The 144179-nt window shown below is 48.3% G+C and overlaps 2 protein-coding genes and 1 pseudogene across 8 annotated transcripts; all 3 read right to left on the bottom strand.

Moving 5' to 3' along the window:
• Positions 1-44274: 44274 nt before the first annotated feature.
• On the bottom strand, positions 44275-47242 carry LOC140216462 (uncharacterized). The gene is made up of 2 exons (XM_072286793.1): positions 46720-47242; positions 44275-45369 (listed from the first exon to the last, which is right to left on the bottom strand). The coding sequence occupies exons 1-2, from the start codon at positions 47083-47085 to the stop codon at positions 44857-44859; spliced, it is 879 nt and encodes a 292-aa protein (XP_072142894.1). The 5' UTR covers positions 47086-47242; the 3' UTR covers positions 44275-44856.
• A 27371-nt stretch (positions 47243-74613) lies between these two features.
• Positions 74614-125956, bottom strand: DZIP1 (DAZ interacting zinc finger protein 1). Of its 7 annotated transcripts, none has more exons than XM_055067356.2 (20): positions 125443-125955; positions 124614-124740; positions 123312-123409; positions 121509-121580; positions 117684-117893; positions 116653-116877; positions 115471-115761; positions 112726-112932; positions 108433-108529; positions 107136-107196; positions 105950-106009; positions 102366-102522; positions 100833-100910; positions 97424-97544; positions 88252-88324; positions 84860-85069; positions 82966-83212; positions 76873-76919; positions 75519-75559; positions 74614-74748 (listed from the first exon to the last, which is right to left on the bottom strand). In XM_055067356.2, the coding sequence occupies exons 2-20, from the start codon at positions 124729-124731 to the stop codon at positions 74672-74674; spliced, it is 2490 nt and encodes an 829-aa protein (XP_054923331.2). In that variant the 5' UTR covers positions 124732-124740; positions 125443-125955; the 3' UTR covers positions 74614-74671. The 7 variants fall into 7 exon arrangements, with proteins under 7 accessions (XP_054923331.2, XP_054923330.2, XP_054923335.2 ...); XM_055067355.2 differs by having other exon boundaries at positions 76873-76922; positions 125443-125954; XM_055067360.2 differs by lacking the exon at positions 82966-83212 and having other exon boundaries at positions 125443-125956.
• On the bottom strand, positions 101214-101395 carry LOC126524785 (U2 spliceosomal RNA; annotated as a pseudogene).
• Positions 125957-144179: the final 18223 nt, after the last annotated feature.

The raw sequence follows: 144179 nt of genomic DNA, 5'->3' as shown, positions 1-144179 counted from the left end.
TCCGTTGGCGGGCCTCGATGCGGCTCCGGTCCGGCGTCGATATCTCTGCTGCATGTCCAGGGCCGTCTTTCACGTCCCGTCGGACAGCTCGGCTGGGTCAATGTCTTCGCCTTCTACGGCGTACTCCATGGCTGGGCTCGGGCGAGGCTCGGCGAGGCAGGCAAACGCCGCACAACGCGGCCGCGGCGGAGTCGAGACGCCGGTTGCCCCGAGGCAAACGCGGAGCCCCGGCTTGGTCAGAATAAAAGGGCTAACTGCCAAACAACTGTTACTTGCAGGGGTCTTCCGCTGGTAAAATCGGGTGCCGGATGAGTTAGGGAAGATCCATAGCAACTATCGTGGTCATAGGTAGCCGGGTTGCGGTGAAATTGTCGAAAATATGCGGACGGGCGAGATGTGTTCCGCAAGAGAAGCACTTCGTCTTCTTTTTTTTTCCAGAATTTTCGAAAACATTCTCAACAAAATTCAGACCCTAAATCTAAATACTGCTTACAACAGACACTATAATTTAACTTTCTCTATCAAATGTAACAAATTTCATTGAAATCGGTCCAGGGGTTATCTTAAAAAATCGTTTCTGCATTTTACATGTATTTGAATAGCATGTATTGGAGTTGGGCCCGAGCTAAAGCTTCCTCTTAAGTAAATTTTTTTATGTTTCGTATTGCTCTCTAATAGGTCTTACGTTTACTTACATGTGTTCTAGGATTGCACCCAATATAAAAACCGTAGCACGGAAGGTTGCCCACAAGGTTGCAGATGTTCCGGGCTTGACCGTACAAATGAATTCCCCAAAAAGGGTATCTGCGTGGTGGATGATGGAAGCTTCAGACTGCCAAACACAGGTTCTGGCGGATCCAGTCCATCAAGAAACGGTGGAAGAGGACAGCACTAGTTTTTGTTATTTAAAATATAAATAAGCAAATAAAGATTTCCCGCATCAATAATTCAAATTTCTAAATTGCTTGCACCTTACTGCTAATGCCGTAGTTCTGTTGACAGTGCGTCGGGGATCTGCAATTTGTCATGTAAATGTCACGAAAATTTACATAGGGGCTGAATAAAGTACTGTTTCGGCGATCTTAGAATTATGTGCTCTTTCGTGATTTCTAAAAAAACGAACTCATTATCTGCTTTCAGCTATACCCCTCCCCCCCACCCTCCGACTTTCAGAGCACTGTCAGAAACCACAAGTCACGCATATGCTTCTGTTTTGAAAATTTAAGGTTTCTTTCCCAGAGTAACGCTGAGAAAAGCGGCTCATGTGGAAAAGATATAAAAGGTGGTGTGGCTAATCGATTGGGCTTAATTACATAATGATAGGCGGTCATACTGCACGTTGGAACACGCGGTCAGCGAAGAACAAATTTGCAGATAGAAGACTACAGCCTTGACGTTACAGGCACACACCCTTTCCGGCTGATGAGATTTCTCGAAGGGCATGACGTCAATGGAAACATTTTAGTCAGCCCTCTTTCCTGCTCCTTTCTCTTTCTGGCAGTATTTATGGACAACGTAGAAACAGAGTAAGGGCCTTTAGTGCGTGAGTGATAGCAGTGACCGAGGCAGGCCACTGGCATGTCGTGATTTCTTGTGAGGCGACTTGAGTAGGGGCGGCCGAATTTTAAAACCGAGATCCTAACTCCTCACGAATGTTCAAAACGTAGGAACGGTGACCTGGAGCTAATTGAGATTGCAACTAAATGCTCGCTTCCAGCGGCCGCGCCGAGACGCATCACAACCAGGTTCAAGCTTGTAGCAAAAAAGGGCCTCCTATCACTGCATGCCCTGAATGCCTTGTAGTTCTCAAATCGTCGTGATTCTGCCACGCAAAAGCCCGAAAATGAAGAGAAAAAAACACGGATGTCGAAAGACCTGTGTGTCAGTATGCCCGTCATTGGGCATTAGACATTATGCGTATAATCGCGGAGGAAAGACAGCCATGTATGATTTCATCTTTTCGCGAAAGAAGCAGACGAAGGGCACAGGAGAGCGATTCGGATAATAAACGGCACAGGGAAAAGGTGACGACCTTTTTGTTTTGAATAAGCCGATACTATACCGGTTTATTCGAAACATTTCACTTGGCAGTTCTTTTTTTCTCGGCAAGCAGAACATTGCTTTCGATATCTTGCTGGCGTTTCAAATCGCGGACTGTGCCTTGTTCAGGCAGGCACTTTGATAAATTATAGGGATGTACTAGGACGAAAACAAACAGCGCTTCGACCTGACGACGTGAGGACGACAGATGTCCCGATGTACGTTTAGGTTTAATTTCGTTGGGTTCGCTTATAACCTTCTTCCCAAGCATTAGTGTTACTATGCCTCAAGCAGCAGGAATATTCATGCCAGTGAACGTTTGTCTGCAGCACCGTAGCAGGAATGATAACTGCCTCTGAAGGTTTGAACTTGATCATGACACATGTTAGGCCGCGAGGTGACATATCATTTTCATGACATGCTTTAGTTCAGCTGTGCAAGCAGAAGATGCTGTTTTCTCATTCAACGCGTTGAGTTGCACGGTTTTTAACCTCGGAAGAAATTTAGAAGCAACAGCAAACTGCGTTCGTTCCAGCTTTGGAGCGTTCCGCCTGCGCACAACGCCGCTAGTTTGCTTTCCGACACTCTTCTCACATCTAAATTCTATTACAAGTGGTTCTGTTCGTTTCCAAGTCATGTATTTACACTAATACAAGTGACCTTTCCCCAAAGTAAAACCATTGCTATATTTTGGAAATCTGTTGGAAGAAACTCATCTTGGTTCGATCGGTCGTTCTTCACTTCTTGTGTTTGACTAGGGTTTGATAATTTCTATGGATGGCGGGTGTCTGCTGTGTTCGCAAGCCCGAGCCCTGCTTCGAGCTCTACGCACTGCAAACATGAACAAGCACCCGCCATCGGACGCAGACGACCTTATTACACATATCAGCTAACTATAGAAAGAAAGATGTGGCTCCGAATCACAAATGGAACTTTCGTTTGTTATTTATCCCAAGGCAAACTGGCCAGACAACTTTACAGTTTTTAGCCTCGTTATATCAATGCAGAATATATGTATTTAGCTTCTGAAAGCACAACAGCTACGTTAATGCCTGTATATTGTGAGATGTTATATGTGATATAGTTCAACACTAGTCGCCTTGCGGAGTTGCCTAAAAGAGTCCAGTATCCTACATGTACCAGTGGAGCAACGCCACGAACAAGTGCTTGCACCTTTCTAAGACCCGCTAGCCACAAACACCTTCCTTCTTAAAACTCCGGCTCGCTTGAAAGCCTCTTTGTCTTAAAAAAATTGGCAGTGGCTTAGCTCGGCAATGCCAGGATATGCGTAGCGAAAGCTAAGTCATAGCATGCTCGGCAATGCCAGGATATACTTAGCTCGGCAATGCCAGGATATACGTAGCGAAAGCTAAGTCATAGCATGGTTAGCCTTGGTTAATCTTGATTGCAAGTCCAGGTTAGTTTGTTTGTCTAGCTATGTTACGGCGTAGAGCCAGTCGTTCGGCACGCTGTTCGTCTGTTTCCTGGGCGATTCGTTTCCTCTTCATCTCATTCCGATGTCGATTCCAGGCCTCCTTCTGCTTATCAGAATTCTCGCCGTCGATACTGCCGCCTCAACTGTGGTCGCGGCGCACGCGAGCTCTCCTTTTCTATCCTCCGACATGTTATCAGACATGCGACGCAGCTAGCGAAGCGAGCGTAGGCGAGCGCAACGACGAGGAACGCGGTGTGACAACGAACGCGCTTTGACGTCATGTGCCTCCTTGGAGCACGGCCACGGCAAAATCGCAAGTTCGCGGACAGTAAAGGGTTTAAAAAAAAGGATAGCGCAACGATTTCCGCGGGTTCGTCGCTGGAATTGTTGAGACCGATCATAAAGGAATTCGGCAGCAAGGACTCTGTCGCCTTCGACGAAATACCACCACTCGACGCCACGAACGAGGAACGCGTGAGCGCAGCACTACGCAAAAGAGCTGCCGTGAACACGGATGTCGTAGTCATCTTTGTTTAGTTGAACAATGTTGCCAGCACAACTAACTAGAGTTGCCAATAGCCCTGTGCGCTTTATGCGTCAGATACAGTTACGTTATCCTGTGCATAATAGCCTGAGAATATTGTTACGGCAGTAATATGTATTTAGAAATTATTAATACATTTAAGGTTAGAGCAGACACAAGGAGAGGCGAAGGTTGCAAGGCTCTAGCATGCCTCCGGCTACTTCGTCCCCGTCCTCTTCGTCCCACCGACAGTAGCAGCCCATTCACTGTCTACTGGCACACCCACCTCCCTCCCTCCCCTCTCCCCCCCCCCCCCCCACTTGGGCGAGAGCGCCGACCCTGTGCTTGTTAAGAGGGATGTCCCGACGTGCGGCTTAAGTTTCACAACGTGCACGATAGCAGAGGGCTCTGGTGTAGACGGCGCTGGCTTGGCTTCACGACTGGTTCGATTTCGTATGTGACGTCGGCGACTTCACGTAGCACCCTGTAAGGGCCGTCGTAGTGGGACAATAGATTTTCGGGGATATTGATAGGGTGGAACGGAGACCAGAGCAGCACGAGGATGCCTGGGGCGTAACGAACGTCTGTGTGGCGACTGTCATACAAGGCTTTTTCGAACACTGTGAGCCATTCACGAACCATTTGGCCAGATGTGTCGGCGCACGCTATGGCATCGCGAACGTCAGTAGTGGATCAGCTTAGAGCAGCGTGAAGTAAGCTATCGAGGGGCAGAGAAGGTTCGCGTCCATAGAGAAGATAAAACGGTGAGTAGCCAGTGGTGTCATGCCTGGGCGAGTTGTAGGTGCAAGTAACATATACAGCAAAGTAGCGTCCCAATCGCAGTGGTCGGCGGAGACGTACATTCAATCCAAGTTTAAAACACACATTAGGAATGATACAGTTGTGCATATACAGAAGGAGGTCCCAAAGTTTTATCGCCGTTGGCGGGACTTCCTGTGTGAGTGAAACGAGTAAAACGACAATGTAAAAACTCAAAGCAAACAAAGGAGAGCATATTTATTACAAAAGAAAAATACATATATATGTCTATCAATGACGTTAACTGGTAGATGGACTATTTATACTTCAAAAACAGAAATTGTTAAAGGTTTTTTCTAGACATTTGCAAGGAAGATACAGATTTCATATGTGTGCGTAAATTATTCCATGATTCACAGCATACCGGTGAGAGTTCAGTTCAGGTGCTCTGTGGGCCCATTCGTGTTCGCGTGAAAAGCAGGTGTAAGCTTGTGGAGGGTAGAGGATGAACGAACGATGTCCTCGATGACGCGGGACAAAAAGTACCAGCCTTGATCGGTTAGAAGCTGGGCCGTATAACGTAAAACTATTCCAATATGTTTTATTCCAATCTCCTGACGTCAAATTTACGTAACCGCCAACGCAAGCATCGGGCGGTCCCCCGAAGGGTTGTCTGCACAAACCAATCAAATGCTGCCCTCCTTCATAGGAGGTCAATTTTGTTTGTTTGAAAAACGAATAACATTACTGCACTGAGCGGCTTGTCTTATCTAATTGTCTCACAAGAGGCGATGAGCATGCTCAAGTGTAGAGGGATTCGTTGAGGCCGAGCCACTGCACTGAATATCGATAACTGGATGAAGAGGGGGGTGCCGGCGTCTGCGATTGGTCCGCTTTTTTTTACTTAGCTTGCGGCGGCATGCAACGGAAGCTTAAGAATGACGCTATAACGGATCCTCGACAAAGAAGAGCTGGCAGAACGACGTCGTAAACGTGCCGAACGTTCTCGAAAACTTGACGCGGTCACACAGAAAGTTCTATTACACGCAAATAAACCCATGCTCTCCGGCAAGGGCGAGTAGCTAGTGCCGCAGCGATCGGCGGCAGCCATCTTTTATTCCTTTCGGAAGGAATAAAAGATGCTATTCAGAATATGCTGCGGCTATTCAGAAGAAAATTCGGTTTTGTTCGGCATTTAATGCACCTTTAACGCGTACGCGTCCCTTTGACGCGGGAAGTGTTTGCGGTTTTGTGACATCGCGAGAGAGGCAGGTGAAGTGGGTGCAGCCCGAAACTTTTGACCAATAGCCGAGGGCTAATGGCAAAAAGGTGTCGAATCATAAATAACTATTTTGGTTTTGTTCGGTCAAATTATGCATAATTAAGGTGTACACGTCATATCAGATGGGGAGCTATCGAGGTTGTCGTGACGTCGCGTGACAGACAGGTGAAGTGGGGGTGGTCCGAACAAGTTTTTGACCAATCACGGTGGACTGATTGCAGAATTGGAATAGAAAGTTTGGAATAGTTTTACGCTACAGCGCCTCTGCTGATGAGCACCAAGATGTAAGATATTGCTACGGAACTGTGTTTACAATGGCGAAAAGGCGAGCAGTGAGAAGACGACGACGACGATTGCAGGATAGCGCGGGCTGTTGCCTCTTGGCCAAGTGCGGCGTATTCCCTTGTGAATACACTTGTATATAGCTTTTCGTCTGCGTCTTCCTACGTAACATATCTGGTGGAGGTGGACGTTCCCGGTACCTCGTCAAGGAGCTTCGCAGTGAACGGTACGTCGAGCTTTCCTTCATGGCTCCAGGCGACGACAACTCGACTCCGCCGGTTCCGACACCTGCTGCCACTTCGACGACCTACATCGCTCTCCCCGCTCCCCGTGATCCTGGCGTATTCTCTGACAAAGATGGGGAAGACGTCAATGACTGGATCAGCCTGTACGAACACGTCAGCCGCAATAACCGGTGGGACCCTACTATCATGCTCGCCAACATAGTCTTTTACCGCGGTGGCACACCTCGAGTTTGGTTTCGGACGCCCGAAGATGAGCTCACCAGTTGGGATTCGCTTAAGCAAAAGCTCCGAGACTTGTTCGGCAACCCACACGGTCACCAACTTGCCGCGCAGAAGGCGTTATCCGGCCGCGTGCAGACGTCAACAGAGCCCTACGTCACGTACATTCAGGACGTCTTGGCTCTGTGCCGCAAAGTTGACGCACACATGACTGAGTCCTACAAGGTCTCCCACATCCTAAAAGGCATTGCCGATGACGCTTTCAACTTGCTTGTTTTCAACAACCTGGCGACGGTGGATGCAGTTATGGAAGAGTGCCGCCGCCTGGAACTCGCTGAACACCGACGTATTGACCAGCAGTTCGCCCGTCTGCCCAACACCCCAGAGACATCCTCCTGTGCCGACGCTCCACGTCCCACCAACACTGTCGATATTACCCGGATCGTACGGCGTGAGATCGAGGCCGCCTATCCGGCTGCCTTCGACTCCACCCCCTCCAACGCACCTGCAGTCACGGTTTCCCTGATCCAGGCAGTCGTCCACCAGGAGTTCGCAAACATGGGTCTTCACACCATCTGTTCGGCCCATCGCCCTGATACCCACCCGGCTTCTTCGATTCCGCCCCGTCCCGCATCTTCCTACCCACCACGTTTCCGCAACCCGTCAGAATGGCGCACTGCTAACGACAATGCCATTTGTTTTCACTGCCATGGAATCGGGCACATTTCTCGGCGCTGTCGCAGTCGCTGGAGTTCCCCGAACCGGTCTACTTATACTGCTTACTCTCACCCGCCAGGTGGCCCTTCTCGTCCCTTGCCGCCCGCTCCAATAATGCCGCCACAGATTCTCCTGCACCGAACCGCCCCTATTCTCGTTCGCCTTCGCCCCAACGACGACAATCTCGCTCCCTCCAGCCCCGTCGCTCCTATTCGCCGACTCCCTTCGGACGCCGCTCCCAGCCGGAAAACTACACGATGCAGCGCCTCGAGGTGACGTTGCATTGCTCCCTACGCCACCAAATTCTCCACTGACGTTGCCCACTCATCTGAACCTCGTTGACGTGCAAGTCGACGGTGTTTCTGTATCGGCTCTTATAGACACTGGGGCCCATTTGTCGGTAATGAGCACTGACCTTCGTAACCGGCTGAGGAAAATAATCACGCCCGTCACGACGCCTGTTGTCCGTGTAGCCAATGGCGGAACGGCTCCCGTAATTGGTATATGTGCCGCCCGCGTCTCCTTCGCCGATCACTCCACTATCGTGCTATTGACAGCCATCGCCCACTGTCCACACGACATCATCCTCGGCTTAGACTTCCTCTCCGCACATTCTGCTCTCATCGATTGTTCCGCAAGTACTCTCCGCCTTGACCTGCCCGTTCTGGATCCCGCTGAACCACACCCCAGTCGCCTCAGTTCCGTCGACTTCGTTCGCTTGCCACCTTCGGCACTGACTTACGTTGACTTAGTGTCATCCCCACCAGTGCCCGACGGTCACTACATCGCAGCTCCTATGCAAGACGTCCTACTTACACACGGGATCACAGTACCTCATACAGTTTTATCTATTACAGCGAATTGCGTCTGCCTGCGAGTGGTCAATTTTGGCTTGACGACACAAGTTCTGCCACGCGGGATGTCTCTGGCCCAGCTTTGCTCATTCAAGGATCACTCAGTAGCATCTATTGCACTAGACGACAATTCAGCTGATCCTCCTCTACCATCGCAGTCGGCAAATTGTACCATCGCCAACTTACAGAAAATGATTGCGCCCGACATGCCGTCCGAGCAGGCTCCTGAGCTCTACCGCGTTCTGTTTTCCTACCAAGATATTTTTTACTTTAACGATTGTCCTTTGGCCCAAACTACAGCTGTTAAAAATCGCAGTAATACCGGTGATGCCCCTCCTATTCATCGCCGCCCGTATCGAGTGTCACCAGCTGAGCGTCAAGTTATTCACCCAGAAGTTCGCAAAATGCTTGCCAAGAACATTATTGAACCATCTTGTAGTCCATGGGCGCCACCTGTTGTACTGGTAAAAAAGAAGGATGGCTCATGGCGCTTTTGTGTGGATTATCGGCGCCTAAACAGAGTTACCAAAAAGGTCGTGTATCCCCTACCTCGGATTGATGACGCCCTTGACTGCCTCCACGGTGCTCGCTACTTCTCCTCTATTGACCTTCGCTCCGGCTACTCGCAGATTGCCGTGGACGATCTCGACCACGAGAAGACTGCTTTTGTAACACCAGACAGTCTTTATCAATTCAAAGTGATGCCTTTCGCTATATGTAACGCTCCTGCCACTTTTGAAGGCATGATGCACTCCCTTCTTCACGGTTTCAAATGGTCCATGTGTCTGTGCTACTTGGACGACGTTATAGTATTCTCCCCAACGTTCGCTACGCACCTCGAGCGCCTCTCAGCAGCCCTGCACGTTTTTCGTCGAGCCGGTCTGCAACTCAAGGCATCGAAGTGCCAATTCAGCCGTCTCCAGATTACCGTCCTTGGGCATCTCGTTGACGCGAACGGAGTGCAACTGGACCCAGACAAGATCCTTGCGGTTACGCACTTCCCTGTTCTGAAGTGTGTCAAGGATGTGCACAGCTTCATCGGCTTTTGTTCGTACTTCCGCCGCTTCGTGAAAAATTTCGCGGCCATAGCACGACCACTAACCGAGCTTTTGAAAAAAGACGCCCCTTTCTAGTGGGGCGATAACGAGGCCTCTGCATTCTGGCATCTAATCGACCTTCTTACAACGCATCCCGTACTGGCCCATTTCGATCCTCCTGCACCTACCGAAGTCCGTACTGATGTCAGCGGTCACGGAATTGGCGGAGTACTGGCCCAACGCCAGCGTGGCAACGACCGTGTTATCGCATACGCCACCAGGCTCCTCTCGCCCTCGGAGCGCAACTATTCCATCACTGAGCGTGAGTGTCTGGTCCTAGTTTGGGCGGTTGCGATGCTCCGCCCATACTTATATGGCCGACCCTTTTCCGTTGTCAAAGACCATGACGCGCTTTGCTGGTTATGCTCACTGAAAGATCCTGCAGGAAGACTTGGTCGCTGGGCCTTACGCCTCCAAGAATATTCATATTCTTGGAGGCGTAAATCTGGCCGACTACAAATCTGGCCGACTACAAATCTGGCCGACTACACAAGGACGCTGACTGCCTGTCTCGCTACCCGGTAGACGAGCCTGACGACGCGGATAGTAGTACCGCCAACGGCATTTTCTCTGTGTCTGCCTTCACTAACATCGCGGACGAGCAGTACCGAGACCTATCGCTGCGAGCACTCATCGAGCGTTTGCGCTCTACACCTACCTACGCATCCGTTCGCCGATATGTCCTTCAGGGCGGCATTCCGTACCGAAGGAACTTCCTCCCTGACGGATCTGATCTTCTTCTTGTCGTGCCAAAACATCTACGACAGACTGTGCTCTTTGAGATGCATGACGCACCCACTGCAGGGCATCTTGGGGTAGCTCGCACATACGACCGGGTCCGCCGCTGCTTCTATTGGCCTGGTCTCGCTCGCTCCGTCCGACGCTATGTTGCTGCCTGTGATCCCTGCCAGCGTCGGATAACACCTCAGGGGCTACCTGCCGGTCATCTCCAGTCGATCACCGTCCCTGTGGAACCGTTCGTTCGTGTTGAATTAGACCTCCTCGGTCCCTTTCCTACGTCATCCTTTGGGAACAAATGGCTAGCTGTCGCAACTGATTACGCCACCCGATATGCTATCACGCGAGCTCTCCCTACCACTTGCGCCACTGACGTCGCGGATTTTCTCTTGCGTGACATTATCTTACTTCATGGCGCCCCGCGACAGCTGCTTACTGACCGTGGTCGTAACTTCCTCTCGAAAGTTATCGCCGACATTGTGCGTTCCTGCTCCACTCAACACAAGCTGACTACCTCATACCATCCTCAAACCAATGGCCTGACAGAGCGGTTAAACCGTACTGTTACCGACATGCTCTCCAAGTACGTTTCCAAGGATCACCACAACTGGGAAATTGCCCTTCCTTACGTCACATTTGCGTACAATTCTTCCCGGAACGACACAGCTGGATTTTCTCCGTTTTACCTGCTGTACGGTCTCGAACCGACCTTGCCCCTTGACACGGCACTTCCTCCTGCTGCGATCTGAACAAGCAAGTATGCGCGCCACGCCATCGCCCTCGCCGACCATGCACGCCAGCTTGCCCGTGCTCGACTGACGTCCTCGCAAACCACTCAGCAGCGTCAGTACAACGCCCGCCACTGTGACGTACAGTTCTTGCCTGGTGCGCTCGTGCTCCTGTGGTCGCCCTCTCGTCACGTCGGACTTTCAGAAAAGCTCCTTTCGCGATACACAGGGCCCTACGCGTGCTGCGCCAGGTGACGCCTGTGACGTACGAAATTGCTCTTGTGTGTTCAACCTCGTACTCTACTCTGGCATCTAGTGATGTCGTGCGCGTCAGTAGGCTCAAGGCCTACTACACTGCTTCCAAGTCCGGCCTTTAGTCGCTCCGGGACGGCGCTTTTGCCGCCGGGGGTTGTGCTACGGAACAGTGTTTACAATGACGAAGAGGCGAGCAGTGAGAAGACGACGACGACGATTAGAGGCTAGCGCGGGCAGTTGCCTCTTGGCCCAGTGCGGCGTCTTCCCTTGTAAATACACTTGTATATAGCTTTTCTTCTGCGTCTTCCTACGTAACAATATTGTCACAAAGAAGAAAGTCGGCGACATCCGTAACGCAGCTGGTTGGGAGGGTGCGGGTAACGGCGTATCGCGTCGCGTGGTCGGTCGCGACGGCTACGCACTTGTAGCCTGACGCCAAGGTTCAAAAGGAGCCAAGAAGGTCGACCCCAATATGAACGAACAGTTCGGCGGGAATGTCGATAAGATGAAGCAGACTGGCAGATATCATAGTCGGCCGCTTGCGACGCTAGCATTGGTTATAACTAGCGACATATCGTTGCACGTAGCAGTAGAGACCATGCCAGAAGAAACGGCGCCTGACACGATAATAAGTGTGGGTGACGCCAAGGGGACCATTAGTGGGCTCATCGTGAAGCTGGCGGAGGACAGCTGAGCGCAAATGGGCAGGCACGACGAAGAAGCGTTCAGCCCTGTCAAGATGCATATTGTGGCGGTATAAGGTGCCGTTGTGAAGGCAGAACAAGTGTTGTGAAGTGTCGGGTGTGGCAGAGCTAAGACTGTCGATGTTAGAACGTAAAGCCGAGTCGCGGCGTTCTTCATCCCGTATATTAACGAGGTCCACGACAGACAAGATGCAGGCGTCGGTGTTTTGCTCGGCGACGTTAGGGGAACCGACGGGATGCCGTGACAGCCATCGGCATCTTGATGAAGCTGACCGGAATTCTGCACTTTAGAAAATGTTTATTCTTGGAGGTGCAGAGTCCAACGACCAAGGCGGCCTGCAAAGTCTTTAAGCTAAGAAAGCCAACAGAGACCATAATGATCCGTTGCAACGGTAAAGGTGCACCCGAACAGGTAGGGACGAAATTAGGTGACAACCCAGGCAAGAGCAAGGCACCCTAGTTCTGTGACAAAGTAATTCTGCACCGTTGTGGACAGGAGGCCGCTAGTGTACGCGATAAGGCAGTCGTGTCCGCCCTGACGCTGAGCGAGGGTGGTACCTATGCTATGGCCGCTGGCGTCTGTGTGAAGTTCCGTCGGTGCAGTCGGATCAAAATGTCCTAAAACAGGAGAAGTCGTGAGGGCATCGATAAGCGCCGAAAATGCAGCAGCTAGGGGCGAGCCCCATGTAAAAGCAACGTCTTTTTTGAGAAGCGCAGTAATGGGGCGCGCAATGTCGGCAAAATTACGAATGAAACGGCGGAAATAAGAGCTTAATCCAAGGAAGCTGCGTACATTTTTAGCCGAACAAGGTACAGGAAATATAAGAAATATCAGAAACAAATTGAGTTCCGATGCTTATAAGGCTCTGTGTGAGTACTATAAAGCTGTGTTTTCTAAGCTATCAAACGACACCAACAAGAAGCGCTGTGCTATTCTGAGACTAAAAGGCAAGCATGAGGATACTATTACTAGCGTACTTTTGATAGAGTTCAATACAGCGACACTTCTTTGGCTGACAAATTTAATTATTATTTCCTACATACTGGCTCAACATCCCGATTGCATGGCTGAATAGAAGAGCTGGAAAATAAATATCGTTTCAGGGCACCAATGATATTTTCCTGCTGCCGTGCAGTTAACTTGAAATGCTTTCCTTAAATCCCTGAAGAAGAAAGCTTTGGCAGAAACTGATGAGTTCAAAGCCTGACTAGTAATAAGCGCTTTCGGAGTAGTTGCCTTGCATAAGAAAGGATCTCTTACTGACTTGAATGATTACACAAGATCTGTCTTATCTCTGTTCTCTAAAGTATTAGAGCAGCTTTTAAAAACACGGCTAACAAGATTTTTGGATGAAAAACAAGCTCTTGTAGACCAACACTATGCTTCCAGCGAGGAAACGTTGACAGAAATGACACTATGTCAAATCAATGAAGGAATGATAAGTCATTTCGACCACAAGTTGTATACTCAAGAACATTTGCTTTTTAGATTTAGGCAAATGTCTTCGATTCAAATAAACGCGATATCTTATTTTATAACCTCCAATTTGACGTAATCTGTGGTATTGCCTTAAACTGGTTCCGTACTAATTTCTCCAGGAGATAACATTTACAATATACATGTCACAATATTTGCCGCTCAAGAACGAACCAAATAACATGTGGTGACCCTCAACAGTCCATCTTAGGTCGTTTGATTTTTGTTATAAACGTAAAAGATGTTACTACACCACTTACTCCTCATATCGTTGTATATGCTGACGACCCTGTTTCCTTTTCTGTTTATCGGCTAAGTGAATTAAAAACTACGGCTACTATTTTCCTAAATGAGCTGTTACATTGGCTGTCACTGAACCAGTTTCAGTTATACGTTAGTAGAACCAAATGTATTGTCTCTAAACCAAGAAATAAGCCTGATGACATTAATATTTATATTAGATTCAATAGTTCTACGACAGAACCTGCGTCAGTTGTTGAACACCTAAGTGTGCTTTTTGAAGAAAGCGTAAGCTGGTCACCCCATGTCAGTCAAATTCATTCTGCGATTTTTCATTCTATAGGCATGCTATTGGGACCTCTTTACCCGCCACATTAATTTTGATCTCCGACGGTGCCTTGCACCTTAAGTGTTTCGGATTGTATATAAACAATTCTGATTTCTGCGGCGAGCATGCTAGGCCTCTCTCGGCCGCGTAATCGACTATGATGTCGGTGGCGGCCTGGAGCAGGCTTTCGACGGCTGAATCACTTCCCCGGTTGACCCAGAGGGTGATATCATCCGCATATATACTAAATTTTAATCCCTCGAGCTTTGCCAATTGCTCGGGGAGTTCCCTCATAGCCACGTTGAAGAGTAGGGGAGACAGCACTGATCCCTGGGGCGTACCCTTACTCCCTAGCTCAATTGTGGGGGATTCCAGCGTTTGGAACTGCAGAATCTTGGGCCTGATTCTGCAGTCACACGGCCACAATGGCGAGACCGTCAAGAGGCTGCAGAATCACGCAATACAGACCCTGAGCCTAATTAGGCGGGTGGCCAGCAAAGGCCGAGGGCTAAATGAAAAAAATTTAATTAAACTAATACAGGCGTACATATTCAGCCGGGTGAGCTATGCAACGCCATATCTCGACTTGAAAGTGGTGGAAAGAGAAAAGATTGATTCTCTAATGAGAAAAAGCGTAAAACGAGCGCTGGGACTGCCCATGTGTACATCAACAGAGAGACTGATGGCTCTAGGAGTGCACAACACATAGGCAGAACTGGCGGAAGCGGTGCGAACCTCTCAAATTGAGAGACTTAGCACCACGAGGACAGGAAGAGCCATATTGGCCAAAGTTGGAATAAATCCGGACAGAGGCCCCACCCGAAAGGTGGAAGTAGAAAAAATCTGATTATCCCCCCCCCCCCTGCCAAAAAACATGCACCCGGAACATAGCAAAGACAGGAGGCATAAACGAGCCGAAGCATTAAAAATTAGATTCGGTAATATCTCGGAACATGAGGTGGCCTATGTAGACGCGGCGGGAGGTAGCGGCAGTTTTACGGTGGCAACGGCCGTCAGTGGCCGGGGTATTCCCGTGACCGCTGTCACTCTGCGCGGGCGCAACATAGAAGATGCCGAGGAAATTGCGATCGCATTAGCTTGCGCTGGAACGGACGCGAAATTTGTGATCAGTGACAGCAAAACTGCCATACAAAATTTTAGCAAGGGAAGGATCTCGCCCTTAGCGGCCAGAATCCTAGGCCAGAGAAAGCTAGATAGAAAAATTCAAATAATTTGGACTCCGGCGCACGAAGCCGTCCCCGGCAACGAGGCGGCCCACGAGCTGGCTCGAGATCTCTATCGCCGAGCCGCTACGGGGCCCCCCGATGACCGAGGGAGCGGAGAGCGCATGCTAAAATATGGGGAGATTACGCAGCATTACAGATTGGCTCGTAGACTGGTATCCCCGCCAGACCCAAAATTAAACAACAGACAAGCAGTCGCGTGGAGACGACTACAAACTTATACATATCCGCACCCGGTTATGGCGAACCACATGTTCCCCGAGGCCAGGAGCGATAAATGTAATCTTTGTGGGGCGAGAGGGACCCTCGACCACATAATATGGGAATGTCCGTACTCTCCCGGGAGAACGCACAAAATAGGTAGTAGAGACACCTGGGAGACCCTGCTGCGCAGCTCGGACTCTGAGCTCCAGCTCCGGCTCGTCCAACTGGCTGAAGAGGCTGCTGGGACCCAAGACCTCCCAGCCTGCATCTGAGGCGGCGGCACTCGCCCCCTGACTTGTGTGTCAGGGGGTGGGTAGATCACCTTTTCCGTTGGACATTAAAGTTTATTCTATCTATCTATAGGCATGCTATTTAAAATTATACACTTCGTTCCAGCGCAGTTGAAACGTCGCTTGTACTACACACTGATTCAGTCGCATTTACGCTACCTAATGTTTGCTAATTTGTAGCACCACAATTAAATCTAATGTAGACAGAAAAATTACTCTTCAGAAGCGAGCTATCCGTTGCAATGAAGACTTTGGCCACCGTGATAATACATCTGCGTTTTTCGTAAAATACGAAATACTAAATGCTAACCGACTTTCTCATCTGACGCTCACTATTTATATACGGGCTGTACTACTTAAAGATGAGTTTACCTCCTTGAAACATACCTCTCTATCAACCGACAATATGAACTTAGGCTCAACTATTGAAGGTTCCTCGATGGCGGACCGCCTACGGTATCCAATTCAATGTTTTTAAACGACCATCTAAGCGCGCTTAGTATTATAAAAAATGCAAAATGCCAAATTATTTCAAAAAGACCATGAAATTACATCTAATATCCCCTTCAGAATCCCAGTATGTCGACACATATTTCTTTGTCAATAGGCTTTTAACTTTTAGGTACACCACATTGTAGTTATTCTTGCTTTTCGTTATTTTTCGTTATCTCCTCGTCTCTAAAGATTCTATACCGATTTGTATAAAGATTGTATAACGTGTAACATGCCAGCGCGTGTCGTTTACGAAATGGAATTGTATTTGTTTAGAGTAAGAGTTTTCATCATGTGCTCTCTGTAGTGCGAATTGCAAAAGTTAATCAAGTTTCGTGTGGTTGGAAAAATATGGACGACGGCACGAAGAGTAAAAACACGTCAAAAAATGCTCCGATGGACGCCAAATTTCTCAGGGAGGTTCCTGTAAACAATGTAAATTAGTGGCTTTGAAAAGAAACTTCACATTGGCGTGGAAAGCGAACCCGGATCTCTGGAGTGCGAGACGAGCATGCTTCCCCGACGCCACGGTGGCTTCTTTTTTCTTAAACCGGGTATTTATTACAATGATTTAAACGATGTATGTACAAGAACTTTTTACAATATTTTGAGCACCAGGTGCTCATAAGCGATCACAGGTATACGAGCAGTACATACAAAGAAAAGGTCCCACAAAGTAAGCAGCATCTTCAATCACAACAAAAACTTGAAAGAAGTTAAACACCTTATCAAAAGTTGATGCCGATCCGACTGACATTCTTCTTGATCGTAAATGTCCTTTAAGTGCGTAATCATTTGAGTGAAATGTAGTCTTGAAGAAATTGTTCTTTCTGCATTTCGCTCTTGCATACGAGTTTTCCATATGCCATGTAAGCCTATCAGTGAAAACATATCGTACGGTAAATCAGCGCACGGAACAGCAATATATCGAATACGGGGAGAATTTAGATCAAAGTATCTTTGCGAATTTCATGAAGGAGATTCTAGAGTGAAATAGCATCTGTACAATAAAAAAAAAGTGTTCACTAGTTTCAGGCACGCCAGGAAGACGAGTTAATGAAACCAAAATGTTCTTTTTCCGAAGCCACGTTCTAATTGGCAAGGTTCCGGTGTTTGAATTGCAAAAAGAAAGTTTTTGTAAAAGGTGGAATTGGCATTTTGTGCACTCTTGGAAGTACATCATGTCCTGGTTGTGTGATGTATACTATAGATAAAACGGCGGCGTGAACAACATCGATATTAAATTTTGTAAGGATTTTTTCGTGACACAGCGAATAAACAATCTCTTGAGAAACGGAGTCTGAAAATAAATAGAAAAATAAACCTCTCGCAGGAACCCCCATAAACAAGGTCTAAGAAAAGTTTGACGACACCACCAATTCTGACAGGACATGAACCAGTGACAAGAACTTTATTGGAGTGTCGTGAGGAACTTGATAGGGGGGAACCGAAGGCTCCACAATCACGTTCGTGGCTCCCCCCGCGACGGGACATGGAGGTGGTGACTCTCCGCGACCTCGCGGGCCCTCTGGACGGCCTGTAGTTGGTGTGTGAAATCCGAGCTATTCAGCAAGGCATCCTGTTTCGACTTGTATTGAAAGTCGGAGCCTGCGTTGTACGGGCACAGCCAGAGCATGTTAACCTGCAAGAAGGCTCTTGGTACCGGATCAGAGCTATACCGAAAAACGAGAAGGTGCGAGACTAACTGTCTGACGTACAATGCATCAGCCCTAATCCTCCCGCACTCAATGGTCGAAAAATGCTGTCTCATCTCATGGAAACTGGAGGACCACATAAATGTTGGAAAAATTCTGTGAATACTTTGAATGTAAAGCCTTGCGCAGGGAAGAACGTGAAAGACATAGAAAACTTTGGTTGCCGAAAACGTGTTGCAGGATCCTGCTCTTTCAAATATTGAAAGACAATGCGGGACAAAGGTAGGGCTAGAATGCGCTCTCTCCAGCAGTGTGTGCTTAAGTTGTAGGCATGTCGTGGAAAACCTAGATATTTAGGTGGCACACAAGACCATTAAATTCCAGCATAATGCTATGGTGTAATGGCCCAAGATCCAAACCATAGATAGCCATGTGCTATTATAGTTATTCATTTGTGCACCAGAGACAGTAATAAAATCTTCTATGGTATAAAGAACTTTATCGATAATGGGCTTCTCTTTTCACAAGAATGCGATATCATTATCATATACTAGCACCTTTATCTCATTACCAAGAATAAATATTAGAACTGCGAACATTGCTGCAGTTCAAAATGCTCAGAGTTGTTCTAAGTAAAGGGCAAGAGAAAGCGGGGAGATAGGACATCCTTGTTTCACGGATGAACGAATGTGGACGGGATTTGGTAGGCTAACGTTGAAAACGAGGCGAATTGTACAATGACTCTAACAAAGTAAAACACAAATAAGCACTGTGAATTGGCATGTTCTAAGCGAGAAAATAAAAATGAATGCCGGAACCGATCAAATGTTTTTCGACGTCAAACTAAAGCATAGCAAGTTGCTCATGAGAAGTGGTACAGCTCTCAAGAACTGAACGAGCGACGTGGATGTTAGTTTGTATCGAACGGCCTTTGTACCTCATGTTTCATAAGGACCAATAGGAATCGAAATCGCTACCTGCAAACGATTTGTAAAAATTCTGCAAAAATTTTATAGTCAACGTTTGACATTGTAATCGGTCTGCAATGTGCCCCCTTTGAGGTGTATATTTCCCACACAACAATAATCGTTATCTGTCTTGCTAGCGTTTCCTTTCTCAGAAACGCTGTGCTCGCTAGTTTCCTGTAGAGAATACTCTGTCATGTTGATAACGCGCATGCCGTTCGTGACATGGAAGTACCGGGCTCGTAGTGTTAAAGAAAGGAAATGCGGATAAGACCGATGACGACTATCGTTGTGTGGCAACATGCGATCCAAAGGGTGTGAATTTGTTTAAGAGTGTATAACCGTCAACAGAACGTAATTTTTCTCTCTCAGTACTTTTACGTATTAACACTGTGTGGCTTTTTGTGAAAGACCCTGGTACATCCTCTAATTCAAAAGTCATTAAAATACCTTGATTATAGCAGGCGTAAGAATCGACTTCAAGGTTTTGTAAAGTTTTTATACAGTGCGTTAGAGAGGCGCACGTGTTCGTGCGCCTTCGTCGGTGACGTGCGGCAGCGTGGCGTAAAGAACCGTGCTCCGGTTCCTACCATAAACCATCTTTAATGGCGTTGTCTGCGTCGTTTCTTGCACTGCAGTGTTATAAGCGAATGTTATGTACGACTCGACGGCATCCCAAATAATCGCGCCTTTATTTTTACGAGAAGCCTACCGGTCAAGATTTGATTAACACCACCACGGCGGCTCAGCGGTACTGGCTGACTAAAGGTGTGCCAAATGCGTGCGTCATTGCAAACGTCACGTCGCAGCCATCTGGCTGCGGCATAAAGTGACATATGGCGGAGTAAATTGAGTGAAAGTGAGGTAAAGTGATTCAAGGTAAATTAAAGTGGGACAAGGTAGATGAAGGTGGATTAACGTGGTACAAATTAGAGCAAGCGTTGATTAAGGTGGATTAAGGTTGGTACAACGGAGATCAAGGTAGGTTAAGGTCGGTTACGGTCAATTAAAGTGGATTAAGGTAGATTAAGGTGACACAAATTAGAGCAAGGTAGAGTAAAAAGGTTAAGGCGGATTAAGGCAGAGTTGTGAACATGTGGCAACGTATGATGTCACGTATCATGGGTTAAGTATCACTGGGTCACGTTGTACAGGGTCGTTCACTCTTAGGGGAAACATGCGAGCATGCGGCCATGCTCCGCGCAGCGCCAGGAGAACAAGTTGCGAAGGCGCGTTCAGAGACAGTGTAGGTGCCTAAGGCGTATCGTCTGCTATTAGGCCGGCGTGCACAAGCCTCGCATGATACTGGGAGCGTTGGTTTCCTTCCATCGCGGTGCACGAACGTCCGTATTTCGTGTGAACCTTCGTAAAGCGCTGAATGTTCAATGTCACGTGGCTGATTGAGGCGGTTAACATGCAGTCCGAGAATAACAGTTTTTATAGAGGTGGTATGTGTTGCAAGATTTTACAGCACACCACATTGTTGCGTAGTGGTGACGGTGAATAACGCAGCAGCAAAACTGTGAATTACAACTTTTTACAGGGCGAACCTGTGCCCACAAAATCAAGTTACACTCAAAGCACGATGATCGTGAATAATACAGCCAGCGATCGTCGCAATCTGATCTGCCAGTCAAGCGCGTCGGCTTAATGGCATGACTCATAGAAAGTTACACAGCAATCGCTGGTGCCAGCGTGTCTTCCATACAGAGTTACACAATTGGCGTCGCGCATGCAATAAGATTACGCAAGCTTCGAAGTCAAGAAAAAATGGACAGAACCATCGATAACATTCCAGCAAGTTCCGGTAATGCTGGCGCGTATTGTGCTGAGCGATAACATTAAGTTGTTGGTGGGTGATATGCAGTCCCCCACCACTCGACGCTACGAACAGATTCGCAAGTTAAAACACAGCCACGCATAATAAAGAAAGAACAATAAATCAACAAAGAAACGAAGTACTTAAGTCTGTCAGCGGGAGCAGAACGGCTTAAGCACCACGTGGACGACTTCAGGTCGCGCGCCGCGTCGCAACTGCTGTAAAATGCCGTCTGGCACGACCTCACAGTTCAGTGAGCCAATACGTCGGATGATCTTGTAGGATCCGAAATAGCGTCGTAACAGTTTCTCGCTGAGCCCTCGTCGGCGTATCGGAGTCCAGACCCAAACACCCTCACAGAGCTGGTATTCCGCGTAGCGTCGTCGAAGATTGTACTGCCGGCTGTCGATCCTCTGCTGGTTCTTGATGCGCAGGCAAGCGAGCTGTCAGGCTTCTTCGGTGTGCTGGAGGTAGGCGGTGACGTCGAGATTTTCTTCGTCGGTGACGTGCGGCAGCGTGGCGTAAAGAACCGTGCTCCGGTTCCTGCCATAAACCAACTTTAAAGGCGTTGTCTGCGTCGTTTCTTGCACTGCAGTGTTATAAGCGAATGTTACGTACGGCTCGACGGCATCCCACGTCTTGTGCTCGACGTACATTGCTAGCATGCCTGCGAGAGTCTTGTTCAGCCGCTCCGTGAAACCATTCATCTGCCGGTGATAAGCAGCTGTACTCCTGTGGCTTATCTGGCTGTATTGCAAAATAAATTTGGCGAGTTCTGCTGTAAAGGCCGCTACTCTGTCGGTGTTGAGTATTTCTGGGGCACCATGTTACAGCAGCATATTTTCGACGAAGAAGTTCGCCACTTCCGCTGCACTGCCTTACGGCAGATTTTTCGTTTCACCGAAGCAGGTGATGTAGTACATCGCCACGATACACTTATTTCCGCAGATGTTGACGTCGAAAAGGGTCTAAACAAATTCATTTTGCGGATACGGTGGGCAAGGACGTTCGATCAGCTGCAGTAATCCCGCTGGCCTTGTCGATGGTGTCTTGCGTCGCAGACAGTCGCGGCATGTCTTTACGTGACCGGCGGCGTCGGCAGTCAGGCGCGGTCAATGGTACTTCTCTTGTATTCTTGCTAGCGTAGGGGAAAACCCGAGGTGCCCGGCTGTCTGATCGCCGTGCATGGCGTGCAGAACTTCTGGCTGGAGTGCTACGGGTACAACGACAAGCTAGCTTGCGCGAACTCGGGAGAGTTCTTTTTTGCATGGACATTGTTTTGCAAAGAAAACGAAGAGTCCACGCAAAAACACCCTAGGGACAACGTTGGTCATTCCTTATAAATAATCCACAAGTCTTCGTAACTCCGGGTCTGCTCGCTATTGCATGGCGAAGTCATCCACAGTTATTGTTCCTAGGAAGGCGCCTTAGTCCAGTTCGCCATGCCATGGCGGGTGACTAGGTACACACGATAGGCAGTAGTCTTCACATTGCTTCTTGCCGGACTTATTGTTACATCGTAGGTCGGACACTGCGCTTGACGCAGGCGAGGCAGACACACGCTTACAAGCTGGAAGAATGGGCGTTTATTTGCAGTGCACGTCGGAATATAAAGACAGGTTAGGGAATGAGGGGAAGGGAAACGAAGTAAGAAAACATAAGATAGGCAACCAGATTGGCACGTGTAGCTGTAGACTTCAGCTGAGAAATGATAAGAACACTGCAGTTATAACACTTATAAACCACGGTGATGTCGAATTCTTCAAGGCTGAGACTCATCGTGCTAGGCGACGTGAAGGACTCTTTAAGTTTGCCAGCCAGCACAAGGCGTGGCGATCGCTTACCATGTCGAAGTGTCTGCCGTGTATGTAAGGCCGGAATTTGGCCGCACCCCGAATGATCGCAAGGTACTCTTTCTCCGTCCTAGAATAATTTTGCTTCCGCTTTTGACAGTGAACAGTGACCGGCTAGCTAACTTCCGACGAACCAGGAAACCCCAGCGCACCCTTAGGCCTCCATTCGAAACCCCCGACATCGCAGCCCGCTCCAGTCACTACACATTTATAGACGTCGGGTACGCTTCGCAGAGAATCCCTCAAGAGAAAAGTGTATAACAGCTGTGTCTTACCAGTACTCACCTACCGGGCAGAAACCTGGAGGCTTACGAAAAGGGTTCTACTTAAATTGAGAACGACGCCACGAGCTATGGAAAGCACAATAATGGGTGTAACGCTACGGGATAAGAAAAGAGCAGATTGGGTGAGGGAACAAACGCGAGTTAATGACATCTTAGTTGAAATCAAGAAAAAGAAATGGGCATGGGCAGGACATGTAATGAGGCGGGAAGATAACCGATGGTCATTAAGGGTTACGGACTGGATACCAAGGGAAGGGAAGCGTAGCAGGGGGCGGCAGAAAGTGAGGTGGGCGGATGAGATTAAGAATTTTGCAGGGACAGCATGGCCACAATTGGTACATGACCGGGGTAGCCGGAGAAATATGGGAGAGGTCTTTGCCCTGCAGTGGGCTTAAACAGGCTGATAATGATGATGATGATGATGATGACGACGACGACAACGCTTCGCAGATATTTACAAGCCCTGAAGGCTTCCCACTCCGCGGGGGCGGGCGGAAGTGAGGGGGGTTGATGTGGCGACGCGCTCTCTGCGACATTTATGCGCTGCCTCCGCCTCATCATCATCCACACCGGCGATGCACGCCTTCGTGCTGCAGTGCGTGGCCGATAAGAAACATCGCCACAGCAGCGCCACCGTGTCACTGCCTACCACCGATGACAGGGAAGATACAAAAAGCCGACTTGGTGGCTTCAAAAAATTTACCGTGATTGAACGCGCTTAAACAACCAATGTCGAGCGATCGCTCCTTGAAGCAGCAACTACCGCATCTACAATTGCACCGCAAGACTGACGCTGCTTGGAGCCGTCGACGCTCTCGGCACGAACGCGCATTGAACTTGCATGCAGCCAGTGCCTCCGGCAGTCGTAGCACGAAAGACTGACCTTGAGCCGCTGTTCGTTTTTACTCCATAATGAATTAGGCAGGCTAAGTCCCAGTTTGACCTTGGCTGAGCTTGAAGATCAGATTTACGGAGTCGGGTATTTTCTCGGTATGTACCTGGAGTAATAGAGCAAACGCTCTAAAAGAGGCATGATAACCAAACCCGCTAAACGCCGGTACGATCACCTGCTACTGCTGCTAAGGCAATAAAATTTGTCGTGGTTGGACGCGGTTAAATCAAATTTGTCTAGCGATAACTGTTTGTAGCGGCAACTACCGCATCTACAATTGCAGCACAAGACAACACAGAGACACTGCTCGGCGCTCTCAACGCAGTTAATTCGGATGCAGCCAGCACCTCTGGCGCTGGGGGCACGAAATACTGACCCTGAGTCGCTGTTTGTTTTCACTCTACAACGCGTTAGGCAAGCGAAGTCCCGGTTTGACCTTGGGTGAGCTTGAAGGTCAGATTTACAGAACCAGGTGTTTTCTGGGTTTGTACTTGGAGTAGTAGAGCTATGGCTCTCAAACCGACATCCTTTTTCTCTGTTGGGGTTCGTTACTCAGCCGACGCAACATACCTCAGGTCCACTCATGACGGAGCAGTCGGCTCCTGTGCCCACTAAGGCGGTGACTGCGTGACCGTCGAGAAGCACGTCGAGGTCAGTGCTTCTTTGTCTTGCATTGCCGTTTGGTATTGGCGTCGGATCACGGCTGTGTCATGTTGACCTGTGGCGTTAACGTCGCGTCGTCAGCTCTTATTTTATCGGCGTATTCTTTGCTCCTGCGCTTCGTCTGTATGGCGGTGTGTCGTTGATATGTCGTCGAAACAGGCTTTTTGGCATATTCGTCGGCGGCGAAGTGTCTATGTCTGTTCGACGAACAGCAACCACACTGCATCGGTTGCTGCTTTTAGGTTTCTGGATACGGGCTAGCAGACCGGCTCCGGGCTGGGCCACTGTATGGTCGGCGTTGCGGGGACACGTAGCAGCCACGTGACGGCGAACGCGACGCTCGCCCAGTGCTCCACTGAGTGGTGGCGAGGTAGCCGGTGATATCACGAGCCCGTTAACCTTGCTGCGGGCACGGCGCGTTGACGGCGAACCCTCGCAGTCCCAAATCACGGTATGGGCATCGGTGGTAGACGTGGCCCGCTTCTCCGCAGTGATTTCACAGCGGGCGGTGGTCGATGGCGCGCCATACATCTATCTTCCTGGCGCTCGGCGACAGACGGGCGAGGTAGCAGCGGCGGCAGCCGACGACGGAATTGCGGCGTTGCGGTGCCCTGGCGCGGGCGTGCAGGGGGACCTTGATGGCGGGCGACGGCTGCGTAGGTATCGCTTCCGGTAGGGGGAGGCGGTGATTCGGGCTGCGAAACGCCCAGTGACCGTCAATGTTCGTCATTGACCATGTCAGTGACCCAGGACACTGAGGTTGCGGCGACGGTAACAGCTTGCGCATGCAGTTCTTCGCGCACAATGGTCCTGATGGTAGCTTGGAGGTTGCCGGAGCCGAGTACTAGGATTACGCACTGCGCCATGAGCACTTGGAGGTTATATTGCCAAGCGCACATTTCCAGAGTTCTGTCGGTCGTCGTTGCCTCTGTCAAAAACTCAGCCGCGGTCTTCGGCAGGTTGCGTTTCAGTCCGGCGAAAAGTTCATCAGCAAGCGAACGTTTTACACCTCAGACATTTCCAAAATCGGCGTGCCGGAAAAGACAGGTCATCTCTTCCGTGGAGATGGCGATGGTGTCATTGGATAGTTGCCCTCGTAGTTCCAGCAGAACTCCGGCCCTTTCTTTTCGGGTAACGCTCGTGAAGGTCCTCAGAAAGTTACCACGGAACATGTCCCACGTTGAAAGGGTGGACTCCCGGTCCTCAAACCAAGTCCTCGAAATATCTTCTAAGAAGAAGTACACATGGTGTAGCTTATCCTGAGGGTTCTAGTTGTCCAATTTTGAGATCCTTTGAAAGGTTTCGAGCCAGGTTTCTGTATCCTCCGACGAAGCTACACGGAAGGTAGGTTGCTCCCGGTATTCTTGAAGCACGATGGGGGACGCAGGGGCTGCCACTGTGGTTATTGAGTTGGCCAACGGTTTCCTGGGGTGGCTTGCACGAATATTTAATAACGAAAATAATAACAAAGTTAAGCACGCGTTCTAGTTCGAGCTAGGCGTTGTTTAGGGAAAATGTAGGAACGCGTTCTTGACTTCGCTATTATTTTCGTAATTAAATGTACGTGCAAGCCGCCCCTTGCAGGCAGTCCTTACAGGCTGCGGCTAGCTCGCTGGTCCATGGCGACGTTGGTGTTGTCTTCGAGGTTCGGGCTTGGATGGCGGCGTTGCAGGCGCGTTCGGTAGTGAACGCACTAGCACCTCCACCAGATGTCACGTAGTATGGACGGCGAAAAACAGAGCATCAAAACTGCGCATAACTTTTATTGGGTGAACCTGCGCGCACAAAAGCAAGTCAAAGCACACTCAAAGCCCAAAGATAGCGGTGAATACAATCGGCGATCGTCGAACTGCGATCTGCTGAGCAAGCGCATCGGCTTAAATACATGAGTCGTCGAAGCTTCCAGAGCAATCGCTGGTGCTCGCCTGTCTTCCAGAAAGTACTGCACAATTCGCGTCGCACACGCAACCAGATTACTCAAGCTTCGGTGACAAGAAATAGTAGATAGAATCATCGATAGCATTCCGATAAGTTCCTATTATGCGGCCGCGTCATCCGCTGAGCGACAACATTAAGTTGTTGGTGGGCACAATACAGCCTCCGAAAAAGGGCAAATAAGTACACGCGTCGATATGCACGGTAGATGTGCACAGCACAGTCCAATTTTTATTATTAGTACCGCTGTATGTTGATTGGGAAAGAGCGATGCAGTCAACGAAGATTTTTCTGAGGCCAGTTAGTTCCACATGTAATACGTGTTAACATCTACTTGTATATTCACGTTAGGTCGTTCCGCCCCTGAACAGTACTTAGAAATTCGTTCATTGGGACATCGCGGTTATGTTTCTATAGCAGCCAACTAATGTGCGTTAGTGCTTTACATTTTACAATAAGTGGATCGGCTGAGCAGGTAGAGTATACTAAGCCAAGGAAGATAGTGAGGGAGACTGAACATGCAAGGAAAAGGACAAACTAAAACATTGTATGAGAGACAGAGAAAGTATATTTATTTTATTTAAAATGCGTTTGGTCGCTAGGTGGGGGTGGCCAGGAAGCCTAGGATTCTGGCGACCTCGAATGCTCAAGCGACCACGATGTGGTGGTTTCTGGGTTTTGAGCTGGTTAACATGGTCTCTCACCTCGTTTTACTTGGCGTGTTTACTGATCTAAAGGGGTGTTCAGGCAGGCCCACATGATATGGTAAGTATCAGCCACAGGGCTATTGCACCATCGACAACTGCTCTGGTGGCGGTCCAGCAATTATCTCTGCATAAGTAATGAGGACGTAAAAGTTTTTATTTGAAGACGCCGCCAGTGGTATTCTTCGTGTTTTGTGAGTGTGTGTTCTCCAGGGGTTATGTATATCGGGAAAGTATACAGGCCGTTTTACCGAGGACTCCGCCATTTTGCTTTCGCCGTGCCGTCTTTCGTCCGGCGCCATGCTGGTATGTGGGATCGGGCTGAGGGTGCACAACCAACATGCTGTTTAACACGAGTGGTAAGTTTCCGCGTTTTCCTGAGACGTCTCAACAAGCTTTAGCTATTGGGAAACTTCTCCGCTTGTCGATGCTAAGCTTTGAGCTCCGATATAGCCGCAATATCGAAAGGCGATGGGCCTGAAGGTGCTGTTCTTCCTTGAACTACAAGAACTTTCAATATACATCAAATAACTGCTAACATACTTCGTTGTTGGCATCAGCTGTTGCATTGGTTTTATTGCCAGCCACTTTTTCAGGTTATTCTTTTTTTTTCAATTTGTCTTGCATGAGATGCAAAGCATGACTAGTACACTATAATGTAACTCGTGTCTGGTAAAGCAGGAAGACCCTGCAGCAAGGGTAATAAAGGACACTTTTCCAGTGAACAGGATACTCTAATAATGATGAATAATGGATGAGGCAGGTTCATTTTTATAAAATTTGAGAATTATCAGAATAACTTGAAAGATTGTAATAACACGTGTACGTGTTCATCGTTATCGGGTGACCGCGTTTTACCGTCCAACAAATGTTATCGCTCTGCGCAGGACGCGCCCGCACGTACCGGAAGTTTCTCAAATGTTACCAATCGTTCTATGAACTGCCTTTTGTCACCGAACCTTCTGTAATCTGATGCACGATGCAAATTGTGTAGTACTTTCAGGAAGACACGCAGGCACCAGCGACTACTGTGAAACGTTCGATGACTCATGTATAAAAGCCAACGACCTTGGCGCACTGATCAGATTTTGACAATCGCCGACTGTGTTCGATCGCCACTGTCGTTGTTCTTTGAGGGTAGCCTGTTTTTAAGGGCACAGGTTCACCCATTAAAACGCAAGTATCTTCATTCACAGTTTTGCTATTTTCTTCACCGTCACTACTACGTGCAGTACGTATGACAAGTCAATGTGGTGCCGTGCAATGAAATTGCAGAATCGAGAATTTTTTTACCGGCAGAAATTGCAGTAAATATGTCGACCTGTTTTCGCGGTGCGTTGGAATGAAATTACATATTTCTGTATTTTTTACAGGAAGATACAGTAAATATGAAGGTGTGTTATTGCAGTGCTGTGGAATGAAATTACTGACGTCTGTACATTTTACGAAAAAAAGATCTGAGGACGCCTAAGCACTTCTCAAGAGTTGTGAATGCGAGATCATTAATGTCCACTTGAACGCCGCTGTGTGGTCCTTGGAGCTATGAACTCCTCGTGAGCAAGCGAGCGCGTTGAGACGCTTCGACAACGCCTCGTAGATAGCACAAGGCCTGTGCACTTCGATCTGTGACGTCATGCTACCTTGTCCGACTGCCATAGAATCTAAGGGGGACGCTACCAAGTAAGATGCAGACGTTTTGACGTTACCGCTTTTGTCACGCTGGGCTTGGCAGTGGAAATTCCGGTCCAAGTAGCACGATGTCAGAAAGCAGAGTGCACAGGCCTACTATCTCGGATGCGCTAGTTTAGCCCAGTGGGTAAGACACTCGGCTTCTAAGAGTGAAGTCGTAGGTTCTAAACTCACTATCGGCAGCGTTTCACAGCGAAGCTGTATATGGCTAGGGCATTTCCTTGGTACGCAAACCACTCGCGAACTAGCTCGTTGGCGCCCCACGAACACTCTCGTCTTGTCTTGTCTCTCAAACACTGGCGAATATCCAGTAGGGGGTATTGGACAAGAAGCAGGCTGCTTCCAGTATGTGTACAATTAAAACAAGATTTGAACAGCATAGATTGGAACTAAAGAAATGTGATTTAGAAGCTTAATAAAAATATTTAGAATTTTGAGATAAAATAAGCCAACGTAATGAAATGAAATAAAAACATTCATAATCTTAGACATTCAGCAAGGTGCTCTTTTCGTCTCTCTAATAAAATTGTAAACTCCGAGACAAGCATCCCTGTGGCTGGATCCCAGTGAAGTCGCCCAAAAAAAAAAGAATGGTTGGCGAGGTTAGCGATAGTCCAAGTTTGCTAAATGAGTTTTCTAAGAGTTTTCTTTGTCTAGAAAATTGGCGGCGCGAGAGAGAGTAATGTTCAGTATATTCAGGTGCATTACAAGAAGAACATAGAGGGGACATAGCGAGACAGGACCTGTGTAAGTAAAAATTTAGAGGCGGTATACGACATCTCAATTTTGGGAAGGAAACTTCCGATTGCCTTGAAGGACACCAATTATTATTCCATGGGAAGCCAAGACTGTGAATTCAGTAGACTGTGTTAGCATAGATATTGCAGAATTTTGCGATATAGAGAAATTTCTGTTCTTATCCGCGGTGACATAAGCTGATGTCGGCAAAACAGACATCATAGGGCCATTGAGGGATGCTCGTGCGAGTAAATCGGCCATTTCGTCCAAGTTCAACCCACGCTGTGCCGGTACCCAAAGCAAACATACTCTCCGTAAGTACGGAGGTACCATCTAACAATATGTTTGTTGAATTCTTGAATTTAAAGGTGCAGTAAGTGCTGTGCGTACAGATAGCGAGTCGGTAACAATAACAGCTAATGGGTCATTTTGGGGAAGCTTTCGTAATGCTAATATAATCACTAATAATTCTGCCTCAAATATGGCTGTGAAGTTGGGAAAGCGAAGCGAGTAAGACCATTGAAGATATTCAGAAGATCCCCTCTCCTGCCTTCCCATCGCATACAGAAGTGTCAGTAGCTATTTCATCGTCAGTGGCTGGCGAGTGTAGGTGGTCGTGTAAGATATTAATTAAATGTCTACTCGGTATTAGTTTCGCATGATATGGAAATATGTCCTCGAACTCAATTTGAGGTCTGCTAAGGCATCATTTGAACAGCCAACTTGACGTATAGACACATCCAATTGTTGTAACTGTGCTTGCACAAATATTATCTGAGGGCTTTATAATCTCGACCACGGTATTAAAAAAAACTCAGTCGGTTCAGCGATAAATACGTATTGCCTAAGTATCTTTAAGTCATACATTTTTAAAAATGTCTGACCAGTAAGAATGCGGAATCTCCAATCTAGGATGGGTATATGAGCTTTCTGATATAAAATAGTGTTTTGGGAACGAATCTAGGTAGCCTGCGGCATAATCGTAGAGCTTCCCTTTCTAAAGTATGAGGGGTTTAAGCTTATAGGTGGGACCGCCGGAAGATACTAGGCAGCCGAATTCTAATATGGGCCGAACATACATCTTATATATCATCAGTAAGATAACCCTGCGTAGTCCAGGGCGATGGTGACTGAACCGGCGGAGCATAGCTACAGCACGTTCTGCCTTTGTTCTAATATGTTCAATGTGGCTTCACCAGGTGAGCTTTCCATCCTAAATAACACTAAGCTACTTGACTGCGCCAAGTTCAATGATTTCCTGGCGGTATTATAAAGATATATGCCCCTGTGCAGTTAACGGAACGACTAGTACCGCACTTTTGCTAATATTTAACGACATGCATAACCCCTCTAGCCGTGTCTACAGCCTTCCTAAGTAGTTCTGCAACGACTGGTGCAGTGAATGTATATTATTTGCGGCTATCAAAATGCGATATCTTCCGCATAAACATAAACATAAACATGTACTTCGGGAGACGAAGGAATTGTACTTAGCAAAATTTGGACAAGAGAGGCACACTGTGGTACACCTCTTGTCTGCTTGTGTTTAGACGTCGAAATACCGTGTTCATAACAATAAAACTCTTTATCCCTGATAAATTAATAATCCAAGTGGTTCTATACTTCGAGAATTACGTGGACTGAAGCTTATCGAATAGAATACTATATTCTGTAGAGTCATACGTGTTGCCACATCTAACGTCACCAAAGCTGCGTACTCTCGTTTGCGGCTAGCAAGTTCAATGTGGCTCTTTAAATCTGCATTGGTGCACCATATGGAGTGGCCGGCACAAAATACCATCTGAAAAGAACTGAGAAGTATATCACCCTGCATAAAATTTCTTATACAGCTGTGAACAACCCTTTCTATTAATATGAAGACATTGGAAGTAAGAAAAATTGGTCTTATGTTGTCTAAGTCAAGTCCAGCTACTTTCTTCAACATTGAAATAATTTTAGTTACTCTTCACTCTCTTGGAACCCATGCATTTTTGGAGAGAAATATACTATATTTAGTAGGTCCCGAGGCGCATAATCAAACAAAACATTTAGCGTTCCTGTTGTAATGCCATCTGGACCTGAGGCTGACGCCGGTAATGATGTAACAATGCCCTCAAGCTCTGTCGCTGTTGCTTCTACAAAGTCGTCTGCCGAGGGAGGCATCTTTAGTCCAATCGGTAATTTATGTTGGAAGCGTCGCATAAGTCCTTGAGTAATTTTCTGAAGTGACTTTGATAACTTTTTTTTATAGAACGACAGAGTCGATATCCGCGGGCTGCGCTATAACTTTACTGGATCGAAGAAATTTAAGCAGGGTTGTTTTTATTGCTAGACTTCCAAAGATATGTGTAGAACTTGGAATCATAATCCTCACTAGCTTTTGAGACCGTTCTCATAAATGTAGTAGATATATATGTGTAATCAACCCAATTAACAGGGCATTGTTTACATAAAAGTTTTTTCCACGAATCTTTCTGACGTCTAAAATCTCGCTCGCAGTCAGAATTCCACTAGGGACAATATGGTCTACCCTTACTAGATTGTACAAAAAACTGAGCTTTTTTGATGATTGTTTTAGAATTGAATACAGGCTCATTGCTTTAATGTCCTTCTCCATGCCCTCTTGAGCGTTTAAAGCTGATTTTAACGCACGTTTAAATTTTGCTTAATGAACAGAAGTGCGCGCACGACTATATAAACTAGTTAACGGGGTAAGCAGTTCAAAAATTATAGCGAGGCACTCACTCAGTTCCGGAATCAACAGTCTTCCAGTAGGTGACATAAATGCTCAAGGTAGCAAACGTGAGATCTAGGGCAGATCTCGACTGACTCCGAACAAAAGTTCTCGAATTTAAGCAAGATAAATGATTTGATTAAACCCAATCGCACAAGCGTTTGCCACAAGTGTCCGTTCGGAAATACCACGATACATGATAAGAATTAAAATCGCCCACTAGTATGATGTTCTTCTGACTGCAAACAACAGAGGTATCGATCGAGATAACCGTTATCCTACATTTCAGCGGTGCGCAGGTGTTAATTATAGAAAAAGGTGTGCAACCAGGAAGTATTATATCCAATGCTAATATTTCGCAGTCTGGTGACATTCTCTTGTATGCTATAGTAGCTTTATGGCGGATGTTTGATGATATAAAAAAAACTAAACCACTGCCTCGGGAAAGGCGATACAATCGAAAAGATCGGAAATTTTTGAGATGAGAAGTCTGACCACCAACAAGCCAATTTCCCTGTAAAATAATATTATCTGGAACATGTTTAGAAGTAAGGTATAATAAATCTCTTGCAGCGGAAAGCATGGAACGACAGTTCCACTGAATTACTGTTAAACTTCCTATGGCGAATAAATCCGAGCAGCAGAGACTACTTGGTCTTAAACACTCTCTATTATGAACTCCTCCTTATTCGGAATCTCTCTCACGTACTTTGTTTGCCTTGGAGTTGGTCGGAGAGCTAGACATTTTGTCCATCGGTGACCTTGTTCGTTTACGGCATCTTCATTTTCCCTTTCATCTATATTGCAGAGGTAGATGTGGTCCACTTTCTCAGAAGTTGATGGCTTTAATGAATCGTTATTAGTCAATGACTGCGCTGTCGATACTTTACAAGGTGGATTCCGCGGTAGACTCGGCCCGTGAGTGTCAATTTTCGCGTTATTAGTAAGTTGAAGCCACGTAGCTATATTTAAGGACATCACCTGTTCAAGGCAGTCGAAGATATTTGTCATAATGCGCTTCATTGCTTTTTCCAGCGTCTTTTCTACAGAAGCTGCCACAGCCTGAGAGATTGAGTTTTTCCTACATAGTGTTTGACGGGTCGTTATACCAGCATACCCTTGAGTCCTGCTCTGAATGTTTTCAATGGCCTCGCGAGGAGAGCATAGACGTCTATCAATTACTTCGAGGATTTGCACTTCTTTTGACATTGCATGGTGGTTAGGCTCATCTGCAGGGTGAGTACCACTGCAAAGGCAGCGAAACTCATTTCGGGAAGAATGGTCATTTGAATTGTGGCCTTCTTCACAAATGCGGCATCGTGTGTTGGACCTGCAACCCCTTACACCGTACCGAAACCGCCAGCATTTCAGACACTGATCGACGCGAGGTCATTGAGGCTCAACTTGGTATATCAGTGGCCAAACCTTGATTCCGATGGGCGGTTCATTCCAGCAAAGGTAGCAATGACTGTTTCTGTGGGCATACGCTTATTATCAACGACATAGCTGCAACGATACACAGAAATCACGCCTGCCACTGAAAACATTTTCAAAATTTCTGCGGGGCATAGACTCATGTCGACGCCGTGGACTAGGCCTTTGTTCCATGCAAGGGGATGAGTAATTAAACTGCTCTCCGGATGTGTCGCAAGAACATCGCACTTCAGTAAATCGTCAACACAAGCCTGGTCTGACGAACTACATAGAATGCCCCCTCGGCCAAGCTTTCAAACCTCAGTGATTTGTTCAAAATAGGCCAAGGCCATCCGGAGTTTAGTTTGATATGTCTTGTGATTCTTCGTGCGAATAACTCCGCCATCACTCGGGACCAAAGGCACAGGTATTCTGCTCGTCTCACTGCGTAATAAGATCTCCACCGGCCAACCAGGGGAAGGAACAGAAGGCAACCAGGAGGAAGTCTCCTGGCCTGGCGATGAGAGAGACATTGCAGATAAGTAAGAAATTACTCTGAAAAGTTAACAGATATTCGAACAAAAGGTCAAAAACTTGGAGGACGCTTAAGCTTCGCTTTCAAGAGTGGAACGCGATAGCGTTATTGCACCCCGTTCGCACCGCCCACTCATTCACTCGGCATGCTCTTGATTCACACAAAGACGAAACGTGCGCCTGAGCAAGCGGAATGAACCAAAGAACTTGGTATCTCGGAGGGAGAAACGAGCTACGCGAGCTAAACGTCGTGATCGGCACGGACAGCCGGGCCGCGACGCGCCATGAAGGCGGACGCGATCATAGGGCTGACGCCTCGATGGGATCGTCCTCTATCTCGTTGGGAACACCACGCAGACGCATGACTCCTCGCAAGCAGCACGGCACACATCGCAGCGGACGCTTTCCCACCAGACGCGCTATGGCGCCGCGATCACGTTAGAGGCGTCCCGCATCGGACGTTGCATCTAAGAATCGTGCTGTGAGCGGAAAGAGCAGCCGCGTCGCCTAAACACGAGGGTGCGAGTGACGCACGCTGGAAGTTGGAAGGGGAGAGAGCGAGAAAACTTATTAAACGCAAGGGTATCGGGGTCTCTTTTAATCCCATCTCCCACACCCTGCTGGCGCTGAGCCGTGCTCCCGCATGGGTTGCAGAAGATAGTGCTAGCCTTTCCTCTTTCCCCACAAGAACCACTTCTCTCTCCTCGCACCGGTCCCCGCACGGCCCCAATGCGCTCAAACGACACGAAGGGGAGAAGCGGGCGAGTGGCGCGCCACCGGTCGGGGCAGCGCCGTACATTGAGAGGAGGGGGTCTTCTGTGTTTGCGCAAGATGGCTCTGCGTGTGCGCCAAGCGCAGAAGAAATGTAGCGAAAACGTACTTCGCTACGCGTTTAACTGCGACATAATTAACAATATACACCGCAGTATAACATTCTACGGCACGTTTCTAAGGCAACACCGCATTCAGTAGAGGCGTTTTTGTTCCGCTTTGAAGCATCGAACTCATGAATAAAAGAAAAGCCCCCTGATCACAAGGAAGAAGAGGAAGAGGCGTTGGACATAAGTCAGGCAAGGAAACGGCCGGCACGATGCAACGACGAAGCAACAGAAAGTGCACTACAGGCGCCCGAGAAAGTGTCTCCTAGTGCTCAGCGAACTCCCTCTCCTGGTGATAATGTCCCGCGCCGGTTTTATCAGCGTAGTCAGGAGAGTGCCACAAAGAAGTCCAAAGGGAGCAAGACCATAGATTTACCTGCGGCCAAGGGCGATGAAACACAAAATCTTTAGCTGAGCAGAATGTCTACCGCCTTCACCCTTCCCTTATGTGTGGCGACACTCAACGTACGTGGGCAGAGGAATATAAGGCGTCAGCAGCAGTTACTGCACGTGCTTAGGCAGCATGAAGTTGATGTTGGTGCAGTACAAGAGACAAAGATATTGTCTGCTGGTGTTGTCAACCTTGCGCTGCAAGCTTTTCAACCTCATTACAAGGTGTGTATTAGGTAAGCATGGGGTGCTTCCGCTGGATGTTTTTTGTTAGTCAGAAAGCAGTTAAATCATTCTTCATTGTCGCTACGTGTTGGTGAGGAAGGCCGCCTTATGTGCTGTGACCTCTCTTTTCATTCCCGTAATTGGCGGTTTATTTGCGTTTATGTTCCCTCAAAAGTAAGTGACAGGAAGGCTTTCTTCCTCTCACTTGCTCCGCTCCTAGATACGGGCAGAGATTTGGTAGTGTTGGGAGACTTCAACTGTGTCATTCCAGAGACCACTCATACATAACTAATCGTTATGAAGCAAGTGCTGCTTTCCTGCATCAGTTAACGGAAGATCACAATCTAATAGACGTGGGAGCCTACACACCTTCTTGGGTGCGGTTCATGCGCTTTCAAAGCGTCTCCCATGCTCGACTTGATCGTGCGTATGTTTCGACGAATCTCTGGTCTCACACTCACAACTACGCCGGGAAGCCTGTATTTTTCACAGACCACTGTTTAGTAGCTGTTTCATGAGGTCCCCGAAAATTTCGCAAGTTTGCTCCAAACTGGGAACGGTGGAAACTTAATACACAACTTTTACGAGAGGAAAGTTTTGTAAACAAAGTGATAGAATTATCGCTAGAAATAACACAATGTCAACAGCTTCCATTGTTTGCTCAATGGTAAATGTTCAAAAATAGAGTACAAAATGAGGCGATTGCCATTTCATGTGAGCTGTCTAAAAGAAAAAAAGCTGAAAAGCATTACCTTCACGATCTACTTCACAAATTGCACGCTTTCGAAAGCCAGGAACCAGGGTTGTATAGTGATGAAATAAATACAGCTCGCGCACAAATACACAAATATGAGACGGAAGTGTACAAAGGAGCAATGGTATGTTCACTCACAACTCGCGTCACAGAGGAGCAGCCCACAAAAAGGGCTCTCGGTGATGAAAAGCGATACGCGCTTTCCAAGCAAATATTGGAAATTGCGCCTGGTGGGTCTATATACACAGAAACGCCCCAAATAATAAGGCTATTTGAAGCTCATTATAAAGATCTTTTCACTGCAGTTAAGCCTTCAGAATGGATACGAAGAAAAAGCTGATCAATTTATTTCGCTTATGCCACACTTAGAAGATGATCGACTTAGCGTTGATGGGCCAATAGCTAGAGAAGAAATTAATTTTGCCGTCGAAACGCTGCAGAAGAACAAGACGCCTTGCCCTGATAGCCTTAGTGCTGAATTTTATATAAAATTTCAAGAATTACTGTGTCCTTTTCTTGAGCAGCTTTTCGAGGAAGCCTATCAATATGGTGAGCTTCCTCTATCCTTCTATCAGGGCCACACAACCTTAATACCAAAGAGCACTGATGATGAAGTAATAACGAGGGTAAACGAATATAGGCCGAAATCGTTATGTAACGCCTATTACAAAATATTTGCAAAAGTACTGACAAATAGATTGCAGACATTCATTACTAAATTAGTAGGTGATCATCAAACATGCGGAATTCGAGGCCGCTCTATACAGACAAATGTTCATATCACACGTTCAGTTCTTGAGTGCATAGAGGGTAGTACGGATCAAGTAGCTCTTCTCCAGATTGACCTCGCCAAAGCCTTTGATAAGGTTCAACACGAATTTTTGTTCCAACTTCTGCGGCATCTTAAGTTAGGGGATGTATTATACAATGGTATAACACTTTGTCATAAACATCGCACTACAAAGTTAATTGTGAACCGTACCATCTCAGATATAATATAGGCACAGTCATCCGTTCGTCAGGGTTGTCCGCTATCGCCTTTACTCTTCGCCATGTACTTAGAACCGCTTTGCTTAAGCGTGCTTTGTGACTCGAGCATTAAAGGATACAGGTATGCCGATGAGGCAATTAAAGTGCTTGCTTATGCAGATGACATTGCCTTCTTTTGCGTCGATAAGCCAAGCATTACCAAGGCAATAAACGCTACCCTGTGTTTCTGTGAGACTGCAGGAGCTACTGTAAATTTTGACAAAAGTAGAGGCTTTTGGCTAGGCATATGGGCGCTCACTCCCTCTGTATTCGCGAATATTCATAGGGATCAGTCTCCGTTGCGATATCTTGGAGTACCTCTCGATAACTTCCGTAATAGTGGACCTCATTGGACGTCCACGATAACCACTATCCGTCGAAAGGTGACAACCTGGCAGGGACGCCATCTCTCCATTTTTGCTAGAGCTAAAGCATGCAATACATTTCTCGCTTCTAAGCTTCTTTATGTTCTGCAGGTCTTGCACTGCTCACGTGTCTATGTCCAGGCCTTTCATGGAATATTTGCATGTTTTATTTGGCAGTCATCACGGGAAGCCATGAGAAGGGCCAACCTTTTTCTCCCGCTTGAATAGGGGGGCCTGGGTCTTGTGTATTTGTTTGTGCGACAATTGGTCAGGCGCTTATTTTATCTTAAAAATGTCCGTCATCAATTCCTTCTCGCAGTTAATCGAGCACGTCTTGCGTCACACCTTCCTTTTCTTTTTGTCACGACAAACTTTGCTCAAGAACTACCGTTATGGGGCTTCCTAAAGGAACTCGTCGACACTATTTCATTCTTAAAAGCCAGATTCACCCTTGAATATTCGTTTACCGTTATTCGCACGTCGCTCAATGTAGCACTTATAGATAACCTTTTCCCTGAACCTCTGTACCGAAAACCGCATCTGTCTCTATTTGGTGAAGACGTTCTTTGCCGTGTCCGTAGAATGTGCATTGTACCAGCAGCAAAAACGTTTTTCTTTAAAGGGATAGTGAATAAAAAAATTGTCGCCGAGATTTCTGTCTCGAGTGATAGCTGTCGCACCGAGAGCGACCAAAACGACACTCTTTCTGAGGAGAAGTGAGCGAAAAGTAATTATTTTAGTGAATATTTCTCAAATCACAGCACCTACCGGCCTCCTCCGAAAGCTCTGGCAAAACCGGATATCACGTCACGCTTACCCACCTCGAGGCCCATTGCGAGCGATCGTCCACACTGAGCGCGCGAAGGGGCGAGTTGACGTTTGCAGCAACGCGCTTTCTTTGTTCGACCGTCCTATTCGTACCGCTTCCTCGTGTGAGCTGTTCGAAAACCTTGTCTTTCATCTCGTGGATTTGTGGTTTGATGTGTGGAGCAGTCGTGTCAACGCCGCAAAATGCCGAGGGTCTGCTGTGCGCATGTGAACACGGCAGGCAGCGGTAGTCTTTTTCTCGCGTACTTGCTCACGCTGTAGTTTTGCACACAGGTGCCGTTTGACCGTAATTTGTCGTTTGTACGACGTTCGGAGCCAGATGTTTGGCCGATTCTGCCAGCATGAATCGAAATCCGCATCGTCTGAAGCGACGACTGACGAAAAAAAATTCGCCGACATTAGACTGGTGGCGCCATCTCGTGTGCACCAAGGCAAGGAGTGCTCGGCTGGGATGAAACAACGGGACGCTGGAACCGCTGCGCATGTACTCGTTCACTCCGTGAATAACAAGACGTTCCCTGCTTACAGAGGCGCATTTCAGTCACTGCACATGCCTGGCTTCAATCCTCACCCGTTGCTTCATCGCATCTATTCTCAAAACAGCTACTTGCGCGCATCAAGCATCTGCCGCGCGAGGGTCGGCAGCCGACTGTTATGCTCACGCCGCCGGCCACACCTGCTCCGATGGCGTAGGTACAGGGAGGTCTACACGCGTCAATATCTTCAACGATTTCTACGTTATTATTTTTTTTTGTACAATGTGTACTCACGGCACCTGTATTGTGCATTGGTGGCTTTCATGTTTTACGCGCTAGCAGCTAGCCATCCAAGCGGGCGGAGCAAGCCGCTTTGCGCAGAACGCAGAGTAAGTTCCTTACGTCGCCTGACATTGCATAGCCTGAGGCATAAACATCCTCGCTCTGTTGAAGCCAAACATGGCAAAGAGTTTGCGTGAGTGAATCACGCTGGGCGCACCGCCACGGATGCAACACTGTCAATGAGGCGTGTGCCTCTCGTCTCGCTAATTCATTCGTGACAGGTGCGAGCTTGCGATCCGAGCCGCAGGAACCGCGCTTATATCTGGTTTCCACCTATGATGCCGCCCCTGATCTCTCGAGGCGAACGCGTGTACATGGAATGCACAGTGTAAACACTACTTTGCTGGTCCAGACTCTCTCGGCACCGCGGAGGGGGACTGCTGCGGCGGGTCGTCGTCAATTTCGCTTGACGACGTGGACGGATCGTAGGCATACGCCTTTATCGTTCGTGGTCTTTCAGTAGGCCGCTCATCCAAGTCGGAGCCATAAGTTCCGCTCATGCTATCGCTCTCACTAGAACTTTGCATTTTGCACTGCGCAGCGCGAGGAAAACAAAACTGCGCAGCCGGCCAGCTCGATCCGCGGCTGCTGAGGGTAGGTGTGACGTCAGATCCGCCGGCTTGTTGTCGGGAGCGCTTTGCGACTGACGCGGTGGCCGCTCATGGAGAGTCAAAAATAAAGCCATCCGCTCAAAAGTAACCCGAATAATGACTATATACTATAGCAATCGTGTCTTAGGAATGCAATTGTGGGGCTTTCTCTATATTCTTCGATTTTTATTCTGTATCCCTTTAAGCTTCACACCTCCACACTGCCAATTAAAACGTGGCTTCAGGAAAAAGGACTGTATGTGCCCTAGAATACAAATTGTAGACTTTGCAATCAAACCGAGACAATAGAACTTTGCTTTATACTTTGTCGTGACGCATTTCATTTTTCGGACATTTTACAAAGAACTATAGAAAAGACTTTCCTCTCATATATTATGATATCTGGTTCCTTCCTTTCAAAAAAGACAGCCAGTAATACACCATACGATTTGTTTATGTTATTAGGACTTTATTCATTATGGAGAAGTCGAATGATTGACAGACATGCCGAGCCAAGGTCTATCTTCCGAGAAGAGACTGCTCAAGTCCGTAGTGTGGTGGCTACATATGATCTCGTACCTGAATGGATTTCGCGTCTGGACGCTTGTGTTTGTTTGCCAGAATTTTGAACTGTCATTGGACTGCATACTATGTCTGAATTTGTTTCTCATGTGTGTTCATATGTAATGTAACTTCATTGGTTTGACACTACCGATAATTCCGTGCAATAAAGAACTCATAGCTGAGTGGTAGCGTCTCCGTCTTACACTCCGGAGAGCCTGGTTCGATTCCCACCCAGCCCATCTCACGAGTTGTTTTTATTTATGAATTGCCTTCCGCCATTTTTCGCTCACGGCCAACGCCGCGACGCCGACAACACCGGCTTTGCTGCGACACGAGCTCCTTAACGCTGTCGCGTTAATGAAAAGTACTTGCATCTAGATGGGCTAGGTGGAAGTCGAACCCGGGTCTCAGGAGTGTGAGACGGAGACGCTGCCACTCAGCCGTGAGTTCGATCGTTCAAAGTACGATAAAACCGCCTCTAGTGAATGCGGTGTTGCCTTAGAAACGTGCCGTAGAAAGTTGTACTGCGGTGCATATCGGTAATTATGAGCATGTAAATTACAAAAGTCGCAGTTGCATATCGGTATTTATGAGCATGTAAATTACAGAAGTCGCAGTTAAAAGCGTAGCGAAGTATGTTTCCGCTACATTTCTTCTGCGCTTGGCGCGCACGCAGAGCCATCTTGCGGCAAACACAGAAGAACCCCTCCTCGCAATGTACGGGGCTGCCCCGACAGCTGGCGCACCACTCGCCCGCTTGTAGAGGACGATCCCATCGAGGCGTGAGCCCCATGATCGCGTCCCAGTCGCGGCCCGGCTGTCCGTGCCGATCACGACGTTTGGCTCGCGTAGATCGTTTCCCCCTTCGAGACACCGAGTTCTTTGGTTCGTTCCGCTTGCTCAGGCGCACGTTTCGTCTTTGTGTGACTCAAGAGCATGCCGAGTGAATGAGTGGGCAGTGCGAACGAGGTGCGATAACGCATCGCGTTCCACTCTTGAACGCGAAGCTTAAGCGTCGTCCAATTTTTTATGAATTGCTTTCCGCCATTTTTCGCTCACGGCCAACGCCGCCGACGCCGACGACACCGGCTTTTCTGTGACACGAAGTCCTTAACGCTGTCGTGTTAAAACAATAAAAGACAAAGTGCAAAGGAAAACCCCCAGCTACTTAACCAGAACCAGCATTCCAAGCCCTGGTTCTGGTCTCCTTCCACAGCTGGCTCCGTTGCCGCTCATTGCTTAAGGGGGTATGAGCCAGTCATTGGCAAGATGAAACTATCCTCATCATCATCAACAACTGTCATGGTGATTAATGGCTCGTGCATCGTCGTATTCTTACGCAGCTGGCTCGTTTGCGCCCGTCGGCGCAAACGTGCCTATGTTGGCGCGTTCGTCATCGTCCTCTCCTTCCACAGCTGGGTCCATTACCGCTCATGGCTTAAGGTTGTATGAACCATTCATTGTATTACATGACGGAAGCATTTAATAGCAGAGGTTGTACGTGAATGTGTGTGCATTACTGTCTTCACGATTACCACGGATCAGGACAATAAATATGTTTGTACCATTGTTCAAAATTCTATGTCGCCTCTGTGTCGTGTGCTAAACAGCTTCACTGGTCGCCGCCTTCGAAGAGTGGAATGGCTCATAATTTTTTTCCTTTCGTATTTATTCTGTTTACTATACATTAATTTCTTTATAGCGATCACCGACACGAAGTTAAAACGCAGGCGAAGTTGCGCGGACAAAGGAACGCGCGGGTAACACAGGCTTCCGAGAGCGAAAGCGAGGGTCACCTGGCTTCGCGGTGATGCCCTCTCCCCTCACACAGCACCACAAGGTGATCCTTTTCGCCCGCTCTGCTCCTGTCGAGGCGTGCACGTGGCGTCGTAGACAATTGGAATTTAAGTGCCGTTTCCTGGCTGCAGACGCCGGCCTTTTCGCTCCATGGGCGATTTGATGCTTTCGTATCAAAATAGTTGGCAGTCGATCCTGCCCCGAAAGTACATAAAAACAACGCTGTATTTTGTACAATGCGGTTAACGCCGCCCACAGGCCTGAGCTTATTGTAGTCAAACTACACGCTATGCTTGAGTGACGTGTGGGAAGCATGCACGCCTCCTTCAGGGAGCATTGCTATCAGTTGCTCAGTATCTGATTAGCTTCTTGTCCATGTTGTGTAGTTGTTATCGACCTGTGCACAATGCGCAGCAGATTAGCGTACACTTCATGGCCTAAATAAGTATGTTCTTGCTTTGTGGTTCATGCTGTCGAAATGTACGCTTCTTCCAAGGGCAACACATATTATATTCTAATGCTATATACTATCAACCTTATTTGTTACTACTTTCACTATTCCTGCGACATTCAGCGGCCGTCGCTTGTGTGGTAACCTAGTTCGGTTCGGAAAACAAATAACCCTGAAATTGCCCTAAATGCTCCAGACATGACCAGGAATCGAACCTGCATTCTCGTACGTGACAGCAGAGCACCATAGATTCTCAACCACTGCGGCGGCTACATACGCGTAGTGATTCATCTTAGGAACCGTGACGGCGCCATCAAACAAGCCGGATTTGTTGGTGGATACGTGCCACATCCTCCACTCATAGACTACACATGGCTTGGCATAATTCTAACATACTTCGCACACTATTGAGTCGAAAAGGTGAAACGTCGACCATGCAGTGCACATCCTCCATACCCTCTCATGGTCGAAAAGGTGCAGCTTACGATAGAGGCGCCAAATAAAACGACGGACGAAGGAAGACGACACGGCACAACCACGTAGGCGCTGTCCTGTGTCGTATTCGCTCGCCCGTCGTTTAATTTCGCGTCTTCGTCGTAAACATGTATAACCAACTCGCCCACCAGCACGTGCTCAAAAGGTGCAGAAAACATTTTCGCAAGTTCTTTCAGCTAATTATAACATACAGTCTTCAAAAGCACATTCTTTTCATAAATGTAAACCTATTTTGTAAACTGCTTTGCAGTGTTGCGCTTTCATGACATTCGTCTAGATCAGTTAACTAAGTTAGCGCTTCGAATGCCACGCCCTTTCGGTATACACTCTCAATGTTTAGAGCGCAGCTCTTAGGCGCCCGCTCCTGCAGCGAACGTCGGCGTCCTCGTAACCGAGTGAACAAGCGCACCGAAGGATGAAAGAGCAATCGTGGAGCGCGTATAAAAGATGGCGATAGCGAAGAGAGCGCGAGGAGGAAAGCGGAGAAGGAGGGTATGGCGAATGCTTCAGAAGAAAAGCGTAGTGCCGCGCAGCACTGGCGTGGCGGCGACGATGGCCACGATATGGCGCCAGAGTAGCGCGCATCGTCTGCTCACCGATGACGCCACCAATGCCACATTGGAAACAAAGCGCCGAATGAGCGTAGGGCTTTCTGCAGCGGCGGCTGTGAATCGTGCCACGCGTCACCCACGCGCTGCCTCTCACGATCTACCGATTAGCGATTCAGTTGCGCCACACTTCGCTCCGTTTCCAACGTGCCGCCCGAGACAGAAAGGTCAATAAATAGTACAGCATTTTATAGACTGGCAAGATAGATTGAGTCAAAAGAGCCACTGTAAAAAATAGTCGTTGACTATCGTACGGCTACAAAGAACCAAACATGTATTGAGCTTTGAAGTGGATAGTGTGTGCTTCTTTAAATGTTTCCATACTATTTAGAAGTGCAATGAAAACCACTTCAAACCTACTTCAATTTTCTGAGAAGGCAGCAAGGAAACCGTTGATGTATTTACGTAAAGTAAAACAGGCCTCCACGACAATTCTCGAAATTGGGCGAAACACCGCAATATAATTGGCTGGTGAAAATGTAAGATTCCATCATTGTTCTGCGTTTTCCAAGCTTCCCCTAATGATCGTGATCAGCCTATATTATGGCCAATGCAGGAAGAAGGCATCTCGCATGCATTTCCATTTGTCACTGTCCTGCGGGAGCGGTCACTACTTTATACCTCTCAATTTTTTATTGCCCACACGCCACCTTATTTTATGTCGTCCTCTACAGCACTTCCCCTTAGCACTCATTGTACAACTCTAAAACTCCACCGGCTATCCACCCTATACATTAGATGGCCGGCCCGGCTCCATTTCTTTCTCTTAATGTGAACTAGAATATCGACTGCACCCTTTGCTCTATCATTCACACATCTGTCTATGTGTCTCTTAACGCTACGCCTATCATATTTGTTTCATCGCTAGTTGCAGGGTCTTTGGCTTCTTGTCAGGCTTGTTTGTTAACTTCCAAGGTTCTGTAGCACCGATAGAATGAAGTAATTCACAAGTTGCCAGTAATTCTAAAGAGTGGAGCGCACAGCGTGTTATGGCGATGTACGTAAAATGTTTTGTTTTGTTTAATTTTTTGGTTTACTGGGAAGAAGTGAAGGTGTGGGAGAAAAGGCCATTCCCAAACATCGTCACCGTGTAATTTGTCGAGTTTTTGTCGAACGCTTCTCCAGCTCGCCTGCCTGCATCCGCCGGCATGCTTGTGGCAGAGAACGAGTCAGCGTCCTCCGTGCCGGCAAACACGCCACCGGTGGATGCGTGGTGGAAGATGGGCACGAGCGTCTTGGAAAAGCCTCCACCATTGAACACCGTCTCGATGCGGGCCGTGGTAATGGCTCCGCCGTGAAAGGGCCACATGCCCGACCTGAACAAGATGAAGAGCAGCACGACGCCGACGAACACGAGCACGACGAAGGCGAGGCACATCTCGAGGCAGGTGGCGGCGTTGTGGTCGCTGTGCCAAACCGATGCCGTGTTGCTGCCCTTGCTCGTCGACGAGCACGTCGACGCGCCGGTCTTACCGGCGGCCGCCACCGGGCCTCTTCCGCTTTCGTGCGCAATTGGGGTCGCCAGGTGGGGTACTGCCAACTCGGCCTGCAAATATTCTGCGCGTTAATGAGCACCGAGGGAAAGAAACAACCGCATAACACATATGTGCGACTTTGACGACTCATTTATCAATGACAAGCGAATGTGTCACGCTGTCCCGCCTGTACCAGTACTATGCCACCGTGGAGCACCATGCCTTCTGGATACAATTTCGTTGCCGCGAAGCGGCCCCCTGGCTGATAGCTCCTCGTTTGCCACCGGCGAAGGCAGGCCGCAATGATTAAAGCGCTTACGTCAACATTTCTTATTCTTCAAAGTAACTTATTCAATTCAATTTAGCTTTGTTCAACACCTCCCAAATGTTTGGAGCAGGGACAAAAAGCCTGAAAAGGCTTGACTAGGTCCTTGCACCATAGCTGGGCATATAGTGGCATCAATTCCATACATGTAGAGGAAAAAATCAACTTGCAGGAAATGCAACAACTTGAGAAAAATACAAACACAATGCAAGCAACAGGCAAATATGTGCATAAAGAAAATCCATAAATACACAAGAACATTGTAAAAAATTCACTGGATCATAAACGAGAAAAAAATTATTGTACTCCATCTGCTCGCAAAGCGATGCCATTTTACATAAGGCATAATGAAATCGTGCTGTGTTACCGCTCAGTTTCTGTTCTGTTGATACGCGATCGAATGTCCTGAATGACTTGTGCGAGGTCGATATAAAGTACTAGTGCGAAAACACGAAGAGACGAGGAAGAAAGCTGAATACGCAATACGTCAGATCTAAATTTTCATTTTCCTGTTTTATAGACATAGCTGTAATGGGAATATTCACGAATTTCAAGCCATTCCAGTAGGTGCCGGCGTAGTTTTATCTTATGCTTCGGCTGATTTACCAACACTCTTGTATCTTTCCTAATGAGTGTTGTGCAATGTTCACTAAAGATGCCTTCTTGTCTAGCGCAGTTTCCAAAGTGTTTTATATTCTCTTCGGTAACTCCGCTGCGCGTTTCAGTTAGTAATAGTTCGGTCCTTTGTTGTAATTGACAAAAATCCGTCTGCTTGCACACTGCACAATCGTGGAGTCGGGGATAAACGTGCTAGCTGTGCGTTCACTAGCCTGATTAACTGCCAAGAGTCAAAGCTTTGGCTGCACTCCCTGGCGCTGACGCCTGTTACGACGGTGGCAGGTTGAGGTCGATGCTATGTTCCGTTCCAATGGAGAGGTTTTATTGCGGAGAGTTGGGTTATTTGGAAATGTGATATTTGATGCGATTCCAGCGTTTAGAGGGAAACACGAAATACTCAGAAACTGCATAACAGTGTTTTCCGTTTCCCCCTATGCCCTAGAAATGCATTAAATGACATTCACATTGAGCAGCTTACCGGGTGCGAGGAGAAGTGCGGCTCGACTTTAGGCATGCCGGGAACAACGAGCAACTGTGGTAGCGGTTTGGCACGCGGGTCGGCGGCCGAAGAGACCTGATGTTGGTGTTTGGGGTGGTGGTGCTTGTGGTGGCGGTGGTGGTGCCGTCGAGGCGACGGTTCCGGCTCTCCCGGAGGACGCCGCTGCTGCGCGTCATTCGCGGCAACACGAGCGGTATTTTCGTGCTGTTGTTTCTCTGCAAGAACGTCTGGCGATGCTTGGAATTCCAGCGCGGTGTGGTAGGCAGCCGGAGTGCTGGCGCCCAAGGCATTGCTGCACCGCTCGCACTGAACAATATGCGGGGGCTCGTGATGATGGCTCTGCATCTTGGATTTCACCTCGGGGCCTTTTCTAGGCTGCTCGAGCCGGATGGTCAATGCTTAAAGGCTTTAAAAGGTACTAACCAGTGACAAGGCGAGCCGTTGTTGTCGTTGTCGCCTTCAACTTATGACACTTACCCACGAGGGGGGATTGGACGTGGTTCACGATTCTTCTCCTTCTTCATCATCTTCCTTCAAAATTCTGGCACGTACCCACGAGGGGCGACTGGCCATGGTCTCAGTGGAAACATAATATGAAGTTCTTGCTTCCTGTTACCTTATTCATCTGCACTATGCATATTTAATCATTAGTGAATATAATTTTTTTTGTCTTCGTTTCTTGAATAGTAGTCATGCCAGTTTTGACGAAGATGCTATATTACGAAAATAACGCGATTCAGTGCTAATAAAGAGGAAGTGTGCTTAACATGAGAGTCTCCCAGTCCCAATGACGTATTCGTATAATATGACACACTTTATTTCGGGCTCGGACAAGGGTACTTGCCCCAAAAAGTAATACGTCAATCACCGAGAGAGGAAAGCCTATGCGCAATAGTGGCTGCTCTAAGTAGGTCTTTCCTTCGGAAGTATATTCTCGGCAGAAGAGGAGGAAATGGTCCAATGATTCTATATCCCCACAAGACCCACGAAGGTTCCATGGTGCCAACCCCCTACTCATGTACAGATTTAGTTGCGGTATTGCACATCGTAACAGGATACTAGCAATTTGCACTGCCGAGAGGGACAAGAGCAGACATTCCAGGGCAACGCTGAACGTTCGCACTCCGGTGCAGCAAGGAGGGGCTCATTTTTTCTACCTAGGATTTGTTGTCGCCTTCTGAATCTTGTTACCGCTAGAAAAGTAAGGTTGTGTATATAGAAACTCACTGGCCCACCAAGCTCTGCATTTGCCATAGTGTCTGCACTCTCATTAAGTGCTAGTCCCCAATGTCCAGGTATCCACAAAAACCAAATTTCTTTAACATGATGTGGAATAAAAAGAAGTGTAGCGATCGGTGCAATAGCGAATTATTTGTCCTTCCCAGCGACATAAGAACCGACAGGCAGTCCGCAAACAATATTATGTGTGGCACGTTTTTCTTAATTGTGTACACGGCCAAGCATATGGCCATGGATTTGGCCACATAACTTGGAGCGCAATCGGTAAGAGGAATAGCAATAATCCATGACATTGTTTGAGAGCAAATGCCTATCGCTGATTTCTCATCTTTTTCTGAGGCATCCGTGGGCACTACACTGTATGAGGGAAAATCTTCCAGCTACTCATTCAAGAGTAGGACTGGTGTCTATTTGGCTATGAATTTAGCATTATTTGGAAAGACGTTATCACACTTACAAGTATTAAATATTTTTTATTGAAGTGACGCATTGAACTGATCGTAGGTTAACGTTTATATTTGCTAAAAGACTCTGCCTAAACACGACTTGGGAGAGCTTGTATCTTGGCCACATAGAATTAAAAAATAGTGTTAGTTGTGCGGCAAACACCGGGAAATTTGTCCCGAGAACATGTTTGTATACTCTAAGAAATTTTTTTACTTTTAGCAGTTGAAATATTGACGCTAAATCTGGCATGTTTGCTTCCAAATAGAGCACATAGTTAGGAACTTAGGAACGCCAAGACACTGACATAAGTCCAGACTCTCTATCTTAAAGAAAGGTTGCGACTTATAATTTGGAGAGCTGAGCATGTGGTATGTCGGCAGGTGGTATAGCTGTCAGAGTTAGGTCAATCACGGACCTCAAATCTCGGCGCATAAATTCTGTTGCAGCAGCTAAATTTTTTTACGAAAACCATGACCACAGGAGTTCACCACTCGCATCTCAGCGTTAAACCAATGGGACGTGATGTGTATTAAAGTCCCCTGCAATGACAACCCTGTCCGATTTACTCAATAACCAGCAAAGTGGTGTGTTCTATGGACCCTTGTAGGAAATTAAACGTTTACTATGGTAATGGCAGTGCATTTGGGAAGAACTAAATCAATAGCCAACAGTTTACATTCCGGATTGATGATTTCTTAATGTATAACAGCCGTGTGAAAAATTTTTGAGGGCACCATAGTAATTAAACTTCCGCCATGGCCATAAATTCAGTCTACTCTGAAGACACGAAAATTATTAAAAGAAAATGATTTGACAGGTGTCAGCCAAGATTCTTGTAGAACTATGTCTGGGTCGTAAATATAAATAAGGCGTTGAAGATCAATTATAGAAGACAATACAGAGCGGCAATTCCATTGGAGGATATTGAACTCCGCCATGATTCGTCCAAGACAGAAGTGGCAAGAACCTCTCTCAATACAGAATGATCATGTTTGGTTTACGAGAAATGAGAAGCCCTGCGCTTCTGAGCCGCATTCACCAATTCCACATCAGTGCTAACATTTGACTTAGACGTGCTAGCGAAGTCATTTATGGTTAGCATCATCTAGGTGATTCACTCGAAACGGAGTGCACGGGTGGTATGTCGGAAGTTAATACAGGTTGGGAAGGCGAGTTCATAACTGTAGGAGATTCAGGGACATGCACTTTGGCCAAAAGAAATTGCGATAATGCATCCGAAAGACTGGTCAATTAGTGACCTAGTAAGCGACTCAGTGCGCTCTTTACAACTGCGGCTACTGATGTTATAATTTTTTCTAGAATATCTCCAAATTGTCTTGTTAGATTAGCATATGTATGTTTGCTGCGCTCTAAAAGTGCATATGCGTTTGCTCTGAAGCACCTGTTGTGATGTATAAATTCCAGTTCTGGTCTCATCGGACCTTTTTGGACACTGCGGATCATACGCTGCGTGAAGATTGTGGCAATGGCAGTAGCTTGGCAATTATGAAAGGCAGACTTTTGACGCGTGATTTGCGCCGCAGTTGCGACAGCGCGTCGCAGATTTTCACGCTTTGCCGCCGTGTCCGAAGCGCCAACAGTTCTTGCACTGGAGACAGGGTGTGGTTCCAAACGATCTACCCCTTTAGATAATAGGCCTTACCTTTGGCTCTGTAGAAAAGGATGTTTCAGCAAATGTTGCTATTATTGGCTCTGTTAGTACTCGAGTGCCGCCAACCACCCTGTTGCAGCGGTAAACCGAAACAAGCCCTGCGTCAGTTTCCTGGAAGTCCTCTAGTACTTCCTGGGGAGATCAAGATGGGTACACACCACAAACAATACCCTTTGTGCATGCCAGTTGCTCCTGGATGAAGGCCTTTACCGGTAACGACAGGATGGTTGTGCAACGGAGCAAGTCAGACACACAAGTCAGATCTGAGGATTTGCAGACGATTACCCTTCTGTCAAGTGATCTGACGTCCGAAATTTCGAGATAGTGGCTAGTAGCTGTGCGCAACTGTTCCTGAATCACTTTAGCATTCTTTATTTTGACGGCGCTTAGCCAAATGGCATGAACACCACGGATATGCCACGTAAGCCATTCTGAGGGAATCATTCGAGGGGATAGTTTTGGACTGGCAAGCTGGCAAACAAGACTACCGACCCTCCTCCTGTGGAGTTAACAGACATGACGACCCAATACACAGAGAAAAGCTCAAAAAGGCGCTGAGGTATTTAAAAACCTGGCCAATCGCCCATTCACGGGGACAGCTGGTCTTCACACCTTGCGCGCTGCTCATGCAGGCGTGCGCCGGCTGAATTTGATCTTCGCAATTCGCGAGCCCGGTCAGCGCTTCTCTCTCTTTGTTGTTTCGTTCCAGGCTGGCACATTGAGATAGCAGAAATGTTCGTGTGACGAGCACATGCAGATGAATGCAGAAGAAAATGCGCATGAATTAAGCTGAAAACAATGTCTGGAAACGCTTTAGTAGAGTCGCATATTCGGTTCACTTTCTCTCGAGAAAGCCGCAGTGCCTTTTATGGCCTGAAACCGTCTTTCCGAAAGTGACCCCTTGTCAACGCTGTCCCAAACAACCAGTCATTCATTTCCTCTCTAAAATATAAAGAGGGCACGCACAAAGTACGTCGTCTACATTCTCTGACGCGGTGCAGTTTTCACATTATTGGCTGTACTGATGTCCAAAGAGATGGCAAGAGTCTTGCGTAAAGGGCGTGCCAAAGTCATGCATGAACAACTCAAAGGCGAAACAAGGACGAGAACGAGACGCGTACAATCGCTCACTGCCAACTAACGGTTTCTTAGTGGGTATGAAAAATTAACGCATGTATGCCCACGATAGCATTGCACTTGAAAAACTCTGTACGACCACAATCGCCACCTCTGCATGCTAATTCCAAGAACCGAAGTTCGTCAGATACGGCCACCGATGGATTACTGGTGCACGCGCTCTCTTCCTTAGCCATTTGTTCTGCTTCGCCAATTACACGAATCTGATTATTAATATACTTACTAATCACGGTAGTCTGCTCGAAGCAAGGACTTCGGCACACGTACCGAAATGAGGAGCCAGAAAACCTTCATTCCCGTTGCGGACATTATTTGCGGGCTCGCGCAGACGCTAAATGGGGCATCTGGCCATCTGGCCTGCATACCGAGCAGCACAAGAAATGGGAATTTTTTCTTGTACGCAGCCCTCATACGGGGCCCTTTATGCTTCACGTGGCATTGGCTCATGCGTTTCTTTGCAGGGTAGGCTCCCATTGCCAACTAAGAGTGCTTCTGTACAGCGGACAAAACAACGCGAACGTTGATAAAGCTGTCCTATCTTTCCTAAGTGAGGAAGACATTCGATGCATGTGTGGAATCACTGCGACCTTGTACAGCTTGTCAGCGTTTCTTTTCTGCGCCCGCAGCTCCCTCATTGCCGCGGTGTTTTCTTTTCCTGTGGATTGTCTGAGCAATTCAACTAGCAGCGTTTCTGGGTAATCGCCAGGAAGAGGAAACTCTTGTGATTCACACAACATTGGATTCAAGTTCGCTGTTTTGTTGCTACCAAGTCATTGGCGGGAAATCAAGGCCCTATCACCTCAGCAGCAGCGAGCGTGTGGGAAACAGCTCAGCGTCTATGCACGAGAGGGAGACGTGATATGACGAACCTTGAACTTACTAAGACTACGCAAAACTACATGCCAAACGACGGGAAGACATGGTAAGAAAGCTTCGCTTTAAATTGCGGTGCCTCGGCCCCTGAAACGTCAGCGGAGCGGACCATTGCCAGGCTGAGCTAGAACTGTCTACTATCTATTACTGAGCAATTATTACGCATATTGTAGCGACAGAAGAATGTACCCTATTATCGCATGACTATCACCCCTATCGATACGCATTACACATGATCTGCGCGTAGCCACTGACAGATAATCAAGTTTTTTTTATTTGATATCGTAGTGGACAGGCAGTCAAATATATATCGCCATCAGAAGGCATCTGATGGCGATCACGTAAGCTTTCCGTAGCCGAAGAGGAACCGTTGGTCGAGGAACATTCTCGCATTTCAAATCACCAGTGCCGCGGTATGACTGCTTGAGTTTCGGGCGAACTCCTCCTTGACTCGCGTGCCGGCAGCCGGCATGCGGGTAGCGTACGCGTCCTCCGTGTAGAGCACGCCACCCGAAGTGGATGACGCGCGGCGGGAGAGGCGCGCGAGCGCCTTGTAGGCCTTTTGGAAGCCGGCGTCGCCGAGCACGGTCTCTATGTGGACCGTGGTGGTGGCCCCGCCGTGGAAGGGCCACACGCCCGTGGTGACGAAGAGGAAGAGCAGCAGCACGCCGACGAACACGAGCACGGCGAAGGCGAGGCACGTCTCGAGGCCCGTGATGACGCCGTGGTCCCAGCGGTTGGCAGACGCTGTCCAGTCGGGACGTCGACACCTTGCACGACAACCGCGCATGCCGGTCACCGTAGGTTCCGCGGCGGGCGGTTGTCGTCGAGCCGCCCTTGCCGCTTCCCGCCGGTGGATGTCCACCGCCCTGGTATGCTGGCGCCACCGCCAAATGTGGTACAGCACGCGGGACCTGCAGTCTCTTGACGCATCAGCGACAATAACAACGCGATTCTTGGCGCGTGCAAGTGCGGTGGCGAACGATGGATGGGTAATGGCGATAGCCGTGAAGGAAGGAAATCCAGCTGCGCAAAATATTCTGCTGTCTCCGGCTGGAAGATGAAGTCTCGAAATGCGATTGCGTAGCTAGACATTTCAACTGCGCAACAAATGCTGTGAAAAATCAAGCTTCACAGCGAGAGTGACAAGTTTGGTCGAACGATGACAGCATGAAGTATGTGTCTATAACAAAACTGCAAAATGCGTTTGCAAAGTGATGGAATGCGAAATCTGGTTGAAAGTTGAGTCGGTGGTTAGCAAATACTACGTGAACAAAAAAGTGGAAGTGGGCTAATGTCACCTTATTAAAATACGAATTTAATACCAATAGTAAATATCGAATATCGAATCACATGTGAAACAGTCAAACGCCGACGCGTTTATTTACAGCAAGCATATATATTTCGGTACAATTAGGTATCACGCTTGTTCTAACCATAGAGAAAAAAATACAGCTAAATATCAGGGTCATGTACGATGAAATTTGAACACGAGATCACTATTTCTCATTAGAGATTGTGTACGAATAGCCTCTCAACATCTTTAGAATACAGTAGCACACAAGATTTTCACTGAATAGCAGCTTCATCGTTGTCGAAAGAGAATCTGATGTTGCGCAAAAAGAAAAGGCAGCTGAAGGACTTGTGTATCGTATATACACAGGTAAAAGGCCCCGCTGCGAGGAAAGCTTTTTTTTGTTGTTGTTGTTGTTGTAGCGCAAAAGAAAAACTGCTTAATGACTACGCAGCGAACAACACTGAATCACAGACTACACGCAAAATCAGATTTTCATGTATGCTTCCTCAGTCATATTGTTTCTGCATTGCTTCGAAATTTTTAGTCATTGTTCCGCTTCTGCTAACATGCGATACTTTGTTTAGCAGACGGATAAAGGTAATCAGACTGCAAAAGTCACTTGTTGCGAAATATTTGGCAACTTTCAAATATTCGAAAATACCAAATAGTTCATCTTCCTTTACGAATAGGAATTGTTAGTATGCTATACTCGATTAACATTCGAAACTGTTTATATTCGGAACCCCTAAGTAAAGCAAGAAAGAAAAGAGCGAGAAAATAAAATTGCACGTGGTCCAAGGGTCTAGGAGGAAAATGATGTCATAAACATGACTGGTCCTTAAAAGACCAAGGAGGCTCGAACACATTGGTTTGCTGTTCGACCTGTTATAAGCTGTTAGCCGATGGCTAGCGCCACAGCTACAGGACGGTGAACGCGACGAGAAGAAGCGAGGAAGGCGAAGCAGCGCGTGGCGGACACGAACAGCCGTGTGCTGATCATATGGCGTGAATAAATACTTCTTTCTGAACGTTTCAGTCAGTGAAGAACCTAACAGACCTCCATCACTATTTATAGGACTCGTCGTCTGCACCACGGAGAGACAGTCCCCGGCTGTCTGCAAGTCCATCCCGCGCTGGACTCGCCAGCACAGGCGGCTTCTACGTAATATCGCATGGTACTGCCACGAAGTTAGCACGCCGCAAGCGATCACTCGTTATATGAGTGAGCCACACATCCTAACCTCCATCGCCTGAAGCAGGTGTGCCCACTTCATGGTGCTCACTGTGCTTTCATGCAGGCGCTCCGTCGTTCGTGTCTCACTTGTTCGCGAGAGTACATTTCGCTCAGTTTCATTTACTTGGTGGTACATACTTCAAACTTCTGGAAGCAAAAATGTCACAAGTTTACTAACAATCGCTTACACACAATTAATTACACCAAGGTCTGTCTGTCCTTGCTAACGCGTCAGCTTTAAGGGCATGGTGTCGAAAAACGAAAATTGGTGTCGGCGTCGGCCGTCACTTTGCGAAACATTATTTTGAACCGCAACCACGCAGGCCCTCCGCGTAGCGCAGAAGCTTTACTCAATTCAATTATTTCCCCAAAGTAAAATGTGTCCGAAAAATCGTAAAGTACGACTTAAACACAAACTGTGGACGTGACAGCGCCGGATTGTAATTTGAATATACCAGAAAACATAACTGTGTTACGTGGATACTCAAAGATGAGGCCCTTTTCCAGCGTTTCTACCAGCCATAAAGCGGCGCGGCCGGATACGTTCCTTGCAACAACACCATCCAGATGGCGCTCGCCTCCGCGCATCCGCAAAAGCTGCGGTTGCCGGGAGGCGTGTCAAGCAGCCAGAGATTTTTGAATGCTATCGCGTTCCACTCTTAATAGCGAAGCTTAAGCGTAGTCCGAATTCTTTTTATACAATCGTCAAGTATGCTTCGGTAATATTGCTGAAATATTCATATCTTAGGAGCACGGCAAATTGGGGTAGTTTCCATTGATTCATGTGGCTACAACGCAAAGGACGTTCACTTGATAGTCAACGCATGGACCTGTCATTTCCTGTCTCCCCTTCTTCGTCTTTCTCAATGTAGTAATTATAAAGTAATCTTGATTTTTTTTTAGGAAAATAGTGTCATTTTCAGTCTTCTTAATATGAAGACTTCTTCGGTTCAATGCATCTTTATAAAACGGCAAATCAGTTGCAAAACGCCACATTATTACGGATTATTAACTGTTATTTGCTCTTTCTAACGCTTACACTGAACTCACTCTGTGCTGGCCCAAAGTTTTGCGCAACACGCGCTAGCACCTGTAGGGGCCCGGTGGAAGTAATTAAGCTTAATTGTTGTCAGCAAGCCAGCGCTGCAGCGTGTGCCAACCACAGTCTTAACCACAGTTTTTCATTGACCTTACGTGAAAGGTTCCAAACTTGTCATTGCAGAAAATTGGCTGTTCTGAAGAACGATATTATCCTCACGGATACATTTGTTGCAAATATCCGTGTAGCAAGCTACTGAGGACCATTACCATTGAAATATTGAGGAGTTACCATTGCCATTGAGGAGTTTACCATTACCATTGAAATATTACTGTACTACAACTGCCTCCGTCAGATAACTATGGTAATGGTAAACTTATACAACGTAGAAACGCAGCATTGTAGCATATTAATAAGTTTAATATTTTTTTATCGCAATAAACTTTCGGGTAAATGTCTGTTTCTTCTAAGAAGCTGGAACACGAAGTTTCTGCAGCTTTGTTTGATTCCACGCATCAGAGTTACGCAAGGTATAGCGAGCTACAATATTACTCACTCTCCAGTGCAAGCTGCCGACTCGCGCAGTCTCACTTCATTGAGTGGGGGAGGTGAAATGCGTGCGCAGACCCGATCTCGCACGATCCGCGATCCACACCACTCTAACCCACGCAGGCGGACAGCAGCGTACTTCAACTGACGTCGAATGCAAGAGGGTGCCGCTAGAACTTTTCGAAGTTAACACATGCATGCTGCAGCCAACCTGATGGGAGCGGACGAAAGGCTGCACTTCAGGCATGCCGGGTACAACGAGCCACTCTGGTAGCGGATTGGCTGGCGGAGCGGCGGCCGAGGAGACCCTACGTTGGTGGCGGTGATGCTTGTGGTGGTGGAGGTGATGCCGCTGCTGAGGCAGCGCCTGCTCTGCCGGTAGGGGCTGCTGCTGCTCGGCGTTCGCGGCAGCGTCAGTTGCAGCTTCTTGCTGCGACGGGTCTGCAGTAGCACCCGGCGGAGCTTGGTGTTAGAGCGCCGTGTAGTAGGCGGCCGAACCGCTGTTGCCCGTATATGGGTTGCACCATGGACATTCGACGATATGCGAGCGTTGTTCGGCATGGCTCAGCATAGTTGGTGCTTGGAGGCTGAAAAAGTACCAACGAGGTACAAAAGCGCGGCCACAGGGGCACCCGGTCCGCTCTTTTGTCTTCGTCTCTATCTTGTCTTGTCGTTGGGGGCTCTGCGCATCATTGTCGTAGTTCGCAGCTTCGTGTAACGGGAAAAATAATGGCCGTTGTTAAGGCGCCGGTGTAGGGAAGAAAAAGCTCATCGTTAATTCGTGCGTGTTCTTTCTAAGAGTACAGAATGCAGATATTTCGGCGTATGAGAAGATTTTCGTTTCCACTTCTTGTTCTTCTCTAGAACTAGATGTAGAAATAACCAGAATTCCATTGAGGTGCTCCTATGGAGCGAAGAAGCTTGCAAGTTGGTAACACTACAGCTGTATTCACACGATTTCTAACCTTGTATCACCTCTGACATTATATTTTAATACCGTTTTTCAATGTTACTAGAAATGGACGAGTGATGGTGCTATATATATTTCTTTTTCTTTGCAGTGTAGCAGCCAGAGGGAGGAGGAGGAGGAATAACCTTTTATTGTACAACCAGCACTTTTTGATGGCCGGGCCTAGCCTCCCATGAGGGGACGTCGAGCGCTTGCCTCGCCGCCGCCTCACAGGCGTGCTGGGTCACCCAGGTTTGGTCGTCGAGGGCGGAGCTCCGCAGAGCCTCATGCAACCTCGACGAGAAGGTCGTGGTGTTTGTGTGTACTGTGCTGGGCACTCCCACAGCATATGCGGAAGCGTAGCCGGGTGAATGCCACAGCACCGGCAGTTGGGGGTAGTGTAAACGTCTGGGCATATAAGGTGGAGGCGGACGGGTGAAGGACACGTGCTTGTTTGTAGCAGACGCAGGGGGTAGCCTGCGCCCGGCTGAACTTGGGTTGAGGTGCGGGGAACGTTCGCCGACTGAGGTAAAAGGCCTTAATGAGATCGTTATAAGTTGTCAGATTGTCCCTGGTGTCCAACTCATCTCCGGTGACTCTGGCGCGGTTGACTAGGCCTCGCTTAATGGAGTGGGTCACCTTGTTGAGATTGGGGAGATGTGAGCGGACAGGTGTTGCGTGTGCCGAGGTATGCGTGGCCGGCAGGAGGTCTCGACCCCACTTCACGCAGAGTCAGAGACGAGGAGAGCTTTCTCGGCGAAGAATTCTTTATACAGTATGTACAAGTTGCCGTGGTTATCAGGAGAGCCAACTGAGCAGCTCCAAGCTGCTTAAATAACACATCCCGTCCCCAGATTCCCCAGACAGTCCCTAAGGACGAACAAGGTAGAGAGAGAGAGGGTCCGGGCAGGCTCTGTGGTCCCAACGCCGCTTCCAATGGCCGGCGCCTCCGGGCACCGCGCTGCGCCGTCAGGCCAATCTGGCGGTCGGTCGGTATGGTGCGCCGGGCAAGTTCAATGGCCCGGCATAGGACAACGGAACAATCTGCAAGGCAAGGTGTCGAAACATAGTCCTTGGGTGGTCGGTAAAAGGGTTGCCCCTGGGCGCCGCCGCACAAAGGAGGGGGGGAGGGTGCATTGCTGCCCGCACGAGGAGGGGCCGAATAGCAGTCCGTGAGCCGGCGGCCGCTTCCGTCGTTGACGCCGTGCAGCCGCGAGGACACCCAAGCCGTGCACTTAGTCGTCATGTGCCCGAAGCGGGCACCATGTGGGGATGAATGCTGCCTCCTCGGTCGACACACCACAGCACTGGCCTCCCTTCAGGCAAATCCCAAGGCACAAACATAACAGCTCCTCCGCCGACGGGGTAGATCTCGTACGGTGAGAAGTCTCAGCTACTCGACGGAAGAGATCTGCCTCGTCTCCTGTCTCTTGATTTTCTCCTAAATCACGTTGAACGAAACCACTGGCTCGGCAGCGCCAGCCCTACTCCCCAAGCGACCAAGCTGACATTAACAGTGAAAACTCCTATACTGCGTTAAGTCCTGGCAGTCACACAAGTGTTCTCGGTTCTTTACAAGACAAATAAGCAAAAGTATACAGTTGCAACCAAAAGAAATTTAGTACAAGCTGGCAAGATAAACTAAAAGGCGCGGCTTAAACAATCAGCATTGGCATTGGCTGCTCTCTTTCAATAGCGCACGCTGAAATTCAGCTCCCGAAGTGCTAGACTCCACCTTAACAATCGGGGATTCTTGCCCGACATTTGAGCCAGCCACTTTAGCGGGCAATGATCAGTCACAAAGACAAATGTCGTTCCGTAAAGGTTGCAGGCTAGGTTTCGAGATGCCCAAACAGGGCATGCACCTTCTTTTTCCGATGAGCTATAGGCCTCCTCTCGTACTGTGAGCTTTCGGCTCGCGCATAACACTGGGTGCTCTTCACCATTGTCACCCTCCTGACACAACATAACCCCAAACCCACGATTGCTTGCATCGCACTGTACAATAAAGGGTCGGTCGTAGTTCGGTGCACGCAGCACGGGAGAAGCCGAGAGAGCCGCTTGTTCTGAATATTGGGGAATGGGACACATCTGATCTTTGGTTGTCGCATTCAGCTTCCTATATTCAATGCTAGGCGGTGGGACAGGCCGCCATTGGAATATGAACCTGGCAACGTTTAACGCTAGAACGTTATCTAGTGAGGCGAGTCTAGCAGTGCTACTGGAAGAATTAGAGGGCAGTAAATGGGATATAATAGGGCTCAGTGAAGTTAGGAGGCCAAAAGAAGCATATACAGTGCTCAGAAGCGGGCACGTCCTGTGCTACCGGGGCTTAGCGGAGAGACGAGAACTAGGAGTCGGATTCCTGATTAATAAGAATATAGCTGGTAACATACAGGAATTCTATAGCATTAACGAGAGGGTGGCATGTCTTGTTCTGAAACTTAATAAGAGGTACAAAATGAAGGTTGTACAGGTCCACGCCCCTACATCCAGTCATGATGACCAGGAAGTCGAAAGCTTCTATGAAGACGTGGAATCGGCGATGGGTAGAGTGAAAACAAAATACACTATACTGATGGGCGATTTCAATGCCAAAGTAGGCAAGAAGCAGGCTGGAGACAAGGCAGTGGGGGAATACGGCATAGGCACTAGGAATAGCAGGGGAGAGTTACTAGTAGAGTTTGCGGAACAGAATAATATGCGGATAATGAATACCTTCTTCCGCAAGCGGGATAGCCGAAAGTGGACGTGGAGGAGCCCGAACGGCGAGACTAGAAATGAAATAGACTTCATACTCTGCGCTAACCCTGGCATCATACAAGATGTGGACGTGCTCGGTAAGGTGCGCTGCAGTGACCACAGGATGGTAAGAACTCGAATTAGCCTAGACTTGAGGAGGGAACGGAAGAAACTGGTACATAAGAAGCCGATCAATGAGTTAGCGGTAAGAGGGAAAATAGAGGACTTCCAGATCAAGCTACAGAACAGGTATTCGGCTTTAACTCAGGAAGAGGAAATTAGTGTTGAAGCAATGAACGACAATCTTGTGGGCATCATTAAGGAATGTGCAATAGAAGTCGGCGGTAACTCTGTTAGACAGGATACCAGTAAGCTGTCGCAAGAGACGAAAGATCTGATCAAGAAACGCCAATGTATGAAAGCCTCTAACCCTACAGCCAGAATAGAACTGGCAGAACTTTCGAAATTAATCAACAAGCGTAAGACAGCTGACATAAGGAAGTATAATATGGATAGAATTGAACAAGCTCTCAGGAACGGAGGAAGCCTAAAAGCAGAGAAGAAGAAACTAGGAATTGGCAAGAATCAGATGTATGCGTTAAGAGACAAAGCCGGCAATATCATTACTAATATGGATGAGATAGTTCAGGTGGCTGAGGAGTTCTATAGAGATTTATACAGTACGAGTGGAAGCCACGATGATAATAGCAGAGAGAATAGTCTAGAGGAATTCGAAATCCCACAAGTAACGCCGGAAGAAGTAAGGAAAGCCTTGGGAGCTATGCAAAGGGGGAAGGCAGCTGGGGAGGATCAGGTAACAGCAGATTTGTTGAAGGACGGTGGGCAGATTGTTCTAGAAAAACTGGCCACCCTGTATACACAATGCCTCATGACCTCGAGCGTACCGGAATCTTGGAAGAACGCTAACATAATCCTAATCCATAAGAAAGGGGACGCCAAAGACTTGAAAAATTATAGACCGATCAGCTTACTGTCCGTTGCCTACAAAGTATTTACTAAGGTAATCGCAAATAGAATCAGGAACACCTTAGACTTCCGTCAACCAAAGGACCAGGCAGGATTCCGTAAAGGCTACTCAACAATAGATCATATTCACACTATCAATCAGGTGATAGAGAAATGTGCGGAATATAACCAACCACTATATGTAGCTTTCATTGATTATGAGAAAGCGTTTGATTCAGTCGAAACCTCAGCAGTCATGGAGGCATTGCGGAATCAGGGTGTAGACGAGCCGTACGTAAAAATACTGAAAGATATCTATAGCGGCTCCACAGCCACTGTAGTCCTCCATAAAGAAAGCAACAAAATCCCTATAAAGAAAGGCGTCAGGCAGGGAGATACGATCTCTCCAATGCTATTCACAGCATGTTTACAGGAGGTATTCAGAGACCTGGATTGGGAATAATTGGGGATAAGAGTAAATGGAGAATACCTTAGTAACTTGCGCTTCGCTGATGATATTGCCTTGCTTAGTAACTCAGGGGACCAACTGCAATGCATGCTCACTGACCTGGAGAGGCAGAGCAGAAGGGTGGGACTAAAAATTAATCTGCAGAAAACTAAAGTAATGTTTAACAGTCTCGGAAGGGAACAGCAGTTTACGATAGGTAGCGAGGCACTGGAAGTGGTAAGGGAATACATCTACTTAGGACAGGTAGTGACTGCTGATCCGGATCATGAGAGTGAAATAATCAGAAGAATAAGAATGGGCTGGGGTGCGTTTGGCAGGCATTCTGAGATCATGAACAGCAGGTTGCCATTATCCCTCAAGAGAAAAGTTTATAACAGCTGTGTCTTACCAGTACTCACGTACGGGGCAGAAACCTGGAGGCTTACGAAAAGGGTTCTACTTAAATTGAGGACGACGCAACGGGCTATGGAAAGAAGAATGATAGGTGTAACATTAAGGGATAAGAAAAGAGCAGATTGGGTGAGGGAACAAACGCGCGTTAATGACATCTTAGTTGAAATAAAGAAAAAGAAATGGGCATGGGCAGGACATGTAATGAGGAGGGAAGATAACCGATGGTCATTAAGGGTTACGGACTGGATTCCGAGGGAAGGGAAGCGTAGCAGGGGGCGACAGAAAGTTAGGTGGGCAGATGAGATTAGGAAGTTTGGAGGGTCAACATGGCCACAATTAGCACATGATCGGGGCAGTTGGAGAAGTATGGGAGAGGCCTTTGCCCTGCAGTGGGCGTAACCAGGCTGATGATGATGATGATGATGATGATGGTGGGTCTTTACCCGGGACCTCTACAAGAATGAGCGGAGAAGCATAGAAGCTCTCGCAAGGCTCGATTATTCTAAGTGACAGCATCCGCTCAACTTCTCTTTTTAACATTTCCTGCTGTCTAGGTGCCGTCCTGTAAGCTTGTGATTTCACTGGAGTTTCGGATGTGAGTTCTATGTCGTGAGCCATCAGCTCCGTCTTTCCTGGATTTTGAGAAAACAAATCCATGTTCTCTTCTACCAAGTTATTTAGATCAGCCAATCGCATGTCTGTCAAAGCTTCCTGAGACGCAGCGACCCTCATCGCATCTTCCGCACCCGTAATTTGATTCATTCCACTTAGGCACGGAATTTCTGTAGCCACTTCCTCCGTCACGTTGAGAGCCAAATTAACTGTTTGTTCCCCAATGAGAACCTCTCTCGTCACTTTTGCTAGCATGCTATCTAGTGAGCTAGAGCATGGCAGGACAAACAACCCATCGACACATTCGACGTCCTTCATCAATGCGCTCTCGAACTTGGTTTGTCTGGTTGTTCTGCCTGATTGCCCAAGAGCCCTCACCTCTGCATTTTCTGCAATCTCTCTATCATGCTTAACAGTCTCTCCCTCTCTACTCACTGATATTGAAGGACTTTCCGGCTCAATTTCGCACTCATCGCCGAGTGGATTGCTCAATTCTACGTCAGTATCCTGTTCTTTCATTTCCGGTTTAGGAGCCAAGGCACGCGCTTTATATGTCGTTAGAGCCTGAACGCTACCCTCCACCCAATCTTTACCCTGGTCCCTCAGTAGGCGATCGGTGCGGTTAGAGAACAAGTAAGGGTACTGTGGCGGCAGCTTGTTAGAAACAGCCGCCTCAGTACACACTTCACCGAATGGCCCGCTGAGCACCACATCTGCGACCGGAAGGCACACACTCGTGTCCTCTAACACAGCATTTATCCAAGCGCATTGGCCATTATACTGCTCTCGCTTTACATAATCCGGGTGCACGAGATCAATGGTTGCTCCACTGTCCCGCAACACGGTACAGTTTTTCCCATTCACCTGCAGTTCAGACAGGTGCGGTTTGAGCAGCTCATCCTTAGTCTGCGTGTCAGAAACGTACGCGAACACAACTTTTGGTTTGCGGCAGCCGACCGCTATGTGACCGGTTTCATTGCAGTTAAAACACGTCACCGGCCTCCGTTCTTCGAACAAGCTCTTCTGTGAACGTTTCTCACGAATCTCTCTCTCTTGTTCCCCTACCGGCTGCTCGTGAACCTTCAGCTCCACTTCTTTCGCAGCATCTTTCCCATTACAGGGCTTAGCTGTACCCTTCCAGCCTCTCTTTTTCACCGCACCGGCGATCGTAGCCTCCTCTTTAATTCCTCTGCGTGAGGCATACTGATCCGCCAGGTCAGCGGCTGACTGCACCGACTCGACACGATCCCTGTCTTGGATCCAAAGTTTCATTGCCTCCGGCACCTTTGAATAAAACTGCTCCAAGGCAAACACTTCCAACGCCTTTTCGAAGCAGCCAAAAGCTTTGGCGCCCTTTAACCACTCGGCCAAATTTACCTTTAACTCATAAGCAAACTCGGCAAAAGTAGCGCCCTGCCTTTTGTTCAGACTTCGAAATCTCTGCCTGAATGCCTCTGCTGACAAATGAAACCGCTTCAATAGGCTCTCCTTCACCTGATCATAGTCGTCAGAATCATCCGCAGGCAACCTCGCAAGCACATCTGCTGCCTCGCAGGGCAACAAACTAAGCAAGCGCCGCGCCCAAGAGCTGCGAACAAATTTCGACTTCTCGCAAGTTCTCTCGAAATTTACGAGATACAGGCCTATGTCTTGCCCAACCTTGAAGGGCTGCATAAGTTTAGATAGATCATAAAGGTCATGTCTACCTGCTCCCTCTGATTCCGGAACCACACTTGTCTTTCTCAACTCGACTTCAAGTCGAAGTTTCTCTATCTGAAGCTCTGTTAGCTTCTGCTCGTCCGCCTTGCGCCTTAGGATTTCGTTCCACATTTCTACGATTTCCTCTTTCGCAAGATCGGTGCTCTCAATCGCTTCAATGATACTTGCTTTCGTCATTTGAAGCTGAACTTCAACGCCTAGCTCCTAGCAAAGGGATATGAGCTGAGTTCTAAGCAACCGTTTCAGATCCATCGCGGAACACTGGTGTGACAATGCCTCGACCTCTACCCAGAAGTACCAAAACACACGCTTCTGCGGCAGGTCCCTACCAGCGACTAGGATTACACCTCTATCCAGTCAGCCTGGTTACTCAAAAGAGCAAAGCCAACACTCACCAGCCCTAAGCTGTCCGTCCCCGTGATCTCGGTGTGCTGTCGTCCGTCATACTTCAGGCTCGATCCCACCGCTCGCCATCCAGCTGTTGCGTGTGCCGAGGTATGCGTGGCCGGCAGGAGGTCTCGACCCCACTTCACGCAGAGTCAGAGACGAGGAGAGCTTTCTCGGCGAAGAATTCTTTATACAGTATGTACAAGTTGCCGTGGTTATCAGGAGAGCCAACTGAGCAGCTCCAAGCTGCTTAAATAACACATCCCGTCCCCAGATTCCCCAGACAGTCCCTAAGGACGAACAAGGTAGAGAGAGAGAGGGTCCGGGCAGGCTCTGTGGTCCCAACGCCGCTTCCAATGGCCGGCGCCTCCGGGCACCGCGCTGCGCCGTCAGGCCAATCTGGCGGTCGGTCGGTATGGTGCGCCGGGCAAGTTCAATGGCCCGGCATAGGACAACGGAACAATCTGCAAGGCAAGGTGTCGAAACATAGTCCTTGGGTGGTCGGTAAAAGGGTTGCCCCTGGGCGCCGCCGCACAAAGGAGGGGGGGAGGGTGCATTGCTGCCCGCACGAGGAGGGGCCGAATAGCAGTCCGTGAGCCGGCGGCCGCTTCCGTCGTTGACGCCGTGCAGCCGCGAGGACACCCAAGCCGTGCACTTAGTCGTCATGTGCCCGAAGCGGGCACCATGTGGGGATGAATGCTGCCTCCTCGGTCGACACACCACAGCACTGGCCTCCCTTCAGGCAAATCCCAAGGCACAAACATAACACAGGGCCCGCATGTGCCGGGATTCACGTCAGGGAGATCATGCTGTCTTTAGAGTGTGGTGCCTGGCAGAGGATGCGAGAGCCTCCAGAGGTTCGCACTCTTTTTTGTTACTCTAATAATATTAGAGTACTCACCGCTCTACGTTCCAGCCTTCAGATGAATAAAGGTGGTCGTGCTGCGGGGGTAAGCTCACGATCAATACGGTGTTTGCTAGCACGCCCTTGTGGCGACAGTGGGAGTGTTTTCGATGCTAAAGCTGCACGGAGCCGAGCGTGGTCCGCATGTGCAATTCGTAAATTTTGCGGGAGCTCGTTACCGTATTTGCCCACATAATATAATGTATGCAATTCTGAAGCATATTTCGTTCTTTTTTTTTCTATACACATGCAAGAAAACTGACAGCCAGTTTAGCATACACCAAAAGGATGAAGGCGAAAGCCTGTGCACTCGCGAGATATTCAATGAATTACTTGACATTCTCATTCGAATCCGTTGTTACTACCTTTAACTTGTTTTCTCCAATCAAATGTCGTTGGTTCGAGGGACTTACCTATATATTGATTAATTGCGGCTTAATTAACTTCGACCTAACTAGCACCAAGGATCGTCGGTTCGACTCCCACCAAAGATCTAGGGTTTGAGTGCCTTAATTAACTGCGCCTTCATTAAGTTCGCCTTAAGTAACACCAAAGGTGGAGGGTCCACCCTCACTTCGCCTGTCTGTCACGCGACGTCACGAACACCACGATAGCTACCCATCTGGTGAAGCGTAAACACTGACCAGCCCCCTCAAGCCAGGTAAGGGAAAGCGGACCAATTGTAGACGCCGGCACTACCCTTTTCATCCGGTTATCGATTTTCAGTGCACTGGCTCGGCCTCATTGAATCCCGCTCCCCTTGAGTGTGCTCCTAGCCTCTCGTCAGCCAATTAGACAAGACAAGCCGCTTACTGTCGGCAATGTTATTCGTTTTTAAAATAAACAAAAGTGACCTCCTGTAAACGAGGAGAGGGTTTGAGTGGTCTGTTCAGAAAACACTGCGCGTCACCACCCAATGGTTGCGTCGACGGTTACGCAAGTTTGGCGTCAGGAGATTTGAATAAAGACATAATGGGATATATTTACGTTATAGGGCACCGTGTCTTACTTTCGCTTTCAAGTTTTATTCCTTGTCCTCTCTCGAACCGCAAGACTCTTCACCAGTCACCCGTAGTGGGTAAGCGCCATGGTTTGAGGCTCGAGAAAGCAAGCGCCAGTGCTGTATCGGCAGAAGAAGAAGAGGGAAGGGCCCTGTCACCGACATTCGTCATTGTCACATAGCGATATCAAGGCGGCTTCTTTTCGGCATCGTTGCTTACCGGACTCTCACCTCCCTGCAACTGTGCTGGGCAAACTCCCTTCGCATGGCACTGTCTTCGCGCCCTGCCAAGCGCTCGAGCCTGCTCTCTGCGTGGGGCGGTGCCGCAGTCCGCGTCGCCGAGTTTCTCGGCCAACCTTCTGGAGGAGACGCCGAAGCATTCCTCTTTGACCTCTCGTCGCGCGGCGCCGCGGCCGACGTCCTCGACCTGGCGTACAGGCGCCATCCGAGGCTCCATTTCTTTCTCGCCGGTCTCCTCCTCGGCGGCGTGGCCGTCCTGGTGGTTGCGGTACCCGTCGGTGTCGTCGCGTGCATCACGGGCGGCCGTATTCCGCTTCTCGGGCTAGCAGCCCGGCCAAACAATCACTGTCTCACCTGCTGCGTCCTGCTCGGGCTGTTGGTCGCCCTCTTGTTCGGCGACCTCAGCACCATGCTCGCCTCGCAAGTCACTCTCGCCGATGCCGTGCGCCGTCTGCCGGATACGCTGACCGTTGCGCTGTCTGAGCTACGCCACTACGTCAAGCGGACAGTGGAAGAGCTCCTCGCTGAACTTGCAGACGGCGACCAAGCAGTGTCTAGCAGCGTGCGCGCCTTCCTCTACGGCGTCTTACCGCAGGAGACGTTGGCGCGCATCGCGTCCATCAACTGCCTTCTCGTCACGCCCGCCAATGACTCTCTCGCATCGAAGCTCCGCCGTTGCAAGAACGCCACGGCCGACATGTTCATGCCCGGCGCGATTGTGCCGAATACGAGCGACGTGGTCGCAGAGAGCCTGCAGCTTCAGTTGAACCGAACCCTCGAGACCGTCGACCAACTAGAAGCAAGTTTCCGCGGATTCGAGAGTCGCACAAAGCTGTGGACGAGGACATCGATGGTGGATCTGGTTGCCGTTCCTATCGCAATGGTGCTCCTCTGCGTAACTGTCGCTCTCCTAGGCTTTGGCACGGGTTCCAGCATTCGAAACTGCACCAATCCAACAGGAACGACAGCGAATGCAAAGAAACTCACGGGCGTGATCATGCTGGCGAACGCTGCACTTGTCGTGCTGTTTTGCGGCCTGGCCGTGCCTCTCTTGATGACCATGACCACTACAGGAGTTCTGGCAGAGTGCTACGTCTGCGCACCATACAGGGAGAACAGATTCGAGCTCCTCAACAGGCTGTCACAGATGACGTGGTCTCTCACCGAACGCAGTCCTCTGTTTGCGGCGCTCACGCCGGAAGTCGTCTTCACAAAATGCACGGGCGAGGGGACATCCATCGCGTACCTACGACGGCACTTCAATAGAACCGAGCTGCCATACCTGACTATGGAGACGCGAAGCCACGTGACGAGGCATTGGATGCTTCAAAGTACGACACTGTCAACGCGCCAAAACGCAACAGCGGGCAACTGCAGGGCCCTTCACAGCGTTGTAAGAACAGCGATGAACATCTTCTGCTACAAGTTTCTGGAGAAGCACGCTGGTGTGGCTCTCTCTCTGGCAGTAGGGCTGATTTTGTCGGTGATGATTCTTCCCTTGACTGTGGCAGTGTCCCAGTGCTTTGTCGCTCCTCAAGACGGCAAAAGAAAAAAAATTCGTGGCGTCCTTTTCAAGCAGAGCGATACGTCGCGTGAAGAACTTTTCGGTGGGGACGCGAACCCCTCTTCGTCATCGTCGTTCCGAGGTCATGTTCGCATTGCGGATCCCCGCAAGAGGGAAGAAAACATTAGCTACCTATCCATGTTGAGCAAGCCTTGGAGGCAACGTCTCCGTGAAATCTACACGGAGGAGGGCGTGGACATATACGATGCCATCAACCGCATGTTGACGCCGAGTGAGAGAACTTCGTGGGCCACCACCGAGTCCAGCGAGTACGCAACACCAACGACCACGTACGCTTCGTCGACCGAAGAAATAACGAGATCGTTAAGTTCGGAACGCACGCGCGACAAAGTCCTGCTTTGTACATCGGCGAAGGCGGCACCCAGAGTCATCATTTTAAAGCCGAAGACGACGAGAAACAAGTACGTCAATGCCGTTCTAGTCGAAGAACTATTCCCAAAGTCTAGCTCCAGAAAGACCAAGATTCGCCTGCCGTTGACGGGAAAAGCCAGCCGCGTAAATACCCTACACACGATCAGTGAAGAGCCATCGCCGGGCAGCGAGGTTTCCATGGTGACGGTACCATCGATGGCGAGCGAAGAGTGGCGCCTCACCAGGACACTTTCTCGACGGGACAACCAGCAGCGCGACTCATTCCTTTCCCGCGAGGTACGACCTGTGCGTTCCAACCGTCCGACGAAGGTGACTTTCAGGGAAGATGTGAGTGATTGCTATGACGGCATGGACGCGATGCGGGGCTTTCACCACACTTATCCGCCTACCGCTTGCGTCCACAGATACGACGGTGGGGCGTGCCCATGTGGCGGACCCGACGTCGTTTATCATTAGGTCCACGTGACTCTCGTGACGATGCGGTGAAATGACGCCGCAAAATGAATGTTGAATTGGCTCGTGCGTTATAGCTGGTGGGATCGCGACTTTTGGGGGAACCTATTCCGTGATAACGATGCGGTGTCAATGACATTCAACGTAGTCTCGTTTGTTGCACTCCGGCTCACGTTTATGTCAAGATTTTGTGTTTAATTCGATATTTGCTTAAGCACAAAGAAAGTATTTGCCAGCGCTGTGAGTAAAAAAGCCTTAAGAGTTGCCTGTGATACGTTTCGAGTCTTTTTAAACAAATAGGTGTGCAACTGAGTGCCTTGCGAGGCGCCAATAAAAAAAACAGCCTATCGTCGATAGTGACGAAATCTACGACTCTCGTACCATAGCTACTTAAAATGATCTAAAGAGATTTGCTGCTCGATGACTGCCACCTCGTACACAAGGTATTTTTGTTTTTAGCGGCACTAAATTTTTTTAAAGATTCCCTATGGCAGGTAGCACAATTCTAACCTTTGATTTAAGTTACTCGATGAGGCGGTCATTACTTCTACGAGAAATTAAAAAGACAGCCAAGGTGCTGTCCTTGCCACTCTGTCCTTGCCACTCACGTACAATTTCTGCGTGTGCTGCGTTGGTAAAATTTAAACTTCAAATTAGGTCCGAGAGAGAGAAACGACTTCATGTAGTCGCCTGCAGAACGACACCATGACTAAATGGCGCCGTGACGCGGGCCCTGACGTCTTCTCAGCGGGTGGTCTCTACTCAACTCCAGCGCGTGTTACTCCCGCGGTTGGTCGCCCTGTGGGGCAACGTTCCGTCGGTTTCGCTCGGCCTTTGTCTTTCAAGAGCCGCCGAGACCTGCTGGACGGCCCAGGTTTGGCTTTCGTGGTCGTAGCATTCCGCCGCAGCCGCGAGTCGCGGAGGAATCGTTGTACTTGTCGAAGCCTCATTGGGGAACTTGGTGCAATCCCATAGGATGTGCGTCAGGGTGGCCCTCTCGCGCTGGCACACGCGGCACACATCACTCACATATAATTTTGGGTATAGATGAGTCATTAACACTGGGGTGGGTAAAGAACCAGTTTGCAATTGTCTGAACAGCACCGCCTCCGCTCGGCTCAGCCCCGGGTGCGGGGGTGGGACAGTCCTTCGAGCCAGGCGGTGGAACTGTGTCCGAACTTCTTCCGGTATACCAGGTGTATGTGTGTATGTCCTTGTGTGTCTGTGTTAAAAATAATTGTGGGGTTTTACGTCCCAAAATCACGACCTGATTACGAGGCATGCCGTAGTGAGGGACTCCCGAATAATTTGGACCATGTGGGTTTCGTGGACATGCACCTAAACCAAAGTAAACGGCTGTTTTACTGTATTTGTCATACTTTCAGCTAACATTCTATAAGTATCAAATACTGTGATAGCGTAATATATTTCCTCCTTCTTTCTTCTATGGTCCACTCCCCTCTCTAATGCTGAAAGCCCCTGAGGGTAAATAAAGAAATAAATAATTTGGTTGCACCTGGACTAGCATAGCCCACTTCCGCTCAGCATTTGTTGCCGGTGTCAGGCGCCACTCTAACCCTGGAGATGCAGTGTGCTGGAAGAGGATTCGAACATACGACCTTCAGATTACAAGCCCGATGTTGTACCTCTGCTCCACGCCACCACCTCAGTCACATAGCTACAAAGGGAACACTTCAAAAAAAAAGAAAAAAAGGGTTCTAGCTTCCTATTATAGAAACCGAACATCCGGGATGGCTCATTCAAATAATCCTGCAGGCGGCGAGATAACCTTAAGGCGCAGAAGACTAGCCCAGAGAATCCTACATGCCTAAAAACTCACTTCAATTATCCGCGATATAAAAGGGAAGAAAAGATTCACAAATGGTTCTAACAACGTGTTTCTAAGCCTCACGTAAGCAGGCGATCGTGAAACTGGCTAAGTACACTAGACATTTCAGCAAGCTTGAACAGCGCTTAAAAGGTCCTTCACCAGGTCCGGCAATTTTGAGCTGACAAGTGCAGAGCATACATTGCGCGATAACGATCGTGTCTGCAAAGTATTACATCGCTACGCGCCGCGGAAAGATCTCAAATTTCAAACCGAACGCCGTTTTTCCTTCTCCTCGCGGGCGCCGCGCTCAAAGGTGACGTAGTCGGGCCCCTGCGCCTACGTAGTCGTGTGCGCCGTGTATGTCGCCCGTGGTGACACGTGACTTCGAGAATTATTCAAGACAGCATCTGTTATCTGTGCGATCTGTTGCTTGAATTAACGAACTGAAGTTTAGAGAAATAAAACACGCAAACAGTATGTCTGCGTGTTTTTTTTTTTGTTGTTGTCTTTTTAACTTCGCACCGAAGCACGAGAGATGTACTTCCGCTTTGTCTGCTTGTTCCCACGATCGTGCGGTCACGTGCGCAGAGACCGAAACTATGCCATTTTCTACCGTGTTCCAGTGCGTGAACATGCTCTGCTATCCGCTTGTTCTGCCTCAGTATTCGTGTAGCACTGAATTATACCGCTAGTCATGTTTCCTTGTGCACAGCGCACAAGATCGTCCGCTGCGCGAACGACACAACAGCTTGCGCGCGACGCCGTCAACGGAAGTGCGCAACGCCGAAAAAGAAAGCGGAGAAAAACATGAAGACGGGGCCGGTGACGTATGCGTCATGCGATCCTCGAGGTCCGATATGGGAGAACGCAGGGAAGAAATTTCGCTTGCGTAGGCTAGACGGGGCGATTGGGGAGAGCGCCTTGCTTGGCAGTGAAGCCCGCCTGATGAAATCATGGGTTCGCGGCACAGAAATATTTCTATCTCGGCTATTAATGAACCGACATGAAAAATTCTTGCGGCAGAACGCTCCCTAGAGGACACGTAACAACTTCCACCGTATAACCAAAATTTGCTATAGGGCCTGGTGTGGGGCCCGATAAGCTAGAAGGGGAGGAAAAATGGCGGAGTGGGTTGACTTGCTCACGCGAAAACCACGAACGATGTACGCACGGTGACGCATCCAGCTGCTTACTGGCGCGTCTAGCTTCCACAGGCATCGAAGAAGCCTCTCCAGACCTAGTCGTTAACGAATCAGGAATATCATGCCTTCTAAAAGCCACAGCAAACGCGTCTGTCACCTAGAGGTTGTGCGATCAGTCAGACATGGTTTCTACAATTCGCGCAGGGGAACCGTGCAGTAAATGATTACCAGAACAAGTCATGCACCACATCGAAGGCCGAGCCGTCGGGCCTGACATAGGTGAATCGGAAGGAAAAAGATGCAACTAATTTATTCTGGAAAGCAGTACTAAGCTAACTACTACTAGCGATGGGTAGGACAATATTTCAAGTACTCTCCTAGAACCAAACATTAAACTACTGTCCTACAAATGTAGATAACTGTGTTTTAACCTTTTGACCGTGACCGGCAAAATTTTCGATTGATCAAGTAATCGATGAAAAATTCTACATCGAAAGCGATTAATCAGTTAAAGGCTAACATGTAGAATGTATAATCGTTAATCCAATAAAATAACTTAATCGGCCATCCCTACCCGTGGCGTCCTCGGTAGACGACGCTACGCAGCTCGTCGCTTCCGAGATCGGACGGCGCGAGCTCTACAGCTGGCGCCGCCAGATCTCGGAGGTCATGCGCAGCGTGCCGCTGCTATATCGGTGGCCGCGCGCCGAACCGCAGTGAAAAGTTCTAATATTTTTCTGTCCTTTTGAAGTTGCACGCATATATAGGTTTCGTTTATTTAACTAAAATTACCAATCATATACTACTGAAAATGCTCTCGCGATCACGAAATCAGCCAATAACGTCGCTTCATGGGTTCAGCTTCTTGCGATGACGCCGCACGACAGCATTGCGGAAGCGACAGCAAGCGGTTGTTCGCTGTTTCTGGCACGAGAGGGTTAATTTCCTCGTTGCTCGCAGTGCAGTAGTATTCGGCTCACAGGCTCCCAGCAGCCTCAACGACAGATCGGCTACGTTTTCTTGCTGTGTTCAAAAACTGTTTCAGGGCCCCTTTAAGCCGACTGGGCGACAAAGCACCCACATAAGGAAAAAAAAATATTGGGACATGGCCTCGACCGTTATTCCCACATAAATCCGACAGAGCCCTGCTGCCACTATTCAATAGATATGACTGGACTGTGGGAACGCCTTTGAATACATGGACATGCTGATCGTTTTTGGGAGGTGCACATGAGTCAGCTCGCTACCGCTTAATTTTCTCTTTCCTTTTCGTTTCCGCTTCCTCCTCCCCCAGTGTAGGGCAGGAAAACAGGTGCGACATGATTAACCTCCCTGCTGTTTCGTTTTTTTCCTTTCGCTCTTTTTTTTTTCGTGTCACAGACAAACGACATGCAAATGTAATACTGTAGGAATTGTAATGATACAATAATTGGTAAAGTAACAACGCAGTATTGCATTGATTTATTTATAATTAATCATGTTAACGACATGTCTAACTCCTGCACGGACCTTATTTGGTTATGAACCGACCAGCGCTGCCGTTGTTTACACACTGGACACGATGAAATTGAAACACAGGAGGGGAGGCAGTTGAAGAGTATGGAATAAATTGGTTGGTGAATAGCATGCGATACTTACGATGCTCCGGACTTCTGGTTGCTGGCTTGGCTGCAGTGGAAGGAACTAGAGGTTCGCCATTACTTCACTCGAACTTCAGTTCGGAGAGATTTTGGGGTGCCTCATTTGCAGATCACGTTGCTCATTGTGACTTGGCGCAGGCATCAGATACCGGTAATGCATGCTCACTGACCGCCTTTCTCTTCGGTATTCTGCGACAAGTCTGTCAGTGGTTTGGCCCCCTACTAACACTCCCACCACCCCTCACTTCTGCGTGACGATACGAACAGCAGTTTGGTCTGTTCTACCTAAAACGGCCAGCCTCTAGACACTGGCTTCCCAAGCACATCAGCTTCGTTTTAGCACGACACATAAGCATCCCAACTTACCATATCGATACCGCACAACCCACACCCGAACGCCCAGCAATGGGAAGCTTTGGCGCCCAGCGTCGACTCCCGGTGCTAGCACTATCTGGCTAAGAGGCAGCGCCGAGCAGCTGCGGTGCACCAATTCCTTGGCTGAGGGCTCCGCCTACGACAGAAGCCTCCCGTTCAAGTTTGAAGACCAATAAAGTGTCACTCTCTCTCTCTCTCTATCTCGCTATCTCTCAAGCGTTCTTTTTATGGAGACAGGTTGAAGACAAAAGTCCAATATACGCTTGATTCTTATTTGCTTCACCGAGCGAAATGCAACCAGTCGGGCGGAATTTGTTCGGTGCAGGATAATTCTGCATGATATCATATATATTTGTAAGTCTTCAATTACTGACTAAAGAGTAGCGTACATTTAGCACCCCTGCTATCGTACTTCTTAATTACAGCGTGAAGGGCGCAAAGATATACACATGCAATATATATCATACGTAAATAAAGTGCACAGTTAAAGGAAACGCCGAAGACTTTCTGCATATCCTATGCGTGAAAAAGCAAATATCATCAGTGCTAAAGGAATTACTGCAACAAAATTGTTATAGCCACATCATCACTGAGAACAAACAGACAATGAAACTTCCGCGGTCAATTTTATTAGCAGTCTCAAGAAAAATGAGAATTTGGTTCGCCTAGCTGACTTCCTCCATGCTCTCGTCGTCGTCGATGTAATCTTTTAATACAGGTGGCCGTCCTTTTCTTTCAGCACCTGCAGTAAAATGAAGGCAATTTTCTTCAGTCAGCACAACCAGTTTGTACGAAAAGATAAAGCAGCATTTCGAATGCGTTTCCTTTTCCACATATGCGATGTCCTCGCGAGAGTTCTGCGGAGTTTCGCTCTTGCAAAAGCGTGGATGTCTCACCACTCGGGCCCGTGCAAGCGCCAGAGGTATACAAGAGGCGTGTAACTGATTTGTTGGGATGCGATTCGAATTTTGAGAGTCTTGGAAACAGCTTCGTTGCGTGGTTATTCACAAACAGTACATTTTTCATGACTAAAAAATAATTACATAGGGTGATGCGAAGTCATCACGGCCATGGAGCAGTTCTCGCCAACGTACTGCTTTCTACCCAATGCCTGCATTGCTAGTACATGTATTGCCAAGTCGTTCTCCCGCATCGAGAAATGTCCAGAATGACCGAAATTATTGCCTTAGGGAAGTTCGTTCACTCTCTGCTTGCGTAACGTGAAGAGATCTTTATGTGATCTCACAGCTTTTCTCTGACAGTATATCTCATTCTTCTAGAGACATTAGAGCTCTTTCAGAGTTTACCAGGAACACAGTACGTGGGATGTCAAACTTCGGAGTCTCAAACGTATACATGACGTCATAAATAAGGTTCGAGGTAACATAATTAAGGAAACTGAGAAGTAACTGTAGTCTGGGGCTTTCTTTAGCGATCCCTTGGTTCGCAATTTGTTTGCTTCCGGACACATTTTAATGCAAGGACACTTCGAACTGAAGACGACATGCATACCTGATGACGACACTGCAGGTCTTGCTGCTCCCACAAGGTCCCTGAAAGACGAAACAAGGCTACTTAAGCTCCGTAAGGTTCCGGCATTTCCTTTGCACGCGCAACGCGTCAGTCGACTGCAATCAACCGGGGGCCGGATTCACAAGGCTCTTCGTTCGTAAGCGAAATTTGCCATTGGCCTAGCGCCTTCTTCGCTACGAATACGCCTAATGTCGCGATTATCTGGCAGTTGCACTTTCGAACAGCTTTAACGTCAAGCTGTTATTGCGATTGCGATTATACGGTCATTCGAGGTGCGTTCCCACTGTCGCCGCCACCACCACCGCCATGCTGTCACAATATCGGCGTACGTGCTCTGCCCGTGCGTAGAAGGTGACATGGTGTTTGGCTGCAAAAGCGACGAAGCCAAGTGGACGCGCCGTCACGCTCCGCTCACTCGGCTCTGCCGGATCCCAGTGCAGCGAGCATTCTGGCTTCAAATGGGGGCGCGAGCGTTGCACATTCCCTATTTAGCGCTCGTACTCAGCAGCAACGTGCATACCACGCACTGGTCGCAGCGTAACGCACAGTCAACTCCAAGCTAAATCGGCATAATCTTTTCTTTTGGCGCTGACAAACTTCGGCGGGTTTTCCGCCGGTCTCATCCCGTGGACCATCCACGTGCGACACCGGTAACGTCGTTACCGGCGTCCCTACCGGCGCTAACAGCGTTGGGACATGCTTGGTGCCTGCCAGAGCGCGGCTACTCCAGGACGGCAGCATTGGGTTGTCTGGCGTGCATGCTGCTTTGCGCAACGTCGCCTCCGCGAATTGTTAGAACACCGTGCAAGGGCCTCGAGCTAGAGCTTTCTATAGCTTTCGATGCTATGCCTTCCTGCAAAACCGCTTTTTTTTTTCGTATATGGGTCCCGGTTTTCTCGAGAGCTGGTTGTGAGAGAGATAGTTGTGGCGATATGTGACCAGTGAGCAGCCCGCTGAACAATGTTGCGAAGCTCCCTGAGGCCTTCCCTTCCCTGTTGTTAAGGACAGTTTACTATAAAAAAAAAAGAAACGTTATCCGCCGTGGTTTGCTTAGTGGCTATGGGGTTGGGCTGCTAAGCACGAGATCGCGCGACCAAATCCCGGATACGACGACAGCATTTCGATGGGGGCGAAATGCAGAAACGCCCTTGTACCGCGCTCTGGGTGCACGTTAAGCAACCCCAGGTGGTCAAAATTAAACCGGAGTCCCCCACTATGGCGTGCCTCATAATTACATTGTCATTTTGGCAGGTAATACCCCAGAATTTAACTAACGTAATTAAGAACGCATTGCCCACTCATACTCGTATCGCTCCGAAGCAAGAACACTCACGTCGCAATCCTCTGGTCACCAGAGTTGAGAACTGCAGCCTCGACCTTCTGCTGAAAAAAAAAAGGGAAGAAATACGGCACATCAGTATTCTGTGCTCCAAGGCAAGTCTAATCCCAAAGTGAACACTCGTGTGATTGGACATGCGTATTACCAAATGTACGTTTCACCTGTACAAACCTTCCCAGTTTAAATTTTGAAATATTTTCGCAAGCATGAACAATGCAGCATTTCTAAACAAATTCCAAGGCCAGGGCTGGTGGTAGCTGTCATTATAAAGCCACAAAGGTACGATCTGTGCAGCTCGCTATAAATGTGCCTGCGCATACCCTGGCGGTGTGACAACCATACTTAAAGAGGAACGGCCGAACTTATACAGCAATGCTACATCCACTTTGCATTCTTCCTTGCCGCACTTATTTCTTCATTTTTCGGAAGCGCCTTCCATAAAGTGTTGCATATTTCGTTCATCTGCAACTAGATAAGGTGATGCGGTGATAAGGTGATGCGATAAGGTGATGCAGCTGAGCTGGACCTCAGCTGCCTACCGAATGCACAATTTTGGCTGGTGAGACAACTCGTTGGGCCCTATAACGTAAAACTATTCCAATATGTTTTTATTCCAATCTCCTGACGTCAAATTTGCCTAACCGCCGATGCAAGCATCAGGCGGTTACCCGCAGGGCTGTCTCAGCAGACCAATCAAACGCTCTCCTCGTTCATACGAGGTCGCTTTTGTTTGCTTGAAAAACGAATAACATTGCCTACGCTGAGCGGGTTGTCTTATCTATTTGGCTCACAAGAGGCGAGGAGAAACGCTCAAGTGGAGAGCGATTTGACAGGGACGAGCCACTACACTGAAAATCGATAACCGCATGAAGATGGTGATGCCAGCGTCTGCGATTAGTCCGCTTTCCCTTACTAATAGTTACGGTGGCTCGTCGACAATCGCGGCAGCATGCAACGGAAGCTTAAGAATGACGCTGAAACGTATCCTCAGTAAAGAAGAGTTGGCAGGACGAGGCAGTAAACGTGCCGAAAGTGCTCGAAAACGTTACACGGCCACGCAAAAAGTTTTATTACGCGCAAATAAACCCGTTCTCTCCAGCAGGTGCGAGTAGCCAGTGCCTGAGTGATCGGCGGCAGCCATCTTTTATTCCTTTCGGAACGGGGCAGCCTGCGGCTATTCAGAAGAAAATTCAGTTTTGTTCTGCATATTAATGCGTCTTTTATGCGTACACGTCACTTTGACGCGGTGAGTTCTTGCGGTTTTGTGACGTCGCGTGACAGGCAGGTGAAGTGGCTGCAGCCCGAAAACTTTTGACCAATAGCCGAAGGCTAATGGCGAAAAGCGTCGAATCAGAAATAACTATTTTTCTTTTGTTATGTCAAATCATGCATAATCAGTGTGTAGACGTCATATCAGATGGGGAGCTATCGCCGTTTTCATGACATCGCGTGACATACAGGTGAAGTGGGGGTGGCCCAAGAAAGTTTTTCACCAATAGCGGAGGGTTGATTGCAGAATTGGAATATAAAAGTTTGGAATAGTCTTACGTTATAGCGCCCGTGGTCCATCTAGCAGGAAGCAATTCGTTTCCTCTTGAAAAACGTGAGCAAAAAACTTGAGCTAGCACGAAGTAGTATAGTTACGCGCTGGATAGCCTTCTATGTTTTCTTTTGAACAAATTATGTTCTCTCCATTCATGAAGTAACGGACACCTTTTTAAATTGGCTTGCTGCTGACAGATTCAGAAGGCAAAGTGACGAGGGATTTTTACACATAAATGCAATGACCTTAAATGTGCGAGGAACGTACTGTACGTTACCTTCAAAGTTATTCGTGGCTGCCCAACAGGCACTTCTTTCTTTCAAGTTTCCGTGTCTTGTTAACCCTTTAAGACTTGGCGGCCTGATACGCCATTACAGAAAAGATATATCAAAAGATTCATGAAGAGATCAAAACAAAAAATCACGCTTTCTCCTCGTTGCTGCAGTTACGCGGTGAAAAATTGCCTGCCTGGTGCCGAAATTGAGGCTGCCATAAATATTTTATAACAAAAAAAGGCGTGTTAGCCAAACTCAACAGGAAAGAGGTCGACGTCGACGTACACGCACGTACAAGTAATAAATAAAAAAATTGACATGAAAAAAGAAATTCAGTGTGCCGGGAAAAAATTCTAAGGTTTGACAATGGCACAAATGAAAAAAAAACGGGACACTTTGTCGAGACTAAAGTGTGAAACGGCGGAAGCCTGACACCATTGCCAATGGCGATCTGTTGCGTCGGAAACACCACGAAGGCACACAACTCGTACACTGTTATGTGAATGTTTGTTTGTTTATTAAATGCCTGCAACGTCGTTTACGCCTATGTCTATCGTTTCGATGTCTTCTGAGTCCATCATTTCAAAGCTGTCATGGGAGGATGTCGGCTTGCAACTCATGGCCGGTGAACTCCTTGTGTAGGTCCACGTCCAGGATGGCTGCTTTGCAGTGCAGTTTGTGGATCAGGAGGAGACGCGTCTTCCATGGCGGTGTCGGGGTGTAGTTGGCCATCCTCATCATCCACTTCGCTCGATTTACTTGTACTTGTTCGGCTTGCCGCGGCAAGATGGCGGTCACGGCGCCGCCGAGCTTCATTTGCCATTGGTACCCGGAGATGCAGCGAGTCGCTTCAATCGCATTGCCTCTCTTGCGTTGGCCCATCGTGTCCCTGGACTCTGTACTCTGTGGTGTCGGACGCGCCTCGCCGCCCTGATGCATGCGACGTATACGCTCAGCCTGTCTTGAGCGCCGCTTGCGTTCAGCGGCTGTCGCACATCGCGTGTTGGAAGACACTGGATTGACGAGACGAGGCGTCCTTCCCACCCGATACTGCAAAGTAAAGTGCCGCCATCGCCGCCGCCACACCACACCCAAACAGACGGTCGCCACGCGCGCCTCGCGACAGTGACGTCAGGCCACACAGCGCCCAATTGGGAGGCCACCTCAAGCACCTCACGACAGTGACGTTAGGGCGCACCGTGGAACAGACGGCCGCCACGCACGCCGATGTGATGAGTCATCCCGCGCGGCGCTGAACCACTCCGACACCCGGGGTGGTTCGGGGTGACCACCCCGGGTGTCGTCACGCACGCGAACCAGTCAGGAGGCGCACACCTGCGCCTAGCGACAGTGACGTCACAACACAGAGGAGACCAATCAGGAGGCCGGAAAGTTGTGACAGTTTCTGCTGCTAACGGCAGATGACCTTGACAATGAGCCATTAAAGGCTTCCGCCTTAAAAATTACGCAGAAACTCCTGTGGAAATTGTCCAAGTATGCGTAAGCATTGCACCACTTGCTCATCTCCACACGGCCCGGTGTCATTATCAGCGTTATGAAACTTGTACCACCGGTATAAAAGACAGCGCTGCCGCAACATGAACTGCGGCGGACGGCGGCTCCAAGTGAATTGATGAGGCAAGAAAACTGCTGGTCCTGAAGTATCCAGGTGCGCTGATGACGTACTGATCATTATAAGCCGTTATCGCTCTTTGGCGCCTTATCCATCCGCGTCGATCCATTATGTGCCGCGCGGGCCCATATCCTGAAAGCGATCTCCGAAAGAGGGAGGGTGCGGCGTGTGCTGAGAGATTTGTGAGCGCTAAGTACTCGCCGCAGCGTTCGCGTCGAAGCGACAGGCAGCGCGAAGGGAAAGCTGCTTGCTGCTGCAGACTTTGTCTATATTGTATGCGCGATTCCAAAGAATGTATGCACTTTTCGCTTCATTTTGCCGAGTGCTTGAAGCCTGCTTCACTTCCGCAGCGGGTCCGCCCGGTATCGCACTCTCTCCAGGATCGGCCCACATTTTAGAGCGCAGCTCTTTGGCGCACGTTCCTGCGTTTCGCGTCGCCGTCATGCCTCGTCGTAACCAGCTCTGCAGCCGAGGCCAGCACGCTGCTCTGGTAGCGCGCGCTCCTGAAGTCAGCTCTCGCGCACGGCGCGAGCTTTGCTCTCTTCGCTCCTCCTCTAATGCCACCCCCTGTGCGGCGGCAATGAGAACGCCGGCTCGGTGGCGGCTGATCTCGATGATGTGCGGCTGCCCAAGCAGAAACTCATAGCCACCGCCGTTCGCCATTGCGTGTACCCCTTACCCCCCCCCCCTCCCCCTTCTCCGTGGCGGCGACCGCGCGAGAGCGCGCGGTGTTCTCCGGTCGCGGAAGCGCCGGCTCGGTATCAGCCATGTATCAGCGGATCACGGTGCGCGCTTCCCAAGCCGAAACGCAGAGCCACCTTCAGTTGATTCGCTAGTAACGTCAGCGGCGTCAGTCAGTCGCTGCCATTTCTTCGCCGCACAACGTTCCTATGCGCCTACGCGCCGCCTCCCGCGACCTCTCGATAAGCGACGCAGTTGCGCCAAGGGTTTGCGGCCGCTGGTGCGTAATGTTCCGCACAAGACGGATTGTCCGAGACTCACATACAGTTTATATTAGAATATCATCCGTCTGCGTATGTAAGTAGTTTATTCTCAGCTAGTTCTTTCTGAGCAATGAGCGAGGCAACCGGTGGAAGTCCTTCGTCTGCCGCTGCTGCTAAACGAGCCGCCCGAGCAGAGGCCCAGCGCCGTCGCCGTCAGAATCCATAGGTGCGCTACGCCGAACCAGGCATTGGTGCAGCAAGTCTAGCAAATATCCATTTATTTCTTCGACCACAAAGTTTCCTTCATGACAATCAAGACTGGGAGTGGAGGGTTTCTAGAAGAAGGAATATGCGTGAAGAATAAAAAGTTGTTTGTAACTGCACATGCATGTCTTGCTCGAATTCTTTGCCTCAATATATCGAAAAGCCGAAACAGCTGAACAGCTGCGCTCAAATTTCGCATTAGGAAGTAACGTAATCATCGGCAATCTTTTGTCTTACGTGACGGACGGTTTTCTCGTTGCGCAAGCATAGAAATGCTTACGCATTTAATAATGTGAAAATATCATGCAATTGTGCAACGTTGCACCATCTTCCCGTCCCGCAATTTCAGAACATGAATATACATAAACCATGTCACGCCGGCCTTGTCTCTCGCGTTGACTCTAGTTAACAAGCTCTTTTTTCTACCGCGACGCCCGGCGGACATAGTACAGTTTGGAGAACAGCCATCGTTACGGCTATTGCAGCGCACACAAACGCAGGTGAGAAAGTCCACATCCTAACGAACCGCATGCAAGCGTGTAGAAACTACTGAAGCCGGATCTGCATGGCAGCCGTCAAGCAATAAATAAAAACAAGGACCAAGCACACGTGCTTGCGCCTGAATGTGTGCGACTGTTTGTGTGTATATGTGCGTGCGTGTACGCGTTTGTAATGTGTGCGTGTCTGCGCGTAAATGCGTGCGTCAGTGTGCGCGGGTGTGTGTGCGTGCGTTGTGGGCGTGCGTGTATGTGTGTTTGTGTGCCTGTGTGTATGCACTCATGCTTGTGCGTGAATGCGTGCGTCTCTCCGTGTCTGTGTATGTGCTTGTGTGCGTGTGTGCGTCTCTGCATGCGTGCGCGGGCACGTGTGTTTGTAGTGTATGTGTGAGCGTGTGCGCGTTTGTGTCGTGCGTCTCTATATATGTGCACGTGTGCGTGCCTGTTTGTAGTGCGTGCTCGTTTGCGCGCCAATGCGTACGTCTGTGTGTACAGGTACGTGTGTTGTGCACATGGGTGTGCTTGTCCGCGTTTGAGCGCGGGCATTAGTGTGTGTGCGTGCATTCTTGTGCGTGCGTATGCTGGTGTTGTGTGCGCCCTTGCGTATGTGTGTGCCCTTGTGTGCACGCGTATGTGTCGTGCATGTGCGTGCTGCGCGTGATTGTGTGCTTCTCTGAGTGTGTGTGTGCGTGTCTGTAGGTGTGTTTGCAGTGTGTGTGTGAGCGCGTTTGTCGTGTGTGCGTGTTTGCTCGTAAATGATTGTGTCTGTGCGTGAAAGTGCCTGTGTCTTTGCGCGTGAACTCGTGCGCCTGTGTGTGTTTTGTGCTTGTGCGTGTGGGCGTGCACGCTTGCTCGTGAATGCGTGCGCCTGTGTGTGCGTGCGTGCGTGCGTGCGCGCGCGCGCGTGTGTGCTTCCTCTCCGCATCCTTACCTCGGACTCCTTGCGGTGGGCACCCTCGCTGACCGTGTTCACGGCGCCCATCGGAGGCCTTGCCGATCGCTTCAACAGCTGCGACTCTATCGACTGCACCAGGTCGGTGATTCGCGTCTGCGGCCGGGACGACCTCAGCCTGCCGGAGGGAGGATGCGTCTTGGACGCCACCGACGGATACCTGCTGCTGGTGGCGCTGGCTAAGTTGCGCTGCCGTACGCCCACCACGCCTTCGTCATCGTCGCTGCTACGAGGCGACGTCATGGAACGTAGAACAGATTTCCTTTCATGCGTTCATTGTCCCTGGTCTAGGTAATTTTGTCGCTGCTGACCTTCGCGCATGAGCATCTGGTGCACCGCGCTATTGAATCGCGGAAGACATTATGCTGCAAGACTAAATAAAATTGATGAAACTTTAAATTTTTGACATTCCGCATACGTGCAAAAAATACTGGTTGTCATAGCGCGTTCTTTTGGTGGAGTTGCTGCGATCATGTTCACGGTTTCGTGAACTGAACTCGGCTCGTCACAGTTTAGTGCAGGAACAAAAACTCCTACATAAAATACCCCACAGTCCCACCTGTTGTTTTCGTGCATTTAGTATCCATCGCTGTGCAGCTTGAGTATGTTTCATTATTATGGAAACAATGTCGCGCTTCGATGAAAAATGCCCCTCGTGTCTACATACAGAATATGTTGCTAAGCACCAGATGAACCAATTCACCAAGTTTCAGACTCGGCAGCACTCGACTTCCCGGAGTTCTCTTCTGATTCGCAGCTTGCTTTGGTCGAGAAGTGACCGTTTTGGGTCAGTCACTCGCTGCTTGACTTTTCAACTATTCTTAAGGAGTTGAAAACTTGCTAAACCCATCAGCATCACGTCTGGATATAAGACGTCATATTACGTGTTTGCTTTTCAAATGAAATCGATATGTATGCATCTCCAAGCGAGAAAGTGCGCCTCTAGAAAAAGCTGCTTAGGAGCAGCTTGACAATACCCGGTCTCTTGCTGCTCCACGGCAATGAATATAACCAAACAAAAAGAGCAACAAAGATAAGGGCAAACATGTGGACAATAAGTGCAGCATTCGCATATTTGGCATAAATAAAACGCGTATTGCATTGAGTGCCCAGAACAACAATGTGTTCTTGGTAAAAAAACAGCTGGAAGAAGAGAACAGAGAAAGACTTGCAACAGAACAAAAGGACGCAAAGAACGTGCATATAAATTTGCGATAACAAAAGTGAAACAGACAAACAAATAACGCAATTAAAAAAAGACAAACCCAGGGACCCATACACAAATTTGGTGTTAACGGAACATACAGGAATGTGTATGTTCTGTTAGTGAACTGAACAGCTCGGTCCAACGCGCGCTTTGTTATTAAATGCGATTGCAATGTAATGCGTTATTGTTATGACTAAAATTTCTTCAAAGTATATGTTATTAAGTATCCTGCTCCGCCTTTACACAGGAGTAGACAAATGCACTATGCACCGTTCTATATTCATGCTTAACACTTATGCTCTCACGTTTGAGATGGCGGCTGTATATAAAAAAAATTATGCTGTCCCGCACCGTTGCCACCTCCCTGTGTTGGATGCTTCTGTGATGACATACGATAACGTACCGTGACGACGTGTGCCATTTTTCGTTCAATCAGCTATGCTTCGTTGACGGTATCATAAAGAATTGTATAGCGTGCAAGCACTTTCTGCACGCTACTAGTTTTAGTGAAGTCTATCCTTATTTTGTACCACGGGCCTTTTGTATGTTTGCATGTATCTAGCCATTTGCAACAGAACGTTTCGATGTGAGTTCATCTCCCATTTTTTTTTTTTTTTTCGGTTCTCCCTCAATGCCGTTTAACTGACTTCGGCGATGCCATCACACCTGGATATGAGAGGCTTGATGAGGTCGTGCGAGGTGGCGATCGACGAAGGCTGCCGGGAGCGGCACGACCGCGCCAGGAAGCGGCGCGGCCTCTGCGCCCCGCTGCCGCTGCTGCTGAGCGGAGCCGGCGTGGCGGTGCTGAAGCGGCAGCTGCTCGCGACGCCTTCGCCCCTGCTCGGCGACGCCTCCGAGCTGGCCGGCGTCTGGCACCTGCCGCGAAGGGATGCGTACATACACTCGTGGCTTATGCAAGGCGTGCAGAACCTAATCACGAACAAAAAACGGAAACCACGAGAAATATCCGAAATGGGGTTGTCAAGAAATCTTCATTGTAGAGGACACACGAACTTTTGATTTCGGACTTTTGCGGCAGCGCTGCACTGCTATGATTGTCACGATTTAACGGCGTGGGATAATGACTGCGACAGGTGCGATGACTGCGTTATGACAGTGCACAACGCCTCGATAACGAAATTGTTCTCGCATTTGTCCCTCAACTTTAGTTCTTGTACTGTCACTTTAGTTTGTAGCTAGTTTGCATTTTTATTGTTTAAGCTTATTAATATGTTCTTCTGCAAAGCTTAGTGGCATCTGTCTAACTCAGCATTTTTTTTTTTTTCGCAGTTCGCGCTCGCTAAGAATCCTTGGTGCTGGTGGAGACGAGCTTTTCTGTCATCACAGTTACAGTCGCAGACGATCGTTGTGCATCCTGCTATTCCCATGGCGAATTTTCTTCCCATTTTGCTACCACATAAAAAATTCCAGGTTCTTATTTGTTGCGCGATTAAAATAATAGAATTTATGTGCTGAAAGGCGAAAGGAAAGAACACAGGAACACAACGTCTGAAAAGCAGTGCAGGTCAGAAATAATAATGTCAAGTTTCAGAAAAATACGCCCAGCAGCTATGGTCCCGAGTGCTAAGAGACGGTAATTAAATCAGAAAGCAATCATGATAAGCTCTAGGGGAATGTCACATGATGACATCGATGTTGTTCCAGCTAAGTACGTGAAGAAGCATTGGGTAAAGCTTGGTAGGGATAAATGAGAGATATTTAATGAAGAACGCAACAACAAGAAAACTGCGTTCATCTCAAAGGCTTTATTAGTGAAATTCTGTAGGTCAATTAATGACATGACTAGTTAGTGTGTTCGGTCAGGGATTTCACGGATTAGTTCGCTAGATATTACCCCGCTAACTCTTCGTTCAAAGGCGTTATACTTTCAGGCTGACCTGGCAAAAAAGAAATTGTGAGGCCTGAAGTGCCAAAACGAATACATGATTATGCGGCACGTCGTAGCGGGGGGGTGGGGGGGGGGGGGCAGGCTAGGGAAATCTGGATTAATTTTGACCACCTGTCATTTTTTTTAGTCAAAGTACACAATCGTTCTTGAATTTAGTTTCCCGTCAAAATGCGGCCACCACAGCCAGGATCAAACACGCGACCTTGAGCTCAGGAGCGCAATGCCATAGCCACTAAGCTAATGCGACTGGTACAAGCTGGCCTTTTCAACCCGTCGTACAGTGCACTGAGCGGACGCTGAAAAGTCTAAGAACTGTGCTAACAGGAGCACATCTTCAAATCTTCATGTCTTGGCTTCACCGATTTTCTGAATCTCACGGGCTTATTGCGACAAAGCTTAGCAAAAGAAAAACTAATAAAATACACACTAAAATATGCTCAGCAAAGGCGCACTTTAAAGTTTGGTGTTTAAAGTTTGGTGCACCCGCTGCGGTGGCTTAGTGGCTGTGGCGTTGGACTGCCATGCACTAGATAGGAGTGTGTCCACTAAAGTGTGTCCCTGTGTGTCTTCTTTTGTCCCGTCTTTTAATCGCGCTACCGTACACCCCTTGAAGATGCATTACAAACAAGTCCACATTGCAACCTTCGCGAACTAGATTGGAGGCTCGTTTCCCGGCCGCGGCGGCCGCATTTCTATGGCGACGAAATGTTAAAACGCCCGTGCACATAAGCTAAGGCGTACGTTAAAGAACCAGGGTGATCTAAATTTTAAGGGGGTCCTCACTATGCTACCTCATAATCATATTGCGGATTTGGCACGTAAAACCCGATAGTGGATGTGAGTAAGTTTGGCACTTTCTGTCTTGGCTGCTATAAAGTATAAGGATCGACATTTGGGCGAGTTGGTACTGGTTGAACATCTTGAAGGGGCAGCGCAATAAGACGAAGACAGAAGGCAGGAACAGGCGCTGTCCTGTGTGTTCCTGCCTTCTGCCTTCGTCTTATTGCGCGGCCCCTTCAAGCGATAAAGTATGGCTAAACGTACCAGCCATTTCGCGAGGCGTGCGTGCTAATCTCTGATGAAACGCGCAAATAACGATTTCTTCAAAAACAAGCTTCTGAAAAAAAATTATTACGCGACTTCATGATTTTCTTATCTGCGTATATGCATACCCTTACGTATGGCTACTATAAGTGTAACTGAAAAAAAAAACACCAATCTCAAGCAAAAAGGTCATTACGACACTCCTCATATGACTAGCGAAAGACTAGTGGACTGGTATAAAATGTAGGAATCACTTTTCCTCAATTCTATTCTTTTCTAGTAACACACAACTCACGAGCGGCCGACCCGCCGTCAGAATGTTGGCTGAGCGCTGCGGGGTGTTTCACGAAGCGCGAAAAGCAAAAAAATAAAAAGAAATGTAGAATATATTCTTTGTATTCTCCCGACTCTGGCGTCGACTTTTAGTCCACTCACGCTTAAGTCGTACATTTTTCAACGGTCGACAAACTCTGTTGCATACATTGAGAAAACTTCTTGTGCTAAGCTGATTGTCTCTTGTCCTGTAGCGCATGGTCGCTTCAACTTCTTTATCTCGATATGCCGGGCTCTTGTCGTCCTGTAACCTCGGTTCACGCTCGATGGGCTAGATCTCCTTTCCGGCGATCTTATTGCGGAGGCATTGCCACTTGGTACCGTCGGCTTGTCGCCCCAGGGCTCTGCCTCGGAACAGCCAGTTCTACGGCCGTTCTCCGACAGAGCCAGAGGGCCTCTGGCTCTCTGCCATGAAACCAGCCGAACCCGTTTTGTGCGCTCCGTTCCAATCCAGCGGAATAGGGGACCGCGCTTTCACAGCGCTCTCGATAACGGCCAGCCGAAGATACCACTGGTATGCATTGCTCTTGTCTTTCGTGCGCGCCGCTGACGCGGAACTTCTCACCGCCAGCGTGAGAATTACTGTTCGTGCTTAGCGAGAAGGGTCATTGGCGTAATATTATTAGAGCGCTGTGAAGTCGCAGTCTTGAGTGGGCGCCCCCAGAAGTATAGTGCAACATACAGGGCTTCACGCGTATCTTCCACCGCTTAATATCGGTCTAGCTTGCCGTAATCAACGGCAAGAAAGGAACAGCTTGGAATGACCACTTACTTGAAGGCGAAGCTCTCCTTCGGGGTGTCGGAGTTAGGAATACTTGACGGTGGGATGGCCACCTTCGAGCTGTCTGCAGAAGAAACAAACCGTTCAAGCTATTCGTGTTTCTTTCGACTGAATCATCGCTCGCGCCGATGTGCATATTACACCGCATCAAGTGCTTGTTCTCGTACTTATGTGAGTGTAAGAACGTTTATACATTGTGGCAGCGTCATATAACATGAGGGATTCTTTTTTTATGTTCAAGCATTCTTTCTGTCCTATTTTTATTCCATCATTACCATTTGTGGCGCACAGTTACAAATCCCGGCAATAGCGAGGGCACTGTTTCGTAGGATCAAATGACCAAGACAAAAAAAAATGAGAATCGTAATTTTTTTTAATCACAGCTTCCGTCACGAGGTCCCCAGCACCCTGGTTCGCCCTTGAAACTTACGAATGGCAAACACTCGAAAATCAGCCAGTCACAAACAGGTGTTATGCCCAAAGGGTCGTGTGTTCAATACAATTATCTGATTAGCTGACACGAGATGTTGTCAGTAAATTTGGTTGGTAGAACAACTAATGCTAGTAAACATAACTAAGCAAACGAGGGACTAAAAAGGTAATTTCTGCTCCTTCATAGCATGTTACTTAGTCACGGCTGGAAGCGCAATAGCAGCGCAAAAGAGGTCGATGAATACGTGCCAAGTTGCCCTACATTCGGTGTCTCTGTTACAACAGAAACTACAGGATTCGTAAAGGGAGTCATTCATAAACCGTACTACCACGCTCAGTACGAGCTGTGACGTGAAAACGCGTGGCAAAGCGCTCACGCGTTGCAGCTCATACTAAGCGCGATAGTACACACTATTCCTTGGTGTTTTTGCTCTTTCTATACGGTAGAACCCGTTACTAGTCGGCTTTAACTTACTGAAGTTAAAAGCCACATAACGGCAGTAATCAGAGCTTCACTTGCCTGTAGTTAAATGACGAACTTTAAAACGTTCTCCGTATCTGACCGGACCGTTTGAAACCCTTCCTGCACATAGCGCTTTCAAGCACTTGTAAAGAAATCTTAGCCTAGCTAATTCATACACACGCACACACATTTATTTCACCATAACATTGTAACTACAATATTACTGCAAACGTCGTATGGTGCATGAATATACGTAACAAACGAGGGTTTATTAATTGCTTCCAACACTACGAATTAAACGAGGAACATGAAAGTTTCGCTATTACATCTAAGGGGGAACATGGCTTTCGAAATCACCTTCCTTATTTCTTCAAGGATTTTGATGAAAACTGACAAAAATATTTGGGATGTCTCCCTGATGCTTCCATAAAAGTTTCAGAGTGATATCTTGAGAACGTTTTATTTGGCAAAATTATTCGTCTTTGCACTTTGTGGAAGACTTGGGGAGCCTAGAAATGCAACTTAAGGCTCGTTAAGTCTTGACATCAAAGCTAAATGCGTGCTCAATGTCGGGAAATTCTAGATTTTTTTTTCGCAGCACAAAAATGTTTTTCGGTTGCCATTTTTATGTTACTCTCGTATCAACACACTTTTGGCGTGAACAAATAGCTGCATCATAAATTCAGATAAAATTAAGCTATGAAAGCGTGGATGTCACGACCTGAAGTGTAGCCCAAGGAACGTGACAAAAAAGCAGAGTGAAAATATGTCAATCGGCAACAAAGCAATCAGCTTAAAGCTAATCAGAAAGGAAAATAAGAGTTTTCAGAAAACGGTTCTCAAAGTTTCACCTTCCTTTCGCTTCTCTAAAAGGCACCAAATTTGTAGTATTTGGTGCGTTATGCAGTGTGGGGCTTCTTGGACGTGTGGCCTCTGGTCTGGTGTGCCTTCGTAGCCCTCCCCCCCCCCCCCCCCCATCTTTTTCTTCGTCTGCAGAATTCTGTGTGGGCATGAATATAGTTGCAGCGTTGTACCTGCCAGTGCCGCATTTATAGAAGTATCCAGTGCAATCCGTGAAGCATTTTCTTTCTTTTGGTAGAATTGACCATATTATTTATTGAAGGCTCTCGGGACCCTTCCGAGTCATCTTCCCTTGACAAAGGCTGTGAAGCTTAGGATCCGAGAGCCACTTATCGATAGGCAGAAAAGCTAGGTGCTTTCCAGCTTGTACTTTTCTTTGATGCCTCGCTCTGCAGCCAGGTGTCCGTGCTCGCCCAAGAGACCTTGCGAACAGAACTCATGATGAGGTTCTATTTAGGAAGGGGTGCTATGATAGATATTTTTACGAGATATTGTAGCAATATTGAATTGAATTGAAAAACGTTCATTGTAAAACGAACGGGTTGGGGAAGCAGGTGGGTGGGGCCCCTTGTCCAGAGCTCCACTGCTCTCGGCAACCCGCCGTCCTTGGTCGAGGAGAGCCACTAGGGCATCGTATTCCTCGCTGTCGAGCCAGGTCTCCGAATGCTCCGTTTTGAATTTTTGCGCCGGAATGTGAGGCGTATCAAATTTGCTTGGCCTGAGCTTTCATTCCCACGTAATGCGGGCGAAGGTTGGCTGGCCTCCACATCGCGGGCAAGTGCTCACGTATGCGCTGGGGTAGAGGGCACGTTTTAACCGTAGGTGCGGGTATGTATTTGTGTGCAAACGGCAACACTTATACGCTTCCTTAGCTGAAGTTGTGGCGGTGGGTAGCGTTGTCTTTCTCGACATTGGTGTTTGACATCTCAGAACGTGCGGGTCGCCTGGGGCACCATATGTCCCGGGCAGCATATGCTTCTCTGTTCCTGGTTTAGTGTTGAACCTAAGAGGCGGGCGACACACGAAGGAACGCGGCCGCTACTGAAACAACGGCGCGCTATCTGAGAGTCCCTGAAAATGTAAGATTCCAATATGGTCAAAAAGTCAGCACGTCATATGCTTAGTCCCGCAGTCCAAAGTGGCGATACGTGAATTGCCTATCCGTGAGTCCGATAAGTGGAGGCTCGATCTGCTTAGTGGCCAATTCAAGGTACCGATGCGCGAAATGCCTAGCCGCGGGTCCGAGGAGACGGCGCTCTGCATGCCAAGTCGCGCAGACATGCACCTCCTCTATTCTTTACTGCCAACCAGATGCGGCCGATCCGACCGTTTATCACCCTCTCCTATGGTCATTTCTTACTCTCTACCGTAGGCTAGAGTTCGCGCCTACTTTACGGTCGTGGGGGAGAGTGCCATCTGGATGGCGCCTCATGACGGAAATGGGAAGAAGACTGACCGACGCGTCATAGCCCGACAAACGCAGGGACGGAGCGTCTACCGCTTCTCCACGGGAACAGCAGTGGCGCGCGCTCAGACACACATGTGACGCAAGAATTCGTGCCATCTGGTAGCGTCGCATCATGGCAACTCACTCAACTAAGGTGCACCAACGGTACCCATTGGTGAGCGAGGGATTGCACGCGCACTGCAAAAAATAGAGGAGGCGATGCGGGGACTGAAACGCCGTTAGGCGAAATACCTATCCGTTAGTCCGAGAACTCCAGGCTCGATGTGCTTGGTCACGCAGTCAGAGGCGCCGATGCGCAAAATGCCTAGCCGCCGGTTCGAGGAGTCTATGCTCCATGTGCTTATAGTCGCGCACTCGGAGATGCCGATGCGCGACATGCCTAGCCGCGGGTTCAAGGCGTCGAGGCTCGATGTGCTTAGTACCGCAGTGCGAGGTGCCGATGCGCGAAATGACTGTCTGCGTGTCCGAGGAGTCGAGGCCCAATGTGCTTAGTCGCGTAGTCTGAGGCGCCGATACGCGGAATGCCTCGCCGCGAGCCCGGTGAGTCTAGGATCGATGTGCTTAGTCGTTGTTAGAAACGGACCATTAACTAGTATTGGTCAAGTTCTTTGAAAGCAACCACTCGCATTTGCACGGCAATTATGTTGCGCAGGTGAGCGTCAACCATGCTATCGGACTGGTCAAACAGGTTCGCTAACCCAGCCTTCTGTGCCAAGCGTGGAGCTTCTTTCTCCCTCTGCGTAACAACACTTCCCGAAATTGCAACTGGAAGCCGGCGCGGTTTGAGGTAGTTCACCCTTGTCCCGAGAAAAGCTGCCTTCCAGCACTGGAATGTCGTTCGAGAACGACCCATACCCTCCACCTGAGCGCTTTCCAAGTGGGGAAGCAACGCCCGACAGAGGCAGCCATGGGAAAATGGAGCCAAAGCAGTATCTCAATTAGCCGAGCATGACACTACTTGCACGGGCCGGACGTTTAGATGAACATGACGGCACCTGAACGGGCTGAACGATTGGTTGAAAATGACGGAAGGACGGACGGACGGACGGACGGACTGAAAGAGTTATAAGCAATATAAACATCGGGAGGAGAGGGACGTTCTTTTCACGGGTCGCAGCGTCCTCTTTGGTGCCGGTCGTAACGATGACATTTTACTTTTATTTTGCATTTTACTATTCCTGTACTTAATGCAAATTAACATTCATTTTTCTAAGTCCTCATCAACTTCGGCCAACTCGCGCACACAACGATAAGATCAGATAACTGGTGGCAGTGGTGGGATGAACCTTCGATCAAAGGAGCGTTGAGGAACTGGGAACAATGAGAAGGATGAGCCTTCGACCCAGGAGACCAGAGCAACTGGCAACCGCGACAATGATGAACCTTCATCCCAGGGATCTCTCGGCAAATGGGAACAGCGAGAAGGATGAGCCTTCGACCAAGGGAGTCTTGAGCAACAGGGAATAGCGAGAATGATGAGCCTTGAACCCAGGGATTCCTGAGCAACAGGAAAGAGCGACAGGGATGAGCCTTCGACCAAGGGAGTCCTGAGCAACTGGAAGCAGCGAGAAGAATGGGCCTTCGACGCAGTGATTCCTGAGCAACTGAGAACAGCCAGAAAGATGAGCCTTCGATCCAGTGAGTCCTGAGCAACTGGAAACAGCAAGGAGGATGAGCCTTCGAGTCAGGGAGTTCTGAGCAACTGGGAACGGTGACAGGGATGATCCTTCGACCCAAGGAGTCCTGAGCAACTGAGAAGAGCGACAAGGATGAGCTGTCGGCTCAGGGAGCCCTCAGCAACTGGGAACATTGACAGGGATGAGCCTTCGATCTAGGGATTTCTGAGTAACTGGGAACAGCGACAAGGGTGGACCTTCGACTCTGGCAGTCCTGAGCAACTGGGAACAGCCAGAAGGATAACCCTTCATCCCAGCGAGTCCTGAGCAACTGGAAACAGCGAGAAGGATGAGCCTTCGATTCAGGGAGCTAGAACAAGGAACAGCAAAAGAGGTGACAATTCCACCCAGGAAGTACTGAGAAACTGGGAAGAGCGACAGGTATGAGCCTTCGGCTCAGAATGTCCTGAGCAACTGGGAACAGTGGCAGGGATGAGCCTTCGATCTAGGGAGTTCTGCTTAACTGGGAACAGCGAAAAGTGTGAGCCTTCGACTCGGGGAGTCCTGAGCAACTTGGAACAGCGAGAAGGATGAGCCTTCGAACCAGGGCGTCCTGAGTAACAGGGAACAGCGAGAAGAATGAGCCTTCGACTCAGGGTGTTGGGATTGGGAACAGCGAGGAGGGTGAGCCCGCAATTCAGGGAGTTGTGACTGGGATCTGGGAACAGCAATAGGGATTAGCCTTCGACCCAGGGAGTCCTGAGCAACTGGGAAGAGAGACAGGGATGAACCTTCGACCCAGGGAGTCCAGAGCAACTTTGAATAGTGAGAAGAATGAGCCTTTGACCCAGGGAGTCCTGAGCAATTGGTAACAGTGACAGGGATGTGCCTTCGACCGAGAGAGCCGTAAGCAACTGAGTACACCAATAGGGATAAGCCTACAATCCAGGGAGTCCTGAGCAACTGGGAACAGCATGAAGGATGAGCCTTCACCCCAGGTAGTGCCGAGCAAGTGGGAAAAGTGACAGGTATGAACCTTCGACCGAGAGAGTCCTGAGCAACTGGGAAGAGCGGCAGGGATGAGCTTTCGACTCAGGCAGTTTTGACTAACAGAGAAAAGCAACAAGAATGAGCCTTCGACTCAGGGAGCCCTGAGCAACTCTGAAGAGTGAGAACAATGAATGAGCCTTCGACCCAGGGAGTCCTGAGCAACCGGGAACAGTGACAGGTATGAACCTTCGACCCAGGAAATCCTCAGAAACTGGGAACAGCCGACATGCGAACAAGATGGTGCAGTGCTGCATACGTAGGTAAACGCGTGGTTCTTTCCCTTGATTCGCAAGACTTCAAACTTTGCGTTTATTTTGATTGTCCGGGGAATCGTGTATTTGTAGCATATTTTGGGTTTCCACAAATTATTTAAAAAAGTGTTCTGACCAGCAGTTGGGGCAGCTACAATGCGTTTTAGAAGGTGAAGCGTAGCACCCGTTTTGACACTTGTCGAGATTACGGTGGCCAATGCGTCGACAGCTCTAGAGGTGCAAGGAGCAAATGACGCCCCTACGGAGTGAGCGCTGGACCAGTGGCGAAGCGCGATGGATTCACGTTGCAGGCGAGGCCTATTGGTTAATTAGGAACTACCTTCGATAGTTTGCTTTATGTGCGCTAGTTTCTGTGTAGAGGAGCCTGCCGAGCAATAGATCTGAGCCCGGAGTAATGCGCTTTCTGACAAGACCCACACCACGGCGCTCGGTTGCGCCATTGTTGAGATATTGCGGCCTTAAAAACGCCATTTATTCGAAATTCCCGCGAAGTGTTTCACTACCTTGGTTGATACAATAAATCTTTTGAGCACTTTTACGTGGCTTTCAGTGAAGATGTCTTGAAATCAGATAGAAAAATAGTTACAGAAACTGCAAATGTGATTTTCAAAAATGTTATTTTATGGCCATGTTTCGCGATGAAAAATCCGCGTCTCTACTTAACATACCCTCTATTTTCACCTAATTAGAAGTTGGCAGTTAGTGATCAGTAATGTGCACTGACGTACACTAAGGTTATAGGTAATGCGTAGGAACAGTTCAAAATATCTTGATTTATATCTGCATTTGTAATAAATTACGCGCGCAAGCGCCCCGGAGCACTATGGTTGTGTTTTAGGAGAGACGCAGAATTTATCCCCTTTCCTTTGAATAAATACAAGTTTCCCCCGAAGTCAAATTTCATGAAAACAAGTTTAACGCTATGGCGAATCTTTGTGTGAAGTTATATTAGTGTGGATAAAACAGAATATTTTAAAAAAATATTTCAGCAAATGTTCCCAAGTGTCATACTGCTTATTAGCTCGGCTGCCCATTGTCCCGAGATAACTCTACATTACACCTACGTGATATTTGGTGGATATTGAGGTCTAATTAATTACAACGTATGAAGAAAGTTTAACATTCATCGCCAAATTAGAAGCGTTGCCAACAATTACTGAACCCTAGTTTTTTTTTTCCTTTTTAAGCTTTATACGAGGTTGGTAGTAACTCCATTGTGCACTCGGTCATCTAAACAAGGAACCTCGTGCATGTTTTATTGTTTCATTAAGGGCAATTTATGGGTAATATGTAGGCGAAGTTCAAAGTGCGTTGACTAATAGAGGTCTTAGTAAAAACCATACGTATGCAAGCCTTCCGGAGCGTTATAAGTGTGTTTTACGAACAGCGTACAATTTATTCAGCTGCTTTGGGAGAACTATGAAAGCAACAGAGAGGAAATTTTGCGGTAAATAGACGGAAGCGACGGGGGAGCAGTGCATCAGAGCCAGTCAGTGTGCTGGCAAAACAAAAGTGTGTGTTTCAGTTACTGCCTTTGTAAAAATCACTTTAGAAGTACTCCAAAGCGTTATGTACAGGCAATGTTTGAAACGGGCCAATTGTTTTAAAGTATGCAATTAAAATGCAGGCAGCGAAACTCTTATTGCGACTGTTGGAAACTAAAAGCTACGCTAAAAATTGAGTTGTGATTCTGCAAGGTCGCATAAGCCTGGTGACATAACTTTTTTCCTTATTCTTCCTGTCTCCGTCAGTAGGCGTCTTAACGTACCTACACCACTGCCCTAACACAACAGTTTTTCTTCGTTTTATTTATTTGTTTATGTTTGTTTATTTAAAAGGGCACGCACCTAAAATCGCAAAAATGAGCGCCTAAACGACCAGAGGCTGCCTTGTTGATAGCCTTCGTCTTGTCCTGCTGCAGCCTGCAAGACTTTCGCCATGACCCAAAATCCAACTAGCGCAAAAACAAGCAAATCCCATTTTTAGCACATTTTGCTATTAATACGTGTACAAGCTTTAGCCAATGGACGGAGGGATGATCCGCCGAGATTCGGTGAAGCAGCGCTATACCAATTCACAATGTTAAAACCTGCGTGTTGAACTCATAAAACGTACCTGTACGATACTACATCGCAATTGTATGTTAGTTTCTGTCATCGCAGGACAGATGCGGTTGCTCTGCGCTGTACGCGACCTGCACTCATTGGTAATTTATAGGTCCGTAGTTTGTTCGAAACACATCTGTACGTGGCAGGAAATGAGTTATCATGGATTCAGTGTCATATATGACGCTGATGTTGGAGTTCCCAGTGACTCTAAAAGAAACTGCGAATTAACTCTTTCGGCAATTTCGAATTATCTCCTCCCTTTCTGCGGCCTTTCTTATTTTTTCCTTTTTTTTTTCTTTTTTGTTATGGTGTTGGCGCCCGAAAATCGCACCGCTCCGAATGTGACCGACCGTCGCGCGGAGTACACGTAGTTTCCCTTTGCCCGTGTGTTTAACGGCCCTTATCCTGCATTCTCACCTCTCTACTTCGTACAGGCGGAGTGAAAAGTGGTAAAGCTGAACATTGTGATGCAGTCCTTCCTGTTCGTGGTAATTCACTACGCGACAGTAGCGTCGGTGACTGCGTTGCGTAGCAGGGCGTGGAGCGGCAGCGATTCCGTTTTCTGCATGGGTCTGGCTAATGAGGCGATCAACTACTCCAAGATGGTCTGTAGCGTCTCTGACCAAAGATAAGTTGTTAGCTCTTCTGAGTGCTACAGACGCTGGAAGCATGCAATACACGCCAGAAAGAAGTAAAATAGACGCTTCGCATTCGATAGCTACGCAGCCAACTGATGCAGGGAGTCGGACTCCGTACTACTCGATTCCACGCCTCACGCCAGCAGGTGGCGCCACGTTTGCTTCGGAACTCCAGCGCAGGGGGCCTATAGATATCACCTTCGAGCGAAAACGACGTGACTGAAATGGCACGTCAGGCTCCGAAGAAATACTTACTTAGGCTGTTCACTTCGAAAGGCCAGCTACCATCAGGCGAGCCTTGGGTCGCTTTTGGTGTCGACAGGTCCTCCGTGGGCGGTCCGCTGCGATGCCGGACGTCGAAGAATTTCTTGTTCTTCTGCAAAGAAAACATTGAGCCACTCACTGAGGTCACCACAAGGTGACCGTACGTATACATCATGTGCGCTGAAACGAAAGCATGTTCCTTGCGAGTGATGTGCACGTCACCACAGCTAATCACCGGCTCTCGTAGAGTAAAAAAAATTGGCCACCCTTCCACTACTGTGAAGATGGGTGCAAGCGAAGCTCGGGATCCGCGGCTCTTCGTTCTCGCAACGCCACGGCTTCGCGCTCTCTCACGTCGAGGTCGGCACGTCGACGACGAGCCCTTTCTCAGGCGAGTTCCCGGCGGCGTTCATCACACGCCGCCTTTCCTGCGGCCGAACGCACGACGCGCGGCCGACCCATCGCAGCTGCGATAGTGTTCTGACGCGAGGAACACTCGTTACTCTCACGTTACCTAGACACACGACTCCTATAGGCGGAGAGAATGACGTCAGTAGCGCGGCGGCGCAGCAGGATTCTCCGTTCAACGGGTTTATTGCTTGATTTTTTTACATAGCAATCCGTCCACATGTGCAGCTGTGAGAGCAGCTGATTTTTTCCTAGCGTTACGTCGTAGGCGCAGGGGCCCGAAAATGTAAAAATATGCCAACATGTTTTTATTCCAATCTCCTGACGTCAAATTTGCCTAACCGCCGACGCAAGCATCGGGCGGTCATCCGCAGGGTTGTCTGAACAGACCAATCATACGCTCTCCTCCTTCATAGGAGGTCACTTTTGTTTGTTTGAAAAACGAATAACATTGCCTACACTGAGCGGCTTGTCTTATCTACTTGGCTGACAAGAGGCGAGGAGCACGCTCAAGTGGAGAGGGATTCGATGAGGCCGAGCCACTGCACTGAAAATCAATAACCGGATGAAGAGTGTGGCGCCGGCGTCTGCGATTGGTCCGCTTTGCCTTACTCAGCTTGCGGTGACTTCTCGAGAATCGCGGCCGCATGCAACGGAAGGTTAAGAATGCCGCTAAAACGGATCGTCAGCAAAGAAGAGTTGGCAGAGCGAGGTCGTAAACGTGCCGAAAGTGCTCGAAAACGTTACACGGCCACGCAAAAAGATTTATTGTACGAAAATAAACTCATGCTCTCCGGCAAGTGCAAGTAGCCAGTGCCTGAGCGATCGGTGGCAGCCATGTTTTATTCCTTCCGGAACGGAGCAACCTGCGGCTATTCAGAAGAAAATTGAGTTTTGTTCGGCATATTAATGCATTTTTAACGCGTACACGTCACTTTGACGCAGTGAGTTTTCGCTGTTTCGTGACGTCGCGTGACAGGTAGGTGAAGTGGGTGCAGCCCGAAAACTTTCTACCAATAGCCGAGGGCTAATGGCGAAAAGGCGTGGAATCACAAATAACTATTTTTCTTTTGTTCGGTCAAATCATGCATAATCAACGTGTACACGTCATATCCGATGGGGAGCGATCGCGGTTTTCGTGACGTCGCGTGATAGACAGGTGAAGGGGGGGGTGGTCCAAGAAAGCTTTTGACCAATCACGGAGGGCCGATTGCAGAAATGGAATAGAAAAGTTTGGAATAGTTTTACGATATCGTGCACCAGGCTAGCGTATACAAGCTTCGCTTGAAAACAGCTTTTTTCCTTGTTGCGATCGGTCGGAAAAATATAAGCGCGCGCGCATGTGTGTGTGTGTGTGTGTGTGTGTGTGTGTGTGTGTGTGTGTGTGTGTGTGTGTGTGTGTGTGTGTGTGCGTGTGTGTGTGTGTGTGTGTGCGTGCGTGCGTGCGTGCGTGCGTGCGTGTGTGTGTGCGTGCGTGCGTGGGTGGGTGCGTGCGTGCGTGCGTGCGTGCGTGCGTGCGTGCGTGCGTGCGTGCGTGCGTGCGTGCGTGCGTGCGTGCGTGCGTGCGTGCGTGCGCGCGCGCGCGTAGAATTTCACTTCTGTTATATCGTCTTAACGGGGAAGCCGAGCTTGCGGCCCTATGAGCCATTGCTTAAGGGGCCATTCATTGTCTTACGTGAGGGACAGAATTAATTTTGAAGCACAACGCTGTGACTGTTAAATGTAAACACCGTTATCTGCCGTCGATTTAAGAGCAAGAAATGCAGATTCAACGTCTCCAGACAAAGCATTGCAAGCGGAGGAGGCATGCCGAGCAGTGCACACACAAGAGACGACAACTCAAGATCAAGCGGTAGAAAGGGACAACACAAGACCAAGGCAATACAACGTTACACACAAAATGAACAAAAAATAATCGGATGGTTTTCACTTCACGCCAAACCTTGCTCTCATTACTGGCGCGCAAGAACTGGCCGGAGCAACTTGCACACGAAAGAAAGCACAGAAAAACACACACAAAACTCATGCGCAAAAAGAAAAAAGAAAGACTGGGAGAACCGAAAAAAAGGCACTCCTAAAGCATGCTCAACAAGCGAAGCACGCAAAAGCAAAAATGAGGTGAAAGAATGGTGAAACAAAAGATTCACAATAGAGACTACTTGCGAAGTTTGACTTGCACGGTGTAACACTCAGTGCATCTAACACAGCTTCGCTGTTCGACCATCTTCACGGACAGCAAGGGGATGTGATTTTTTCTGAAGTTATGGGGACATTAAAATGCGCCCAAACATTACAGCTACCCTGTATAGGCATGTATAGGCATCAGGCAGGGTAAACAATTTCGCACGATGATTCGAAAACTATCAGGTATACTAAACCAAGTGCTACTTGCAAAACACCAAGAAACCGAATGCAGAAACAAAAAGGATGTATTCAAAGAATCTGTAGATCAAACGAAAAAGTGTCACAAGAAGCGCAAACTAAAGCAAAAACGAGAGGAAAGAAAACGACGAGACAGGGTTACTAATAATATTTCCATGATTCTTCAGCTCAACCGGCGTCGTCCAAAAGGGAATTGATGGACTGTTAAGAATACTTTCTACGGATTTTATGGTTCCTGGTCGCACGTCGACGCGACCTGCACCAACGTCACTAAACGTTGACCTGCACTGCATCGGATTTCAAGGAAATAAAATTAAAAGAATGGTGCTGTTTGCGCCAAAACCACGGCGTTATTACTAGCCATGCGGCAGCTGGAGCTAGTGTATTAAATTTGACCGCCAGAGTATTTTTAACGCGCACCTTATTTTAAGTACACGGATGTTTTTTTGCATTTTGCCTCCATCGAAATGCAAAAAAATAATAACGCCCGCGTATTATGCAGCTGCCGCGGACGAACCCACGAACTCGAGCTCAGCAGTTCAACGTCATAGTCACTGGGCTGCCGCTGCGGGTGTTTCGCGGTACTTGCAAATCGTTCAGATGCGCTCACCTTCGCGAGAAGCCGGCGCTCAGAGTTGAGTCTCCTGCTGCAGTCCCGAAATATGCTGTCCGTAACTGAGACCTTGCCCTGCGTCGCAAGCGCGTCGTGTAGTACGAGCACTTCTCCAGCTATATATACATAAACATATAACATAGCGGTCTTATTTCCCCTCACGCTCATGTTTGGTGTAGGACTACATTGAAACAAGGTGTGTGTGACTGCGCTAGTTGGCAACCCATTGCAATTAAGCAACAGCGCACTAACAGTCGGAGGACAGAAAGAAGAGGCGGATGCAAGCGCCCCTCTATCTTTTCTTTCCTCCGACTGTTGGTGTCTGTCGTAAATGTATATGGCTAGATTCTGAAAAAAATTGCGCGCGTCCATCGATCCGTGTAGATCGAGAATGTCTCCCCATACGTGCAATACCAGGCCGATCCGCGGCGGAGGTGAAGCAGTCTTTAAGCACTCCGCTACCTTGCAAAAGTAAGTTTAATACCATGGGTGAAAATACAACCCGTATCAGTTACTAAGCTGATAAGAACAGATACTGCACTTTGACTTGCGTCTGCCATGTCTACGCTCCAACCGCCCTCTCTTTGTCGGCGTTCCAAGCGCTTGCGTGTCTCCTTTGCTTTCCTTCCGCTCTCCCACGGTGGTGGTCCCGCAAGCGTGCTGCATATCAGGACCGCGAGGCGCGAAAAAATGCGAACCGCCCATGTGACCCCGATCCCACAAACTTGCAACGTTTCACCGGATCAGCGGCCAGGTTTAAGAGGGAGTTTGTGGGGAACCAGTTTTGTGTGGTCCGTGTTGTGTGTGACCACTTGTGGTTTTCGAGTGACCTCAGAACCATTACTGCACTGCGGAACGTCGACCAATGCACGATCGCCCTGGCTACGGTGAAGCAGTGTGTGCACTGGGAGTACGGTGAGGTGCGTGACTGTCTTACGTGCCGGAATTCGTTAGTAAAAGGTGTCCTGCCGCGCATCGCAACCATACATGGGTATGTATACCCCCCGGTGCCCCGTCGTCTTCCGAGGCTTAACATCGTGGAGTCCCGCATCGCCTTCCGCTTATGCGCATACGGCGTTTGACACACGGCAATGGACAGTTCAAAAAGTGGTACAGCGCAACATGTTGCGCTGTATTGTATGTTGCGCTGTACCAGTTTTAGAATGCAACACCAACTCGCCCGATCCTTAATCCTAATGGACAGTTCGCCATTAAGGGGCCCACATACACAGCTTCGCTGGTCGTCCGCCTGCACAGAGTGGAAGCACCGAATTTTTTTCTATATATTTGTGTTGCGTGCGCTCAGTATTTTCATATTTATTCTTATGGCTCATCCGAATGGTGTGTACTGCCCGGCACTTGTATTTCCGGGACCACCACCTCGAGAACACGACACCCACCTGTACCGGGTCAACAAGTTAAAGCATTTCCTCGTTCATTCGGCAAGTGTGATACCCGTTTGAAATGGGCAATCGTAGTTGTCGTCCGAGCAAAAAAAAAAAAGAAGAAAAGGGAAGAAAAAAGACGCACCAGCTCGTTGATTCCGATGCCGGACAGCTTGTTCCGGGTGAGGTCCATGATCTCCTCCTTGAGCGCGTCGATCAGGTTCGGCGTGCTGTGCACGGCCGACTTCATACGCTCCGAACGCGAATCACCCTTGGCCGCCTGGCGCGTCAGGTGCCGGCCACTGCGCACGAAGAACGAGTGCGAAGGCGCTTACGAAAGCGGTTTATCATAGAGCATTTTAGGGAAGTACGGCGAATCACTAGAAATTCTAAAGCACCATCAAGGAAGCGTCCTACGCAGCAAGTATGCTGTTGAAACGCACGCAGTACAAGCCGAGATACAAGCGGATGAAACGCTGGGAGGCTGTGGTGCAATGAGGCGAGCTGCCCTCCTCTCCTGCCTTATCTCATACCGCAGACGAGGGCCAAACTCTTTTCTTTTGTCCCGATCCCCACCCCCGCGACCTTAATGTTTCCACAAAGAAATTACTACAGGGAATTCTGGCGCTAGTGTCTACGGAAGCTGCAAGCTTGGCGGTTTCGGCCAGCATGCGGATGGCGGGTATGGAAGTCGGATTTCCCTAAATGTAGTTTTTCCGGCTTCAAACGGCTTTGTTAAATTGAAACTTCATAATTCACACAAATTATTGCGTCATAAATGCAACGATTACTAGTGATCACGCAAGTGTGCACGTATACAGTCTAATCATGCAACTTGCCGTGTTTACACAACTATGAGTGTCTGGAAATTGAGAAATGTAAAGCGCAACAAATAACACCACAAGAACGTGTGAAACCCCAAGCAGGAAGATTAGACAAATCCATGTGATAACCATCATCCCCATTGTAGCTCAACGACCACTGCACCAGAGTTAGTAATTATTTGTTGTAGCCAACTCTATGGCCGGACAACCACGTACCGCTCCCTTTCTTCTGACGACTTTCTTGCTTGCGTGTGTTTCACTACTGTTATGCGTCTTTCTCTTTGTACTGTCTTGGGCGTTTCTTCAAAAAACGCGCTTCACAAGTCATTCAACATGATGTAAATAGTGCAGAGTCAAAAGGTGGCAACGGCGCAGTAAGGCCGCATTTCTTAGATAGTGCGAAGTTTTCACTATATACCGTAATATCGCACGCATAGACCGATAGCTGTGAACCAATAAACCACCGACATCCTATCAGCATGCAGGTATAATCCATGCGTCCACATCTCGACACAATATCTAAACGCCTACCTACTAAAATTTACTTCGCAAATATAAAGTATATAGCTGATGTCTTACTGACGTTAATTCTATATTAGAATTACTCTTTATTGGCATTACATACTCTCGTCGTAGAAATTTACGCACTATATCATATCGGGTGGGTGCATTTTAAGTTTTATTGAAGATTTATTTAGGATGCCGGATCTGTTGGGGAGTGTAATTAAAGTTTTGTAGTTAAAGCTTTATGCGATATAATTCGATATAAATTCGATATAGTTCTAAATTTCCCGATCTTTATTGCGTATGAAATGGCAGTCCCATTGAACGTGGTAGTTAAGTCTTACAGAGGTAAAAGGTGGAACCACAGGTTAAGGTTAGACAGTGAAGGCTCGTAGAAAATTTTCAGAGGATTTATGTTCCGAAACGTGGCAGCCTTCGCCTATAGCACGTTACGCTGCTGATCACATGACGTCTAATGTGTGCTGTAACAACACTACAAAAATACTTTTTTTCTTTTTAAAACGCAGCTCTTAGGCGCCCGTCAAGGCACATTCACACCGAAAGCGGAGCGTCTAAGCGGACAAGCGGATTTTCAAAGCGGCGAGGCGGCGAGCGCCCGGCCGCGTTGTCTGGCTATCCGCGCCGCCGTGAAGGCGGGGCATCTCGCAATTTCTTTAGCAATTTCAGGGACGTGCCGCCATCTCGCGGCACTTTGGGTTTGTGCGCGCACTTTCGATATTTTTTTCTTCGTGGGTCGGCGCGCTCCCGTCCGCTATCAACTTCTGCAATATGATGAGCTCAGACGAAGAAAACGAGATTGTTGGCATTTTACTCGCCACTTGTCTAGCCGATTTTCAAGATTTGTTACAGCGCAACACAAGACAAGGACAAACGAAGGTATAAAGCGACGACACGGTGCCGTGTCGTCGTTTTATACCTTCTTTTGTCCTTGTGTTGTTTTGCGCTGTAACAAACCTAACCAACTGGCCCAACTTGCCGTTTTGACGCTTTTGAATAACAGAAGCGAAAAGCCCAGAGAAAGACATTCGTTTATATTCCTTGACCAGCGCTTCTGCAGTGTCGGGTTCTGATTGGCTGCGGCCAAAGCGGCCAGCTTATCCGCGCGGAAAAAATCGGTCCGGGCGCGATCCGGCCAAGCGGCCGCGTATTTTCCGCAAAGCGGAAAATCCGCGGCCGCTTGGCCGCATCCGCTTGTCCGCTTGTCCGCTTGTCCGCTCCGCCTTCGGTGTGAACGTGCCTTTACTGCGGCGAGCGTCGGCGTCGGTATCGGCGTAACCGAGCGAACGAGCACAGCGAAAGATGAAAGCGATCGCGGAGCGCAGCGGTGAATGAAAGACGCGAGGAGGAAAGCGAAGCGTGAGAGTGTGACGGAACCATCAGGCTGAAATCGGAGGAGGAGGCTATGGCGAAAGAGTGAGAAGAAAAGCGTAGTGGGGCGACGATCGCTAGAGTAGCGCGCGTTGCCTGGGATGTCTGTCGGCGGCGGCTGATGGGAATCACGCCTACGCGTCAGCCACGTGCTGGCTGTCGCGATACCCAGATTAGCGAGGCAGTCCCGCCACATTCATCTCCGCTTGCAGCGTGCCGCACGAGACATTGTCCGCGCCAGTCAATATATCGCGAAATGAAAACACGTGTAGAGCTGCGCTCAAACTTCGCATAGGAAGTATCATATTCGTTGGTGAATTCTTCTCGAACCAAACATGAATAGTTGCCCCTCCCCCAATAGGTATTTTTTTTTTTTTTTGGGGGGGGGGGGGGTTCCTTACGCCACAATTCTGTTTTATCATTTGTTCAAAGTATATTTGGAAACTATCATGTCTGCATATTATACGTATACATCTACACTGCCTATTTTCTGGTACACTTTACTTTTAAAGTTTTCGTTAACTTAATACCCTCAGTGTTCCAGGCGGAAGGTCGAGGAGATTAAGTATGCTGCGCTTCCTCGTCGCGGGCGTGTGCACTAATGTGTGGGTGTTCTGCCGCACCGCGTCTGCTGCGAACATTATATTAAATTTATCTTTTATAGTATGTCGGTGGATCTGCTGTGGCACCTGTAATTATGGGTAGCTAGCGTCGACTGAAAAATATTAACTGGATGTTCTATAGATCTCTTCATACCTAAAGTGAGCATCTATTACGGGTCACATATGTTGAGCTGCAATATCATGACAACGTTGCAGTACTGTTGCCTGGATGAGACTTAGGTTATGACTGGTATGTATTTGTAACGTTGTTTGTATAAATCTAGATATATATATAGGATGTGTGCACCGTCTAAAACATCATATCCTATGAAAATCTATGGAACATAAATGGTTATCTGGCTGCATTTAAACGGTGGTTGCATGCAACAGTAAGCGTGAACACCCTTTACCGAAGCACGGCTTGGAACGGAGATGACCAGCCACTTGGAAAAGGGCGCAGACTCTCTGTGCTGGCGTTGTGGGAGAGAGCAAGGCAAAGAGAGGTATCCATGATGTGCGGACAGATGGCAAGCGATAGAGAGGGCGAGAGATGGCAAGTGCGTAAGCAAGCGAGAGCACAGCTCTTCGCCGTAGTGCGTTCTTGGTGCTGTACAACTCACAACTGAAAATACGCACGCGCTTTATTAATAAATTGAAGCTCGGTACGCTGTCTCCCAATGATCTTTAAAAATAAACCTCCTCGGCTGCCTCCCGAGCCCTACTGCGCACGTTCAAAGCAATTAGGCACTACACATGGGTTAGAGTTTCAGCATTTAGAGCTATGTTATTTAGATGCTTCGGTAACGCAATGAAATGGAACTAAACATTGTGACCATAGCGTTGCTATGAAGTGGGCAAAAGTGCAGTGCTCAGATCTGCTAACGCATGCACTGCAGGCACTGTTTCCAACGATTGCAGTGTGTACGCCACTAAACGCGCCATTGTATGCATGCAGACACTTGACAGATATCGTTCCGAAGCGGTTGTCGATGCAACTTCGTCAAACCTTACTGGATCTGGCTCCAGTGTTGCGTGTCCGGTTACAATTCGCTGATATAAGTCTCAAAGACTATGGCCTTCGCGAGTTACGGTCGTGTAAGCGAAGTCCCGTAGCACTTAGGAAGAAAGTCGATTGCATAGAAGTCACAAGTGCCAGTAGACACGTCGTGGTGGCCTCGTGACTATGGTGTTCAGCGGCTGAGAGCGAGGTCGCTGGTTCGATCCCCAGCCGCGTTGGCGCATTTCCATGGGGAAAGGATGCAAATTATTTTCGTGCATCGGGCTTAAGTACACTTTTGAAGAAACCCACCTGGTAGAAATTATTATTTAAAAGCCCTCCGCTGTGCCGTATGTCATAGCCCTAGTGCTTATTTGGGACCTTGAAGTTAATCAATCAAGCAAACAAGAATGCAAGACATCGAGCAAGCAATTAATCAATCAAGCAAGGGTCAGAACAATTCATCTTTTTCCTCCTTTCTAACCGTCGAACTTTGAGCAACGTCCGCGCTTCTCAATTCACCTCAATCGTGTCACAATGTGCCTTGGAGACATAGTTGACGATCGTAATATTCTAAACCGCAATGAAATAATGCTTACCTGCTCTCATGCCGCTCTTTTATAGGGCCGCTCTGGGCAACTTTTGCGTGAAGCCTCGAATCTGCAAAAAAGAAAAAAAAAAAGCAAGACCGCTCGCAGTAAGCACCCTATGAATAAGCCATCTCTTACATGCGTGCCTATGCCTGGGTAGTGGAAGCAAACCATAATAATGCCGATTTTATTCTTCGCTCGTATCAAAGCACGCCACGGCTGGTTAACGTTAAGTACTGCAACACGCTATAACTCCCACGTGGATCAAAAAGACTTAACAAATATGAAGGGTTCTTTAAGGAACACATAATATTTTAATTTATTACCAAATTTGTTCTCGAAATGCCGGACCTGGCAACATCGACATTATCGTGGCGTAATGAGAGTGACCAAAGTTTACTGACGCTACGTAGAATTCGTTAGCTATAGGTATGATGATGCCTGTAGTCAAATGGCGCAAAAACAAAGCGGGACGCCTACGGACGTCCAAGCAGTGACGATGTTACATCATCGTCATGCCAAGAGTGCCGGGTCTTTGTTCAGACGAAGTACCAATTGAAAGGTGAATGCTTGGTGGAATGCAGCAAGCTGCTTCGCGCATTGCCGACGGTTTTTCAGTGGCGGGCAAACAGTTAACGTTGTGCTCAGTCTGATCTGTGCTATATGCGTGTCCTTTAATGCACGGTGCAGCTACTGGGTGTTACGACAGCTAATTGAATCCCTGTCGCGAGTGACGCGTGCGATTCCCTACCGCTTGAGCTACCGCGGCGCCATCACTGTCGCGACGATCGGTAGCACTCGTAATGTGATTGGCGCACGCATTCGCGAAGGCCGTCGCGAAATAGATCACATACTCCGAGTTATTTTGATTATCTTCAAAATATTCTTAACGACTGTTAAACGCATCTTACGTACCATTATGCACAAAACCTTAAGAAGTGTTTTTTTTCTTTTTCTTTTTCGTCAGTGGCCCCTCAAGCACTAAGTGCGACATGAACTGCATTGGTCGACCACACACGCATTTGTGCCATTTTATTTGAAGGTAAGTGTCTAGAGCAAAGTATGACACAAAAAAAAAGTTGGCGCAGGAATCGTGAAATCCTTACTTTTTTTTTTTTTTTCACTACTGTACATTCAAGAACTTCCCATAGTTAACGGGAATGACATGACGCTAAAGTAACGAGCTTTGCAGAGGAATCCGTCGGATTTTTTTTACCCTTTTCTTCATTTCTATCGCTTTCTTTTTCCAAAGTGTGGGTTCTATAACATGGTAGGCGGCATCTGACGAAAGTCGGTGCACGTTTACCCTTTCGCGGTAAAGTCAGCGACGGTGGCTGCCTGAGGCCCTTTCCGTTGAAGAACATTCGCTGCCGAGGAGCTGGCACGGGCACGGACAGCGTGCTCTGAAACAATAGAGAGTTTTAATTGATCGCAACGTCTTTTATTTTATTTTATTTTATTCACTTTATTTTATTTTGCTGCCAAGCGAAGACCATAGGCGTTAAAGAGTTGCTACACACTGTCTACGAGGAGAACTCCGTCATAGCTTTGCCCGTTGTGTTCTTCAACTTTTGCGTGTGCTAAAAAAGTAGGAGTGTCGCAGTTTCGCAAGAAAGGCGAAGCATCGAGTGCGACAGCAAATGCGCAAACAGCTATACGAAGTAAGGATCGTACCTTTATCGGCCGTTTAAACTTGCACACATACGCTTACAAACTAAACTAACAAGTATGGTGTCAGCGTGCAAAGGAAAACATCAACACATCACACTCGACAACCGCGGACACTCGCTGTCAAACGCTGGCGTGAGGAAGCGTGGCAGCAGCAACGAGCGAAGGAACCTTCGTGCTGTCTATCGCCTCAACTCAAACTGAGCAGCAAGAACGCAGCGCGCACAAAGGTATAAGCCGTCGACGCACATAGACTCTGCTCCCAACGCAAACCGCTTTCAAGGTAGGGCGCGCGGCCGTGCACTATGCAGTTGCTGCCAGAGTACAACGCCGTCACCGCCTCCCTCCCCTCCCCCCGGTGGCTTGCGCACGACGGAATACGGCGCGCCTCCTTCCCCTTCCCTCTATAGCGCGCGCGACATTGAGCCGCCGATCGTCGACTCCCCTCACACACTTTCACTCGCACATACAGCATACGGCGCGCGGCGGCACTGCGATCGCTTTTGGACTTTATAGGGAACATCACGGCGACGGCGACGGCAAAAATACGCTTCGGGTGTCGATATAAGCGCCATCGCAATAAAAGTGTGGTTACCGTTAAAATGTTTGCCAGATTTGACCAAAGGGAGAAGCGTCGACAGCGATAGCAAAGTCTAGCGCTCCGCTTGGACTCCTCGGACGATGTTCTCACCATAATGAGGGCGTGACATGTTGGCGCGAGGCAGCACGCAAGGCAGCTCATGCTAGGTAGGTGGAACCGCCCCCTGTTGCCCTTCCCTGAGGGGAAAGGGAACAGTTATCATTTTTGCCTGTGCCTCCACCCTGTTGTCAGACTAAACGCCGCACGCAACAGCCGCGTCACATCTGGGAGGAGCTTTGCGCCGATCCTCTCTTGCATGCGTAATCATGCGAACGACAATTAAAATTTGCAGTCGGATATCTCGGAGCACAGACACGCTAGAAGAATTCTTGAAAGTGATACTGCGTAGAAGCACGACTGCCTCTAACTTTTCAATACAAACATATCCACTTACGGCAGTCAACAAAAAGTGAATCATTCAATTTTAGTTATTTATGCTGTTGACAGCGATAATTATCTCACTTTATGCCCCCCTGGCCACATACCTTATTTGCACAGGTGATCTTCGCGTGCCTCCCAGAGTTTAAGAAAACCATGTAAGTACAATTTTGAACACCCTGTATGTAACGCTGCCGTCTTTTTGAGCAGTTGCGGCTCACTTAGCACATATTGAGTAGTCGTATATAGCCGCTATATAGGTTAGTCGCTCGGCTGGTTATATAACTCCAAAAAGTGGTGGGTCAGGCTTTTGCTTTTGTGTGAGGTTTCTTTGGGCTTCGGGTGTGCTGTGGTGTAACATTGAACTGACGCTACAGCCGTGGCGGCTATATCCTGCGAGTATTTAATTCGTCAGGATTAGGAGTGTCAAAACAAAACAAAAGTTTGAAGTGTGTGAAAAGTGGGAAGCCTGTCACGTGGTATATATATATATATATATATATATATATATATATATATATATATATATATATATATATATATATATATATATATATATATATATATATATATATATGTAATCTTCGGCCTAAATATGTATATATGCAAATTCTACGTAGCTTGACAGAACCAGGGTAATGTTTACCGTCGCTTGAACATAGATTACTATTTGCGTTCCGCTTAATTAGATCATTAGCCCTAATTAAATAACCAACTTCTCAATTATTATAATTAGATGAAAAGTGTCAATAAGAAAATTGTAGAACAACATGGAAAACTCCTGATACAGCTTTCTGTTACTCAATACGCGCTACATAAAAGTGTTTTTCTGAGCGTGAAAGGAGCTCGAGAATACGCGCGAATTCACGCGGCAATTTTGCCTTGACATTATTGGTGCTACACGTGAAGTCAATACAGCTGCAGTTAAGAACATTGAAGGAAAAAACGAAGAACACAAACAAAAACGAGATAGTAAGAATGAACCTACAAATTAGATAAAATCTAACAGAGAAAAAGTTACAGTTACATGGGGGTAGTAACAAGGGCGGTCTACGAGACAAGGTAGATAGAGAAGTTCTGAGGAAGATAAAAAAAAAAAGATTAAGCAGATTAATACAAAAAATGCTAGAATGGCAAGCATGTATAGTGTCACGTGGTAGTGAAATATAAAGAACACAGTAGCAATACTGTGAAGAACAAAACTAACTTTCATTGGGCGAACCTGTGCCCACAAATACAGGCTACACTTAAAGAACGGCGACAGCGGCGAACACAGCCGGCGTTCATCAAAGTCTGATCAGCGGGTCAAGCGCGTGATGCTTTTATACATCAGTCGTCGAATGTTCCAGAGTAATTGCTGGCACCCGCGTGTCCTCCACAAACTTCTACACTATTCGCGTCGCGCATACATGCAATCAGATTACACAACGTTCGGTGACAGACAGCCGATGGAACCATCAATAACATTCCAGAAACTTCCGATAGATGCAGGCGCGTCCTGCGCTGTGCGATAACATTTGATAGGCGGTGACAAGCGATCACCCGGAAAAGATAAACAAGTGTACGTGTCAATAGCATACCTGATTAACTCAAGCAGGCTAGGTATGTATTTGCCATCATCGTACTTCAAAGGAGATGCCAATAAAGCATCTTCAACATCATTTGTTTCTCTTTTATATCATTCGCCTTGTAAGTGCAGAATATCACGCGTTAATATTTAGCCAGATCTCAGACGGTTAAGATTTCCGGCCATTCACAAGCGGACATACGCCTCACGTGCGAAAATATGGACCGTATCCACAGACACATTTTACGCTAGAAGTATTCGTAAAACAACATTCCGGCCAATACTGATTCTTGACATAATATTAGTTAAGGCGACTGGCCAATGGCAAAGTTCAATTACGAACGAACAGATATGTGAATTAGAACCCATGGGCCGTAGCCACATAGCTTTTTGTTCATAAGTGATGTTTGCCATTGGTCACTCGCCTTAGCTCGAATTATGTCTAGCATCAGTATTGGCTCCAGTTTTATCTTACGAGCAATTCTAGCGTAAAGTAATTTTGTGAATACGGGTCCTGCTTCGTAGTATCGACCACCCGCCGTGGTTGCTCAGTGGCTATGGTGTTGGGCTGCTGAGCACGAGGTCGCGGGATCGAATCCCGGCCACGGCGGCCGCATTTCGATGGGGGCGAAATACGAAAACACCCGTGTGCTTAGATTTAGGTGCACGTTAAAGACCCCAGGTGGTCGAAATTTCCGGAGCCCTCCACTACGGCGTGCCTCATAATCAGAAAGTGGTTTTGGCACGTAAAACCCCATAATTTAATTTTTTTTTTAGTATCGACCATGCATTGTTCCCTGAATTGAGCCTGAGACAGGCCGCGGAAATAAGGTACGCATAATGGTTCAAGCAAACTGTAGTCGGCGACAAGCTAATAATAACAAACAAGCTCTGCTTTAAAAAATACGTATATACAGTTCAAATGCCCTTCACTTCCGAAGGGGAGCCTAGCCAGCCAGAGTCAGCTCACAGCTTAATGCCTTTGCTCTGCTAATATAAATGCTGGGGAAATTGCAAAATAAAAGCTCGTTGTTCCAAGCTAGAAGATCATCTTTGGCTGAGACATGAGATCAGGATAACCCATAGAATTTCCCTTAGGCATTCGGTTTTCCTGCTGAAACCTGTAACACAAATAAAGATCTGTACGGAAAGGCAGCGGCTTCGAGAAGAAAAACCAATCGAGGCGAACCCTATTTTTGCGTATGCTTTTGGGTGAACTGCTGCTGGCTCCGCTGTCTTTCCGAGATGAAGCATAAAAGTGCACGGCGTTTTTTGCACGTGCAGCTTGTTTGCAATTCGACCGTAAGTTGCTTAGTCGTGCTCCCGCGTCGTCTCCGCGTCTGTACCTGCGGAAAGCGCAGCGGCGACGCCCTGACCGCCTCGGAGTAAGGCCTGGACAGGCGCAGGGGTGAGCTAGATGCGTCGGGTCGCACGCCGATGCCTGCGGCCTGCGGTGCTGCTCCCTCGCGATAGAGCAGCGAGTGACGGGGGTGGCCACGTGCTGGGATGGGATCCTCCATTTGCGACAGCTTCCGCTCCAGGGTGGTGCTCGTCTGCGCGTTATTCAGTGGGAGCCCAGTGAATTGGCGATCTCTCCGCTGCCAAGCCTCTCGTATGCCAATGACTGGAAACATTTCACATTGGTGAACGGCGTGTAGAGGCAATCACTTTGAGGACATTTTCACTGGAGATATAGTACGTTCCCGCTTACAGCAGGCGCCTTCCGGGATCGCAACACAGCCAAAAAGCATAGGTTAATTCATCTCTATAACAGCGCTAATTAACTAAATTAGGCAGTTACTAGACGGATAAAAACGACCTGCAGAGCCAGTTAGAGCAAGTTTGCGTGCGTGCGTGCGTGCGTGCGTGCGTGTGCGCGTGCGTGTGTATGTGCGTGTGCGTGTGCGTGTGTGTGTGTGTGTGTGTGTGTGTGTGTGTGTGTGTGTGTGTGTGTGTGTGTGTGTGTGTGTGTGTGTGTGGAATAGTAACGAAGGTAGGTGCAGCATGCTCCAGGAAGCACACTGCACTAACGGCTAAGGACTTACAGGCTTCTTTGCGGGCCCCTGTATTATCGCGTCGCGTAGAAAGCCGACAACATAAAGCGCGGGGGTATGCACATTCCTGGAATGGCAAAAACCCTGTCCTTTTTTTCTCGAGAGCACAGCTTCGGCCACTGCTCACGTGTTGCAGCTCACATTCAGCGCGATAGTACATGTATTCGCCTGGTAGAAAATATTGCTTTTAGCACACTTGTTTAACCTGTTGAGTAATCGCGGCATGCCATATCGCTCTGCAAACCTGAGCGCTGCTGCAAATACTGACATTTCAGCAAGCATGTTCAAGAATTCTTCAGTGTATTCATGTTGTTGAAAAAGATGCACCATGGGAAGTAGTCAAGCCAGACGGCATATGAACCATGAAGATTCCTCAGTAATAGTTTCTGCGATGTCAGCCATACACGTTCACGTGTCATCGTCGACGCCGGCGAAGTTGTCCATGTCCACAGAAACGCTATTTGCTTCTCGTGCAGCGAGCAGAACCGTTAAGACCACCGAGACGCGTCTCCCGTTCAGCCGAGCGACAGAGGCGTCTGTGCCGGCTGCGGAGGTTCCGCTTAATCAGTTTTCTGGTTCGTATTAAGCGGTTTTATTGGGATCATTATTCCTTGAGAACCTAAGCCAATTTGAGGCATGTCTTATGTGTGTATGCCCGCGCCTAACCTCCTACACTGACCTCGTACACTGACCTCGCCTAACCTCGTACACTGCGCTTCCGCTCAGGCAGAGTCAAAATAATTACTCTTAAGACGGACGTCTCTAAACAAAGGGTCCGTGTAGAGGCACAAAGTGCAAGTGACCACCAGGGGGCTTCGATGCCCTCGCCTCGCCCGCCACTCCAGATCGAGAACGGAGATGCACATTGAGATACCCTAACGACAGCGTTTACACTTATTCGCTGCTTACCCTTTCGACCAACAGTCTCCGCCAAGAAACTTTTGGAAACTTGGCCACGGCCACATATAACTGAGAAAATTCGCCTCAATGTATTTGCTAGAATATTTTTATTGTTGTTTTCACTGCACGAAGCTTGACGCCAGCACAGGCCCACCTTCGCAACGCCACGTTCTGCGTTCTATTTCTGAAGCTTGTCTACTAATCGACATACGATAACCCTCTGAATTGGAGCTCGATATGGGACTTGAAGTTACTCCAACAGACAGAGTGTCCCATCACATCTTCTGTTAAGGAACATAGTGTGTAACTCTGCGCTTACAATAAGAACGTGTCTCACGAACGAGTGTATATATATATATATATATATATATATATATATATATATATATATATATATACGCAGGTAAAGGAAAGGGTAGTGTTGCTCACTATGGAAACCTCAATGCGAACCTCCATAGTGAGTTCAGTGTTTCTTTAACGTTACCTAGCGGTCAGACCCATTCCTCGAAGGACATCAGCGCTTTAAGCCGGTACTTGTCCCGGACCGTCACAATCCTTCACATTCCCAAACAGAATGACGCCCACTTCTAATTATACCTTCCTTGCACATGCGTAGCATTTCACTTGAGAAGGTGATTTCTTGCGATAGGGCTTATTGCGATACCGTATTCACTTACATGAGGCGGGGATATCGTCTGCGTCTGTCATGGTGTACCTTGTGTTCGTATAACGCACGGATTCCTTTCGCTCGATTCTATTTCTTTCATTTTATCCCCCGTTCACAACCAGCATATATCCCGAAGATAACGTGGACGCTCCGTCCACGTTATCTTCGGGATATATGCTTGAACAACTATATATATATATATATGCTTGAACAACTTACGAAGCGCTAAATAGAACAGCGTTGTAATCATATAATCATATTCAGTCGTCGTATAATCCCGGCCCTGTCCTGTCGTTGGTTATGAGAACGCGTGCCTTCTCGGGATACTCGACCTGGGAAGAGGTTCGTCAAAATCGGGATTCACAGCCAGGAGATCCTTTATAGGCACCATTCGTTAACGCAACGCCATTCCTCTTGGAGGTTTCGCTGTGGTATGCAGAACGCGCCGTAACGCTCGAGAGAGAACCCACCTTGGTGAGCGCCACGACGTCCCTGGAGAGCGCGTCCATGCGCTGCAGAAAGAGGCGTTCCTGCTGCGCGAGCAGGCGGCTCACTTCATCCCTCTGCTGCACCAGCTGCTGGGACAGGCTGGCCAGCGCCGTCTGGCCCTCGGAGAACGAGCCGGGAGGCTCGGCCGACAGCTCCCAGGAACTGGCCTCGCCGGCAGCCGCCACGCCGACTTTGCGGCCGCCCACCGCCATACTGTCGCACTTGCGCTGCAGCTCGTCCAGCCGGCACAGCAGCTCCTCGCGCAACAGCAGCTGCCGACAGGGAGTGGAAGAGAGGTCAAAGATATATGGCTGTACCTCTCCCTGTTCGTCTAGCGTGAACATATTGGCCTCCCTTTAAATGGTTGACGGGCATTCATTCCGCAGCGCTACTATTAACATTGTCGCGCACTTCATGTTTCGAGCCAACATCGGCGACCAAACTCCGAACAGCGTGAGAGAGAACCGGAAAATCAGACGGCAGCGCAGGTGGGCAGTATAAGCGAAACTCACTCAGACTCACTCTCAAATCAGTATTTTTTTTTCTTAGGGCTCTCTTGGACTCTGAGACCGAAAATTCTACTCAGGCGTGCTTACTCGGACTCGCATTCACCAAACTTATACTCAGCCGGGCTCACTCAGGCACAGACTCACACACATAGGAGCCGCTCAAGCTCACTCAGACTGCAGGCTCACATGTATATGTACGAGTCTCAGTGAGTGAGTCGGCACATGAGCGAGTTTGCCGAACTATGGGTGGAAGGAAACAGTAAGCACACCTTCCGCGGTACCATACCGTTTTTCCGCGCCGGAAAAACAGAAAATCAGTTTGATGCATTCGTTTCTAACGAAGCCAGATGCAGCGCCGGTTTACACATCCGCGCGGTTCACATTGAATAAGAGTCATCGGTAGAGAACAGTGTAGTTTCAATCTGAAATAGTCAACGCCGCTGAACAGAAAGCTAAATATTTTCCGAGATAACGGGCCGCGCTCAAACCTATTCCATATACATATGCTATATATTCGATCCGTGCGCATAATACAACGTTGGCACAACACACGTCTTCTGAGCAACTTCGAGGCCAGTGCCTATTTCGCGCTACTACGTAGTTTCTGCCACTACGAACGCGCGCAGCAGCTGCAGCAGCGATCGTTCCGCTCACTTTGTCCTCGGCGTGGTCGTCGTCCTTCTGCAGCAGGAGACCCCTGAGTTCCTGGAGGCCCCGGTGCAGCTCGCTGGCGGCAGGCAGTGCCGTGCCGGTGGCCACTCGCTGCCACTGCGCCAGCAGGGCGTCCTCGGTGGGCGCCGGCTTGTCCGGGTGCCGCCGCACCACGTGCGCTTGCAGGTACGCCAGGCTGACGAACACCTTGCGGCAGTAGGGACAAGGCTGCGACGACACAGGGCAACGGAGCTCGCTGTCCAGACACGTCTGTAGGGCGGGCGGCCTCCGCGCAGTCGTTCCTCTTACTGGTAATCTATACGACCTCGTAATACTGTATTCATACAGGACGGGTCAGATCGCCGAGGAAGACCGCAGGCGAGAGAGAAGCGACGGAACTGCTACAAGCTCGCAGCTCGGCTGCGGCGTCCTTGCGTGCGGCATGCTTCGACGACATTGACCCACGTTATGCTTGTAGGTAGACTCATCTTACAGAGTGTCCCGTCGGGCGAATCAAACCTCAGATGTTGACTTGTCCGCAGATCGAAAGGTCACGCGACTGATTGTGTGTCCTTTCTACCTGTACGTCCGTCTAAGCGGAGCAGGCTAAACACTGAGCTAAATCTGTAAGGTCGTGAGAACAGCGCGGTAATTGCGTCGCATATAATGAGTGCGCCAACGCCGGAAATACGCAGGAAACGCACTCTATATAGCTGATGTCACTGGCTCACGCGCTTGCTACTAGGAAAGAACAGGCTGGTGGCGTACGCGTTGTAGTATAGTGTGCCCCGGCTAACGTTAGCCAAGCTGCTTAGCGAAAAAGAATATTTAAAAAACACATCGCAAGACGCGATCTAAACACCTATAGCGTTCGGTCGTCACACCTCTGACGACTAAACACCGTAGGTTTTATAGTTGTATCTTGCACAGTCCATCTTAAAATTTTTTTTTCGTAGAACAGCTCGCCTAACGTTAGCTGGGGAACAGGAGATGCATGCACAAATAGCGTGACAGCGTGCATAAAGTTACGCAACTGCTCCAGTGAGTGCCAAACGGTCGGAGCGTAGCATCTCCAGCTGCTGGTTTTCAATGATGCGGCGTCGCTTGCGGTTCTCGCGCTGCAGCTCTCGTATGGCCTCCTGGTCGCAGATGCGGAACTTGCGCTCCTCTTCCAGCGCCTGCGTCGCCTCCGCCAGCTGTTCTTCGGTGTCAGCCAATGACTGGAGCAGGAGATCCTGCGAGTACTGTTGGCCACAAGGAAAATGCAAGTAAAATGTGTACACGAATTCCCCGATAAATGAACTTTCAGCGAGTCAACCACGGACTGATCTGTGAGGATCCAGGGCACACATGATAAAAAAGGAGGAGCAGGAGGAGGAGGACATTTTAAGGACGAGAAAGGAGGAGAGGTCGGCCTGGAGAGCGTGTCTCTAGCCTGCTACTCTTCACTGGGGAAAGGGGAAGTAGTAAATACAGGGAAAGGTAAGTGGCGGGTGATTATGTTACGGTACAATGAACTACTATATACACATTGTCCAATATGCGGATGGGCACTGTAGACGCTATACACGCAAGAGTAATCTTGTCCACACAAAAAGTTATCGCGCAACCACATTTCGCACTGATTGCACGTCCCACAGGTTCTAGAGGCGATCGTCTAAACCAGTCTCGCATAGGAAGTTCAAAAGTGACTTAATGGCACGTTGGGCACAGTCAACACTCCTCCACGCGCCCAAAAGCTTTTCTTCCGAAAAGGGGCGTGAGTCCAAGCAGTCAACCGTAGACTTGAGTGTTCTTCGTTCGGCCGCATATTGAGGGCACACGCAAAGTACGTGAGCTATTGTCTCTGGAGTCAGTCAGCTAGGTCAGGGTCCCGTGTTTGTCCAATGTTCTGAAGGTATTGGGGAGTGTATGCCACACCCAGCCGTAATCGAGGAATGAGTGTTTCCTGGCCTCTCCACAACCGAAGTGGAAGCCGGAATCGTAAACCAGCGTCAAGTCTATGGAGGCGCTCATGCTGATGTTCGGGGTTGTCCCAATGTCGCGCCATAGAAGTTTTGATCGCGTTTTGGAGCGGGGCGTTGATTTCATACCGGGTAAAATGAATTCTTATAATGTTTCCGTCAGTGTGCGCCTTTTTTGCTTCCGCGTTAGCCTGTTCATTTCCAGCTATTCCGCAATGGCTAGGAATCCACTGCAGCACGATGTTATGCCCGGAATGAGGCATGTCACCAAAAGACGCCCTTCTTTCAGTGATTAATTAAATTACGCGGCTTTACGTGCCAAAACCACGATTTGATTGTGAGGCACGCCGTAGTGAGAAACTCCGGATCAATTCTGACTACCTGGGGTTCCTTAACGGGCACCCAATCACGGTACACGGGCGTTTTGCAGTTCACCCCCCATCGAAATGCGGCCGCCGCGGCCGGGATTCGATCCCGAGCCCTCGGGTTTAATAGTGCAACGCCATAGCCAGTACGCCACCACGGTGGGTTCTTTAAAGCGTCGGCACGTTAGATTACTTTATGCAGTGACAAGTCATGAACGGAGCGGTAAGTGCTCCTCAAAGCGAACATGTATGCATGCGCCAGCGATACACCTCGTTAATAGTATCCATCTGCTTATCCTTTATATCCATGTCCCCGCCTTCGTTTTACTCGGATGTTTCCTGGCCCTGCTCGGGGATATTTTGGCACGTCAGGTGTGACAGGTCCGTGAAAGGATCAATCGGTTCCTTCAGCTTTCCCTGGTACATGGCGTGCGCCCACACACCAAGAGGGGGAAGAGGTCGGCGTGGAGGTACTTTGTGCACAAGCGTAAGGAATAAGGGGATCCGAAGGGCTCGATTCTTTGCTATAGTCACAACCAGATCAAGAAATAGACAACGAAGCCACAGAGAGCAAGGGGGAAGTTAATTGTTCTGTTTAATTTAAATGTACAAATAAGAAGGTACGAGTCTCAGTAATGGAAGGGTAATGAAAGTCGACGAAAAGCAAACCCGTCCCAGTTAGTACCTGAACCTACACCTTTCACATTACGCGCACTGTGGTTTACCAGTTAATTTATCAAGATGGCCCTCATCCCGTACACTTCGTTGGGTACCTGTGTATTTGTACAGGGCTAGCCAGCCCTGGTGCCACCCGCTGTGGTTGCTTAGTGGCTATGGTGTTGGGCTGCTAAGCATGAGGTCGCGAGATCGAATCCCGACCACGGCGGCCGCATTTCGATGGGGCGAAATGCAAAAACACCCGTGTGCTTAGGTTTCGGTGCACGTTAAAGAACTCCAGGCGGTAGAAATTTCCGGAGTACCCCACTACGGCATGCCTCATAATCAGATTGTGGTATTCGCACGTGAAACCCCATAATCTTCTTCTTTAGCCCTGGTAGTGTTGGTAAGCACCGCTCACGGTCAAAGCGGTGGACGAGGAACAGCTTTCTTGAACCGTAGGTGTCACGTGTAGTGTGTACGCGATCCTAAAAGCAAGTAAAGGGCCAATGCTTTCTCTGTGCTTTGCCTGGATTCAGTGTTTCTTCTTCGTGCACAACGTCAGTAAAAGCTTTCTCCTAATACCTTTGTCCAAACGACCCTTATGCGGTCAGTCGTCTTATTCGTGCCCGCACCGATATACTGTGGCTGTTCGTGAGCGCTGCGGTGACCACGGCATGCTTGTTGTCGAACAGATAGGGCGCCTCCTCTTCGTGCCGGCCGAATTTGTGGCCAAATTGCTTCTTGAACCACATACAGATAAATAACGGGCGCATATAGCCTCTTCAGCGGCCGCAGACCACTTGATAATGACAGTTTCTTTTATTTTATGTGTTGACGCACACATTCATTTATTGTAAAATATCCATTTGGAGGCTATGCTGAAGTTCGTGTTCATGTCTGGGCAGAGCAATGCGCAGAGAGGGCCTAGGTGGTACGCGCTGTATAAAGATTGCTTCCTGTTCGGTGCTGTGCTTGCTCTCCGGTGTTATGCTTGCTTGCCGCCCGGGTTGTAACGCCAACACACGGGGTCGTGCTGAAACCACATCCTATTGTCCAAAAACTGGAGCACGTTGTCCTGTGTCAAATGCTTTCTCTCGGAAGACGCTTTGGTTGTAATTAGCTTAACGCGAGAAAACTAGATAATTGTCAACGTAGAGAAAAAAATGCGTTACGCTGTCCCTGCCAAGTGCTCGGGAATTCTCCTGTTGACACGGCTGAGAAGAATGCCACTAAGGACGGGTGCTACAGAGCAATCGATGCATGCTCCTGCCTTTGCACAAAAAGCTATTTGCCTGCGCCGACAACCGTTAACTGCAGATAAACCATGAGCAATTACAGAAAAAACTCGTGTTAAACCGCACTACGGCCGGAACTCCATTTCATCGTTGTACTCAGTTATACGCACTTTTACACTATGCAATAATTCACTATGTGGCAGCAAGTAATAAAGGTATTCAATGTTACATGAATGCTCGCCGCAGCAAGGTCACTCGGTTTGTCGCTGCTTAGTCAACGAGCGCCTGGGAGTTCGGTCCGGTACGAGTCTTCGAACTCCCGATGGCAAGAATTGACAAGCTTTGCGTAAATGCAGAGGCGTGTAAAAGGTGGCTTCGATGAAATATTTGGCATCAGCGTATTGAACCTGATGCCGTCTCCAATTTTGTTTCTTAAATCCAACAACAGTTTTATGTTACGCGTATACTCTAGCTCTTAAGCGCCATGCAAGAGTACAGAAAATGAGGCAGTGTTAGGCGTGCGCCATCATTTGTGCATTGGAGTGCTGACAAAAATAGGCTTCTGCGAACAAAGAACAAAACATGTTTTGTTTCTGTTCTAGAAAACAAAAGCCAGCCGCAAACACGTTACCTACCATGAGATATTCAATGCAGAGTTGTGCCAGCTTGAATAACTTGACGAAGTTGGTGTCCACTGACGTTCCTTCCTGCGGAAACATCACTGAGTGACGTCTGTGCGGTAGAATATCGCCTAAACTGCTCAGAGCACATCACCGAACTCAACTCTGACTTGGTGGGAACAAAACAAACGAGGACGTATTCGCACTGAAACAGGCGCTTCGTGATGAGACAAGTGTGTTAGAGTGCACCACGTCTCTGTAAACGCGTACGCACACAAACACTGACAAATATTTGTGAAGTATAAGAAACTCTGCTACATACGCTTCTCGCACCAAAAATAATGTCACTTGTCAAATATGAAGGTTGGAAAACGCCTAGAAGATATAACTTGATACTAAAGTCGGCCTCAGAATGTCGGGCCTGCGTCAATGACGCTGTCGTGACGTCATTACAGAGCGAAATTATTTCCGTGTAGCAATAAAGCTATAGACATGGTGACGTCGCTCATACGAACACAAACAGCAGTGCCGTACGCGTGTTTTGGCTGCGCGGGCGTGGGGCAGTCGAAGGTAATTGCAACACGTAGTCAGTTCGTGTGTAACGGCGTCGTGACGCATGTCCACTTCCTGAATGCGGAAACGGAAACTCATTCTCCAGAACAGACATACTAGGAAGTTTGTTAGCGAGTTAATTAGTCAGTTACATAGTTAATTATTTCGGACGTTACCATTGCCCTTGAAAAAAAAAGTGTACAGTCATTTTGTTCCGCCGGTGCTAACATATGGGGCAGAAAGTTCGAGGTTAACAAAGAAGTTCAAGAAGAAGTTCGAGAAACTCGAGAACCGTGCAAAGAGCGATGGAACGAAACATAATAGGCGTAACGTTAACAGACGGGAAGAGAGCGGTATGGATTAGAGAGCAAACGGGAATAGCCGGTATTCTAATTGACATTAAGAGAAAAAAAATATGGAGCTGAGCAGGTCATGTGATGCGTAGGGGAGATAATTGGTGAACCATTGAGGTCAAACTACAAGTACGCGTGCTGGCGCGCGAAAGCTCGCGCTAACGGGCCTTGCGTTTGCCGCGCCTCGCGAGTAATGGCGGTTCGAACATACAAAACGCGCGCCAGCGCGCGCCCACTTGGCTCACTATTTTCGCCTCGGTAGATGTCGTTTCGTATTTTTGTAAGGCAGCCAGAGCACCGATACTTGTTTGGAGATGATATCTGGGCTCGCGCCGCGCTTCGACGCGTACGATCTGCCCTGCACCACCTGCGTGGGCGCGAGCTGTGGCGCGCCGGCAAGCGTCCGTGGAGTTTGGCCTTCAGAGCTACAAAATGGCTGCCAAGGGAAGGCACGTACAGTCAAGGTGGGGTGATGAAATTAGGAAATTTGCTAGTGCAAGTTCGAATCAGCTAACGCAAGAGAGGGGTACGTAATCGGAGATCGCTGGGGGAGGCCTTCGTCCTTCAGCGTACTTAAAGAGATGATGATGATGATGATGATGATGATGATGATGATGATGATGTGTTTTCTCTAGGGTTTAACGTGTCTAGGTTTTCATTTACAGCAATACTGACATGACCGATAGGACATTTCGTTCTCTGCTTTAGATAAAGTTCCCGGACCTCAGAACGCGCGAAAAAAAAAATCTAGCAAGCCTCAGAACGCCCTCGATACCTTCCCATAACAGCTTCTCTACGGCCAGGTGTGCATGTGTCACGACGTCATGGCATGGAATGTGGACACGTGGGGCATTCAGGCGCAATGCTGCTAATCGTTGCCCAGCCCGACTTGAATTGAGCAATGGTTGCATACCAGTTCGTGGTCGATGTCGCAGAAAGTGAGGTGGGTGACATTCTTTTGCAGCGCGTTCACGTCCACCTCGCGAGCCACCTGGTCCACGTCCACAGCAGCTGCGCGTGGTGCGAAAAGTTGAGCAAGTCTCGTACTGCGACTGCATAGCGAGTCTCGCCTAAGGGGCTCGCTATTCACTGCACGTTAAAGCGATCCAGAGAGGCAAAAGAAAAATGTGCCTTCAGAAACAACACCTTTGGCGCATCGAACAGGATTCCGTTTTGATATTAGAAGAAATGCATAGGCGAAGCCGGCCGATGCCTCAATGAGAGACTACCCAAATATAACGTCATGAAAGCTCTCTCGGAACATATTGCACTGCATTGCAGGAGGTGCGGATGTACCTAGAGGTTTGATGAATCGACGTGCTGCGCAGAAGTCGCTCCAGGCTGACGTGAAAGATAATAGAGGGAAGACAAATTGCTGGGTACGTGTGTCAGTGATCTCTGTTTCACTATCTCATAGGCACCTGATTTTTTTTTTCGTATAGACACGCGTCGCGCTGCAAGGGATCCATGAACCGAAAGTGTCGTTTATGTACTCATTATTTGACTCGCTGAATATACGGCATATGCATTCTGCAGAATCTAACAGTAAGCATGAGTTGATAGTCTCGTCCAATCTGCAGTGCTGTCCTTGCGCTGTAAATAGCCCTGTTGTTCAACCAACTCGCCCTACACTGTATATGCTAGCCTGGATCAGAAGATTTGTCGCGGTCGCTCCCGAGGGAACGTAAGGTCAACGTTTATACTGGTGTGCACGGTGCCCACGTGGGCGTACCGATCTCTCTCGTGTTCTCTCCGTCACCGGTGACTCCTCCTATACAGTGTGAAAAGCAAGGAAGCATAAAGAGAGGCGAAATAGAAGGATCGGTTTAGTGGCGCGGGATAGGCTGCCACACACGGATTTCGGCCGCACACTCGCGGTGCGACCCGCGTGTAACTATAGACTTGGCTGACGGGCGAGCACGTCAGTGACTTGTGGTACCACGTGTGGTAAAGTGTCCGTGATGTCACATCGAAGCACCAAGCCATGCTGCAGATTAACGCGCGTCTTGAACTACTTCGATTGAAGGGTGGTTCGAATACTTGTTCTGCGTCGTGGCTTCATATCGCGATTTACTGGTTGACGGTTCTCTATTGAGGCCGACTAAAGTAGCGAAGAACCGCGCGGTTATTACTGCTCAATCCTTTACACACTTGGCAATACACCTTCCCACGAGCGGGCAAGAAAAAAAAAAGACCACGCAGAGGCGGCACCCACCGATCCTGCGCCAGTCGATCTTCTGGCAGCGGCTATGGAACTGGAAGCCGTGCAGTGACACCACCGGCTGCGCGGACTCCCCAGCGTCGGAGGATGCCGGCTCCGGACCCTGCTGCATGCTGGTGTCCTGCAGTCGTCGTGCAAGCGAAACCGCGCGTCAACAATGAGAGGGCGCGCACTAACCTTGACAGCGCTGGTAAGACGACGAGCGATAGTCATCTGTTGTTCGTTCAGCTATACACTGATAGTCATCTGTTGTTCTTCAGCTATACACTGTTGTCAGAGCATTCATTCTATATTCGCCTAAGAAAATAAAGTAAACGAGTGTCACCGCGTATGGGTACTACTGCTTGAAGATGATTGCGACTTCCTCACCCCCCCGCAGCTTCTTTCTTTTTTCTCTCTCTCCGGTCTCGGCAGGGAATCTGTACTGTTCCTGCGCTAAATGTCTCTATTGTATTGATATGAGCGTTTTGAATTCCGTCGCTGTTTCGGTCCAGGTAGCACCGTGACAGCGTCATGCGAGTCACAGTCGCGTCTCACGGTCGTGGAGGATGCCTGCGCAGGCCGATCCAAGTGCTACTATGTAAGAACCACACTACGTCAAGGTCGAGCTCTTGCGTTTTCCAGAGCGCGCAAACGGAGGATGAGGAGCTCGGTGACGCCGCCTCGGGCCATCGACCGTGCATATTCACAAAGGACGGCCTTGCGGGATGCAGCATGGGCGCGATGAACGAGACCGTTCTGAGTTCACGTACTGGAGGAGCGAGAAACTACGACACGCATGCGGTCGTTTCGCGTAACAAAACGACGGAGAATGGCCACTTACCGTGGCCGGCAAGGCCAGCGCAGCGCGGATGGAATCGCCAGGCTCGCGAATGGGGCCATGGGAGCCGTTGCCATGGTGACGCGTCGCTCGCTCCGAACAAGAAAGGCGTGCACCTGAGCGCCGCCACGGGGCATCGATTAGTCTGTCGCTAAATATCGGACACGGAATATTCGAAGGCACAAAACGAAGACATGTTCCATGTATTGCAGAACAAAAAAGAAAAAAAAATACATTAGAGAGAAAGAAAAAAAAGTGGCGAGTGTGGGGATGAAGACAAGCGTGGCCTACAGTTCGGCAACAATGTCAACAACGTGATTACAAAAAGATAAGAAAAAAAGAATACGAAGCGATCACTACTATTTCTTCTTTCCGTACCATTTAAATATATAAGTTACAATAACTGCCTAATTGCTATTTCCCGTCGCCTTTGTCCGTTCCTGTAAACCACCCGATTCGTTAGCGGCAACCCCTCGCTGTGGGTATGCGCCACGGACATCCAGGGCAACTAAAGAAAGAAGGTTGTCGTCAGGAGGAAGGACGTACGAAAAGCGTGCACTACTCTTCGTTTTTCTCTTTCTCAAATTCCCTTTTCCATGTTCCCTTTCTTTCTTTTTTTCTCTCGCTCCTTGTAGTCTTTATAGCCCCTACATTCCACACCCCAGTGCAGGGCAGCAAACCGGAAATTCGGCTCTGGTTAACCTCCCTGCCTTTGCTCTCTCTCTCATTCCACCTCAAAAACAAAGCCCATTTTTCACGAGCACTGTTCACAACATTCTGCGTCATTCAAATCCCGACGCTCTCACATCAATATTTCTGTCTATAAGACACGATCAGGATAAAAAAAGAGGAAGGCGACCCATTTCACTGTATTTAACGACACCCGAAAGCCTGAACTTACGCCTCATAGAGAATTTCCATTCACTTTGGAAAACAAGCAAAGCTTGCTGCTAGCACGTGTGCTGTCACTTGATGCTGATGATAACCTTAAAGGCAGTGCCACCTACCCACTCAGAGGCATTGACCCGAGTAGGGAGAGATATTATAATCTTATAAGAGGAATGAATTTATGAATGTATAATAGCCATGACTAAATGGAGAGTACATATATTTTTTTTTCCTCGGCGTTCATTCTGAACTATTTTTATTATTATTGTGCGGCAACCATCGACGATGATAGTCACGTAAACGAACAACCGAACGCTTTATCGACGAAATAATGCGCTCGAAGCCCTATGTTTGCTGCAGTGAGAGTATATCTAGGTATTGTTTTGTTTCATTGCGTAATTTCGTAGAGTGGAGAACCGTTAAGCAGTACATCTGTAGCGTTGCCGGAACCCTCTCCCGCAGCCGCCACAGGGGGAGATGGCGTTCTGACACCCCAATGCTCTCGCGCGACAGCACGTGCCGGCAAGACCGGCCATTTGCTGACACGCACAACTCTAGACTATGTCACGAAGTAATGTCTTCTGCGGAGCCAAGTTCTACCTTCGCACTGTCGCCCATTTCCTATATATCTTCACAACCTGCGCATTAGAGCCCTGGGTATAGTTATCCAAATTTGATAAAATATTTAATTCGCCGTTGCAAATGCTTCGCATAGCTCACGTACACGTTTGTGAAAACTACGCTCGCATCGAAGGTTGTTTTTAATCTGCTATATTTACTGTTAGCGTTCGCCACACGCCCCCGTACTTCGGTTGCGAGAAAGCAGGTGCCCTTTGCAGTAGCGGTGAAAGTCCGACCACCAACCGCGAAAACGGACGTAAGAGCTGTCCGCATTAAGAGGAAGCTTTAGCTGAGTGCTCCTATCTAAATACATGTAAAAGGAGAATTCATTTTTATCGGCAACCACTGCACCAAATTTGACGAGGTTTGTTGCCTTTAAAAGAAAAACTTAAAATCTAGTGACTGTTGGTTTCGAATTTTTGAGTTAAGCCGTGAATGTTTTATTAAAAATCGGCAAAAATCGAAAATTTTCAGGAAGCGGAACTATCAAGTTTACAACTCTGTAACTCAACAACAAAAAAGGATAATACAATTCTGTGAATCGCATCTAATAGTACATCTAAAGCGGACAAAATTGATATGTTACACATGAATACAAAAAAATTTAGTAATATGAAATTACAGTTTTTGCAGAACCCTTGTAACCAACGTAAGAAACTCACGTAAGATGTAAAATTACATATCAAATTTGTCCGCTTTGAATGCTCTAATGGATGCCGTTTACAGAACCGCGATATCTGTTCTTGATGCAGCGCTATGAATTTGTAAACTTCGTGCTTCTATTTTTTCAGACGGTCGAATATTTGAAAATCTTAAACAAAATTCAGGCCCTAAATCGAAATTCCGCTTCCAACAGTCACTGGAACTTAACTTTCTCTCTCAAATTCAACAAATTTCATTAAACTCGGTCCAGGGGTTATCTCAGAAAAAGGTTTTTGCGTTTTACATGTATTTGAATAGGCGGCGTCGGAGTTGGGCTCGACCTAATGCTTCCTCTTAATATAAACTAAAGGATGATTTACTCATGGCATATTCGTCTTTCCTTATTTACTCTTAGTAGCCAAATTGTGTGCGAGAAAGGAAATATTTAGAGACATTTAGCGTGCCCACCATTCCGGCAAACGGGGGCGGATTGCCGGATGTGCTGCAGGAGCGGTGTAGCCGCCTGGTGGCATAAAGTTCGACCAGACAAACCCAGAACTAAAATTGCAGTAACCCACTATATCCTCCTTCGCTGCTGGTGCAAATGTTCGGCAGCGGCGTAACTGTGAACACGGTTACGCCACTGCCGAAAATTTTCACCAGCAGCTAAGCAGAATATTGACACGTGTACTTATCTTTATCGGGCGACCACGTTTCGCCGCTTAACAACTGTAATCGCACAGCGACGGACGCGCCTGCATGTATCCGAAGTTTCTGGAAAGTTATCGATGCTTCTACTCGGCTGTCTGTTGTCGCCGAACCTTGTGTTATCTGATTTCATCGCGTGACACGAATGGTGTAGAACTTTGTGGAAGGCACGCGGGTCCGAACGATTAGTTTGGAACATTCGATGACTACTGTATAAAAGCCGACGCGCTTGACCCGCTGATCAGATTTTCGACGATCGCCGACTGTGTTCGCCGCTTTCGTTATGCTATAAGTGTAGCCTGTTTTGTGGGCACAGGTTCGCCCAATAAAATCTAGTTTTGCCTTTCACAGTATTGCCACTCTGTTCTTAACGTCACCACCACGTGACAGTATAGTAATTGGCTTCGTGCTTGTGTGGTTGCGCTTTGCACGACCAGTTGGCGTCACCAATCTGGCCGCTCACATTTATGCCCCCGCTCAACCGGCAAACCTCCCGCGCTTCCCGGAATACCGGACGTACCATCCTAGCCGTAATATTATGTAGTGAAAAGACCCGCGATGCGTTTCCGCCCAGTCTAACCGATCCCCAATATTGTGGGTATAATCTTCTGCCTGGTGTCTGTAGGCTATAACTTCACTAGGTGAGAACTGGCCAATCATCGGGTTGCAGCCCGTTTTACCATTTTCTTGCGATAGCAATTATTTGGACACTCCAGGCGCATTTCTGCCGTCGTCGTCATCGTGATGTTCCGCATAAAGTCGAAGGGCGATGACATCGTCGCCGCGCGCTGTATGCTGTATGTGCGAGTGAAAGCGTGCGAGGGTGAGTCGACGATAGACAAGAACGGCACCGAGAGCGGCGCTGCTGCGCCGGCGTTGAGAGCGCCGCATGCGAAGCAAAATTCTTTTAGCGGGTGGTACCCCTCTCCCATCTCTCGTTCGCGCCGCCTTGATTGCCTCCTGCACTGCGCGTGTTTGGGCACGTTTCGTGCCGCGCGCGGTGTGTGCCTACGGGTGTGCGCGTGGACATTTCATTCGAAGGGCGATGTACAGTCTGTTTCACATTTAGGGGGAAACTCGGAGCGCATTGCATCGCGATGCGGCGAGCGCTTGAGTCAGGCGGCGGCAGCAGCTTGCGCAGGTGCTCGAGGGGCGGGATCTTGAACGGCGTCGTCTGCTACGGCGGCGCGCGCTGGCCGCACTGTCGGGAAACCGTCTACTGTCAGTTGCAGGGCGCCCATCTCATCGTTACTGCGTGAAATGAGCCGGTATTCTTTACTAAGCGTTGTGCGACGCCCACTGATACGCCTCGAAGGTAAGTTCATCGCTGCAGGGCAGTCATAGACGACGTACTGATCCCATACATTCTTGACGGCCCGTTTCTGGAAGGCGACTATATATTCTAACGCGATAGGTCGCCGATCCACACTGCTCGCGTTGTGCAAGAACTGCTGGAAGAGCGCGTAGTCACTCTCTTGGGGTGGTCGCCTCAATCCGCGGGCGCCAACATCATTTAAAATGTCTGGGGCTCGTTGAAAGTATCGCTGCCGCACCATCCCCTCTATCAGTCGCCCGAAGATAGGCTTCGATCCACCATCGTCAGCGACTGAGACGTGCTGCGAATGAACACATCCCTGATCAAGTCAATCTACACTTCACTGCCTTCAGGATGAGCGCTGTCATCGCTGCCGCTGGGTACATGACGAGATACTAACCGAAGTTCCGAGCGTGACGTGTCCAATTCCCCGCCGGCGAGCAGGGTCTGTCTGGTGTAGTGATTGATTGTCGAGAAAAATCACTTACAGCTCATTGTCTTAACCTAAAACATTCCTTTAATCGTACCCGTTTGTTTCATCGTGTTCGACCCCCATAGTAATCATTGTTGAGTGCTTTGTTTTCCTTTCGAGTCAAACAAAGACTGAGCACGTTGCGCGCACATCTTGGTGCGTCTTGTCGCTGCTTATTACGGTAGCACACACAGTGAAGAAATATACGTGCACGCGCTCAGTACCCCACCCTTTCGAAAGAACAAACGAAGCATGCTGTTAAAAGAAGTTTGTGGAACTCCATTATCGCTAATGAAGGCTCAGAGTTTGGCGCCGCACAACGTTTAGTAAACAATATCAGCTGAGCTCTCGCAGTGCTGATGAAATCGGTACTCTGCCCCTGACAGTAGCACGCTTCCCGACAATGCGGCCAGCGCGCGCCGCCGTAGCAGACCGTGACGGAGATCACGACTCCGCCCCTCGAGCGTCTGCGCCTGCTCGAGCTGCTGCAGCCGCACGACTCCATTGCTTGCCGCATCGCAATGCAATACGTTCCGAGTTTCCCCCTAAGTGTGAAACGGACTGTACACGCTTCTATTTGCCTTTAAGAAGATCGGTACGCTTGACGATTATTTTTATGGCTGCAATGCGGCGAAAGGGCAGCGTCTGCTTAAACATTTAAGTGACGCTGAGCAGGTAATTGGAAACGACATCGTATGTGCCGCCGGAAAAATCGTCAGCACATACGATGCGGCACATGCATACGGCACATACGAGCTAAAGTCATTTTTGCAGTTTCTCACAATATGTTTGCTACAAATCCGTGTTGTCTCTGATGGCGACAACGGATTTCCATCGACACTGTGCGGAAATAAACAAAATATGTCGCTGCATAGCACAAGTACGACATGCGCACACAACTTCAACTAGTACGTCGCCTACAATATGGAATAGAGGCAGCAATGTAGACAGCTTGGCCATTTTTTAACAGTGCTCAAGAGGCGGAAGTTGAAAGTATTAGTAATCATTCCCGCTTCAGCAATGCTGGCGCGACCAAGACGCGGGCGTGTATCGTCCAGTAACTCGATCGATCGGTGCAGTGGTGAAGCGGGAATGAACTCCGGTCATGTTCAATGCATCGTGCACATATTCAATTCCTAGGCACGCGTGAACTTCGGCCACTGCTAGCGCATACAACAAAAGTGGTTTCCATTCTTGGGCAGCGCACACACAAACGAAACACGAGAAAGAAGACAGGACAAGCGCTCGTCGAACAACTGAACGTTTTTATATAAATAAAAGGATTATGTACCGAGTAATTCTTAAATTCATGTGGGTTACATATAAAAACGGTGATACAGTTAGGAGTGATCAATGAACGAGCTCGCTTCGTTTGCCAGTTGTTTACTTCGCTCGGCGCACCGCAGTAATCCATGTCTGTCGTCTGCTTTTTTCGTACCATTTTCTTGTGAATCGGCAGAATGTCACTGGTGGCATCAACCCTTTCATGTTTACATTGCTGTCGTGACAGTTAACAACACAATAATAATTTCCGGTCATCCGAAGAGGCGCCGTCGCAAACAAGAAACGTTTCGCTTGCAGCGCGAACTGAACGCGGGCGCGATCGTGAAGGGAAGCGGCGGCGGAAACCTACCCCCGTTGGAGGTGAAATCGTTCCGCGAGGGGAGAAACGAGCGCTGGCGTCTACGATGAAACTTGGCGTGCGGTCGTCTATGGTGGCTGAATCTCGCGCACGCAAGGGAGGAAAGCGAATACGAAGCGCGCCGTCTACCATCGCGCGCTTGGCACCGGGAGGGAGGACAGAGAGAGAGATGGTAGGTGGTGGGGGTGCGTTCTACTCCGGCAGCGGCGGCGCATGATGCGGCCGCCTGGTCTCTATCTTGAAAGCAATCTGCGATGAGTACATAGTCTAGGTGCATCGAGGGCTAATAATAGCATCGTGTGCACTCTGTTCTCGCCGCTTTACGTTACGAGAGGCAGCAAGAAGGCCTATTCGCTCGCTGTTGGGGCCAGGCTTTCTCACTCCAGCGTTCTCGCAGCGAGTACGCGCGGTCATCAAGTGAGGTATGTTCATATTTGCTTGTGCGCGCGTGACACCATGCTTATTAATTTAGTTAGGAAGCAAATGTTCATAAGTTTATACGGCCGATAAAACTACTAACCTTACTTCGTATAGCTGTTTCCTATTTTGCTATCGCAATCGATGCTTCGATTTTCGGACGAACCTGCGCGGCAAATATAATGCTTCTCATTCATTATGCAAATATGTCATAGTCCACGTTTTACGAACGGTTACTCATCGCTACTTGTCAGCCGGGCCCATTCTTCTAAAGAAGTAATAAATGAAGACATTTCTGTTGTGCCGTTTTTACCGGACTCCCATTCCAAGTGAGTGGCTGACCATCTTAGATTTAAGGCTACTTTTGTGATAAGAGTGGGAAATGTAGCTTGTTCTCTAGAGACTTGCTCTAGAGAATGCTGTTTCAACCCTGCAAGCTTCATGTAAGCATAATCTCGATGACACAATTAATTTCGATGGATTACGAGAAATGTTTGTAGAAACGGAAATTAATATGATCGATACAAAAATACATTCACAGCACCAAATTATTGTTTGCTTACTGTTTTTGTAATTACTGTTACTGTTTCTTTTTAATTTTTAATTAATTTAATTACTATTTGCTTCTTTATTAGCCTTAAACAAAGAAAGCCTTATTAGCGGCTTATTTAAGTCTTTCTTTCATTTCTGTCGAGTTATCCTGTAATGCATAAAACTTTGCGTTGATTTCACTAGCTGCGTTGTCAGTGTTATCTACGTGCTAGTAGCAGGCATTTTCTAAGTGCGCAGGTTTCCGCCTGAATCACGAGACATAATCAACAGATCGACAAAAGTTCGTGTGGTAGGGCATGAATTCAAGTGAATCGCGGTGACTCACCAAGCGACGAAATCTGAAGTAGAATCCACGTTTCGATCAGAACCGCGTACGGCTTCCTTGTTCGCCGAGTAGGACAAGCTAATGTCACTTGTGTACGCAACGCACGACGCAACGAGCGTGGGTTGTGGGGATGCGTGACTCTCGCGCGTCCCCTGATATGTTGTTTTCTCGCATAGCTCCCGTCTCCGCTAATCCGGCTTCGCCGCGTGGCTTTGCTGCGGCGGTCGGTATGCTTGCAGGGTAGTACGAGAGATGGCGCGATGAATGGATGGATGGATGGATGGATGGATGGATGGACGGACGGATGGATGGATGGATGGATGGATGGATGGATGGATGGTAGGAGCGTCCCCTTTGAAACGGGGTGATGGCAGTTGCCACCATGCTCAGCTTTTTATTTAACTGTGTTGAAAGTTATCAAAATTCGCCATTTTCTTTAAATACGTCTTCCTACACTTTTAACCTTATGTCACCTCTCTGCTTTTAAGCCACCAATCCTCCAATCGCTTTTTGCTAATTTCCACCGCATATTTATTTACATGACTATTGTTATCTCTGAACCCTAGGGCCTCAGGAAGCGTGACTGTGCCCGCATCGACATCGGGATGGATACCATCACATTTCAGTATGAGATGTTCTATTGTTTCTACAGATTTGCCACACACAGTACATGTGCCTTCTTCTTCGTTAAATTTCTTTTTATAGCTCCGCATCCTAAGACATCCTGACCTGTATAGGTATTGAAATACCTTGGTTGCCCACCTGGTATCGTCCAATTTCCTCAGGCATTTTTCGTATACGATTTTACTCTGAGCGTCCCGTGCTTCGAAAGATGCCCAGCCCATATCCCCCTGTACTGCTTCGTTTGTGGTTTTCCCGTGGGCACCTAGTGCTAATCTTCGAACAGCGCTCTGATTTAGTTCTAGTCTCGATTGAACTTCTGCCCTTAAGCACAGGACCGCATTCCCGAAAGTAAGCCCCGGCACCATTACTCCCTTCCAAATACCTCTCAGTACCTCATACCTGTTGTACCCCCACAATGCCCTATGTTTCATTATCCCGGCATCTCTTCGCCCTTTTGCTATGAGAGACTGTTCTTGCTTTTCCGTGTACCTCTGCCCTTTGTCTATCCATACCCCGAGATATTTGTATTCGGCCACTTGGGGTATTTCACGGCCTTGTATTGTAAGCTCCTGATCAGTTGTATCGTTGAAAAACATCCCACCGGACTTAGCTGCACTAAAACTAAAACCTAGGTTGTCTCCTTCGTCTCCACAGTAATTTGCCAGAGTTTGCAAATCTTCCTGGCTATCTGCTAACAGTACAATATCGTCCGCATACATTAAACCCGGTAGTCGTTGCTCAACAACCTTTCCGCCTAATCGGTCTGTACGACAGATTATACCCTAGATTGCTTCCTTGTAGCCTTCTTTCCATACTTATCATATAAAGCATGAACAGCAGCGGTGATAGAGGACAACCTTGCCTTAATCCTTTATGTACCTCGACAGCTGTACTCTTAATTCCTTCCCATGTTATGTCAACATTATTTTCTCGATATATTTCCTGTAGAAAATCAATTACGTCATGACAGATACCTTCATCTTTTAATATGTTCCACAGGAGTTCCCTGTTCACATTGTCGTATGCACCGCTTATGTCCAGGAAGGCTAAGTACAGAGGTCTATTTTCCGCCTTAGCTATTTCTATGCACTGGGTAAGCATGAACAGGCTATCATCTAAGCGCCTACCACTTATGAACCCGTTCTGAAATTATCCGAGTATTCTATTACTTTCTACCCATGACTGCATATTTAATTTCACCGCCTGCATTGCCAGCCTATATATAACTGATGTTGCCGTAATTGGTCGGAAGGATTTTATGTTCTTCTTTTCACCTTTCCCTTTATAAATCAAATTCATTTTACTCTGTTTCCAGCTGTGCGGAATTTGCGTATTTGTTATGACTGCCTCCAATGCCTTTATCAGCGTTTCTTTGCTTCTTGCGCCAAGTTCATTAATTAGCTTGATAGGAATTTCGTCTATCCCTGTGGACGTGCATTCTGGAACATTTGCTTCCGCCTTTTTCCAGTTAAGATTGGTCAGTTCTAAGCTGTTTTCTGTTGTGCTATACTGTGTTGCTTCCTCATTTGGGGCGATTACCCTATCGTCTTTCCTAAATGACTCAGCTATAACCGAACCAATGTAGTTCACAGCGTCATCTCCCTCTAAACAATTTCTCTCGGCATCGTGAATTTGTTCCTGCTTTCTGTGATTCGCTTCACCCAGACAGCTTATATAGTTCCAGAATTTTCTTGACCCCCCCCCCCTCCCTTTAGTTGCATCGCGAATTTCAGCCAGCCAACGATCAGAGCACTGCTTTATTTTAGCCTGGACGACGACCTGCACTTGTTTCTTTTGTCGAGAAGATTCCCACTTTAGGCCTATTTCCGCTTCAGATAACTGCGCCCTCTTTGCGTCTCTGTGTTCCCGTGATGCAAACCGTCGCTTTTATTTTTATACTAATGAGTAGTTCTAACTGATTATAATCCCACTGTTCCATGGGATGTTTCTCTATTGCTTCCTCTATGCCAGCCGCTATTTGCGCTATTTGTTCGTTATTTAATTTTGCGTACTCTTTTTGACTTCCCTGCATTTCTCTTTTGAGCAGGGCTCCCAATTGTGGACTAATACGCTTATAAGATCACTTCCGAGGCTGTACTTCCCCTCTTCGTCTATTTCCATTATTGCGAGCTTGCTATACATCCCCTGCGACATTCAGCAATAGTCAATGCATGGTCGTTTGCCTGTTACGGGATTCCCACGTGATTTGTCCCGCACACTTAGTTTCTATATTTACTATAACGAGGTTGTGTCGCTCACAGAAGTCTAGCATCAACTTCCCGTTACAGTCTGTGTATCCATCCAGATCCTCGACGTGGCTATTCATGCCACGCAGCAGACAAATATCGGCACCTTCTACAAACTGCTTTATATCGTCATTGAGACACTTCACTAGATCTTTGCTAGTGTTGCTCTGCTAACGCCACCTAACGGTGGGGTTACTTGGACGCAAAAAGGTGAAGGCTCTGCCTCTTTGGCTCGGGCTCGGCGAGCGGCGCGGACGTTCTGCGCGTGCGCCGATCCAGGCTTCTGCGAGACAGTCTCGCGAGGCCTACCTCGGAATGGACGAACACGATCGTTCGAACGCGCCACCGTTCGCGTGACCGTACGCGCGAACGACTAGGCGTTGGTGTCCAGCATGGAGCTAACATATTCGCTCGTTATCCGGTCGCGGTGAATCGGACTTCCGTAATTTGTCGAGCGCCCATCGGCATGTTTTGTGGATAACAACTCGGCTAGTAAGCATTAGTCTATGAAAGGTGCAATAAATGCCCTTCTGATTGCTTGCACTACTGTGTTGTCGTTCCTTTGTCCCAAGAACACGGGTGAGAACCCCACAGGGTAGACAGATAATATATTTTTTGCTGTCAGGTTCATCGTAGCTGGTGTTGACTAAGTGATCGGCGATTCCAGTAGCAGTTGGCATGATACGTTATTTTTCTTTGCTATGATAGTGGCGTTGTCCCAGCGAATCTGTATTTTTCTGGACTTGCTCAGCAGTGGCGTTCGTCGTAGGACGTACGCGGATTATTTTTTTTAATCAGGTTTGTGCTCCTTGAGTTTATTCATTAGTCCATCGCCATATGAACAGATGCGTGTACGGCACGTATACCAGATACCAATACTTAAGAAATAAACCTGAGGTAATTTGACCCGCATGAATAAGCTTCCTGTGTAAACTGAGAAGGAGAGGGGGCCCTCGTCCTGACTGTCCAGCTGGTACGTCCGAAAAAGGCAGCGAGTTGTCTTTCTCCAATCCCACGGTGAACGGTGCGTGCGCATTTTGCACGTTCGGCTGTCCAGGAAGCGTACGGACATCCTTGTTTCTTCATGACGCACAGCAGTCGTGGACGTATCGTTAGAAAGCTTATTTCAGTGCCGCACTGCAGTTAGTCAACACTTTTCCTTCCAAGGCCTCCATTACTAGATTTGCTGCGGGGACCGAAAATGAATTGAGGACAACCCACTGCGAGCTAACCGGTAACGGCAACTCCAGTCATTTTATTCACAAAACTGAGGAGAACGTATTATGGCCAAGAACAGAGTACAAGACGTTTCGTGAACGTGCAGCCATCCCTTTTACCTCAAAGGAATCAGCTAGGCACTATCGAGCGTATTTCGGAAAAACGACGTGCGCGTTGGCCTTGTCCGGACCAGCAAACTCCGAAAGCAGCTCATAAACGTGAAACATATAGGCTGCCGATTGGAGCTTTCACAGGAGCTATTCGCTCACAAGATTCCATGCGTTGATTGCCATCCATATGCGTTGATTAGAGAGTTTTAGAATAGAAAGAGCTTTGCGGGTGTTAGCGTTGGGGCACGCAGGAGTGAAGAGTTTTAGAATAGGGTTTTACGCGTTTTACGCATGGTTTTACGTTTGCGGATAGCGTCTTGCGCTGACAGCGCCACTACAGCGTCAAAGAAAAGCTATTATAAATAATGAAATAAAATATGCCGTTTTATGATAGGAATAGTAATATTGACTTGCGTGTATTCGCGTTTAATTACAATTTAGAGGTTATTCTGTAAGCAGCAAACAATTAGTTGCGCTTAGTTTTGAGCAAACCATCTTTAGTGCCTTCACCAGCCAAGGTTAGCCGTGTTAGGCCTACGAGCCATAAAATCCACAATCGGATTCGGAATCAGCGGCGTCTAATGAATCAATCTTCATAACACACGCTAGTTGAGAGAAAGCGATAACCGCAGCCACTTCTCCTAGCATGCGAACTTCACGCGTTACCACGAATCGAACCCAGTTTAGTGCTAGGTTAGAGCCGTCGCTTCTATGGGTGCCGCCATGTTTGCTGACGCAAAGCTTTTGGGGACGCTATTTGGGCTCCCGCTAAATCGGTGAAATAGCGTTCCCAACGCAAAATCCAAACGTAGTTTGCGTCTCGCGCATGCGCAGTGGCTTCGACGCTATTTCCTTGGGGCCCCTGTTCTAAAACTCTATATTGCCATTAAGTTTACGTTGGTGAAACAGGAAAGTTCTCAGGACAGCTTAAGGACAACAAACGCACGTGATGTGAAAAATAATAGTCATACGACGAACGCCATTGCCGAACACGCCAAGCAGAAACATGCAAGGTTTACTGGTACAAAGCTACTAGCGTAGCAAAAAGAAAAAGGACAAAAAAGAAAGGAAGAACAAATCGTCCCGGCGGCTGCTGGAATCACTGCATGATTATAGTCAAAACCCCCCGCGATGAATCTATCCGACAGCAGCAAATATGCCATCGACGTCATGTGTTGCGTACGATAACAACGTTCGCGTGTCCTACACAGTGACGGAACCCGTACGTGGCTCCGAAACTCGGTTCTCTGCAGGCTTGGGAAGTGACCGCAATTTGGCAAAGATGTTGCGCGCCTATTTCGCAGTATTATGCCGCATGTGGCGGTTGCTTAGAAATTCGTATACACCGCGCGGCGCAGGATAGCGTTTCTATAATCGAGAAACAAATACATTACCGCGGAAACACGCGTGAACCGAGTGACGGGGCTCGCTCGCCACGGGAAGGCGAGGGAACGGACGCGTGCTCCCGGGCAAGAGAGTTGTGGAGAGGGGACGGAGGGATGAGTCGCTCGCTGGCTGCCCAGCGGTGCCAGCCCAGTGGACGATAACTGATGGCGGATATCCGCAGGCGAGCGCTCCGTCTAACGTGGAACGACGTTCCATGACGTCATATCGAGTTAGTGCGGTCTGGAACTTCTAAGGCGGCGTCGCCACGCGTCTTTCTTTTATGCGAAGCATATTAACGTAGGTTTCGGGCCTTCGCGCGACGCCCGGCGGTGGCCACCATTGACCCTGAAGTGGGGTCACGTGACATGTCACGTGCATGACGTCACACAGGCTGCAGATGGGGCCTCATTATCGCGCCGTCGGTCGCCTCCCGGCGGTGGCCACCATTGAACTTCAAGTGACCTTCAAGTAGGTCACGTGACATGACGTCACGTGATGACGTCACACCGGCTGCAGATGGGGCCTCATATCGCGCCGTCGGTCGCCTCCCGGCGGTGGCCGCCATTGACCCTGAAGTGAGATCACATGATGTGACGTCACGTGATGACGTCACACCGGCTGCAGATGAGGCCTCATATCGCGCCGTCGGACGTCGCCCGGCGGAGGCCTCCACGCTTCGGTTCGTGCCGTCGCGCGCGACGCGGCGGCGCTTCGCATCCACTGGGCTTAACCTTGATAAGCCTCCAATTTTTTACGTCTTTTCTGGCTCACTTGCCCAACTCGCCGGCAAGAGTAGCTGGTATTGTTGATTGGTATTGTAGCTTGTTACAATGTTTCAGCTTATGCTCTTTCCTTGTTCAAAAATGAGCTACGATTTGGCACCCTTGCCTATCAGCAAATATTTCCGATTATATTACCACACCCCAATGTTTAATATGATTGAATATAGCATTGACAATAGCATATGCCTCATACATGCTTGACACACAGATGACCACATTTGGTTTTGCAAACACTAATAAAAACTAAAAAGAGGAAGCTGCATTTTAATTCATTTGCATGTAGGGTGAATTTTTACAGCATCTAGGGAAATGGTCCAAAATGCTGTAAGGTCTTGAATGTCACAAAGGTTTTGTTTTTTTCTAAATGGACTGTAATGCATACGACAACGATAAGCAGTAAAGCTTCATACAAAGAATTGCAAGTTTGTGAAAGCAAAGACTGCGAACTTTTATTTACAGCTGTACAGCACAATACCTTTAATGAAAGCCACAGACGTAAACAAACTACACTATAAATCTTTTGGGCCGGCTGATATGTCTGACTTTCAACCCTGCGGGCATCCCCTACGTGCAAGTAAAGGCAGAGCGAAAACCAATCTAGGCACAAGTGCAGACGGCCTAAACAATGCCAAGTGCATTTTACAGCAATCATATGTACAGTTGCAATCACTTTCATAAGAGCACTGGCATAAATACCACTTTACACAATGTTGCAAAGCCAGCAAAAGTTTCTACAATACATATACATTCCTTCATAAGGAAATCACCTTTGTAATATGACACCACTATACAGAGGAAAAACAAAAAGTAGTCATTGTGTATTTCATTATACATCACACCATGCCCGTAAGAACCTTTGATGCAAACGAAGTATGCAGCAAAAGCATACAATTATACCAATAGAAAGTGCACATTTATAATGCAATTTGCAAGTTACTTTAGTTACATTTGGTACAAGCATCAAGCATTCTCAATCCCGATGCCGTGCGCTAGCGGTACAGCCAGTGTCGAGTGCATAGGACAAAGCTAAATTTCGGAACTTTGCAAGCACACAACTGCACATACTGGCATCGAGGCTGTGTGTGCATATGTTGATATTTTGAACATGCCGACAGCACATCAGCATTAACCTAGAAGGGCCACATAAAGCAAGAACCTTTTGAAGCAAGGGCAAAAGTGCTTGCCTGTCACACATTAGCTGCATGCACACAATGGAATAAGACACCTATTATATGTACACAAATTGCACGTGAACAAAACAATGGCATCTAGGAACTACAAAGCAACATGCAAAACAGCAGCATTCTGATAATTCTGATATGGGGAAGTCCTGACAAAAAAATATGTGAACACTTGCGTGATGTTTCCTTCCGGATCTAGCTCATACTATCAGTTCCAAGGGCTCCGAGTGTTTCTGCCTCTACTAGTAATATGTCAGTGCCATTAGCACCATCATGCAAACATCAAATGGTCTGGCCACGGAAAGGTCAAAGCATTTATAGGAAGGTTTGCACAATAACAGAATCCCTAAGCATTGCAAGCATGTTGCTTGTGTATTCTTTACGGGAGGCGAAATCTCGAGCTTAACTTCAAGCTCACGAACGATCTGCCGAGCATGAAATCGGGCATGAGATTGTTCTGTCACTGCTCATGAACCGATGAGCTGTGTACTAGCAATGTTAAGTAGCCTTCGCCATACACACATCTATGGCAAAAATTATTGCAAGTTCAATGGCACAACCGATGCTCTGGAACTGGCATCAGCATTATTGCCATACTCGGCAAGTGATGCCTCGCACCACACTGGCTTGTACCAGCCATGGTTGTCAATCATCCTACATTTTGCAGGACTGACCTGGATTTCACTTAACAGTTCCCAAGTCTCAATTTAAGCGTTTTAGGGCAACTGTATCTTTCACATGTTCTTACGTGACCTGCATTCACACTACACGCAGTAGCCTCTTACAGCTCATAACATAATGCCAAGTCTCTCATTTTCATTTTGCCATTTTTGTCTGCATCACCTCGCTTTTTAAGATATTCTTAACTGTGACAGTTTGTTCAGTGGTTCATCCAATGCATGTAGAATTCATACCATGACTTACAGACATGCTCAACATGCTGGCAATCTCCTCGGGCATGTCTTACGTAAAAGGTGCGTCTGAAAAGCAGCAGGCATCGAAAGAAAGTGTAGGAACAAAAGCAAAGAATGCAAGAATAAGATACTTTTTTTTCGCAACAACTCCAGTTACACTGACTTTGAAGGGCAACGAATTTGTAGCTCTAGCCATTACAAAAATGTGTTGTCAGATATACAGATACAAATTGAACCATGAGAATCACTGGCATCATTAAATGGAGACATGTTTCTTATGCGTGTGGCCTGCTTACTGTACAACTAATCCAGCTGAAGTCTTGCAGCATAGTCTCGTATTCTTGCCAAGGACTGCCACTCATTATGCAACGCCATCTGTAGCTAAGAGTGCATTGAGGTAAAGAAAATATCCTGTCAGTCAAGAAGGAGCTGCTTGTATTGCGCGGCTTTCTGCCCATTTTCTTTGCTAGTTTATATCATACCATAACACACTGTAATGCTGTACAACACACAAGTGCTGTAGTGATCTTTCCATGACTGCACAGGTGTCTTCGAAAATGTTGAGTGCTTCCAGCAAGTGGACACTAATTAAAGACATCTGCGAGTGAAGGATGAAGGTATGAAGCTTTGAAATGATAGTGTTTAGAAAATCACACGTATATATTTATCCTGCTACTGATTAATGTCCTTTTCTTAAACTGGCTACTGATACAAAAAGGATGAAAGGAGATAAGATTGCCATCAATGCTCAATGCATCTTCCCAGGAGTAACGTAGCACTTTCAAAGGAAGCACCCATGTGCTTGGCTGCAAAAGCTTACTAGAGGATGATCGCATTATGTTTAATACAATATGCAAGCATACATCACTGGGTAGAGGTTCTTAGGTGACTCAGGTACTACGCATTCCGAATGGTTTGAAGCAGACAGCACTCTATGAAGCCCCGATGCTAAGTGAATAGCTGCCTTTTGCAGCAGCCTTGTCAAACGAGATTAACTGGTCAGAGCGCTTGCAATGCATTAGTGGCAGAGCTGTGCAAATGGCAATTTGTGAAAGTGAATTAAATGCTTGTCGAATCGGTGGTGTCCAAATCCATGCCCCCCTTGTAATGGCACTATCTCGGTGCAAAACCCAATCTCAAAGGCTGTGCTTTTCCTGGCAGCATGTGCCAGAAGTGATTTCAGGAGCCGGAAACATGCCAATGCCACTATGTTTTAGATACCGCACATACTGGTGAAAGTAAAAGCAAACCGAACACTCAATACAAGCATTATTTTTACGTCGAATACAAATCTAAGCTCCTATCCTAGGATGTAGAATGTTAGCAAGGCTTTGTCATTAAAACGCACAACATGAAGCACTGAAATCACTGAGGCTGCGTAACAACAAGTACTTCAGTGGTTTGGTAACATAAGGAAGGCTCCTGGAAGCAGATGGGGTCATGCTTTATCTGGATGAAGTTTAACACGACAGCTTCGTGAGCTGTTTGGCACCAGTGCAAACCGCAGAGACCAAATAGGAAATGTGTGTCTGCAGCGACAGCGAAACGACAAGCAGAGATATTCTTCTCTCTCTGGTTAGAATAGCTGATTTGACTGATTCATGGAGTTTAACGTCTGGAAACAACACTGGGAATATGACAGATGCTTTAGTGAAGGGCTCTGGATTGATTCTGACCACTTGGGTTTCTTTAGCGTGCCCCTAAATACAAGCACACTGGCGTTCTCGCCTTTCGCCCCCTTGAAATGCAGCTGCCGTAGGAGGGAATCGGATCTGTGACCTCCTGCTCAGCAGCACAATGCCTTCACAGTGGCTGGTTGGTTGGAACAGTTGTGACCGTTAGTGCCACTGTTGCGTCACACATCAACCCCAATGCTGTTCACACGCACAACTCCAATTTATTGCAGACAGACCACACAGGTGTGCTGCCTGTGAATAGCACCAAACAAGGCAGTGTACTTGTCGGGAATGTCTACATTCCGGAGTGAGGCAGCATACTCTATTAGGTTCGACTCATCGTGTTACATGTTCAATGTAGCTGGGATGGGAGTTATGAAATTTGTTTTAGTTTCATGTTTGAACCTGTACACTTGATGTGAAGTATTCCAACATTACTAGAAGAATACAGACAATGCCTAATCTTTAGAGCTCTCTAAGGGCCGCGAAAGCGTCCGAAAAATGGGGCAGTCAAAAAAATAATGAACGCAGGCCTTTTACTACCCCCAATACCTCAAATTGCTACAAGCACGTTCGAAATAGCTCTAAAGGCCTGCCAGTGCATTAGCTGGCGTGTCGGTGCTCGTACTGTGATAGGAGACGGCGGGTGTACGCGTGTATAATTAAGGAATACGTGCCGTATCCCGTGAGAATTGCCTCTCCCCTCATAATATGCTTCACCGCGTAACACTACTGTATTAGGGCGAAGCCGTCTTTTGGGAACCGACATTACGCAACGTGCCGTGCTTTCCAAGCTTCGAAGCCATTGGCGAGGATTACAAAGGCGCAGTCCGCGCCATTGCTAACAGCGGCCAATTGTTTCAATGAAAAACACGGCACCGAAGAGCAAGCTTGATAGCGAACGTCGAAGTAGCCAGGCCTAGCGTTGCCGCGGTGGTATCAACGGCTACCAGCGGATCTGCATGCGAGGGTGCCGGTGCGAGGCAGCAAGATAGATAATCGAAATGGCTGCGGTGGTGGC

This window comes from Dermacentor andersoni, chromosome 3 (assembly GCF_023375885.2).
Source record: "Dermacentor andersoni chromosome 3, qqDerAnde1_hic_scaffold, whole genome shotgun sequence".
Classification (NCBI taxonomy): Eukaryota; Metazoa; Arthropoda; class Arachnida; order Ixodida; family Ixodidae; genus Dermacentor; species Dermacentor andersoni.
This window is presented reverse-complemented; position numbering and strand designations above follow the sequence as displayed.

What these genes read in the sequence shown, in the direction of transcription:
- LOC140216462 (XM_072286793.1), bottom strand. Translation starts at nt 47,085, where the DNA reads ATGCAGAGCCATCATCACGAGCCCCCGCATATTGTTCAGTGCGAGCGG. An exon ending in CGCACTTCTCCTCGCACCCG is followed by an intron (nt 45,370 to 46,719) that starts GTAAGCTGCTCA and finishes GAATATTTGCAG; the next exon opens with GCCGAGTTGGCAGTACCCCA.
- DZIP1 (XM_055067355.2), bottom strand. Translation starts at nt 124,731, where the DNA reads ATGCAGCAGGGTCCGGAGCCGGCATCCTCCGACGCTGGGGAGTCCGCG. An exon ending in AGCGCCGGCTTCTCGCGAAG is followed by an intron (nt 97,545 to 100,832) that starts GTGAGCGCATCT and finishes TTTTCTTTGCAG; the next exon opens with AAGAACAAGAAATTCTTCGA. An exon ending in GGTGACCAGAGGATTGCGAC is followed by an intron (nt 75,560 to 76,872) that starts GTGAGTGTTCTT and finishes TTCGTCTTTCAG; the next exon opens with GGACCTTGTGGGAGCAGCAA.